The sequence below is a fragment of the Megalops cyprinoides genome, chromosome 1 (genome assembly GCF_013368585.1).
Source record: "Megalops cyprinoides isolate fMegCyp1 chromosome 1, fMegCyp1.pri, whole genome shotgun sequence".
NCBI lineage: Eukaryota > Metazoa > Chordata > Actinopteri > Elopiformes > Megalopidae > Megalops > Megalops cyprinoides.
Genome location: NC_050583.1, coordinates 28,631,519 through 28,761,040, shown reverse-complemented (window position 1 = coordinate 28,761,040; position 129,522 = coordinate 28,631,519). Strand labels below are relative to the sequence as shown.

The 129,522-nt window shown below is 44.2% G+C and overlaps 1 protein-coding gene across 2 annotated transcripts; it reads right to left on the bottom strand.

Annotated features, from left to right (window-relative positions):
• Positions 1-15,211: 15,211 nt before the first annotated feature.
• On the bottom strand, positions 15,212-128,307 carry LOC118774668 (protein kinase C beta type-like). 2 transcript variants are annotated; one of them, XM_036524082.1, is made up of 17 exons: positions 127,941-128,307; positions 127,326-127,357; positions 84,655-84,737; positions 73,175-73,286; positions 71,145-71,273; positions 60,975-61,131; positions 60,679-60,813; positions 58,046-58,142; positions 52,563-52,709; positions 47,238-47,411; positions 44,818-44,909; positions 41,122-41,184; positions 39,919-40,057; positions 37,697-37,777; positions 36,946-37,053; positions 30,955-31,095; positions 15,212-15,364 (listed from the first exon to the last, which is right to left on the bottom strand). In XM_036524082.1, exons 1-17 carry the CDS (start codon positions 128,111-128,113, stop codon positions 15,212-15,214), a joined length of 2,016 nt encoding a protein of 671 aa, XP_036379975.1. In that variant the 5' UTR covers positions 128,114-128,307. The 2 variants fall into 2 exon arrangements, with proteins under 2 accessions (XP_036379975.1, XP_036379965.1); XM_036524072.1 differs by lacking the exon at positions 15,212-15,364 and adding an exon at positions 22,443-23,222.
• Positions 128,308-129,522: the final 1,215 nt, after the last annotated feature.

Sequence of the window (129,522 nt, the reverse complement as noted above, 5' to 3'; positions counted from 1 at the left end):
CAACGGCACCTGTTAGGTTACATTTTGTTGTAACTTGCCGCTAAAGTGTCAAAAAAAAAGCGGCCAAAACAAAAAAAATCTGAATTGAGCAATGAATAAGATAAACACCCGTTCATACAATCTCTCTGTATCTGAGCTCAGAAATGAATCTCAAATAAATAGCAGTTACATGAAAACAAATAAAGCAGACGGAGGGAAGGAAAGCCACTGTTTGAAAACACAGATGATGTTGCAATCTAAACATCAGACTTGGTCTGTGGACCTGGACTCACTACATGAGCACCAGTGCTCTTTGTCCCTCTGTATAGAACACTGCCATCAGACCTTTTTTTTGACATGTAATTGCACTGGATGCCCACTTCAAGCAAAGATAAACGAACAAATCTAACAGTCCTAATAAATAAATAAATAGACAGATACAGAGGGCACAAAAAGCCATTTTGAATTCTGGCAGCCCCCCCACCCATCACAAAGCCTGCGTCAGAGAGGCAGCCCTTCACTGGCTGTCTTATCTTATTGAGAGTCTTATTAGCATAGAAATGACTTTAGAGGCAGAGAAGCAGAGCACTTTTGCCCTTGCACAGGTAACTCTTACAGCTGCATTAGCATAAAGGGTGAGACAGAGACAGAGAGAGAAAGAGAGAGAGGGAGAGAGTGAGAGAGAAATAGCGAAAGAGAGAGGAAGACAGAGTGGGAGACAGAGAGAGAGAAAGAGAGAGAGAGAGAGAGAGAGAGAGAGAGAGAGAGAGAGAGAGAGAAGGAGAGAAATTTGGGTTGGGGGGACTAAGGAAAATTATGTATTGGTTTCAACTGATTACAAGACTGCCAAAAGTTGAAAACACTGCCTCTTTCAGCAGGAGCAGAGTTTAGCCTTTTATTAATCCCAGAATATGCAATAACTTTGTTGCCCTTCTTCAGCACTTTACTGTTGTGTTCCTGTAAAAAAAAAAAAGTGCAGAGAAAGAAGAATGCTCAATGAGCTCCAGCAGCCACACAGCTATTAAGTACACCTGGGCCATTCCTACAGCCATTCCACATCACGCTTTTCTGGTTCTTCAAAGAAAGAATACACTGGTGGTGCTGAAGGAGCAGACCTGTTCATATGCTAGAGGAGCTCATCCTTCATTCAGATTCCAGTGTTGTAAAACCGAAGGTGTACCTGAAGTCTCATCACACAGGTTCAACTTAGGATCACTTTCAATAGCAGGGTTGAAGGCATTGGTGGAGTGCAATATGAAATAAATAGCGTGGAGCAGATTTTTTAAAGCTTCAAAGTAACACAATGCCCCTTATAGGCTTTGAAGATTGAGTCCCCACTGAGAACGGTACAATAAATACCAATTAGACCCAAAATGAGCCTGCTAATGAACACAAACAAACCTGTTTAAGGGTGCCATTAGCACTGATAACATGATAAATAATGAAAAAAGAAAGACTTAAGAAAAACTTTAAAAATGATTTTTGGAGCCCTGGGGGAGAGTGCTCTTGTCAGTTTCCTCTCATTAGTTGATTGTCTGTGTGCCTGATGTAAATCAGCTCAAAATGTACAATTAGAGTAACACATAATGCTATAAGCTGTAATGGTTAGGCACCAAAGAGTACAGTCTGGATACATCTCTGTGATCTCTATGTCACATTTTGAGATTTTTTACCATCTTGAGATTTTTTTCCTAACTTTGGGTTGAAAACCCAAAGTTAATATATTAACTGTTCCTTAATATAACTGATTTCATAAGGATTTGCCTGCCAATTCATTGGTTGGTTAGATAGTTGTTTTGTTTGCTGTTTGAACAGCTGATTAGATTGCCAATTACATTTTGCAAAGATCTATACGAAGTTTTGAAAAAATGTTTCTCAGAAAGGCTAAATGATGCCAGTATGAATTCCACCATTTTCTCCTATACTTTCTGAGAATGTAAAACAGTTGATGGTTGTTTTGGGCCATTTTGGGCAAAGCATATTCTTTATTGCTTCCTGTAAAGCATGTTTTTGAGTAATGAAAAAGCACAAGACACTAAAGAAAGGAGAAGATGCTCCGCATGAATTTTATGCAGTGTTGACTGTTCATAATGTTCAAAGAGAATTGCTACCCTACCTGGACACCATGTAATATAATCAAAGTTGACAATCTCTTCTCCTTGGTGAAATGAGTGGGCCGCATATATGCACCCTACCTGCTTTGTCCGCTTGGGAAGATTCCATCTCTGCCATTATTTCACCAAATTACAACCAGCTGAAACAAGGCCAGAGATATGGAGGTTTTCATAAGGTAATGCAAACACCTCCCTCAAAAAAAGGACGTGCTCAGAATGATTGCAGATGTTTGTTCTTCTTGTCCAGTTTAATCCTCTTTGTACCTGGTGGTACGCGCTCATGGTGCTATATTGCAGACCTGAAGCAAATATAGTATAATATTGACTTCATGAAAAATATGTGAATTTCAACTGCAAATCACTCGGTCACCACAATATCAGCTCCCTCTTGGTATAACACTGATACAGATACCCATGTGTTCATCATGGGAGATATATTTGGAAATTTCCACTACATGTGAATGTTTAAAACAAAATATTTCTTACATATTATTATCACCATTTAATGTATTTGTAACACATTACTAAAGCCACTCTAACACCTTTAACATTACTGTTGCTGCTGCTGCTTTTGGCTGAAGATGCCTCCTGTTGGTTGAACTTATCTGAAGTTATTCTACTTACCAGCTGTATGTTGCCTGCATAAGTAGAATACGTCTAGAATGTTGGAATCTTAGAATGGAACTGCCGGGAGAGTACCATGCATTTTATGGTTCTTTGCCCTGGTCTGGGTTTTTATTATTCCTTTTCTGGCTCAGGACCAGACCAAGGGCAGACAAAATGGCCTACCACCATAAATACCCCTAAATCAGTGACCTCAGGTCACATACCTACTTAAAATAAGCAGCCATCGCTTTAAGATTGCAAGAAGTTACCTAAAACCCAGTCAGATACTTGAAACCTCAAAGTAATGATTGCCTGTTTAGATTCACATTTGATTTTGCCAGATAAAAGCAGAAGTAGGGTGTGGTACGCCCGCTTTGTTTATAGGTAAGCGTTAATCTGCTCCTCAGATGTAGAATCCTTGGCTAAACGGTGGCCACAGTCTGTTTGGTTTAATCTGAAATTGGTTCAAGTGCCAAATAGTTCTAATATAATATTAAAGAACTCTGCCTTTTCAGCCAATCTTAAAGTTACTTCTTAAAAACAGTAACAGCCAGAGAGACCACAACTGCAGAGGGTTGCCTTCTCCCCCCTTTCTCTCCTTCCTGAGCACAATCAGCATGCGTGTGTGTGTATGTGTGTGTTTCTTTGTGTGTATCTACATGTTTGGATCACTTACCCTTTTATACCCAACAGTTAATTGTACCCTCATATCATGGGAAAAATTTTGGAAAACCCAATGTCATGTGATAGTGTGTATTTCTCAATATAGCAGCAAAACCACCATTTTACCAGTTCCTCTCAGCCAACTCTCTTCTCTCAACCCATGCCTATTAATGTTTGGTGTCATTGCGATGCTCATGAAGAGCTGAACGTAAAAATGATGATCTCGAAAATATATCTGGCGTTTCCAGACGTTTGGATCTAAAACACAAAATTAAGTCCTGAAGAAACTTCCAGGCACTCCGCCACCATAAAATTAATTATGTGTGGGTCAGGGAGGTTCTTCTTAAGTCAGGCCTAGAACAGGCCTCGACGCTCAGTCATTCGCTCAGTCATCCAGTACACTCAGTTTTTTTTTTGCCTATGCTCAGTCCGTGGCTCAGTTTTTGTCTGCACAGCTTGGATCAGTTTTTGCTTGCAGTCCGTTCAATCTGCTCAGTTTCTCCTGAAACTTTTTGAATTTTTCCTTTTGGAGTTTTGCTGCTGTTGTGAGTGGTTCCTGTGCTCTTCCTCGGGAGAAGTAGACAATTGGCTTGGGTAATTTTCTCTTCATGCATTCATTCATCCATTCCGTGATCCATCCATGGTCTTGTTTTGTTAATGTCTTTATGTAATTTAGTGTCTGTTAAGGTAGTGGACCAGGTCTATAGCCCAGACTCTGAATTTTGTCTTTGTCTTAGTGTAACTGCTCAATAAACCTTTTTAATTTATTCCAGTTGTGATTGTATATTTCTGGCAAAAGTTGATCCACCAGACTGCTCATTTCCTATCAATGAATTTGGCGAATTAGGATCTTTAATAATAACTGTTAAATTAAATAATTTTTTAAAATGATTTTACATGTTGGTTAAGTAAGCAGTTTTAGTAATTGGTGTCATTTGTGTTCGGTATTCAGAGTGCTGGATGATAAACAAGGGCATTAATTTCTAAGACCACTGGGTTCAGACCATTTAATTTTTATTAAATTCTTCCCCTACAGAATGCTTGTCTTTCCTGATACCATCAAACAAATAAAGAATATGAGTTCCTGTGCAAGACTGCTGCTGACGTATAAAAATGTCACAAAGATGTGAAATGTCACATGAGTGGGTCATGAAGAACTGTGACATATGGCGGGGTGACACATGGGCGGAGAGGCAGCATAATCGATGTCTCAAAGCGGAGACAGATGGATGAGGGCCGGCCGAATCTCCGAGGACCTGACCCGGTGCCCGCTGCCTTCCCTCCAGTGGCGGAGAGCGTCACGCCCGGGCTGTGGACGTGGGCTCATGCTCATCGTGGGGGGGCATGGCCATCATCACTGTTTATTCGTCACTCATTCCGGGTGACTCATGACTAAAAGCGCCTAAGAGCCCCAGTGACTGCCGTTGCGGAGAAATGTATGGTAGATAGACTCCAGCTGCTTTGAGCGGCGAGGCTCAAAATTGGAAGTGTCCTGCAGAAATAGAAAACCAAGTACAGACAGCATAAATGGTAAAAAGCAGGAGGCTAATGGTAGGAGTGTGGCATGACACAAATTAAAAGGTGTAAAGAAGTACTGTTGGGTAGAAAGAGAAACAAGACTGTGGTGATAGTTTGAGCCGGGGGTGGGGGTATTGCAAGATAAACGCAAGCTAATAGGACATACAGATAGCAGCACATGCGGGCTATGACAGTGAGTGACAGCGAAAGGGGAGAGGGAGACTGTGAAGATAGGGAAAATGACTATAACACAGCCCAGGGGATCTGGGAGAAAGTTGAATGACAGCAGAGCATGGTTGCAGAGGAAGAGAGGAAGCCCAGAGGGAATAAAGGGCCAGAGGTATCACCTAGATATTCAATTTAATGAACAGATATTCAGCTCAGTGTGCTTTACATGAGATGTTTAATACTCTCCTTGCAGTTGTTGAAGCTAAGGATGTTCAGATTTGCTGTCTAATTATACATATTATATACTTCTACTTATTCATTGGGGATGTGGTCTACGCACAGAACATCCATAGTTACTGCAGCACACCATAGACACAAACGTAAAATTGATGTGAATCCAGATCTGACAGCTTACTATTTGAAAGTCTTTTTTTGTACTGAGCAACAGACCATGAAGGGTCTGGTACAAGGGCAAGTTTGACCATACACTCATAGAATACATGGGAGGGATGATGATGAAGATGTTGCTCTAAGGCAGAGCAGCTAGAAGATAGGACGGAGTGACAAACAGACTTTCCAGTGGGAATGAAACATTGGGAAGCCAGGTCAAGGAAGAGTTGAAGATACAGTAGGTTGGCTTACACAGAATATAAGTGCATATGGAAAAAGAGCAATTCGGTTTTAAGAGAATCGTACCATATGTCAGCCACAAAGATGTGATTTCAGGCAGTGATATGCTGGTTGGCATCGTCCATAAAGCCTTCAAGGACATCTCCTTCAAAGATTTGTTTCCACAACACAACCATTTTTTCTCACTGGCCAGATTATTATATGCAAATGATTGTTTGGAAATCAGGCAAACCAACGAAAAAATCTCACCGTGGAGCGCATGACTATAACTGGAAATGGAGAAGCTGGATTTTAAAAGTAAACAGTATAAACAGTTTCAGATGCCTATTAGTGCAAAAATAAAGGGCTTTGTATATGAGCTGGAATTATCTGACAGTGTGCTCCTCTAGGAACAAGTAGCGTTTGAGTGAACTCCTGCCCTGTCCATGTGAGTCTTGCACATCACCCTGTCTCTCTCACACCTCTCCTCATGTTTCTAATGTCTGCTCCATCTGCCTCAACAAATACCTTTTTTCACCCATTTTTTTTACCTTACTTCCCAGAAATGTCAATTGAAGATGAAGCTTGCCCCATCGCGATAACCTCTCCAGCAGGGTATGAGCGTAAGGCAAGACGCATGCAATCCTCTGATACATGTGCAAGCCTGTGCAATTACTTTTCATGCTACGAGTCTCACAATACACCAGGAGGCAGACAATAAATGGGGGATAGACACACCCCCCTGATGCTATACTAGTAACTTGCAGGTACCTGAGAAGGTTGTGAGGCACCAGTTTTGTGATGAGCTAACCATGGCCAAACTCTCCACCTCTATCCCCAGAGGAACAAAGCCAATTTGAGTCCTTCAATGATGTGAGTGGATTTAAGTTACTAGTGAATGAAAAGAACCTTTGATATGGACAAAATGAGAGGGTTTATATGGTTCAGAATGCCTCCACTTCAAAAAGTCGCTGTGACCCAGTGGTGAGTGGGGGAACAGGACCTCTGGACTCCTTCACCAGAGTATGATTAACATGTGATGAGCTGCACTGTGTCAGCAAAACGCAAGGGGAGTCAATCACACTAGCCTCAAAATCATTAAGGAGAATCTGAAAGGGAAAAGGACAATGTTTACACAGCGACTCCAACAGGGGAGGAGAAGTGTCACTGTCAAGTCAAGGACGACTGCAACAATGGACGAGATATGGGAGAAGTGCTTTAGAAATTCCTCATATCTATTTCTCTACAAGGGAAAAATTACCCAGTTCCTTTGGGAACAGCTTGAAATTCAGCAGTCATTCAGAGACTCAGATCTATTAATGTGCTTTTATTTTGGTACATTAGATTTAAATTGATTTCAAAAAAAGACAAGATGATGCTGTGCGTAACGGTAGGACCATTATCATAAACTGTTGGAAAACATTTTAAAATTATGTCGTTTGGGGTTGCAAAACCTTCAGACAAAAAAAAAAAGAATGCCATTTAATTCAATACCTGGAGGGTTGCTGATTGTGTGTAAGTAGTTTTCAAAATGACTGCTCTAGACAAACCTTTTCAATATTTGTTTTGTAGGGAGAATTGTGTTTAAAAATAATTTCACTGGTCACATATCCAGATGAGGAAAAGAAAATATTATTACTATTTTCATTCTTATAGCTATAATAATATTTCAATATCAGAATTATTTCCTTGATACAAGTCAATGTGTGCACATTTGTACAATTAACTTAACAATAGATGGACTATTACACATTTATGATAACTGACCAGTACATAATAAACCTGATTAATATAAAAGCACAACCCAATGAGAATAATTTATTCCAGATCACGAGAGACTTGTAATTGTGGCACCACAATTCAGCCTTTTCCCTCCCTCTTAACCCCGCGCAAACCCAGATGATGTTCAAAATCCTTACTGAAAGCCTTTCAATCTTTGATTACAATGATTAACATTTAAAATTTTAGAATAATTGTTAAGACATTAAAACTGTGAAATAACACAAATGGAATTATGCAGTGACGAAAAAAGTTTTAAACAATTCAATACTCTTATATTTTAGATTCTTCAAAGTAGCCAAAAATGTAAACATTTTTTTGGACAGAACTTATGCATAACATAACATGCATACATATGCATCAACTTCATTATTTATATTTGTCTAGGAAACAAATTTCAAGCATTTAAGCATAAGTCTTTAGATCAAAATATGTTTGAATGTGTGTTTCCCATTATCTTAATCAGGCGTGTCCAAACGTTTGACTAATACTGTACTTGACAAACATGCTTAATGAGGTGTAGAATACATGCACCTTAAATGTGTGTTTCTTCTGAGGGTTAAAAAGTCACCTTCATCTTTACCTGGAGTGGGTGATCAATAGAATTTACCATGTGAGGAGTGATTGTGAATCCACGCCATCCACTGTGTTGTGTGGCCATTGGTAAGAATGGAAACTGGGACGGAGACAGTGCGTGCGGTGGACATCTTCGTCACTCCTACCAAGCAGGAGCCTGTTCTTCTCTCGGTCTCACAGATTTCATGACCGTTCTATAAACACTTTCAAATTTTACCATATCTTGTGCGTTGACCAGTGCAACTTAGTTAATATATTGCAGTGAAATATGCATCGCAGCACAAGGGATGGCTGGGTGACAGGAGTGTTGCTTGCAGGAGCTGAATATTCAGATCTTTAATGCTCATGATGCATGATGCAAACACAGGGAGAAAGTCACAAAACGCCGCAATGCCAAGCAATGATAGATTTAGAAATGTTGTTTTCCATAATAAATCACTTGATGAAGGAGTTGACAATGATTACAAAAAGGATCTACACTGAAGCCCCTGTGCAGATTCAACTGCTAGTAAAAGCAATCATTCAGAGATAAGTAGGAATACAGTAATAGCTCAAGTAACATAGAAAAGCAACAAGCATACAAGAAGCACTCAACAAGCAATAACTGCAAGGAGTATAGACTATATGGAGGTGCAAGAGATAGTAAAATGTAATGACTCAATAATCAAATCATTTATATTCTCTTACATAAAATGATTGTTTGTATCTACTAATCTGCGGAGGTACCCGGGAGGTCAATCAGTTCTGTGCACAGTGCTAAAACCAAAAACAGTAGACTGCTTTCTTGCACATAAACATTATCTGTGCCTACTGTCTCTTTTACTATGTCAGTGTCCACACAAGACATACACAAAATCTAGGAATTTAAGATACAATCCGTAATGTTGCTGGGCACTTCAACAAAGCAAGTTCTGGAATGCTCCAGAATGTTACTGCAGAGTATCTGTAGCTGCTTGTGCTATTTCGTTGGAGGGGGGGGGTGCTTATGGGCAAGGGGGGTAATGTGTACTGTAATTCATCAGCCAGAGCTTCTAACATGTGGGCTGGTACACCACACCATTTATTAGGAAGTGCAGACTGAACGATGACCAGACTTTCAACGTATGACACATTCTCTGCGATGTGAACACTGTTTTTAAAGTCCTACGTCACCTTTACCACCATAGCTGTCTGAGTGGCTACCCCTGGCTGCCAGTTCTGGGAGCCTAGGTTATAACTCACCAGGTTTCATTAGCTCACACATACAGGGCCTCGTGCTTGCTTTCATTAAAAGAGGAGATTACTTTTTAAATTGTTTTGCCTCCATAGGTCTGGGATGAACCAGACACTGGCCACAATTAAAGAACAGACAAAAAAAAAAGGAAGGGTGATGGGTGAACCAATCCTGTAATTCCTTGCACAATTCTTTTTTGGTTTAAACTCAACGCTTTCAAAAACAAAATTAAATAAATGACAGTTCCTCTAGCTGGGAGGGAAATTTGAGTCTGTGGATTGGCTGCCCTGAGCGGGTGGAATATACCCCCTTCTCAGAGCTCTGTGTTTGCAGTGTGTGAACAACAGAAATCGCTTGTTGCAGCTAACTGGGAAGAAAAAGGAAGAAAAGAAAAAAAAACACATTAGCTAGATTAATCGAAGAGAAAGCGGAATAAATTCAAATCAATAGTTGTTTGCTGGCTGCAATGGGTGCGGAGATTAGAGGCACTCTTATATAGCTGGGCCAGTTTTAACCCACCCCATCCATGAGAAGGAACCGACTGCTTTCATCCCAGGCCAAGTAATGTAAGAGACAAGAGCATGCCCATATGACATGCCTGTAACTGTAAACCAAGCATCGCAGCGCCACAGACAGGACACTGGTCTAAACCATCTTTTAAAAAGGATTGCAAACATTTCTAATATGTACCAGTGAGTCGCAGCCATAGGCACTCTCCAGCATGGTGTTCGCCATGAGTGAACCAGAGACTGTGTTGCACCTCTCCTTGTGATGCACGGGTTTATCACACAAAACTCAAGCCTGCTTGTAATTTCATTTCCAAACCGGCACAGACGTACTGAGGTGCTGCATCTAAGGACCTCCTTGCGAGAGAAACCTCCTGAACGGAGCTGTCAGACCGGCTCCTCTTCCTCTCCAGCAGGCGGGAGGCAGGGTGGGCAGCAGGTTGTCATTCTGCCACTTCTTAGAACTTTTATGTTAAACTCCATCCTGAGGTTCAGCCAACTATGCGGAAAAATATCCTCGTCTGCACGTCTTTGACAGCGGCTAAACAAAAAAAAACCCTCACGTTAAAGAAAAAAGAAATGACAGTCAGAAAGTGGCTTCGAGATGTATAATTAGCTATTGTTAGGAGTGAATAATCTCCAATTTCATTAGCTGTCAGTAGGTGGGATGTGGTAAAGTGTGCACTCAGCACTTCCATCTAGGACAGGCGACAGACTGAAGCTCGAGTGGCACCAACAGCACCGCTGCGCTGAAAAATGGACGCGCTTTCACGAGCGTTCGAGTAATTCCCTCTTGAGCAAAAACACTTCCACCGAACACTTCGGTGTTTAAAAACACTCTCCCTCATGTTGAGCCAGGATGAAAGAGTGGGCCGTCTCTGCGAGCCGTTGAGCCATGGGCACACGTTCAAGAGCTCATTTGCAAAGAGGTCACAGCATCTTGAACTGAGGTTGGGGGCGGGGGGCGATCTGAGCTGTGCTGGAGAGTAATTTGCTTTCTTACTAGCTTTGGGGGCAAACACATCTCTTCATTTTCAAAACAGCCATTCCTCCAGCAGATAAGATGTGGCTGCAGAGCAGGCAGACATAGCTCTTAGCATATATATTCTCTCTCTCACACACGCACACACACACACACACGCACGCACGCACGCACGCACGCACGCACGCACGCACGCACGCACGCACGCACGCACGCACGCACGCACGCACACACGCACACACGCACACACACACACACACACACACACACACACAGAGTCCTAAGCGATCTCATTTTGTCCACTGTTGAACTACACTGATGAGCCGAAACATTATGACCACTCACAGGTGAACTGAATAACGTTGATCATCTCCAAACAATGGCACATGTCAAGGTCTGGGTAGATTAGATGGTAAGCAAACAATCAGTTCTCGTAGTCAACGTGTTGGATGCAGGAGAAATGGGCAGGAGTAAAGACCTGAGCGACTTTGACAAGGGCCAAATTGTTATGGCCAGACAACTAGGTCAGAGCATCTCTGAAACGGCAAGGCTTGTTGGGTGCTCCCGGTCAGAAGCGGTGATTACCTACCGACAGTGGTCCAAGGAGGGACAAACTGCAGACCGGCGACAGGGTGTTGGGCACCCAAGGCTCATCAATGTGCAAGGGCAACAAAGGCTATCCCGTCTGGTCCGAACCCACAGAAGGTCTACTGTGGCACAAGCCACAGAAAATGATTTAATGATAGTTACAGGAGGAATGTGTCACAACACACAGTGCATCGCCCCCTGCTGCGTAGGGGGCTGCGTAGCCGCAAACCGGTCAGAGTGCCCTTGATGACCCTTGTCCACCGTCGAATGCGCCTACAATGGGCACGCAAGCATCATAACTGGACCTCGGAGCAGTGGAAGAAGGTCGCCTGGTCCGACGAGTCCTGTTTTCTTTTAGATCATGTGGATGGCCATGTACATGTGCACCATTTAGCTGGGGAACTGATGGCACCAGGATGCACTGTGGAAAGGCGACAAGCCGGTGGAGGGAATGTGATGCTCTGGGCAATGTTCTGCTGGGAAACACTGCATTCAGCCATTCACGTGGACATCAATTTGACACGTGCCACTTACCTAAACATTGTTGCAGACCAGGCACACCCCTTCATGGCAATGGTATTCCCTGATGGCAGTGGCCTCTTTCAGCAGGATAATGTGCCTTGCTACACTGCACACATTGTTCGGGAATGGTTTGAGGAACATGATGAAGTGTTCAAGGCCTCCAGATTCTCCAGATCTCAATCCGACTGAGCATCTGTGGGATGTGCTGGACCGACAAGTCCAATCCATGGCGGCTCCACCTCGCAACTTACAGGACTTGAAGGATCTGCTGCTAATGTTTTGGTGCCAGATACCACAGGACACCTTCAGGGGTCTTGTACAGTACCATGCCTCGGTGGCTTGGTACTGTTTTGGCGGCACACCGAGGACCAACAGCATATTAGGCAGGTGGTCATAATGTTTTGGCTCATCAGTGTATACTTCCACTTCTGGTCTCAACACAACTCAATGCTCAACTCTGCATGGTTAAAAGAGCCCGGAAAAAAGACACACCACACAATCTTTGGCAAATTTTAGGTGTAATATATAATATACCACAAACCACAGAACATGCAACATATTTCTTTGATCAGGAAATTAATATGCAGTTCATATTAACTTCCAATACTCCTTCAGTACAACAGCAGCTTCTTGAGGTTTTTTTTTTTTTCTCTTTTGCTAAGATGCACTGATACAGAGTCCTCCATCTTGCATAGTAATGTTTTTACCTCTCGTCTTTGTGCATATTTGTATCCCAGGGTATGCATACTGCTATAATGCTTTCAAGTGTAGCACAGATGCTGTACTTCTCAATTTTCATACAGAGTCAGATGCTTTTTCTAATGCTGAACCCTGCTATGATTTTACCATGGTAAATTGAGGTTGGCCCATGAGCAGAAGTGTGTATGCCTGCCTTGATCATGATAAGGCACACATTGCTGTGCGTGGGATGGGCTGGGAATAACATACAAGAATGGGGATATGGATGTTCTCTGCAGGGCTGTGGCAGTGCATTGTGGGATTCATATTTCACATTCTACAAACCTCTCATGTGGCCATGACAGAGAGGAAATCCAGTATACAAAAAATTTCTTCAGAAACAAAACAGAGCATTTAGATTATGTGTACAGGTACAGTATGCTGCTCTATTGATAATAGAAAACATCCTCTAAACATCTGAAAAGTGAATTGGTATTTTGCAGAGATCCTTATGGAGCTCTCCTGGCTGGTAGTGATTTTTGTGTTGTGTTTATGTTTCTGTTCAGATTTATCTTTCAACGCCTTTTTGCCTCAGATAAAATGGGAGCAAGTGTTACCACCAAATGGTTGAGTTTGCATTTTCTGCAAATGTTTCAAATAAATTCAAAATGACACAAAAATGGCAGAAAGTGAAAGTGTTGGGCTTGAGGGACTGATGATATGCAAAGTTGATGTCATCTTCTACCATGGCAAAACATAGCCGTTCTGCATTTTACTCAGCCTTTCTCAATGCTTTTGCCCTGCATTATGGGTGCCTATTGACAAAGACCACTATACAGTCACAACATTGATCTGACCAGTTTCGATGTATTACAATTACTGCACGTGGCACCCTACCCAAAGAAATGTGGCATGTGTGTGTCTTCTGTCTGTTTGTTGTTATGAATGCCATCCAAGTGGTCACGATGACCTGCTGTCCCTTTCACTGTGAATGCTGGATGAGTCTCTGATGGTGCTGGCATATTGAGGACTGCCATTAGCTGCCAATGACACAGTGGAGTTTGAGAGTTGTTCTAGCCAGGCTATCTCTCTCTTCCACTTATTTGTCAAATCTACTTCATCATGTGAGTTTGATTAAAAAAATGATGACTGTCCGTCCTACTTCACAGGTCAACTTCCACAGCCACAAAGAGGGAGTTACCCCCTTTGATACCGAAGAACCCACTTACCCTTAAACAGGGATGAACGCAATATCCACTGGTCATCACCATATAATGCTGCTGTATATATTTAGTTTTCAAACAAGTCATATTCATACATGTTCTAACTGGAAGACTTCTAGATACGCAGGAATTCTCTTTAAATAAATATATATATGTGTGTGTGTATGTATATATATATATATATATATATATATATATATATATATATATATATATCCAACCAATCCACCTGTGTCAGCAGTAACATTTGATATACAGCACTAACATTAAATATCAGTGTGAAAACCAAACAGGCATGCATAGAATAGCTGCAGGACATCACTAAAGATAGACATCTTTTTTTTGCTTCAGATAGATTATCAGATAAAGTAAAATATATTCTATTTAGGGAGCCCATTCTCTAACAATGACAGAGGAATTGTGCCCATGTTTAGAAGCACTCAAAACAAACGTTGCTCTAATGTAACTCACATTACTGTACCTGGCTGTACTTGATGGAAACCACCATCATGACTGTTGGATGGATTGTTCTTACTCGTTCAGAGAATGTGTGGGATTGGCATCAGCAAGCTTGCATGTCTATTGTCACGTGTGGACAGAGACCAGACAGAATGAAACAATACATTCTAGATCTACCATGCAAGAGAGAAGAGCCATTTGCTCGCTTGACCACCGAGGGAGATTCACGTCCTGGCTTTTGTGCATCATTCACTTGGACACAACACACACGTGCGCAGAACTCCAAAACGACTTCCCGGATATGGAATTATGCTCGGTGGCTGTGCACAATGTGGGTTCAATCAAACAGGCAGGAGCCAATGAAAAAAACATTAGCTCAACACAGCTCACCCAAAATGTGACTGAATGAAAAAACAAATAAACCCAACAAATAAATAATTGACAACTGCCATTCCTGTGCCATCAGGAACTGCTAAGCTGGGGTTCGTCGTGCTTGCTGTGATTTTAAAGCACTGGTGGAAGCAGCTGGTGCTGGTGGAATTGCAATCCAGCAAGGCTCAATAATGGAGGCTTTGACAGAGATAGCTTACAAAAAGAAAAAAGAAAAAAAAGAAGAAAGAAAGATGGTTCACATGGAGGCGGCTATGAGGTCACTGCTCTTCTGCACTCACACACCTCACAGAGGCTGTCTGAGATGTTGAATGTCCAAACCTGGCGAGACCAGCTTTGTCCAGGGCTGGCCGTGATGAATCCCAGAGAGCAGGGGTTTGTGACAGGTAGTGGCCATAGACTCCTGTCCCGGAGAGACCACCCCCATTCCCCCCGAACAAAAAGCGTCATCATTTCGGTTGGAAGGTAGAGGGAAATCAGAACACCCTGTACCGATGTGAGAGTCACATGAGCCCTTCCGGAAAGTTCCCGCCAGTCCTCGAAGTCGCGGAGGAGTGAGCCATAGCCACCTGAGTACAGACATGCATACACACATACAGATGTAGCCTCCTGCACGATGCTTGCCCTGGGGGCCCCGGCTACACCTGGATGACAAACTCCGGGTTGGTGTAGGAGAAGCCCTGGAACTCGTTCTGGTCCAGGTTCATGATGAAGAGCTTGTCCGTGGGCGTCAGCTCGATGGGCATCTTTGTGAACTCCTTGTCGAAGTTGGCTGTGTCCTTCCGGTTTTTCTGGCAGGGCGAGAGAGAGAGAGAGAGAGAGAGAGAGAGGGGTAAAAAAGCACCTTAGCGTTGTCTCAGATCCTAAAAATTTGAAGTCTCACGCTGGTCGATCATCTTAATTTACTAGAGGACATACCGCGCCCACTGAGCATCACAGCTGAGGGCTTCCTGCCGTTTTGAGCCTGCACCACAGTTCAAATGGAGCATGCGTAATGGTGGGTTTCTGTGCAAAAGAGGGGCCCTATGGGAACAGCCCTCTCCTGGGTGAGTGCGCGAGACACTCGGCTGCCTGTGCGCATGGCCCGCAGTTTGTGCTCTTCTGCGTGTGAATGGGCGCGAGGCAGGCAGAGAGCGGAGCGAAACTAAACTAAAAGGGACAGACGGTTTGTTGGGCCCACAGGCCTGTTCTTATTCGGAGAATTCCTCTCTGCTGTGATGCTGCCATCCTGCGTGCCAGTGTGCCTGCGAGCGAGAGGCAGCAGAGAGAGGCAGGCTCAGAAGACGATGCTGACAGTGGGAGGAAGGAGACGTGTGTGTGTGTGTGTGTGTGTGTGTGTGTGTGTGTGGGGGGGGGGGGGGGGGGGGGTCTTCTCTGAGGCAAGGCATTGTTAATGCACTGCTTGGCAATGGAAATCCATGAAGGGAAAGGGAACAGCACTGAGATGGGGGAAGGACTGAGTGGAGTATACTGTGCTACAGCCGTGATAGTGAGGTTAATGTCTCCAAACGTTTCAAAATGTTGCACAAATATATGGACAGTGCTAAAGTATGTGTTTGTGTATATACACGTGGCCAAATCTGCGTGCCTTTTTATGTTCTGTTTTTATATGAACATGTATGGTTATATTTGTGTGGGTAGTGTATAACCTGAAATGTGTGTATTAATCCATTCCAGACGGTTGCAGAGGGAAGAATGGCATAGTGGTGAAGTATAGCACAGTGGTTATGTTAGTGATCTGACTGCTGCAGGTTCAGTTCCCAGGTGGGGGGGTGGGGGGTGGGGGAACAGAATAGAGGGGGAATAGAATAACTAAGCAGTCATTATTAATATCCATACAATCATTAAGCACAGATTCTGATTCTGAGAGGATACCGATATTCAATATAAATCAACTTTGATTTTCTTGAGGAAAGTAATGAGGGCTTATAGGCACCTCTATTTAAATCATTATCTTCTACAGTATGTAAGGGTCATGCTCTCTGTGGTTCCATTAGATGTACCAATGACAACACTGACAATATAGTTATTGTGCATAGGTGAATGTGAAAGTATAATCTCAGCATTTACTAGGGACTGCGGCCGTCAGGTAAAAGAACGTTCAGAAAGACAAAACACCACCTACACAAAAGCAGAGAGGAAACAGCCCGGTGTACCACACAACAGAGAGAATGAGGTCCAGCTAAACTAGACACGGATATGCACAGCACATCTAACAGAGAAAAGTCAGAAAGGGACTTAGATCAAAGACTGGAGACAGAAGTAAAAGAGGACAGAATTTTGCCACGCTGAACAGATTCAGGGACAGGGAAGGTTTTAGAGTGAGGCTGAAATAACAGCTCTTTTCCTACCTTCTGCTCCATCTCCCTTGTAGGCCGGCTCAGCCCCAGGGGGAGGGCTGCACACAAGGCCCACCTCCAGTGAAGGGACCTGGGCATCAGCTCCACTCAAGTGCCTGGTCCCCAGAGGCCTAAATAACAGCTGCTTGGTGTGACATCACCCTTAAAGGGCTTCCACACCGATTGGTGATTTTTCGCTGGGTTTAAAAAAAATAAGTCGCATTCCATTACAGTCAAAGGTTTTTCTCCACACCACCCCCACTGCAGCCATGTGACTTTTTTCTTGTTGCATGATCATCCTGCATGATTTGATTTCTGTCACATTACATGACAATTTCTGTCCTACTATGGAAGAAATCGTTCAAGTACTCATCGACCAACCCACTGACACACCCACATTATCTGCATTCTGTGATTTTTGTATGGACACAAAATGTGAAAATCATGAATGAATCAGTTGTTTTCGGTAAAAATTGAGCAACTGGGTCTCTTAATAATGTACAGTCTAGACTTGATCCTTCCATTACATACTCATATTATCATTCAGTATTAGAGATGTGAATTTAACTGTTTAAATTCTGAACATTTCAGTTACTTCCTGAAGTATAATAAAATGCACTCCCAGTATGCAAAGCACTGTAGGAAATTCCAGGTCATTTTAAGTCAATAATGACTCAGGGCAAGAGATCTGCTTTCACTTGTGTGGGAAAATAACATTCATGGAATGAATATCGATTAAGCTACAAGCCTGTTTTGCCCTTTTTTTGTGTAAGAAACATTCAAAGAGTGATTTCAATAATCAATTAGTTCTCTTGGTTTTCACTGATCCAATACCCTCCATCCTCTTAAGTAATGTAAAATCTACCTTTTTGCACAAATTTAAAAACTTTATTTAACCTTAATTTAACCTGGAAAGTCAACTAAAACTGAGTTGTTTTTTACTGTGGTGCACTGGAGTGGGTAGGGAACGCAAGGGCTTGTTTATCGCTAATCAAATGTAGGAATAAATGGATAAAGGAGGTGTTGGAATTGAAGAGAAGTGTAAACACATGAGTTTTACTCTGCAACACACACATAGCTGGGGTGCTACTGGACTGAAGGTAGAACAGCTGGGCTACTAACCCAACTGCACCACAGGAAAACCAAATAAACCTCACAAGTGCTTAATTCTATTACCTAAGGATTGAGTAGCTGCCTTTGGGGTGAATCAAATGTCACAAGGTTGCAGCGCTCTACAATATTTGTTTTGAGGCTTAAATATCAACCCCCGGAGACAACTGGGCTTGATACAGATTTGTGAGCATTAACACACACATGTATGCGTTTAGGTGCGCTTGTGTACGTCCTTCCTTCAGGGTCCCTCTGCTCCTCGGTTTGTGCCAGTTTGGTTTTGTCTCTGGGTTTGGCTGCAGACCAGGAGCATGGAGGTAGAGGGTTTTAAAGCAGTACGGCTTAGCCTTCTCCCTCCTCCCCTCTGCACCGGAGAGAGCATGTGGGTGGGGGAGGGAGTGAAGACTTACAGCGAGGTGTGGGGGGGGAAAAAAAGCACTCGTTATGCAGAGAATGAGGGAGTGTGAATGGGAGTGAGGGGGCCAGGACGCATTTAAAAGGCACTCGGAAGGTTACGGTGTGGCGATTGTGTCGAACCAACCTAACCCGCACGGTTAAGATTATGTGAAGAATCCACCTTCTCGCACTCCATTACCGCCACGCCGCTCCGAATGGCTTCAATTCTGCCCTTGATTGCGTGATCAGACGCAGGGGCAATCGAGTCGACATTTGAGCCCTGTGCTCCACTGCACTGGACAGCGGGCTAAAATTGGCAGTTTATGACATTCTGCTGTATCAATTGCCATGCGAGTTGGAAGACAAACTGGGAAATAAAAGCAAGCGGAGCTCACGCAGAGCTGGAATGGATCGGGCACCATGGACTGCCGAAGGTGTAAATATGATGGAAATCTATCGGCGGCGGTTGTTTATTACAGTAGATGTGGAGCCGTGATAGGGCTGGGTGTCATGTATTAGGAACATTCTGTGGGAATAAGGCGCTTAAAGACACACGCTTTCCGCTGAATCGCCAGAGCTAATCTAACTAGGGTTTAATTCCAACCTTGATTCTTTAATTTCTTCCTCCATTAAGGCGCGGGGCTTTTCAGGAAAGAGGGGATTAGAGCTGAGCTGAAGTCAGCGGCAACACGCGCCACAGAATAGCAGTATCAAACAGTGACCTGTTTTCAGCAGATAAGCCCCGCGCGCTCATGCTAACTGGTTGATTTTAATTTGAGGCTGTAGCATTCAGAATTAATTAACAATCATATGCTAAATGAAGGCGCCAGAGCAGCAAACATACACCACAGATAAGGCTGAACAACAAAGTTTCCAAACACGGTTTACAGTGCTGAGGGTGCACATAAAATGCTATCACAAATAATAATAGTATAATAATCATAATATCAATACTAATAGTCATCATCACAACTGTACAATCGCAATCACCACCATGCTGGCAGATAGCTGCACTCGATTAGTATAACTGCAAGCTCCTGCGCAAACTGGACTGAAGAGGCAGACAATCATGTACTCTTATGCATGTACTCTTCTTTTAAAAAGAAACCCAACAGGTGACAAGATGCAAAAGCACCCAGAGAAGGAAATATGTATATAATTTTTCCTGGGTTCAGCCTTGATATTGCAACAAGACAAAGGAGATACTGGGCCTTGCTGTCCCATTTGTTCCTCAGATAAGAGAATGGGCATGGTGCATTGACATTGTTTAGTCCTCCCTTCAGCACATTCAGGAATCACTGACACCAATCATTTTAAACACCAATATAAAGAGGTGACACTCAGACCTTTCAGTCGAAAGGTACTATGCACAAATAGGAGACACTAAAACTTTCCAGTCCACACACTAGCACGGACAGGGCACACTGAAACCTTTCGGTAGATACATCAGCACAGACAGGAAACACGCACACCTTTTAAGGTCACATATCAACACAGACAGACTTTTCCATATGGACAAGAGGCACTGAAACATTTCAGCTGAAACATCAACAGGGACCAGAAGCAAAGACACCTATACTCTTTTCCATTCCACACCTGACTCTTTACAGTGCACCATACAACGTGGCTCAACCACTGACAGGATTCACTCGGTGGCGCTGGCTTTAATCAAACACAACTGAAAAAGAAAGTTTTAAGTAGCTCATAATGTAAAGTTTTATTTAATATATATTCTTTTTTCTGGAAAATACTTTGGCACATTAACAGTATCTGAGTTAAAGTGTACAAAGCACACATAGAAGCATGAAGCACTCACTGAAGCACGGATGGTCAAAAAGAACATGACATTACAGCTGTTTTTAATAAAGCACATGCACAATGTATTTTCGGTTAATGAAAAAAAAAAACTTTGATTGCATCCTCAGTTTAGAAAAGACACAAATATCTCAGCATTAAATGTTTCTCTCTTTTTTTTTTACAATACTGTAAGGCTCACAGACAGAATCCCGACCACATTATATGCAAGAACTTTACCAAACAATTTGACACCTTTTCATTAATACACAGTAAATTCATATTATATATATATATATATATATATATATATATATATATATATATATATATATATGAGATGCTTACAAAAATATTAAAGCCCTGTAATAATCTACACATTTTTTGGCAGAAATTACGATTCTTCTACATTAATTTAGATACCTATGTAGTAATGTAGATGATAAATCTCCCTAATTGTCTAGTCCATAAAAAACAACAAAACGAAACAAATGATTACCTATTATCAGACTCAATTACTTTTGGGAAACCTCTTAAAATCATTTTGCTTAAACACTTCCCAGAAATCATAGAGCATAACATCAGATATGAAAAATCCCTCCTTCCCAACGTTAAGTCTGCTGGTACCCAGTCATTACAATAGTTATGAAGCTGCACTTCATACAGTGGAGAAAACTGTATCATGTTCCATTGATATATAGGTCATTTCATTCATATTCGGAGTCCTCCATGTTTCTTGTGGATGGGTAATTGCAGCGGAAACAGACCGCTTGCCAGTGTGGATACTACTGGAGCTACAGGACCGGGCCCTTGACAGCACAGAGAAGTCTGTTGTGCACCACTGACCACAGATTAGCTTCTGTTACAGACAAACAAAATGGCATTTCAGGAAAGAAGACAGGCCTTACATACCAACTGAATTATCCTGCAGACGAGGACTGGCTTTATTTATTTATTTGTCTCCCTGCATGGCCAGCATTTCGAGTTGTACATGACCTTTTAACAGCGCTCTTTGTCTCAGGAACTCAGGAACTAGCTGCTGTCAACAAGACAGACACCGAAACAACTGCAGGCAAAACTCTAAACAGGCATGTTTTACTGCCCACTGCTGTATAATCTTGTGTGCAATGTGTGCACTAGCTAGTTCCACTAAAGTTCATCAAATATAAAAACCGAGCAAATTTCTTCCATTTTTGAGCACTGGGTTTATAATGGATAGATATTGAAAAAATATAATGAAAGTAAACAAGGTTATAAGACCTGAATCACAACTATAGCATAAAAATGCATGCATATTGGTATTATTTTAATTTTCAGTAACTTTCCATTTGACTTTGGCGAGCAGCTGTTGGCCAGTACAGCTAGCATTATGGAGAGTACACTATGAGTTACTGCAGGTAAGTAGTACATTTATTCCAGGCATACCCGCAGATACAGTGTTGTCAGTGGGGCACCCTCTCTCAGCATCTCTCCTACCAGAAACGTTTTCCAATGGCGCATAGGGTGTCATCTGTCTCCTTTCTCAGAAAGATGCCATTTTTCCATTACATTTTGGTTTTGCTGGTTGTTTGCTAAGGACAGCAACAGGCTGCAAGTGGTCAACGTGAGATGAGGATATTGGGAGAGGGCTCGCCAGTCCACCAAGCCACTGTCCGGTGTGACCTCTTTCTGCCTCTGTCCTACCCCCACAGTGCTGAATATGTGCTGTGATATAGCACTGAGAAGTCTGCCATGTTCTGCTGACCCACAACATAAAGCGAAGGCCAGATGATCAGAACCACGGTCTTCTTCACTGTGTTTGAGAGGGGGGGGGGTGGCTCAGTTGACGCAACCACTGAGTGGTGTGTTCTCTGGTCTAGAGGAGGTACTGCTTAGACATCTCTGGAGGTATGTGCGTGTGTGTGTGTCCATATTGAGGGTAGGGCTCACTTGTATAATCAATCAGACTATGTACAGGCAAGGGTACTGTAGCACCACTACAGAGGAGCACACAGACAGAAGCACTAATGTTGGACCAAACAACTGCTGGATTGACATCCTGTAAACATCTTTTTCATGCTTGAAAAAACAAACAATGTATTATTGTCATGACTCATATATATTTATATAGTCAAGGAATGATAAGAAATAGTAATATTTGATTTGAACTATTTTGCTAACTACATTGGTTAAGAATTGCTATGAAAAAAAGGCTCATGCAAAATAACTTAATTTGATATATTCTTTTCCTTCCAGATTTGGTGTGGGTCTGGAACAATCTTCAGTTAGTAGAAAAAATACAAAAGGAAACAAACAAAAAGGGACGTAATCTCAGATGCAGATCAAGGTTGGAGTAGCTATAGACAAAGGTTCATTCATTCTGCCAGAAATCGATGATAGTATCACATGACTTTATCTAATAATTGCAGTATCAGAAGGCAGGATTTGCTGAGATGAGAATCTGGAGGAACAAAATATCTATGCAATATATATTGCATAGGCTGGAATGACAAGTTGGCAGGGTGAGGACTATTAGGTGGCTGTGATGAAAAGGTCATGAAAGGTAACAAAAAATTTCAAGGTCATTTTAGAACATTCAGCTATCACTATGAACATCTTTCTAGCTGATTTCTGATTAGAACATTCAATAGGCAACGGAATGTTGATAAGAGGAATGATATTGGTCCCAAGCTTGGGGAAATCACTGGAGGGGAGTTGCATTAACTTATTCAACCCCACAGGTTCATAAGGGGTGTTTTGTTTATATGCACGTACAGTTGGAGACAGTACATGTACATAAACGGTTACAAGTGGATACAGGTATTATATCTAGAATCTAGAAGCTCAAGCAATAAGCTTTCTTTTATTGTCCTTAACTCTTGTTTTCCGTATGAGTGTAATGAGGGTTAATGTAGGAAAAGCCCTCAAACTCGGCCTGGTCGAGGTTCATGATGACCTCCTGGTCGGGTGGAGTTAACACGGGAGGATGGCGGGTGAAAAAGCGGTCAAAGTTCTCAGCATCCCGGCCACACTGTAGGAGGGAGAAAAAAAAAAGAGAGGCATGTGGTGGGTGGGGTGGAGAGAAACAAAACCAGAGAAACAAAACAGAACACAATCCAGAAACAAAACCGAAAAAGGGCAGATCAAATCATATGGAAGCCGGAGGTACTGGAGCCCCCCCCAGCCGCCTGTCCACACAGGTCACGGAGCTGTATCTGTATGAAAGCTCTGTAATGCTGAAAGAAAATGCATGGTTTTGAAGAATGTTGTGGTCATTTCAACGTTGGTCACTCTTTCATTTTGACATATACACAGATGAGTGTTATGTGATTGTCCAGTGGGAGGCGAAGGCTGTGTCCTCAGTAGACTATGGTCATGAGAGCTGTGATCGCTGGCGCTCTTTGGCAGAGTCAGATGCAAGGAAAGGTAACAGTCATGAAGCTGTAGACATGACGTCAACTAACGGATGCCACGCTGTTGGTGCTGTACCCTTTTCATGCACTGCTTCAGGTCCACACTGGGAATTCTTGTGTGATTAGCGGCCACATGACTCTGTTGTCATTTAATACACTCTCCTACACTGCAATATGTCATGACGATGACATGTGATCAGGTATTTAATATGGCAACAATGTGCCAACATTTGTGCAGAGGAACAGTTTTATATATGGCAATACACCGTATATCTCATCAGCTTCAAACACTTGATTAACACTGACAGATGAAAACAAGGTCATCTCACTGCAGTGTACAGTATGTGAATTGGCTTCAGAAAAGAAACGCTGGTCCACTTTAAACTTATTCCACCTGTGCTGAGCTGAGGACACTAACTGCTATGGGTCTTTGATAAGGATGGAACTAATGAGTTTTTCATCATTTCATATTCACAACCCTCATGTTCTTAAGCACTATGCTGAGGAACTTTGAATATCAAAAGCCATTTTTCATTAAGGCTAGTGGAAACACATGTAGTGTTAGTGATCATCAAACGGGTGTTTCACAGTGCTGAGCAGGATTTAAGTCTGGCCCTTGGTGCTAAAGGGTAACCTCAGTTTGTCAGCCCAGCAACCTCTCTTACACACGTCCCAAGCAATGCCAGGTTAGGGTGTGCATGTCATGTCTGAACTCACCTTTAAAAGCACATTTATGAACGATGCGCAACATCCAGGGAGGTGCATACATTTCAAACTCACAAACCTTCAGCAACAAATCACAACACAGAGCTTGCCTTGCCCAGCTCCCAGCATGCTCTCCTGCATCACACAGACATTTATAAACAGAACCCTGCAGTTGTGTTTTTGTTGAAAACAAGGCACAGGCCACCACCAGTGTAAAACAGGTTCCTTGGAAAATACACCCCTTCTCTCTCTTCTCTCAATCTGAAAGGCTTTATTGGAACGATGCGTAACGATTGCACTGTACATATTACCAAAGCTTAACAAGTACTAAGAATAAGCAATAATCAAAAATAGTATAAGATTTGAGTGACAAATCTGAAAGAAGCTGCTATAAATATATGATTAGTATTGAAACAAATGTAATTCATCCCTATCTTATTACTATTATCATTATTATTATTATTTTGGGTCACTGTCCCACAGGCTATGATAGATAGCTATGTTTTCTAGTGCCAACAGCAGAGGCACAGTGCTCCTCTTCTCTCCCAAGAGGATTCTCATTACAGTGCACTTCATTTATAAGGACTGTCAGCTGACATGGCAGTAAAAAGAAAGATGCTTTGTGCTGAAGAAAAATGGCACCTTCTTTGAGCCTTAGTGTAGTCTTCTTATGTCCTAAGGGACGCAGCTAGGAAGTTGTGCATTCCACAGTTTAGACTTTTTGAGATTCTAAAGTACAGGGGGAGCATTGTGAACGAAGGAGACAAAAAAAACTCAAATGGGCGAGGCACCTATGACTGAGGCTGCACTGAGGCTGTCACATTGGACGAACCTGCAATCAGACTATGACTGCACCACAAAGCTGTAACCTACACACAGACAATCGTGACAGAGACACTCAAAATCAGCTTGTGTTAGTTCTGGTTAAGGATTGTATGAAAATACTGTTAATGCTATCTCCATGCTTTAAGAAATTAGCAAAGGACATTTCTCAAATCAGATTAACATGTAAACATTCATTTCACCCATTCTTTTGGAGTTCTTCATTCCATAATAAAGTGATTGTAAAAATTAAATTGTGATTGTCATAAGCTGAGTGCACTGTAGTTTAATTCTACACACATTACAGTTGTGAACTTTTGTATGACTGGTGTTGATTGATATTTGATATGATTTGGTACATTTGTTTGAATTTTGTATAAGCTGTGCAGCTATGTCAATCTCTTGCTGACTGTAATGCACACAGGTTGTAATGTTCGTCTGTGATTTCAGGGCTAGGCTACACAAGCTGGGTCTAAACTTTGTCAATATTTTTTCTGTTTCAACTTTTTTACCCTAGTCAAGTAGCGTGCACTTTAGTCTGCTACTTTGCTTTTTGCTTTTGTTTGTACTTGCCAACAAGTAATGCAGTTGTTTGTGCTGTGTTATAATTTGGTTGACACAGATTGTTCTTGCTTTTACTCCACTGTCCTGAGGCCGCTTGCTCTTAGAAAGGAGAAGGCTGTTTGAATGGTAATGAATTCTCTCTCTCTTTTGCTCTGTTGGAGTGAGTCATGTCAGCCTCTGAACTTGGGAGTTCTCCGGGCTCTGCCAGTCATACTCATATTGAAACCATGTACCTCGCTGCTCAGCAACATCGGCGCTAATTTACGCTACATCCTCTCACTGTAACCCACTCTGAAGCCCTCTCCTCTTCAGCTTCAGCAGGCTTTTATTTCTCTTGCACACAGTAATGGTTACCAATTATTCCAGTCAGAGACAATCCCCACAAAAAAACTGAAACATGCAAATCCTTTGAATTTTCACTTGGCTCCTGGTCACCCAATAACAGCTCTGGACCACAGAACCCTGTGGTTATCTTATGCCACCATAAGCCTGTCTTCCTTCTATCTGGCTTGGTTTTTGAAATGCAAACTTCCCTTTTTCCTCGTCTTATTCTCCCTGCTCAAACATGGAGTGTGATTAAGCGTACCACGCAGAGAGAAAATAACAAGCCATTGAGGGATTCTTTAATAAGATCTGGGCTGGTTTTGGCCTTTCTCTATCGTGCTCATGATTAGCATTTTCATCTGCTAATGAGTGTGATTCTTGCACTCACAAATTGTGTGAAGTCAGCATAGACACAGAAAACAGCATTTCGGGAAGGGAAATGTAGGCATAAATAATGGATGTACGTGCACTAGAGGTGAAAACAAAGTGGTGAAGAGGTTAAGTAAATCTATTAACTCAAAACCCAGCGTTGAGAGGGAACAGACAACATGGAAATTAGCAAATGAAATGAATTAACATTTGTGCAATTGTATTTCAGAAGTCTCCTCTTTGTGAAACAATTCTAGCCGGCCCTCGGCATCAGCGTGCAACCCTGTGACACTGCTGAGCCAAATGTTTAACTACATTTGCATGCAGTGACCAAAGCAGTCATGCAGATCTCTCTATCACCCATGGTGGGCAGATCAGAACATATTGAACGCTGTGCATAGAGCAACAGAGCCCTGGTTGCTGCAACACGCCGGTAATGATCAGCAAGTTGTCTTGCATTAGTTGGAATCTATTGGGTAGCAGGGGCTGCTTAGCTATAGGCACTGCGCCTCGTATTCCATCAAAGCCTGAAATTGAGGCAAAAGCTTTTCAGTGTCCTCACAGATACACCTGTCAAGAGTGATTAGCATCACGGGGCTGCCATGGTGCAGGGGAACAGGCTATTAGAGCTACACGTGTGACAGCCTCTCCTGTCTGCCAAACACGGCTGCTAAACATTGGCCATTTACTGCGCATCGCCTCCTTTCTCTGTCTCTCGACCTCTATCCCCGCTTCATACCGCCTCTGCCTGTCTGTTCTGAAGCCTCTGCAGACGCAACCGGCTCATATCTCGACCCTCTCATCTCTCCTGCCTACTGTCGCGGCATGACTGATATGGGGAACAGAGGGAGCAGTCTGCCGCCTGCTCTGCCATTCGGTGTGGCACATGAGAGCAGAAATCACAGGTACTGAGCTTCTCACCTCTGGCTAGAACATAACGAGGCGCTTTTGACTCCGTGAGCTGTCTGCTTCCCCTGTGCTGCTCTCCGCGTGGGTCTGATCAACTCTCTCTGCTTAGCCTCCTTACTATCAGCCCGTGTCTTTTCATCCCCGCAGGGTAGGCAGCTGATGAAAAGCAGCCCTTCGGCCGTGTCTGGATGGCACAAATAGCTGAGCAAACATGCAAAAGCAGAGGAGGGGAGAGATGGCAGGTGTGATTCAGCTGTGGTGACGTGCGATTCTGGCGGAAACGACCGAGCGGGGTGCGGTGGACCGAAGGGAGAGGGAGCTGTGTTCTGCAGAGAGCGGTGACGAGGGCTCCGTGGACTCCTCCAGCAGTGCCTGATTAGTACAGTGGGGGCCCCGCCACCAGAGACCGCAGGACCAGCCCTGGCAGCTGTAACCTCTGCCTGCCTTTATCCCGCTTCTACCTTCGGGGACCTAATCAAGGTTGATCTCCTTCTCTTTTTGCCGCGCCTTATCTCGGCAATGCAGCAAATGAAAAATAAAGACCACGGAGAAAATTGTGGCTTTCATTATTTTAAAATGCCTGCACTAATCTCGGTTCTCAACTCCGATGGCTTCCCAGATAGGCCCTCCATCCCTCCTATATAACAGTATTATCCACTTTATCAGGCCGGGCCCCGGGTTATCAGCTGCAGTCATCTGCACCTGTTTAATAGCCTGGTTTTAAAGCACCACACAGAGATCTTTGAAGGATTTGCCAGGAAAAAAAAGGAAAAAAAAAAAAAACTTTCGTTCCAAATGGTTTGTGTGCTAAATATTGTCAATCTTGCAACACCAACAAAGTTACAATCAAAACAATCATCAGTACATATAGTAGATACCAATCAAATGTATCAATGCCATTGCTTAAGGAGCAATGTCAAACTCTAGCTGAGGAGCCATTTTGACAGGATCATATCAAAGAACTGAAGGAAGACTTTAAAGGAGACACTATAACACCTGCTGCTTTGGGTGTGGTCCACAAGACCAACAGAGCATGCTGGGAGCTCACCATCTGGGGTGTCATCATTGAGGGAATGTGGGAGACAATTCCTTAACTCCAGGACACAGTCTCTAGCTGCTATCTCTCCAGAGAAGCAAGAGAACAAGAGGCAAGCCAGGCAGCCTCCAGAACAGAGGGATACAGTATAACCAGCCTCCACTGATGAAAAATAAGTGTCATCTGTTCAATTGTTTATCACATTTAGTAGAAGCTATTGTTGTCGAATGTCAGACCAGCATGCATGTGTCCTTGCATGCTGCTCTGTCTGGGGCTGGAAGGCGCTGTCCTGGATGTTCCTGGTTTCTGATGAGTTTGTAACAAACCTTACTTCTGCTAACTGGCTGCTCAAAAGAGTAATATTCTTTGTGTGAATAATTACTTCTGTTTAATCTATTTCTGTATTTCTGTACAGATAAAAAATTATTTCACTTCACACATTTAAACTGCGTGTCAAATTCTGAATTATGTGTCACATGTAACGGTGTGCCTACATCTTTAATTTGTCAAGTGTGGTTTTGTGTTGATGAAGTTGATAAAGACATGCTAATGTGAATAAATTATCACTTAGGAAATGAACCTAACAAAAGTACACAAACACTGCAATGCTTCAATAGCACGGACATTTCCAGCACTGAGCTGAGCCGTTGCTGCACAGCACTATTGCCGGGAAAGTACAGACCAGGGAGCTGCAATGTGTCTGATGTCTCTGACAGCTAAACTCATAAAGGCCTTCACTGATGACAAATCCACCGCAAGCCCCCTCCAACTCCTGAGCACGCACCGCTAACAAGGCAACTTCTCAGGCCATACCACCATTAAAGCCAACAGAGCAGCCACACGCCCGCTCACCGCCTCTTCCATAACAATAAAGCTAAATGCCAGTCTCTTCTGCTCCTGCCCCCGAGGCCAGCCGCTATCAAATTAGGGTCATTATTATTAAATGTCTGTGTATGGGGGAGGGAGGTGGCATTAACAGGCAGATGACGGTGTTAATGAGAACGATGATGCAAGGGGACAGGGTGAGAATGTCACTTCACACCCCCACCCCCACCCCCCTGCCCCCCCCCCCCCTCCTGGTGCTCGGGCCACGGGACGCCGCGGACGTCCGCCGACAACAGAGATGTGACCACTCGCCGGACTCGCAAGGTCATCTGCAATCTTATCTAATCAGCCTTGTCAATGAGTTCGGCTCCACCATGGCTAACGAATCATTTCACCTCAATTGATGTCTAATGAGGTCTGCGCTCCTCCACTACGCCCCCTTTAACGATGGAAACACATCAGTGTTAATTGGCGCTCTTCAACAACGTCCTCTTTAAAGGCAGACTACACCAAAAATCATATCCCATTAATGTCAAAGGTTCAACCTTTCAAGGTTTAAAAATGTTAAGATTTCAACATCGTCCAGGAGGAGTGACTTCGCGGCAGAAGTACAAGCAGCGTATCCTGCCCCTAAAAGGCAAACTGCCGTGAGGAAACAAATGCTGCGTTCTGTTCATCAGGCGATTTAAGGTCAACCTTTGACATTCATACGCCATCTTCCCAGAACTCCTCACCACAGGACATCTCTGAGTTTTTTTTTTTTTTTTTTTTTTTGAAGAAAGCAGGATTTCACTTCTAGCTTGAAACACATGAAAAGAGACAGCTGGCAGAGCGGCAGACAGAGTGTTGACAGAGCGCTTGTTTGTGTAAGAGCAAATTGCTTTTGTACAATGATGGCACAACCGAACAACTCAAGCTCTGGTCAAGGTTTCATCTAGATGAGTGACCACAATGGGCAACTTTAGCACTTCACATCTCAGGTGGACAGCATCAAGCTGCCCCACAATATCATACATAAAAGCCCTTGGATTCTGTGTGTTCATGGAAAGAACAAGGAAAAGATTTACTAAACATGTCAACAAAGACACACGGCATTCTCATGGTAAGAAACTATATATAAAATCTATATATATATATATATATATATATATATATATATATATATATATATATATATATGGTGAAGGTTCTCTAAGTGTAGATATAATCTCTAGCCACTTATTTTATTGTTCTGAGTGGACCTCAATGCAAAAGAGTACAGCAATTTGGCTCAGAGGCAGATCTGTCTGAACACATATTCTGCTTAATGCATTTCCCACAACATTTGCTCACAACATTTCCACTGCTGTGCCATCACATGATCCACGTGAATTCCCAGGATCCTGTCTGAGAGCAAAGAGCAGAGCAGGAGCTTAGATGGGGGAGTTTTGCGGTCCCCAATTTCACATACTTACCCATCACATCACAGGAGTTGCCCTTTTAGGTAGAGAGGGAGGATTTTGGCCCTTCGCTAGACAAGGAGGGACTTGGGTCTCAAAAAGAGAGGAAGGGCTTTGGGGATGAGGTATACAGGAAGGCATCTGGGTCTTAGCTATGGGAAGGGGGGAAGGGAACAGGGGGGGTGGGGCTTGGCTTTAGCTAGATAGGGAGGGGGTCTTAATCAGAGAGGGAGGGGTCTAGGTATAAGGTAGACAGGGAGGGGTTTGAGTGTGAGGTAAGAGGGAGGGGTTTGAGTCTGTTGTGGAGAGCAAGATTTTTTTGGGGGGGGGGGGGGCCGGGGGGGAGATTACACTTACTGATTTTGGTTTGAAAGGTGGCTGGACTTCCTTGTTCTCCAGCTTCTCCCAGTCCATGTAGCGGAAGAAGGCATGCTCCTTGATATCACGTTCTCCCTCTGGCCCACAGCCGAGACGCTTGCCGGGGTGCTTGGTCATTAACTAGAAGAGTGGGAGACGTCGAGGGTTACAGTGTGCCCATCACCATAAGAAACGTACCACCCATCTTCCATCCACTTATCTGCACCTAACTTGACCCTCCACAATTTCCCCTTGCTGCTGGGGGCTCTTCTGTACAGGGAATCCCCTTTGGTTACTGTACCTCAGTCTCTAGTCCCATGAAAAATACAATGCAACCCCTAATGTTCACAATGAAGTGCAAACAAGAACATCCAGCTAAAATGACTGCAAAAGGTTTAGTCATAATGACTTAAAAAATCTAATGGTGCCCATTCTCCAATTCCAAGTATTGTCCAATATTTCCCAAAATAAACATTGCAAAATGATTCAGTTTTTGATAACAGTGAGTAAAATTTTTTGATGGCGAGATTTAAGGGGGACAAAGGCTCTGGATTTCCGCAGACCACCTGAGTCAAGAGGTGAGGAGACTGTGTGTTTCCACAGCCATCTCCCCCTGCTCTCTTATTTCCTCCTTTCAAATCCACCTCAAACGCTGTCAGTTCACCAAGTCATTAAGGCCAACAGTAGCAAGGGTTACTTTGTTTCAGGGGGAAAAGAAGTTCAGCAGATCAACCGTAGTAGCATTGCCACGATCAATATCAATGTGTGCAAAAAAAAAAGAAAGACACACACCATATGTTCCGACAGAAGATAACTGCTTAGGCTGAATATTTCAAAGAGGACCCACATAGAGGCATACGTCACTGGCTGATTACCTCTGACATTTTATACCTTTCATGCCAGTAGGTAGGGGGAGATGTGGTGAACAGATGATGTTCTAGCCAGGGAGCAGCCCCCTGGACTGCCAATGAGCTTGTGTGTTCTGTGGTGGTGACAACTGGGCTCTCGGTTACATTCAGTTCATTCAGCTGAAGAAGGGATCTGTTTGGCAACAGCTGCAAGTGTTCTCTAAATATCACTAAACACAAGGAGCGGGGCTCTAATTAACAGAGGATGGAATAGAACGGTAATATTAAGAAAATAGAAGTTTCCAGAGGCCGAGGATGAAGGGAGGTGCCGGAGGGGATGGCTCTCTAGTGGTCTTGCTAATGGCTGAAAAGCAGGGGTTCCTGGGAATGCATATTAGCAGCGGATGAGACCAGGGCACAGAGACTTATTTTATTTTGATACAGTGCCTACCAAACACAAATTAAGACTAAATGAAAACTGCCCCGGATTTCTGAAAGAGCTCCCCATCTCCCCCTGCATCCCCAGGCTACAAGTTAATTAAATCAGACTGTGCGCCTATTTAATCGCCTTCGCCACCACTCCTGGCTTCTTCTTATTTAATGAAGACACCGTGGGCCATAGCTTTTTATTTCCACTGAGTGAGTAAGAGGGAAATGTGAGCCTTCTCTCAGTTTCATTGACAGAGTCGCAGCATTAGGGCAGTATGCTATCCCAGCTTCAAAGCACTGGTGACAGGGCCCCAGCCTCTCACTGCTCCATGGTGGCCCTCTCTGGTTTAATCAAGAACTCTGGCTATGAAGGCACTCGGTGAGCCTGGGTCTTCTGGCCAAAGCGATATCCAGGGCCACTTCGACCGCAACGTTTCAGCACGCCTCGAAACCCCCAACAAAAGGGTTATAGTTGTCTTCTATCGCGCCAATTCTGTCGCCGTCCCGGTTATGGCATTTCCCCCGAGCTTTCCCGCTCAGTCTCAGATTAAAACATTCAAACTCCGAGTGCCACAACACAGCTTCATTTCCTTGCACTCCCCACAGACCCCACTGTCACTTCTGATTAAAATACTCATTTGTATTCAAAAACACCACAAATGATTTACTCTTAAAAGATGGTGCCAAGCTCAAGTTTTAAAACTATATCCTTCAAATGCGTGTGTCCCTGAAACACTAGTAGGGCCCATTTATCTATGTATGAATGTCTTAGCCTCTCAGAATTAGACATTTCCAGTCTGGGGGACAGGATGTACAGAATTCTCTTCACAGTGGTTACATGGTTTCATTGATTGTTCAATCCTGACTGTTCAGTCAAGTCCGATCCCAGATTCATCTATCCTTGTCCCCATGTCCTCGACCAGACCGGCACCTTGGTTTGGCAGGCGGTACCGCCGTTGTCCGCTAACATTTTTAATTGGCTCAATCAAACATTCTGCCTTATCTGGAATCAGCATTCTGCCTGCCTGTGGCTGAGGAACGCAAGCAGGCTGCTGTGAGCCGGTGCTCAGCGGCATATTGATCAGCCTGCTCCTGCGTGCACACACACACACACACACACACACACACACACACACACACACACACACACACACACACACACACACACACACACACACACACAAACACAGACACACATGTACACAGACACACAGACACGCATGCACGCACGTACGCACGTATGCATGTACGCACACACACACACACACACACACACACACACACACACACACACACTAGCTCTTTCGCACGTATGGTATGATAACAACACTAGATTAGACAAATTCTAGCTAATGTTAGCTTTGAGGACAGTGATTTAATGTTATAGCAAATGCGGGGGTAAAAACTATGAGAAGCTTAATAACAGCAATGAGAACATAACCAACCATGTAACATAACGTGTTGCACAGCATAAAATAAGTTACGCTCGGGGGGCAGTTGGAAATATTGTAGTACTTACGTATGAAAAGGGTTAAGTGCACACACTCATACACAAGCAGACACAGACACACACCTGGAATTGCTCGCTCTCCACATGCCAGGCACCACTGCATCCGCATGGTGCACACCCTCTGGGCTAAAGCTCCGAGCGCACCCCCCGCCGCTTGAGTGTGAAGCGGCGATGCTGGGGCCGTGCGCATGGCGAAAGGGGGCCCGATTTGGCAAGCATGAGTGGCGGGGCCACCAAGGCGCGGGCATAAATGATTCATCCCCCAGCGCGGAGCTGCGCGCGCCGCCACATGGTGCCCATCTCTGCAGGGGCGGCTCATTACCCATGCAGCCCACTGTGTTCCGCAACTGCCTCCACACTGTGTGCTTCTGTCGTTGTTTATTTATTTATTTGGGGAAATCTGTTGTTTACATTCGTGGCGCATGAAGGTGACACTCAAAGTGATTCATACCACTTCCTCCCCTAATTGATTTGTTTATTTATTTCCTTCTTATGAATAATGAGGCAAGCTCATTGTTGGCCGTTGTTGGCTGTTTGGCTTGATCTCCTAGCTCTGGCAGTGTGTCTCAGCTGGATTTAAGGTCATTTGCACTTATGAACATTTGCTTCCAAGTGAACTTGAAGTGATTGTCAAAATTCGTCTTTGAACTCTAGTATGAGCTAACAACTGCCATTCACTTCAGAGGGGAAGCTGGAGAAAATTGTCTCAATGCAAAAAGTGGTTTACAACTCAACCTCCAGCACACTGAAATGCATTTAGTCAATTTATTTCCATCAAGGGCACTCAAATCCCAATCAGCTTCAGCCTGTTGCGCATCATATTGGGATGCATGATACATTATCTCGATTATTACATGACAGAAAAATAGGTGGTCTCTTAATTTTTGCTCTAGGCCTTCCAGAATGACTCTTTTACTGTTTACCTCCTGGACTCTGGGAAAACTTTGCATACTTTCATGCACCGCCTGACAGAAATGATGAGTAGGGAAGATCCCACTCAGATACTGAATTCAACTTGTTCTGTGGTGTGTGCACACCACTGATGATTATCACAATGGGCAAACTCACAGTGGCCCACACACAATCACACAACTAAACATACCACTTATTCAGTACATGCTACAACACCAAAGGGGAATAATGCCTTCTCTGCAAAAAGAGACTGAATGGATTCACTTGGGTGAAAAAGACATCATACCTTTCAGTTACTATAGTCCTCAAAACTTTGAGCAGTCTGGACGTGGTTTATGAAGCACTGCTCTAAACAAGACTCCTCGATCTGGTTTTAACATGTATCAATCATTATTGTGGATGGACTGTGGGGATCAGATGATTCTGCAGTTGCCTGAGTTCGTCATTGACTGCTCTGGAGCAGTCTTCAAGTAGCAGCTCTTTCTATTGGCCCAAAACTTCTCCCTCTCAACAATGAAAACTGCAGACAGGAGGGAAGAGAAATGTCCGTACCGAAAAAACTCATCTTTTGTCTGCTAGGATTCATATATTACCACGTTGCATTTTCATCAAGGTAGTCAGACAAAAAAAAAAGAAATTAAAATTCAGGGCGCACGTCCGTTGATTCATTATTTAATGCTTGCATTAGCATGAATCTATTAGAATACAGGACCCGGGAGACCTTCCCATCATTCTCTTTTCCATCCTATTGTGCATTCCATGGGTGAAGCCTTCTTTTCTGCCCAACAAGGAAAGCTCCTTTGGCCAAGATCAGCAAAATAAGACACTAAGAGAAGTGTTCAGAACAACCGGTGAACACACAGACGCAGAACACCAGCCTTGGTATGTTCTGCGAGGGCAATGATGGAAGACTTTATCTCTTATCCCTGTCTGCATCGTGACCTAAACTGCAGCAAAAGTCACCATGCCAATGACAGGGGGGCACCGGGTTGCACTGATACGATGGCGCTGATACGATGGCGCTGATACAATAAACCCCATTTTTCCATTCGTCTGGTTAAGCTCTCCTGTGGCATGGAGAAAATACGCGACAAGAAGAGGGGGGAGAATCAGCTGCACTTTGCTGGTAAACCCTGAGGTACAGAGTGAGCCGAGATGCCTTTGTGCGGCTGGGGAATTTCTCTAAACAAGCTGCATTAAAAATAATGGAGATCTCAAGCATGACTGAAGATGGCTCTCCTAAGAGCCTCTTTTGCTGGGTCTCTTAAAAGTTGGAACTTGTACGATTGCAGGGATGTTTTAATTATGATCCTGTAGCCTGTCTCCCTGCGAACCCTACGCTGAGGGGATGGGAAGTACAAGGGGACAGACTGATTGCGCCTGCAGTCTTTCCACTTCCTGCAGACAGCAAGTCTACCGACGACCAGAGAGATTTCTCAGCCCTCCTGGCTCCCCCCACTTCATGCACAGGGGCCGCTCCTTCTGTTTCTCAGCCGAGCTGGGAGATAAGTTTTCAAATGCTTTCCTCAGCGGGGGAACAGGGACTTTGTGAAGAACAGTCCTTTAATAAGAATTAATGTGCACTCTCGCAGTCTACCTGCTGACAATGAAATCTGACGCTTCATTGGGTAACTGAGACAAGGCAGCACAGCCTAAATGAAGAAGAGGAAAAAAAAAGCGGGGCTTTGATGTGCATATTAATGAGGGTGGTGAGGGGTTATGGTATTTACAAGGCTGCCCCGTACCAACTGCGGATGGCTTACGAGGCAGCTGCTGGGAAAATGATTCATGCGCTTATGTTGCCGGAATATTAACATTCATTTTCCCATTTAAACAAACAAGAAAAAAGCAGCTTATTGAGCTCTGTGTGTAGCCTGAGCTTGTAAATTGAACACTGTCAATTAGAAAACTTTCGTAAACAAGCTGGATAAAATCTGGGAAAACAAAACAAAACAAACAAAAAAAGAGGCTTTCCTCCATAAATCAGATTGCATTAAGCTAAATTCTGAGAGATGAGTCTCTCACAGTACACTGAACCATGTCCAGACAGCCCCCCTGCCTAATTTGATTAAATCTGATGTAGAACTAAAATAAGCTTATTTTGGTTAGAGTGTGACGGTTTGTTGCGTGGCATAAAAAGACAGCGATGGATGCTGCAGAGGTGGCAAACAGACTCTCTCGGGACATGTGGAAATGGTGGACATGAGAATGGCTGTGAAACTGCATGCCTGCGCGCCTATGACATTGTGACTACAGCAGCCGTGGGAGGGGGGGGCGGGTCCGGTCACCTACCCCTTTGCAGATGGCCACCGCCTCCTTGGACATGGCTTTGGGGTAGGATACGTGGTGCTCCATGATGGACTGGAACAGCTCGTCCTCGTCTTCTCCATCGAACGGGGGCTGCAGGAGAAAGGGAGGGGTGCTCGTGTCAGCAACACTCACACGCTAAATCCTGTGGCCCTCTCATAACACTGAGGGAGCCACACAGAGACGAGAGACTCGTCTGTCATCTTCCCACTCCTACCAGGTTTTTTTTTTATACCACTGCCTTCTTAAAGAGAACGCACAGAGCCTCAACCCCATGACTATAACCCCTAGTCCACCTGGCGTCATTTATTGCACACCGAAGGGAAAACATCAAGGGTCTTCCAGAATGACTTCCAAAAACACAGTAACACCTTTCTGAAGTTTTTCTTAGGTAAAGAGATAGAGTTAATGACCAGTTCTGACCAGGGTGTAATTTACTAAGGTTTTGCATGCAAGACATTACAAAGCCTAAAGCCAACCAGCTTAGCTGTAATTAATAACTGATACTACATACAATTAAAAAAAACCATGAAAATATTTTCTGACAGGTGTACAGAGACTTTAGTGAATATGAGCTGACCTTGAGTGAGGACAGTTATTCTTGCCCAGCAAAATTCTGGAGCTCCAGGAATAAACCACTCATTACTCCCTTCTTTGATAAGTTCCTAAATTAGCATTCCTAAATTAGCTTTTGACTGGAATTACCCCTCAGACAAAACCCATGTGTAGGCCTCACCTGTCCTGCCAGCATCTCATACAACAGGACCCCGAAAGCCCACCAGTCCACAGACTTGCCATATGGCTGGTAAGCAATGATCTGGAAAAAAAAGTAAGATATAGTGAGACATAAGTGAGACATAAGTTTAAATGAAAGAGAGGTCCAAAGAGATGCTACAACATCCACATCAAATGACAGTGGTTGAGGTTGTTCTGGTGCAGAGCTTAAGATCCGCTCCGGCATGAAAAGAGCAGCAACATCAAAATCAGTGACACCATATTTCAGCTTAATCCAAACACATCCATACTTTCCCTACTGTGTTCTAAGAACAACTAAAAAGAATAGTCCCTGCTGTCACATGAATGCAGTGCCTTATGCCGCAGCTACTGACAACCTCTCCCTTGTTCTTCTACTGAAGACTGTGTGTGTGTGTGCATGTGTGTGTGTATGTGTGTGTATGTGTGTGTGACTGGAGTAGGATGCCTCTAAGCTTGGTGTGGAGGTGCACTCTGAAAGAGACAGAGGGAAAGCATTTTTGCAACATGCGGTCTCGCTCAATCTGTGGTGCGGCTGTACTGCAGTAGTCTGCTGAGGCTACCGTTACCCTTCAAGTGTGTAGCCGAGTGTATCCAGAGGCAGTGTGTGACGCATGCTAATCGCTGCAGAAAACCCAGGAAAAATTGATTGTAATGAATGTACTTCATTATTGTGGATTCTCTATTTTGACCTCAGGGAATCAGTGTGCAACTATGTTCCTAATACCAATTATCAGGAGCGTCTACACTGACTGCAAAGGCAGCCTTCCATGCAGACACACACACATACACACACACACACTCACGGGTTATCTGAAGCCTCCATTTTGAGAAACGCTATCATTTTGGATCCATAACCACACACGTATTTAACACAGGTCTCAAATGTGCAGGCAGACTGCTGTGCATTTCAGTCCTTTGAATACTGTCAGAGAATCAAACAACACAATGTTTGTGTTTGCGCGTGCGTGCGTGCGTGCGCGTGTGTGTGTGTGTGTGTGTGTGTGTGTTTGTGTGATTCCAATCAGTCTCTGTTCCTCATTCTGGAACTGCTAGACCTCAGGCAACACCATCTGTTGTTCTGTCAAAAAAACGTGTGATATCTAATCAACTTAATTACAGAGCTGCTGCTGCAGCCTCGGCCCCCCTGCTCCACGTCAAAGCGTCAGTTCCTTCCCTGTCCCGCTGCATGTCCCTGCAACACGCACGCCACATACCGCACCTCACACTCCACTATCCCCTGCAGTGGGATCACTGGGAACTCACACTGGAGAAAAAAATTACTATTAAAATCAGGTGTACACATTTCCCTCTGTATCCTGTGACTACCACAGTGTGTTTAGTGTTACTGAAGAGGACATATCCACACCCACCTGCCAGTTATGCAACTAGTAATGTGAGGGCTCAAGGGAGTCCAAGGGTTCAAGACATCTATAAGCCCTGACTCAGTGGTGGAGTGGGAACAGGGCAGAAGTTACTGGAAGGTCCCACTGACTCTTCACACATATCAATACAGCTGGAGAAGACAGGACTGAGGGGGGTGCAGAGGAGTAACTGGTTGGGGGGTATTACAGGCCAGTGGTTTACAAATTGTGAACCAGAACCCAGTGCTGTGTCACAAATGGAAAATTAACAACAGCACAGAATGCAGAGTGAAACCAATGATAAATGAGTTATTCAACATTAGTTTAACACTGCTGCCGTTAGCAACATTCAGCTTGTGCCTGCACCCCTGTTGCTGAAGAGTACACATAATTCGTTGTGTTTCTGGCTTCATATTTTCCTATCTCTGCCACTGTAAATAAAATAAGGTGTTTTTTAAAATCAGCAGAACTTGACTATTTTATTCAAACCAATGATGATATGACAGCATTTACAGCTTTATGAAATTAAAGGGGAGTGCATTTGCTCATTGGGTGGGTGATCACTGTGGTTCCTCCACCTGTTTGGACCCTGTGGGATCTGCCTCTGGTGTAATCGGCACATTCTACGGCACACATTAATAATACAGCCATTACAGCATATATGTAGGCCACCAGGGCCATTCACCATCATAGACTGCACCACCTCTACTCCAAACGGCTCCTTTAAACCCTTAATGAGTGCTGGGTGGTGGCATCTGTGCCACTGTGACAACGAGGACACGGAGATGACACACACACACACACACACACACACACACAGGCACGCACGCACGTCCCTCACCTCGGGAGCGATGTAATCAGGGGTGCCGCAGAAGGTCTTCGTGGTCACCCCGTCCAACATGTTCTCCTTGCACATGCCAAAGTCAGCGATTTTGATGTGGCCCTCGGAGTCCAGCATCACATTATCCAGCTTGAGATCCCTGTGGCAGAGAATGCGGCGCGGGAGAATTATCAGCGCAGTTTTTAATGGCTCGGCTTTGAACTTATCGCCACGCTGGAAAAAAAGATGACAAGCGTGCCGTGTGGCAAATTCTTATTAAATCATGGGCCGTGGGTAATTGCGGTGGAGTCTGTTTCACTGCTCTGGCCGGGGTGCTGAATGTGGCAGAGAGGGTTAGCGAAAAGGAGAAAAGAGGTTATCTAACTATTCATGACTGCTGTCTGTTTCTCTTGTGACAATCGGAGCAAAAAGGATTCCAGGTGGGCCGAGCTCTGCCACTGTGCACCTTGTCTCAGTGTGCCAAGTGCTGTTTATTAAAACCCTGTTTCACCACTATACATTTAGAAGGGAGCAGCTTGTCGGACGCAATACTGACAAAAAATTATTTAATAATTAGTATTTCTCTTGCTTTTTTCTACTAGGGTTGAGACATGAATCATAAGGCTTTGTTTCTCTGGATTTCTACACGTGAATGGATGCAAGGGAGCGGGAGGACTATCAAGGTCAAACCCTTTTACAGTCTTAACAGGATTGAAATGCGAATCCTTGCGGAGCCAGACTTCCAGCAGGAAATGAGCGTGTGCAGTAAGGCGCTGATGGGAGGAGGGGATGGGGTCTGTGAGAGAGGCAGCAGCAGACGCAGGCTGGGATCGGTGGATGGGAGGGGAGGGGGGGGGGGGGGGGGGGGGCTCTGCGTGCAACATCTGCCACCGCGAGGCGGGGACCTGCCGTCACCCGCCGCCTACCTGATGCCAGCACGCGTCTCTGGCCTAGGTGAGCGGCGGTGACAGGCGACACGGCTTCCCGAGAAGCGTCCCCGCGGTGGCGATGTGTCATTGTGACAGAGACACGGCCTCCCCGCTGCCCCTCAGCTGGCGCTGCCCGTCTGTCACAGGCTGGCGTGGCACCTGGCGCACGGAGCCGGAGCCGGGGGCGGGGCCGGAGCGGGCGCGGGGTAGAGCGCAGACCCGCCGCCCCGCTCAACGTGTCACTTACTGTACGGTGGCGGCGCACGCCGAGGGGACTCACGCCGAGGGGACTCACCGGTACACGATGCCCTTCGAGTGCAGGAAGAACAGGCCGATGGCGATCTCTGCGGCGTAGAACCTGCGAGCAAGAACACAGCGCCGCTTCAGAGGGTGCCTCTCCCAGGTCAAAACACAGCTCAAAGCAACAACATAAACCAACACAACAGAGAAAGGCGGCCGACACTGTGGATGCAGATTCTGCGGATCTTGCATGCTTGTAAAGCAAAACAAAACAAAAAAGCCTATGCGGTCTGGCTCACGCACGGCAAGCCTGCGGGTATCAAAGTGCATCTTCTTCACGTTCAGACAGTGCACACTGGGCATATGGATGACAGTGCTGTAGGCCCGGAGCCCCTACAGTGACAATGCTATTGTTCTGCCGCTGCTGCTGGGGAGGCAGCATCCCCGATGGATGTGTGTTCTGACTTGACAACTCGCAACGCAACATTAACCCCGGCTGATGGGGCTGGGGAGCGGGCGTGTCCCAGAACAAAGGGCCCGGCTCGGCGGACCCAAATCACCAGCCTCTGTCTCCGCCACGCTCCATGCAACACAATCACTGGCCACTGCTGCCAGCAATACCCTGCCCGCACGCCCCGCTGCACCGCTTTATCTGGGAGAAAAGCAATTGGGGGAAAAAAAAATAGGAATTCACATACTAATCAAAGTAAAAATAGAGACTGGGTTTTTAGAAGAAAAAAAAAGGTGAAAGTTATTTTGGTGGTGAGCTTAGCTGCAGCGACAGAGTCTGCAGACTTTGGCTGCAGGGCTGCCGCAAACTGCACATTGAAGGGAGGTGACTGTTTTGGGTGGCTTGTCCCCAGATATCCGTCTGTACAGGGGCTACTGAACACCCCGGGCGTAACCAGATAGGAGCACATCACTGAGGAGGAAGACCGAAAATATAACCCGCCACTGAATAACACAAGCCTGTGTGTGCGTGCTCCCCCGTCCTTTCCCAGGACTCCACAGTTCAAAGCTTTTAGTATTCCTGTCAGGGAGCCAGCTCACAGAGAAGGGAAAGAAACGTCAGAAAAATAATAACAAAAGATGGAGAAATGATTTTTTCCTTTAGGGCACAGAGCACTACAACACCTCTCATCCTCTGGACCTCTGCCATTTGCTTTTATCATGCAAAGTACTTTCTAAATTGTGTAAATAAGAGGAGGGTTATCTGGGAAACAAAAGAGAAAATGCCTTCCACCAAAGAAGTCCCATTTAAATCAACCTGCTTATAAATAAATATATCTACCCTCACCACACACACACACACACACACACACACACACACACACACACACAGAGCACTGACACGAAAGCACACACAGGACTAGACACTACACTTCACACGAGATGCTGCAATTATCAACATACTTCTCAGTGCTAACGTTATGCAGTGAAGCGTGCAAGGGAGAAAACAGGGCCATATCATAATCTCTGCCCTTTGCAGAATGGATAATGAGCTCTCCTCTCCTCACACATTGAGATCTTAGAAAATAAAGCAGTGTAAAACCTCAACGTGCACACCAGACGGCCCGTGGTGGTGAAACTTTGAGTAACCCTTGTAAGGGCTGAAAAAAAGGAAATAAAGTGGCAGAGACACGCAGCCTTGGGAAAAGGTGAGCTGTGTGTCTGTGGCAGGAATGTGTCCATTATTTAGCTGCAGATGAGCGGGAAAGGTCAGCGCAGTCACTGTGGAGGTGGATATCCGCTGATAAGATCAACAGGAGGCATTGGATACCACTTCCTGCTGCAGTAATTCTGCCCGACCCTGCTCTGCTGCCACGCTCAGACTGCTGCAGACCGAACTCTTCACGGTCCGCCCTCTCACGAGGAACTTAAAGAAACACCTCTACAGTCTTTGTTCTAGTGTCTGTATTGAAAGATGCAAAAGGGTGATCTAGGGTGATCTAGTGACTGGTGTATAGTAGTATACTTGGACTCCCTTGTCTAGTCAGGTTGCACAAGTCAACTTGTGGTAGTGCTTGAATAGCGTTATGCTCACATTCACTGGTCTGGGAATGTCGTTAGCCTGGTCTTTCAATTTCAATGGATACACTCCTGTTCTCTTGTGCTGGAAGTCGCTCTGGATAAGAGCATTTGCTAAATTAATGTAATGTAATGTAATGAAAGAACAACTTCAAAAATGACCAAAACAGGACTGTGACCCAGAGCCAACCGCAGATCTTTCCTACTATCGAGGCAAGCGGTTCATTTCTTTTGGTGGAATCACTTATGGAACTGAAATGCTGGGAAAAACACACACAGGGATGAAGCGGCTCAGAGCTGCAGCAGATTATGCAGAGGCCCCCGCGTCAGACGCTGTTTGTGCCAGTCTGCCAGGCTGTTGACATCTCAGTAAACTTTCCCGGAAAGGGGAGATCCTGTCCCGCTCTCAGGTGACCTTGTCTTGACAAGGCGCTCGGTGCTGCTGTCGAGCTCCACGCCGGAGCCTCAAACCTGCGCTGATCACTGAGGCGCAGTGAGACGCGTCCGGTTCAATTAGGATGCCTTTCTCATCCTCACCATTTTTCCCCCTGTCCTGGTGGTTCTGTCTCTTTGTTGGTGTGTTGAGAGGTTTTAGAAGATGGGGAGTGCGGGGTTGTTCCAGTCACACAATCATCAAACTAGCTTCAGCCCAAAGGAGGGACTGAGATTGTCTGGGTTCAGGACCGATCTATTAAAAAATGGCTTACAAATGAACCCGAGCCATTTTATGAGGACCTACGTGTAATACTACAACTGCAAGTCATTGGGACACATTTTTACACCAGTGAGCTGTAGCATAAGCAATATCAACACATACGTTTCAGGGAAAATGTGTTTATCTCGATGAATTTCTGGCTGAAATGCACAGCATATGGATCAAATTAACAGATACGATAAACCAATGTTTATAACACAGGTTAGATTAGATTATAATACACTGATTTCAAAACAGACTATATTTCTCTTTTTTTGTTATGCCCCTGTGTAGACAAAGTGAAAGCAGACATCCAAGATGGAGCTAGCTGAGATGTGATGAAATGGCCAGGTGGTGATGTTTTTCTCTGCTCCTGCTCCATAATGAAGACACTGCATTCATCATAAGTGAGAATGCAAAATTATCCAGGTAGAACAGAAAAAAGTATGAAGTAATCAGCAGGCTTGGTACACAAAAGCAACTGTTTGCAATTTGTGACACCATCCTGCCTTGCACAGATAATACTCCACAATTATCAGTGGAAGTCGGCTGGGAGCACACTGGCCACAAGGTGATTAGTATGATGGCAAACTCAGTGTTTATCATGGTACAGCACCACATGGGGTCAGAAATGTGAAAGAAAACAGGAATAATGGTGAACTCATACATGCGGGATTTACACCAACAATAGTTCTGAATCATACTGTAACTTATACTATTATTTTCTCAATAAGAGGTGTGTGTATGTGTTGAGCTAGCTGAGTTCACTTGTTAGCTCAAGTCTTTGTAGAGAAACCACCTTCCCAGCATTTATGTATAAATTTAGCAAAATCTTTGAGAAAGCTTTGGGTATAACACACATCTGAGAATATGGGTTGTAATAGGTTCTCCACAGGGAATTCAAATTGTGCAAAAAAACTGTATTAACTGAAATAGCAAGGGAGAAGGAGCTGTCTGATGCTCAGGGCACTTGTATATATTCCGAGGGCCCAGTGCTCACCCTGACACCACAGAGAGAAGAATACTCACACAGCGTGGGGCTCCTTGAACTTGCCAACCTGCTGGATCTGGTACATTAGGTCTCCTCCATTGATGTACTCCATGACAAAGTAGAGGCGGTCCTGCAAGGCAAGGAGTGGAACACAGTCAGGGTTCTGTAGAGGCAGCAGTTAGAACAGAGTCAGGGTTCTATGGAAGCAGCGCTTAGAACAGAGGCAGGATTCTATGGAGGCATCCTATCTGAGGACTGGGCCACTTCTCATCTCCAAGAGAGAGGCACATCAGATGAGGTAGAATTACTCAAACTGCACCTACAGGCGATGCAGCATGGACAGCGCCCTAAATCCACATCCCAGAACACCCACGAACAATGACTTTATCCACTGCTCGTGTTACTAAGTGCCTGAGAGTCAGGGTCAGACCGGTATTTTGGGGGCTCGCAAGCAAGGCGCGAGCTGAAACATCCTTTTAACCCCCGACGGGAAGGAGGAGATGACGGTGCAGAATAACATAGCCCAGTGACAAATGTGTGTAACAGGCAGCCTTTCCGCTCTCTGGCTGCCTGCCTGTCCTGCCAGCAGCAGTGATGCACGGTGGGACTGTGTCTGACTGCCAATGGATGGCACAGGAGCATGAGCAGCCCAGCCTTTCCCATGATCCTCCACAGGCCCAGATCAGGAGAGATGGATAGGCTCATTATCTAAGCCTCCAACACTCCATGCTTTTATTTGCTCAAGGTCATTTTCTTCTTCCGATTAAGCCAGTAATTTCGGTGGAATTTAGAGGCAATTCCTGATGTAAATTAGGCACTGTGCTTCAACATTAATGAACTGTGCATATAATGCCAGCTGCCTTATGTAAAGCTATTTAGTCCTTCCCCTCCCCACCCATCGACACACCCTTACAACTCCCTGCCTACCAACCCCACCCTCATTCCTGAAAAACTGCCGCCACTAAGTCACAACTGCAAGAGAGACCCGGAAATGTTGTGCGGCGGTTATTTCAATATGACGTACGTTGCTTTAAGTTTCTTAATTGCTTTTTTTTCCAGAGCCACACCGATAAGTCTTTTTCCTCCCCTCCGACGACTTCTCCTCGGTTCTAATTGGAATTCCTCTGGCTGCGTGAGTATTGGTCAGGGGATTTAAAGCGTGGGGGGATTACGCTCCTCAACAGCTTGAGTGCCTGGAGGGAAATGTCAGCCCTGGCCGTGTGAGAGGCAGTCCCACCACCGCCAGTGAGTGTGTGTGTGTGTGTGTGTGGCCCTGCTCCTCAGTGGGAGCCAATGTATGACACACCAGGACTCTGCAGTGCGCTCCCCATGGGTAAAGCCCCAGGAGGGGGGTGGAGAAGCTGCCACACAGCACTACTGACCCCATGGATTCTCCACTACATTATGTTGTTGACATAGGGATGTGTTTCACTGCATTTTGCATCAGCTTTGAATGACTTGCTACAGGCTCCCAGATAAATATCCCAGAGGTTCCTATTCTAAGGAGTTTTTGTACGTGGGCTAAATTTATATGACCTTGCTTTAATATTTTTAAAATTTTCATTCTATACCACATGACAGCCCGTTCATTTCAAAATCGAATTTACGTGGTCGTGTGCAAGTCTAATTTTGACATTGGATATTGGTCTCTTACCCTTTGAACTGCATTTGAAAATGAAATAAAAGGAAACAGTAAACAATTTCACTGTTCATCACTATTTTCTTTTCTGGAGGGAGTGCTTAGAAGGAGCATCTTTCTGAAAGAAGCACGGTGTTCATTACAGAAATAATGAGACACATTCCAGGAAGCTTCCTTCCTGTGGTATCGCCTTTCTCTGCCTCACTTGCTTTCTCTCTTCCCCTTAAAGGAATGTTTACACACGCTCCTGACCAATGTCCCACTGTTTCTTTCACTTCCCTGCAAACCGCCTGCCTCCCATCATTTGCTTTACAATGTGCAGTATTGGGCTTTTTACTGTGTCCTAGATAAAACATGAAAGCACTCATGCTGCCCTCCTCATGTCAGACACAGAGCACTGCCCCCTTCCCATGCTTTTAATGCATTCAGTATTTATAGCCGCTGGCATGTAGAGTCGTTTGTAGATTCATGTGGGATAACATGGAAGAGACACGTGGCTAACTGTGCTCAGTTCAGTGGGTTGGCTCAGACAGGGCGCTGTCTTATTGCACATCCTCTCCGCAGGCAGCTCCCCCCACACGGCACTCATCAGATAACGCTGCACATTCGAACAGAGCTGCACGGGGGAATATGCAGTGCAATATGTTCAATTAAACGCCCCTGCACTTAAAAGTGCGCCGACATTGTTGTGCACGTGGAAGTGGGCTCAAAGTGATGCATCATCGTGAACAGTAAGGTGCGGGCAAAGCATGCAGGCTCTCCCTGAGAGGGTGGAGGCAGAGACAGGGACAGGGTGTGGCAGCGGGGCGTAGCCTTTACCATGGTCTGAAAGCAGGAGTGCAGCTGAGTGAGGAAGGGAGGCTTTCCCGACAGCGCCAGGACTCTCTTCTCCACCATGGTGCACTCCACATCATCGTCCTGGATCACCACGTCCTTCTTCAGGATCTTAATAGCATAGAGTTCCTCAGTACCCTTTCTCTCTGCCAGCATCACCTGGGAGGGATCAGGGAGGGATCAGACAGGAAGGGGGGGGAGAAGGGGACACACATGTTTGACTGGGGTCTAAGCAAAAGAGTTCTGTCATTGAGGAGGCAATCCAATCTCTGTGCCTGGAGTGTGTGTAGACTGGCACAGAGTAGCGAGTGAGAGTGTGTGTGTGTGTTTGTGCGTTTGTGTGTGTGTATATGTGTGTGTGTGTGTGTGTGTGTGTGCGTGTGCATGCTGGCACTGAGTGGAGTGAATTGGTGTGTGTGCAGGCTGGCACAGACAGAGTGGAGTGGGAGGAAGCAGTTGGAAACCAGCGAGGTTAAAAGGTTAAAGCAGACAGATCTTCTTTACAGATGGGAAATCTATTCAGTGGAACAGAAGAGACACACAGACCTTAAAAGGTTGTTGAGAGCCCCAGGCAGGTCTGGGCAGACATGACTCACAGGTGACCCACACAGCACAGAACTCCAGTGACTCCTCACAAACACAGTGCAAACACCGGAAGTATAGACACCACACACATACACACTAGGGACAGGCATTCCAGCATTTGTAATACTTGAGTACTTAAGGTTAAAAAGAATACCTGATGACTCAAAGAAAAAAGGCATAAAGTGAGCTGGATAAATATCAACATGCTACTAACAACGGTTAAACTGAAATATGTCAGTAGAACATAATGTCATATATATCTTATATAAACATGCTTCACGCAAAAGAATGTATTTCTGTCTCAGAATACATGATTTTAAAAATATATTCATATCCCACTTAATCAAATACTGTACACAGGATCAGAATAACAACGGTGGATTGTTAAGATTGTTCAAATGCAGCTCTCCAATTTAGACAGCTATTCAAAAGAAAAAAAAAAATCATGATTTACCTATAACTCTGTTGAAATAAAGTGATTTTAAATGTTATTGCCAAAGTCCTGTCTGTGAAGTGCCAAGCATATGCAGTGTCGTTTGAGGTAAAAGTTCAAAGCAGCATCCAATTGAAAAAACAGCCTGTCACAAATATTTTCATTATACAAAAACGAACTCACTAAAAACAGCTAAAACCGACACAAGTGCAATCTTGCCTGGGGGCACTCACAGCTTCCAAACCAAAGTCTGCCTGTGACAATTTGTTTATGACAGATATGATTTTCGCATTGTGTGTGCACACAATGATGGAACACACACGATTCTAGCCCCTAGGCTAGTCCACGGTAATGAAGAATATCTGTGCTTCTGGAGCAGAAATTGCCAAACAATACAATACAGGTCAAACTAAGCTAGTCAATAATTTAGAGAGAGAAAAACACCATCAAATACTGTCTAACGGAATTTAATATTATTTTTAATGAAGTATATATCTTAAAGTTGGAAGCCCTGTTATGTCACCAAGAAGCCTGACAAAAATCATCTGAATATGGTTTTGTCGCTATAAAGACTAGGTAGACAACCGATGATAAATGCAAAGTTTTTCACCAGGTCAAGACATTAAAAAAAAAAACAAAACACAGTTTTCTTAACATAAGTTCTTAATATAAATAAATTCATAAAAATATAAAAAAGTTCAAATAGCAACTGCATGAAAAATAACTGGTACCGTGTAGCGAAGGGCGAGAGCGGTCACCCCACCCGGCCTCAAACCCGGGTCTATGGGGTACCAACCATGCCACTTTGACCGCAACGCCAAAGAGCCAGGCTCGTTGGTATGGCAGTCAACTCAACCGTAGTGACGGCACTCCGTCACATACTGTAAAAACATTACTAGTACCATATCTGTGCAAATGCATAAAGTAATGCAGAGTAAAAATGTTACCTTTGCACTCACATCAAAAATGTGACTTTTATTAGCTGTAAAAACAGATACAGATCATTGTGATTATGCAGATTCCTAATGTAAAAACATTATGTCTTACATTGGAAGACGGAATTCAAACTATTTCATTTCTACTTCATTTCTATTACTAATAAAAATCTTGTATTTGATATGACACCAGAAAGTAATATATTTATGTCTACATACTCTGAGGACAATACCACATATTTTCAAAATCATATCCATTTTGTTTTCTAGCATTACATGGTATTGCACGGTTTGTTATTTTTTTAAAAAGGTTCTGCAACTGTGGCTTATGTTAATTTGTTTACTGTAAATGTGAGGCATATTCTAACAGTCCCTTTATGATGTTAGTCTCCACGCAATGTAGTCTAGAATTTTACTTTAAGTTCTTATGAAGCTCCATCCTGAGAGAGACTACTGAGTCTTCTTGTCAACATACACCCAAACAACTGTGGCAATCCATATCATGCCTTTTATTCAAGTGCTCCACCTAGCACAGCTCAGAAACACCAGCCACCAGCCTATTCCATAGAATGTTAATAAAGAATATTCACATTATATAATAAGAGAAATAAATCACATTCTGCATAATTTCTTCACAGCAACGTGCACAATCACTTAGATACCACAGAAATAACTCAATCACCAAAGTGCTATACTTTCAGTTATTGAATAAAATGCAGTATTCTATTGCTGATAAATGAGTCACTCAAGCCCTGCACGCCAAACATAGCAAATATTTTAAGTAATTTACCACTTACCAGATGATGCAATATTATATTACTACATTAAGAGTTAAAGTAGTATTCCAATGATAGAATATTGCATCCATCATTTCTATACTGTAAAATATTATTTTCATGACATCAATGGGGGGAGGCTTTATCACCCCCACCTCTCTTTTTTTGCCTTGGAACGTCTCTATACAGATACAGCATTTTAAAAGACAAACTCGTCCCGATGGGCAGATGGCAAACAGATTTGGGTGTCAAACAATGGGTATGCCGGAATAAGTGTGAGTGATGGGGCGGCGGATTCTGACTGCGCTCATTTTAAGCGGGAGCCCGAGGGCAGAGAAGGAGAGAGCGAGAGATAGGCAGGGAAGACACGAGATTGGCAGATAGCACTCAGGCAATTCAAAAACATATTCTCCACTCCAGAGAAATCTGCGAGCACATCTGTCGCCACATGTCGCCCGCGTCTTCCAGCATCCCCCATCTCCAAACACAAACGCCGGGCCTCAGCCAAATCAGAGAAGCAATTTCAGGAGGGAGCGATACTAAATACATAAATACAGACCCCGGTGCTAAAGGTCGCTTTAAGCTCGTGGAAAAAGATTTATACTCTGCGGGTTGAGGACCAGAATATTTTAAATTTGACAGGTTTGATAAGGGTGGAGACATGTAGAAAAAAAACCTGTATTTCACACTCTGTCCTCCTCCAATTCTGTTTGTATGGTCCTGTAAGGGCCAGGGGAGGGTGGAAACCAACACAGTTGACTTACAGGACATGCCATTGCCCTGGAGCTACAGAGATGTAAAACACCCAGAAACAACCCAACAGTCAGGATTATTAAACGATATATGAATGCTATGCAAGTAAACCTTATTAAATCTTATGGTCACGACACAATATTGCTACTCATGTATGAATGTATTTAAAAGCAATCATACACAGTCACACAAGGATGAAACAGGTGCATGGCAGAGAAGTGCATTTCACTTTAAGGTCAAAATGAAATTGTAAATGTAGAAACCCATTGACTGGTAGACTAAAACTGTTTCTACCTTTTTAGTATGCACATATTTAAATAAGTACAACACTCCTCCTCTGACCTCAGAACAGATATCCGCTTTTGGTTTTGAGGTATTTCAAGGTCCTTTGAATTTAATAAATAAGGAGCAGCATTTTGTTTTTGAGGATGCTGTCCAGACTTAAGACCCAAGTTCATCAACATTCTGACTTAATATGCTCACAGAAAACAGGAAATGTTAGCTTCAATGAGGGGACCATCTGCCCCTCGCTGCAAATGAAAGCATAAAACGAGGTGGAAAACATTCCAAAAAGCCTTCCAATGCAGTACCACTGGGGCAAATTACTGTCACTAGACTTCATTATCAACCCACTGCATGTAAAAGCACAAAACAACTCAATATACATGCAAGCACAAAGAAACAAGAAGTAAGACAGTGCCACTGTATATTAAAAATTAAAATCAAGAGTGGAATTTGGCTGGAAAGTCTCCTCCGAAGCCATAGATACGTCTTAACAAACACTCATTACCATATTTATAACATTTGGCCTAGTAAATGACTTCAGTGACACATTCTGTTTCACTGGCTCTAACAAGGATTTTGCTAATGCTCCAGCGGTACAGTCCGTAAACAGCCTTCCCCGTACCCTGCTCTGGGACTCAGTAATTAACCGCTGCCGGCATCGAGTGTCAGCTTTTTATGTGGGTTTAATGGCGCGGCTGGAAACATGCTGCAGTAAGAGCAGTAATTAAAACAATAATAGTTAATATATAATCAGAACATATGTCCGGCAACAGACCGATAGGCAATATAGTGGTGTGCGCCACTCCAGAATTGACTTTCAAGGTCAAGGTCGGCTTGATCCGCTTTCCCTCGTGGAAGCGAGGCGTGTTGCTTTTAAAAGACACAGAGGTGTAGGAGCTTGAGGGGCACACACATCCTGGTGTGAACCCTCCTGTCACGAACTGTTCCTGTTCTTTCCCCACAAAAGTGCTGAGTGTGGAGAACCTGTGGCTGCATGGCCCACTCACCACAGGCCTTCTGGATGACAGGGATCTGTCATCAAGCTTCACGCTAAATCGCTGCCATGGTGACAGGAGGAGGAGGGGGAGGGATCACAGCAGCCTGCCCCACATCAATGCCGCCCAACTCGCCTGGTATTCTGCTCCAACCAGCTACTCTACGCACAATCTACAGCTTGCAGCGGCTGCGTGGATCATTCAGATCCTCAGCTCTGATCCGCCAGCCCAGATGTGGAGGAGGGAAAGAATCCAACACCCAAACGTGTCGTCCGTTGCCAAGGCGATAACGTCAACCAGGACTTTGTATAATGAGCCAAATGAAGGTCTGCCAGTTAGCATCAACATATCAATAATTTTTTAAACGCCTGTCACCATGGAAACCATGTGTGCCTGGAGCCTTGACTGTTGAAGGCAGTGCATATGTTTCTGCAACCCTGCTCCCCCTACCAAAAGCCCACTGCCATCCATTCCATCTCTTTCACCCTCTAGGTTGTTTCACAGTCACATATGGAGCCTGACAGAGACGCTGAAGATAGGGGTATTACCTTTCCAAAACTGCCCTTGCCCAGTACCATAAGGAAGTTGAAGTCAGACAGCTTCATGCGGTCCTGGTTGCCATTGTTGTCAAATTTGGAGATGGCATTGGAGGAGGAGCTGTCTGTGTTCTTTGTGCCAGGACCAGTTCTGGCTCTCTGTGAAGAGAAAGAGATGGAATGTTAATATAGATCATCCATCATCAACTCAACACATCATACACCACCAGTCTGTCCACAATAATTTTCAACAATGCCCTTTCACATATGACACTCATTTATGTGTATTGTTCCATAACAGTCCACTGCAGTGTTTCAACTCCTTGTCTATTATAAACGTATTGGGTAGCACGCAGAGATCATAACGACCTGTACACTGTAGGACAACGGGTTGTGGTTTACAAAAACTCATGAAAATATTGAAGAATTCTGTACAAATCACTTCTATAGACCTGTCAGATTATCCCAAAGCAGTTCTAAGGTTGCAAGTGCCTTGTCTAAGAGCATGTAACAACATCCATAACATAACTAAATTGTTTCATGAATTTTATTCATTTATATGGTCTCTTCTACTAACACACATAAGACACATTTTAACTATCCATGTCACAGAAATGAGAAAGAGAGAGAGAGAGAGAGAGAGAGAGAGAGAGAGAGAGAGAGAGAGCATGTGTGTGAGAGAGAATATGGTTACTTGGTAAAATGGTATTTGAGAAACACATTACTTCCTCATCTCCTGCTTATGTTCCTTTCAACAGTGAGGTGGAAGTGTGACGCGCCTCTTAAGGGCCCTGAGATGACAGAGTATGACATCTGCCCTCCCCTCGGCTCTGGCAGACCGGCATAAGATTTCCAGTTCCGCCTGCATATCAGAACCAATGGCGTCACATTGCAATCAACACACTGCTGGCCCCAACAGACCGCTAGCGAGCGGCTCAGTGAAGCCTCATCCTAGTTACTTCAGAGCATCGGTGAGAGAGCCGCCTTTGTTCCACCGGCAGTGCAGGCCGTGGTGGGGGGAGAGCCACGGAGGTTTGGGTGTGCAGGGAAAGCAGTCGCGCACATTTTCGCACTCTCCCTGGGTGCACGCTTAATGGCTGGCAGGAGGCTCCGAGTCCGGTCTGGCAGGCTCTGAGACAACAGCCGTGCCCGCGCCGGGGTCTTATTAATCTTCATTCATTAACACATTTGGCAGAGAGCTGGGGAAAGGCACCCTGCTGCTTCTCTTCCTGGCTGCAGTTTGTTTCCTACAAAGAGTACCAGTGTCATACTGGTCTATCCTCTCTCCCTCTCGCTTCCTCCTCCCTCTCCCTGGTCCGCGCGTCGCCCCGGTGAACCCCCGCGGCTTGGCGGTGCGAGTGGGCGCCTCCGCGTGGGTGTCTGTGTACCGCTCTATGATCTTGGAATCCTCTCAGTTTTCATTTCCAGAAACATGCCATATTGTGAAACAGGCACAGGGCTCAGTCTAGCATAAAATTCCATTAACCTGCTTCCTACAGTTCAGTTTGAGCGGTTCACGCAGCCTGTCACCGAGCAGAGGCTGGCAACCGGCCTTTTGTTTTGTGTGTGTGTGTGTCCCCTGCTCCCTCCTCCTTGTGTGTGCCGTTTACGTTTCGGTGCGGACTGTCCTGACTCAAGGTCACCTGCGAGACTGTGGAGGGCTGACGCGGAGCTGCAGATACAGGAAGACACAGAGATGGACAGACACGCTGACAGGGTGATGAAGTGAGACAGAGACAGAGGCAAAGAAAAGCAGAGACAGAGAGGTACAGAGAAAGAGCCACACTGAGAAACACATAGAGGGATGCAGACAGAGATAGACCATTGAAAAGAGAGACAAGTCTGATCTCAGATGTCTCTCCTGCTCTCCCATAACCAACATCCTATTTAAACTGAATCTATGTCTCATCTTTGAATATACACTGAACCCAACAAACGTCACTCGTGTTTTTCTACTTTTGCTGTTCTATAAGTTTCTTAGTATGCTGATTTGTGTATTCAGATCTTAGTAAGTCTCTTGTACATATTTGTTTTATTATAAGTAGTGTAACTTGCTTATTGTATTGGGCAGCACTGTTAAAATTAATGCGAAGTGGACGTGGACAGGATAACAGATCCCAGATCAGGCCAATAACCCAACATAAGCCTGGAAACAGTTCGTCATAGTATGCGTGGCCCCAGAGCAAGCACAGGACTAGTCATCAAAGGCTGATTAGATGGTCAGTCAAGGCAATGAATTCTCTACTGAAGTGGAACTAGAGGCGTGTTTTTTTGCAGCTGGTAAGATTTAAAAGACTATCTTTGTGTATCTTTGTGATGACAACACCCAGGGAGCAACACTTGATCTCTTGAAGAATATTTCCACCACAAAACAGATAGCAACAGATATAAACTGACACCCAACTTTTTCAGTGATCGCTTCTGTACGGTCGAGGAGTGTCAGTGTTAAAAGCTCAGTCCATCAGGGCAGCAAAGCAGAGAGAGACAGAACGGGTATAAGAAATAAATATATAAACAAATCTCCCCCTTTTAAAATTCTATATTCCTGTAGCGCTGCCAGGGCCTGCTCTCTTGGGACGAACCCCTCAGCCTGGTTCCTCGCCAATTAGGTTGCCGCCGGGCTGGGTTGACAACAACACTGTGGATTTTGCGACTGAAAGAGCAGGATGGCGCTTCTGCTAAAATCTGGGCGCTCCCTCTGTCGAGCGGAGAGCCGGAACCTCTGACAGCAGATTATTCCTGCGCTCCGTCTCCGCCTGCCCTACGTGTCGGTCCCCATGAGGGTGTGGGGGAACAGGCAGAGTGCCGCTGCTCCCACCGCGCCTCCTGTTTTCTCGTCTCCCCCCCCTCTTGTTATTAGCATCTTCTTGGCGCAGCCGATGCATTCCTATTTCTCCCTTCCTTTTTTAAAGAGGAAGGTTCCAGAGGGCAGCAGTTTCTTCCACCAGGGATCCTTTTCATGTGTGTTGTGATACTCGACACAGGTCTCTGCATACAAATGGAGGAAGCGGGGGACTGCCAACGGCAATTTGTGATTACGCTTCAACTTTAATACGGAGAAGAGCGGGGCGTATGTGTGACCCAGAGCTCAGTGCTCACCCCCCCCCCCCCCAACACCCTCTAAGTGAAGTGAGTCAGTCTGGATATGCGGTGTCCGGACGGAAAAGGCCCACACTGCCAATGAGAAGCAGCCTGACAGAGACGCTGAGAGCACCAAAGGTCAGACCTATCGATTTCCAGCCTTCGTGAAAAGGGCAGGGTTACACAACATTAACGCACATTGATTGGCAGGGCTGTTGGGCTGGTTCTGGGTCTACTCCACCGGGAGGAAAGGGCACCTCCTCTGTCCTTGCCATCCCGAGCAAAGAGGCAGAAGTGTGGGGGTGGAGAAAGGGTGGGGGTAGGGTGGGCGCTGCCATACCAAAGTGGTGAGGTGCGAACCACCAATGTTTAAAAACTTACTGTGAGGGTATGTGAAATCAATCCATGAACAGGAGATCAACATCGACTCCTGAGATGTGATAGGGACATTCTGTGTCCATCTTCTCTCATTTTTGCCTGCCACGAGAGCATGCAGGTACCTACCTCTACAGGGATCATGCATCATTTAGCTGCATGAGCAAAGTATGGCAGGAAGTGAAAGACAGGAAATAAAATCATGAAAAAAAACTATCAACAAGAGGATGTGGGGGAGCTGATCCAATCAGCATATATCAGCATCCTTTTAAACTAGCATGCGACTGAATGAGAGTCCATATCAGCAATTTCTGGTGTGACTCCCACACTTTCACAGGGGGGCACTAGGTCTTTACTTAATGAGGACTTGAGGAGAGACAACGAGGGCAATGAAACTGTGGTTAGACATTCTGTTTGTGTAAGCATCATTTGCGATGATCCCGCTATCAGTGGGCACGGAGACGTGGCAGAGTGAGAAAGGAGGGCTGGAACAATGAACACTGCAGCTTTAGAGAGCACATAAACAAAGGGAAGAGGATCATTCGGTGGCCCGCCGTTCCTGGCCATTCTGCTCAATTCTGATCTTTGGTCCAGATGGGCTTTTGAAGCAGACAGTGGCGGCATGGCAGTAGCTGTCTCTTCAATCTCATTCTGGGCTGCTTCTGTTTACTGAACATGTTCTGGGATTATTAAAGAAAATTGCAATTTGAATTTACATATAGCTTGTGTGGCAGATTCTTTTGTCCCGCGATAATGCCACAACAATGCTTTTGGAGGAAATTGTATTTTTCAAACTGCTGCATAATGTATTGGAACACTGGGGGTCTGGGAGCAGGGCGGGAATGAGGCTGCATTGACACTAGGGTCTTGCATTACCAGAGCCTGCACACCGCAGATCACACACACTCTCACACACACACACACACACACACACACAGAGCATGCGGCTTTTGGTCAGAATCCACTCTACACAGCACACCTTGCAGAGGTATGATAGGGCATCATTTTCAGAAGCCACTTATTAATAATGCCATCATGAAGATTTAAGCAGCCATTCCGCTGAAGGCTCTGGGTGAATTATTCAGCGGCCTTCTTGGTCAGTGGACAGACAAATCTCTTAAATTGGAAATGTCAAGTTAGGAAGAGAAATTTCCCCAGGAGGCCCTGCGTGTGATTCGCGTGTTCAAGGTGAGCCTTTCTTGACTATGACTAAACGGGAGACTGCAAAAGAGGTTTATTTTGATGTAGTAACGTTCCCCCCCCGCTTAGTCCTGGGGAAAAGTTGCATTTCTCAGAAATCTGGGAAAAAAAGAGACACGGGTGGCTGCTGACACTGCAGCAACATCGGGAGCAACAGTGCCAAGCCGCCGTGGCACCGGGAGGTTGCAAATGGACTTTTTCCAAAGCAGCTAAAAGTGTAAAACTGTTCGTGCGGCAGGGAAGCGTTCTCCCCGGTGCTGGGGTTCCAGCCATGACGGCTTCCCTGAACCCCAGAAACAGAAGTGACTGCTGAGCTCCACGGGGTTCCCAGAAGAAAACCCCTGACTGATCTTGTGATTACCCTACCTAACACTTAATGCCTTTCTCTGACTTTCATGCTAGACTGCATTTGTTTATTGTGGCGGTGCAGACTTTTTATTCAATTCATAACTGGGGCACGGTGCCTTCTGGCGACACTAGACTATTATACTCTGGTGAACACTCACGGGTATGTAAAATAAATTACAATATTCAAAAGGGAAACGGATATCAACTGGGGGACAATTCTTTTCCAGTGTAATTTAGGTGACGCCTCCATTATTGAGCATTTTATAAATTATTACGAAAACAGGGCTCTGCTCCGATAACAGGTATGTAAATGCAAATGAGAGAGAGAGAGAGAGAGACGGAAAACTGGGCTGATTTTTGTTAAGAGGAGAAAAGATAACTGGCTGCTCTGTTAGGTTTCCTCTGTTAGAGTTGTCCAAAACAAGCATAGCCCAGTGCGCAGGACCCTGCGTGGGGGATGAGAGGTCCAGATGGGGACAGTCCCCACTCACCTCAAACTTCTGTCTCAGCTCTTCGTTGCCGTCATCCCCCTCAGGTGCCACAGGGACGTTGAAGTACTCGCCCTCCTCCTGACTGAGTAGCTTGAACCTGCAAGAGGGAAACCATAAGAGACTGTCCCGCAGCTAACAAGACTGGACACTTACAGCTGGCTTCATCATAGGACCTATCGAGTCAAGCAGAGTAAATGTAACACGTGTACCCTGTATTTTTGTTCGAATGTGAAACTGGTATAGTTCTGACAATTAATGCTTAACATGGACCACATGGGTGAAGTCAGCGCACTCACTGCTTCTGTTACTGACAATGGAAGGATGGTGCCGCTAAGTGAGACTGCATTACCGGCGTAGCAGCGTAACAAGACGTGAGCGAGATCTCAGAAGGACTTGGGTGTTCACTGGTCTCAGAATAGATGGAGAGGAGAGGTACACTTGGAGAAGCCATACTTAGGGCTCTCCTTAACACGGTCTGCAGTAAAACCAGTCTCTCTCTCTTGTTCTCTGCTTGGGGTGCCTTGGAGGCACGTGATTCGATTGAGCCTGTGGCCTTGAGCAAGACCTGATTCAGAGGGTGTTCCACACAGCATGAGATGGCACATTAAGAGTAACAGGAGAGCGGACATGTGCAGTTACATCACTTACCACTCACTCATCACCACAGAAAAGGCCTTTTCACGCAAATATTTGTCATAGAGTGGTTGGAGAGGGTGAAGAAAATTTGTGAAGTGAATACATTACCCGAGGCCACAACCTGCATTGGTTTTAATTACAGCTCTCGAAAAGAATGCGTCTGGTTTAAACAAGCAAAGGAGGGCAGTCTGGAGAGTAGGGAGCTAATTGCTGTTTATCCAGTGAACTCCATGCAATGGCCATTACGCACTGTAAATACTGGCCTCCGATACCATCCTCCCCACTCAGTTTCGATCGATTTCTTTCACAGTGACGGTAATTCTCTAATCGATATGAATAAAAGGAATATGCTAATTGGCAAGAGCATTGAAGAACTCTGGGTGATGAAATAATGGATGGCGTTGGTATGGCCTAATACCTGGTACAGGCGGTAATTACCAACTCTGAAAAAGTCTCTCAAACCTCAAACATCTTTTGATGACTGTCAAACAACCCGCAAATTATAACTGACTCAGAAGAGCGCAAGCTAAAGTTTTACGGAAATACAAGGAGTGTGTGGGTTGAAACATTGCCGTACGCCAATTTGACACTGACTTGACTGCTAATTTTGAGACTGGAGATGCGAGGCCCACTTTATGCAACGGGGGTGATGCTTGGCGTGCCTGTGCCCGTTCTGCTGGCGTGCGAGGAACAGTGAGGATGCATGGAGACCACGCCACACAAACCCGGACCTGTGACACATTCCGGGGGTGAAGAGACAAGCCCCCCCCCCCCCTTTACGCCACAGCTCAAATGAGCCTCTTTTTTCTCGCCCTCCTCTTTTCAACTGAATTCTCTCTTCCTTTGTGTTTTTTTGAAGCACCTCATCAGGCGGGGAAAGCAGCCCGCTTTGTAGTGCTGGGCGAGGGAGCTGGCTCGCTGCTCCGGCACATTAGTACACTTTTGTGCTTCCTCCTCTGCTTCCCCTCAAACACTTCCCTCTCATTAAAAGCTCACGGTTTGGTGCTGTCAGCAGAATGGGGAAAGGAAACGCACTTACAGCGCGATAACATGTGGAGCAAAAGTAACTGTCTTTTAAATAAAGGAGTGCGAAAAATAATTAGAGAGAGAAACCGTGGCCTACACGCTGGAAAGGACGAGTGCACCTTGTCAGAATTCGCACGTCAACAAAGGAAGCTTCTCTCCTGCATACCTACACAGTGCGTGGAATTAGGAAGAGAAACTCTCGCGGTAGTTACTGGATCTGGGGGAGGTCACTAGATACAAGTGTCGAGCGCCGGGATCAGTTTCTTGCAGCCGGACCACAGACAGTTGCACTGGGTCCAGTTAGGCGTGTGGCGGGAGAAGCACAACTGTCCACAGGACCAGGCTTATCTGGGTCCGTCACACAGCGGGATGCTGCAGCAGAGTGATAACATTATGCAAAACGTAATGAAAAGCTTTCAAATGATTATTTGATGAAGGCGAGCCCGAGGCAAAGGGATTTCTTTTAGTACAACACTGTTCTGCACAGACATACCGCAAGGCCCACTGTTAATGTCTGCCCGGAGAGGGGGATATGCATGAAGGCAGAGTGAAACAATCAGTAACTCTAAATCATTCAGGAGGGAGGGATGGGCTGGCTTCAGATGTAGCCGGCAGGTGACAGATATTACCCTGTAAGACGTGCGTCTTTGCCGACTTGAACAAATACACTCAGTGTTTGGGCAAAGTTGGCCAGTGAGGGGCTAATGCTGCGAGAACTGTGTCAGGCATCGCCGGCTGCATGTCAGACAGCCTCGCACCATCTAAGTGTGGCGTGTGCCTCACCGTGCTCTCACCTGCAAAGAGGAGTGCATGAAAAAGGCATTTTTACAGAGGTGCCCTGCGGAGGGGGAGCCTGCGCGCGGCTGGGTATCTCTGTCTGTGTGACACGCCCTCAGCGCTCAGACACTGGGCGTTCTGTCATCAGATCGTTCGGGCTGAACAGCAGCGCCTCGGCTCCCTCCTTCTCTTACCATCCATCCACTCCCATCTTCTGCAGCTCTGAGATCCCGAACGACAGCGATCCCATGAAGTCATTCCGGCTGGTCAGGTCCCAGTCCCAGATCTCTACAGACAGCCTGCGGTCCTTGTCCGACTCCTTCAGGTTGCTGGAAGGGAGTGGGAAAGATGTTAACGAAGGAAGTATGCGCATATATCAGATCACACGTCAAGCTCTGTGTAGATGAACAGAGCCAATATACAGACACACACCACTGTAAAGTTTAGGGCTACAATTAATTTACGGGATAATTTAGTGTGTGAAACTCACAATGTAAAAGTCTCGTTCCATACGGGGTTGAGGGAGCACTTTATGGTCTTGGTCTTCTGTTTGCTCTCGCTTTTGGGGTCGGGGATGAGTTTCAGCTTGACGTACGGGTCAGACAGGCCATTGGGGTCCATGGGCACCAGATTCTTAGCCTCTTTAACTGAGGACAGTGAGAGAGAGAGAGAGAGAGAGAGAGAGAGAGAGAGAGAGAGAGAGAGAGAGAGAGAGAGAGAGAGAGAGAGAGAGAGAGAGAGAAAGAAAGAAAGAAACACTTGAGAAATGGAGACAGCTACCACAGACACAGTCCTCATACCCTTTGGTTAAAGCAGACTATGGATGTAGCCATCGCTTTACTCCACACCTCCAACAAACTCTCTCACCTGTCTGCCTGCCACCTGGCCCCTCTCAACACCCCAGACCCTGAATCACACTCCGTTACACAGGCGCTACGTAGGACCACCCGAGACTTCTTTTCAGACTTTTCCTATCAGCTGTTGCCCTACAATAAGAGTGTGTGGAACATCTCCTCAACACCGAACACTGCTGGGGTATTCCTAGTGGAAATTACTGCTGCCAAGATCCTGCAATAAATCCTTTAAAGCTCAACAGATTTTGGCTGAGAATGCCTTTGCACTGTACAATTGCTCAGCCATTATTCCTGTAATAGGATTTGTTTTCGTAGCATACCTCCCTCCCCAACCACTTGACCAACACAACAATTTGCATTTGATAATACATCTAATTAATCAGGTAAAGCAGCAGCGGCCTCAAGATTTCCTTGTCACATGATTTACGGGACACGCATCTGCGCGGCTCCGGAGGTGTGCGGCGGAGAGGAGAGAGGACTTCCCCTCGCCAAGATAACAGACACAAGTGCAGCCTGTGCTGCCACCTGCACTGTTTATAATTGCATTCCTTTGTTTATAGGGTTTGAGACTTGGATTCCGACTACTGCAACCAACGCTCTTATCTGGGGAGAACAAAACCATTGATTAAAAGTCTTTCACTTGCAGAAAAGTTGACGCACTACTTTTCTACCACTCTAAACACGGTGTGATAACTCAGGATCCCTAACCAGGTTAACATCCCCTTACCAGGCTTCATTGCCTCCCTGATTCATTGGTTTACATAGGAGCAGGGGTTTGTCGGGAACCCTTACATTAAATGCACAAGTTCCTCGCAGCGAGCCTAGTCCGTCACAGGTGAGCGCCCGTGGTCAGAGCTTGCGCCTACATTTACAGATGGGTGAACAGCAGGTATTAAAGTCAGACTGGCAGGAGAATGCCGCAGAACCTCCTAAACTTGGGAGCTCGAGAAATCAGGTCACGCATCTGGAGTTGAAAAGTACTTTTCCACATTGCACCCCTCCATAGAAAGCAAAGAGGCTCACCCCTGTGCTGGGGCCCAAAGATACTGCCTTTCACCAGGCTGGGACCGAGAGAGCAGAGGCATCCCGAAGACCCCGTAAGACCCATGGCTTATAAATTACCTCACATATAGTAGTAAAAATGGTACACAGAGGTTGATCCCAGATAATCGTCTCTGTAAACACGCTCAGCATAATCTACACAACTTGCACCAATATCGCAAACAAATGAAAAGCCTTAAAATGTTTAAATGGAGGGAGGGAGAATGAGAGGGAGAGGGGGCGGAATGACCTTTTAGCAGGGAATGGCCATTCCTGTGTTTAAGTATTCATTAAGCGTAAATGACAGGACTTTGCACTGAATGGAGAGAAATGCTTTCATTCATCTTGTGGTACACATTGAACGGATCTGCACTGCCTTGAAGTGACATTAAATGATAAAGGACAGCGTGATGGATTAAAAATGCCTGCAGTCAGAGGCTACACACTGAATTCAGCATGAGAGGTCTTCAGGTCTTCAGACAGGAAAGATCCCCTCATTAACTATTCAAAGGGTAAGACAATTTAATTACATTCCCCAGAAAATGGGAAATGAAAAATGGAACGCACAAACAGAGTTGGAGAGCGCCGACCAGCAGCTGGGAGCATCAATGCAGATGAATGTCCACCGAGGTCATGGTGCAGGTGAAAATGGAGTGCACAGGGCTCTGGGTGCATTAGATCTCTGTAGTATGAACCCCGACTCCACGACACACAGGTTTGAACGGGGACCTTTTGTCCTTGGCTTCCTGATTTGACCTGTTGTGGCTGGGTTTGGAGAGACCCCTGTGTGGACAGTGGTAAGTCTTCCTTGAGTTGGTTTCGTTCTTCACGATAAACGCTCACTCACAGATAAGAACCAAGCCACACTCGGTGGTGTGGTAAAATTCCTGGGCCTGCTTAGTGGCTGCTGGGCCACAGAGCTCCAGTGGGCTCACTGTCGGTGTCTGTGTGGGCTGCACTGTGTAGAAAGAGGGGAGAATCGATAGTGGGGAGGCCCTGTCATAAATTTCCCCTAACTGATTAAAAGTCTAAATGCTACATTTCCCCTCAGGGACCCTAATGCAATACAAACAGTGGTTTCACGATCAATATACAATATAAACTAGCCGGTGGAACTCCACCTAACTCATTGAAAGCGTAGATAATAAGGGCTGGGTGGGCGGAGGGGCTGGGGGGTTGGAGCCAATCAGAGAAGAGCTACATGGTATTTTTCTCATTCATAACATCTGTAGCTTTCAGGGAAGCCAGAATAGAGTGGGCTGTGAGAGAACAGCACAAAAGACTAGGTATGAATAAATCGCCAACGTTCCATTTCAATAAAACAGCCTCAATTTAAAAAAGTAATGGAAGTTTTACAAATTCGCCCACTAAAAATGCAGAACTTGCCATTGTACAAAGATAGAAATTATTACCATAAATTAAGCCATTACATCTAAACATGCAATTTTTATACTTCTGAAGACAGAGGGAATGGTTTGTGCTGTATTAACACATTACTAAGAATGGGTCTCTTTATTATTTATTCATTTCCAAATAAAATGAAAAGGGACACAATCAATCAGTCAATAGGTGCAGAACAAAGCAGAGCTGATCCTTCCTTACCCTGTAACATTGTAAATCCTGATCATAAAAGAACACAACTACAGAGCTGGCATCCTGGGAATACTTCAGAACAACACAAGTAAACTAAGAATATGCTAGTTTCTAATTAATTGCCTAATTGTGCAGAGCCCATTGTGCTTTTAAGTGCGGATCCTCACCGCTTGCAGAAAAGCAGCCAATGAAATAAAGGCCTGCGAGTTTCTCTGCTGCTCTTCCGTTGGCTTCTCGAGAAGTTTGATTGGGGAGTGGAGGGCTTTTTGTGGGAATACCGGGTCTCCAAAGCTTTGAACTTAACTTCATTTGCAGGACCAATTAAAAGCCCATACATCATTGTGTAGAATAATGGGAGCACGCAGCCACTAATGCAGCTGAGTCTTTGCTGATAGAGTGGAAAATAAACTGGAATTATTCAGCTCAAAATATCATTATTGAGCTCCCAGATAAAGAATTATAAAGACCTGTCCAAAATTAATGATGTGTTCAATCTTGGGCAGACACAATGTATTAAACTTAATCTCCTGTTTCCGAAACATTTAAAGTTCCACTAACGACCACAAATTAATACGTCCCTTGTTGTCTGGATGTACATGTGAGCAAGACATAGTGGATTCGACTCTCCTGCTGACTGTGGAGCCCAGCTTGAGACGCAGCCAGGTAAATGTGGGTTACTGCACTGTAAACTCCATTTAAGTGCTGTGCATTCACGCACATAAACAAAGACCTCAGTGTCTTAGAATTTTTCCTAAAGATTTAACAAGCCAAACAATCAGGAATACAATTTTCTGAAATCAAGCAACAGACTGGGACACAACTGAATGCACAAAACATCAAACTCATATTCAGTCAGAACTCAATCAAATGTATTAAATGACAAACCTTTCCTATATGGTAACATACTAAAAACAACAATAAAAATAAAGATATTAAGAAATCATGAGGTGAAACTTCCTAACCACACAAGTTCAAAGAAAAGACTAAATCAGACCATAACAATGAAGCTATTTATATTATACATTTTGGTTAGAGAAGATTTTGGAATCATCTGATGACTTAGTTATAAAAAAGGTTATAGAGACAGAAAATCAAAGGTCAAAACGTGCAAATGCAGAAGGCTTCATAATTTCCAAAATCAGTTATTCAACATCATCTCTCCATTAAGTCCTTCCTGGTCCGCCTCAAGCTCTTTGACCATGAAATTCAGTGCGCCAGCTCCTGGTGCTTTCCGACAGTCTACCCAGGACAATCCAATAGCCAACAAATTGACATCTGTTTGTGTCTCTCTTCTGAAGGATGTAGGTCAATCATTGTGCTATTGATCTCCTAATGTACTTTCCACCGGTGGCCCAACAAGCGCCATGCCAATTTGTGGAGAAACAGCCCCCACTCCAGACACAATTACCAAGGAAGGATGCCGCCAGGCCAACACCAAAGGCAAGGAGAGGGAGGACTTATGTTGAACACTGATAGCCACTCCAAAAATAAATCTTACATTACCTTCAGTGCTGTTTATCTACAATGTAAAAACAACCACCAAGCTTACACTACTGAAGCCTGTGGAAAACAAGCCATATTTGCATGCAGTTTCCCTTGCTTTGGCACACATAATCCCTGCCGGCACTAATAATAAAGCTACACCGCCCAATACGTCCCTTTCTCCTGCTTCTAACTTGGCTCCAATCTGCAAACAGACAATATGGATGAGAAAGGAGGTGAGCGGACTATGAGGTCTCCAAATACAGAATACAAGTAATTGCAGAAAAGCGTGAAAAAAATTAAAATGACTGACCTAACCTACATATAACTAATATTCACTGTGTCAGCATCTTTATGTAAAATACAAAATGTGTGGTCTCCAAGTCTGCGCTGCCAATCTGAATTCACCAGTGATGGTTCACCCCAGTATGAAAGGTCCTCTGTCTGTCCTTTCTCCATCTTACTTTTTCAGTCTACGGAATAGAGTAACTTTCTTTTTGGGTACTCATTATATTAAACACTTTACAAAAAAAATTATTACAATCCTTAGCGTTTTCACACCATTCAAGGTATATATTCTACTCTAGTTTGCTAGAGGTTTACTGTATTACTAGCTTATTAACTCAGCTAGCTGGTTGCTGCAATAGCACACATAGCTACAGTGCCACTTGAATGCTGATGACTGATTATCTATATCAAGCAATAATAACAAAGTTAAAGCAAACAAATGCCAAAATTAAATATGTTAGTGCGCTTTGTTAGTTCATACACTGAAATACACTGAAAAAGATCAAGAACAATAATTTTAGTCAATAGGAATATCCAGATTAACACGGCTGCAGAGATGTAAGCATAAAGAATAGGAGGACAGTAAATGCAGACAATTTTACTTAACAGACACTGTTTTGTACATACAAACATACATTCACAATTTGCAGTAAAACAATTTATTGAAACATGCTGTTTGTCTGGATGTACCTTTAAATAGAACGTATCACAACACGTGCACAACACGTGCACAACAAAATATAAAGTTATATAAATCATATGACCATCCACCTCTTAGCCAATAGAAGTTATGTTTCCATTTAACCGAAAAGTAGGGATGATGGCCTGCCTACAGCCCTTAATCTGTAATGACTGACAGATCTTGCACAAAAAAGATTGTACGACTATGGGAAAAAGAGGGGCATAAGCAAGAAGAGGAAATATGAAAACTCTCAAAGCCCTCCTCCAATTACTTGGCACCTTCCACGTCACTAATGTTGTTAAGCCACACCTCCCTCCTTGGATGGGGTTTTGATGTCTGTGCGTTACAGCATGTGGAGCATGTCTGGGACAATACTGTGGAACAGGGAGGCTCAAAGAGAAAGCCTACAGCCCTGCAGGGTGTCCAGGGCCTCCCCCTGCTGCACTGTGAAGCAGAGCCCCAGGGCCACACATATCCAGACAGTGTAGTCACACTGCCCCCTGGATGTGACTCAGAATTCAGCACAACTCAACACACCCTCAGATTTATTTCAGGCACTGCAATTTTTCATTGTAGCTGAACTCATGCTTCAGCCAAATCATTCCTATGTGATTCCAATGTAGTAGAGTATATGAATGTCATTTCAATGTAGCAATTTCACCCATGACAAAGCATAGGTTCTTCTGATAAATGACTGCCCTTCATGTTCAGCGGGCTCAAAAGAGGGCTGCATCAGGCTTGACAAAGGGAGGAGCTGATGCGGCATGTGTTTTTTTTTTCCCCTGCCTAAAAAATGATGTGCTGCTTCCACCTAGTGTCAAGACATGACATTACAAGAAGATCAGGACACTGTACCTTATGACAAGGCAGCCCAAACAGCCCAACATTGCCTGCTGGTTTTCATTTCACCAAAAACCCCTCAGGTGTAATGAGGTGTAGTGACAATGATAGTATAAAATAGTATACAATGATATTAAAAACCATGGATAAAAATTCCATTGGTATTTCTTTCAACACTGTCATGCAAATAGGAACAATGGATTGGAGAGACCATTTTATAAAGTACTTTTTGAAATAGCACTGCTGAGGAGTAATGGGCAGAAAAAAACGTATATTACATTCAAACCAATTTTAATTAAAGGCATGTGGTAATTTTATTTTGCAAAATGTTCTCAGGGGCACGAAACATTTTGTCATTTTCTCCTTTCATGAAATTTGGGACTGTGATATTTTGTCTTATGCCTACCTGATGGTTCTTAAAATGTGTTAAATAATTACAATACACTTGCTTTGATTGCATTAGAGTCTATTTACTGGAACTGAATTTAATTAGCCAAAACTGATTTTCCTTGGTGACGAACACCAGACCATCTGATTTTCTTCAGTTCTTCAGCAATGTTTGGCATTTTCCACTGAGAGGCAGCAGAGAGCTATGATTAGACCTCTGGCTGATCCGCAAAACTCAGGGCTCATGGAGGAAAAAGAAAGTAAAAAGACTACATTTTCGACATGGTGTTGATGGCAAACAGCCTACAAACGTTTTTTTTGTGGGCTCCCCCTTTGAGCTGGGCTCTGCTCAAGGTTTCTTCCTGTTAATTGGGGAGTTTTTCCTTGCCACTGTTGCCTTAGGCTTGCTCTCAGGGGGTCTCAGGCCTGGGATCAATGTAAAGCTGCTTTGTGACAACTTGTGTTGTAAAAAGCGCTATACAAATAAAATTGAATTTTATTGAATTTTATTTTAGCATAATAAACAAATTATCTCTAATGCCAACAGAGCAACCTTGCAGAGTGTTTGTGATAGAGATGGATGACATTTTGAGGCAGGATTTCATCAATACTGTACCAAATGGTCAACTTTGCAAACCTGGAGCTGGCACTTTCAAAGCTAGCGCTGACTGTAATTAATAGAGGGGTGATTTGGATTGTTTGGAGCTGTATGTAGAATCTTGACAGCGATGTAATTGCACTAGGACATGAAGGAGTGGTCTTGGACTGTTTGATGAATTTGGTGCCTTTGTTAATGGGGTATTTGGACCAAGTAGAGAAGACTGTAAAAAAAAGAGCACAGTCCATCAACGCTTGGCGTGTGAGTTTCACCACATACCTTACCAATCACTTGACTGATCTTAGTTCTTACTGGCCCACTATTGTGGTACAAACAGTCATACCTCTGCCCCATCACCTTTTGTTTTTGAGAGATGTATGTCCTCATTTGACTTGTGCAGGAGTTTTGGACTTTCTGTTTGGAAAAATACACTTTTCCAGAGACCCGCTCATATGTTACCAATGGTGTACATAGTGTCTGAAAATTAGCAAAATGACTAAAAGAGAGACAATCTAGGCTTTCTTTGGTCTCCTCTGCTAACCTGCACCAATCATAGCCTCTCTTTTGATGACATGGAGCAGCATTAAAAATCACATTACAATGCGCATACATTTCTAAACATAACAATTTTTGTTTGGCATTTTGTTAGCTTCTGTAATTCAGCCATGTATACATACTTCCAGATTATAAGTGACAAATAGTGAGAAAATAACTCTTATTTCCACTGTCCCACACCACCCACATAAATCTTACATTTGCCTTTGCTTTGAATGGAAATGATTAATCATTTACATAAAATGAGTTCAGTATATGTGACTGTATTTGACCTGGAACAGTAAAACAAGTCACAAGTTGCACAGAAAAAATTCCCAGTATAGTTTAAAATATCACAGCTGGAATGAAATCATCGTAGTTTGGGTTTTGTGATTTTTTTTTTTTATGATATCGCCATTCTCTCCCCAATCACATTGTCTGTATTGTGAAAATAAAATATGGAAAGCGTAACTTCACTGTCACTTGATTTGAAAACTAAATACATTTCTGCATTTTTATACCTGTCTATTGGGACCATCCCCAAATATAGAGGTATTGTTGTTAAGCGTGCAATTCTCTATCATTTTATATCTAAGTTAGGCCCATAAAGAAAGGTAAGCTAACCCTTGTTAACGAGGTCAGAACCTTATTCACCATGCACGTCCTGCACCTCCTCAGCAGCTCCCTGACAGACTGATGAAAAGCTGTTTGGCTGAGTGCGGTGTCACGCTATGTATCGCACTTTTGCATCCACGTTTTGAGAGGATGTACACTTGAGGGAAACAGCAACTGCATCTTGTAATATGTGTGGATAGATTTAGTAATGTGATGATACCACGAAAGGAAGACTGCAAAAATATTAAAGGCTTTGGTGGACTTCTGCCCTCCTTTCTGAAGGTGGCAGCGGTAGGTCGAGGTCAGGGTGACAATGACACCATGGTATCATTAGGTGAATTTGAACCTTCTCTCTAATGGCTTCCATTGAACGTAAAATTCTGTATCACAATGCAGCTTTGGTTCCCCTCTTTTCATTGAAATGAGGAACACATTTTTCAGTCACTGTAATACATATCATTGCTCTTGGTCACACTTCTGTATGTAAGTGTGTTTGTGTGTGTGTGTGTGTGTGTGTGTGTGTGTGTGTGTGTGTGTGCGCGCGCGCACACATGCATTTGTCAGCTACTACACACAAGGGTATTCATGTGTATGTGTGCGTGGTGTTGTTTGTGAAGACTTTATCACTGTAAGTAAAGACAGTAACGGGTTGCTGATGCAGAGGTGCACATATTCAAATTTTAACAAAAACTGTCACAGAGTCCTTCACAGTTTGCATTTCATGTTAAAAAAAAATCAAGAAAAAGCTGATAAACCCAAGGTTACAATATTGTAAGATAATGTAAACAATATTGTTTACACCAATCAACATGAACCATTTGTCTGAGAGGACAAAATAATCACCGAACAAAACAAAGAACAACAACAAAAAACCAATAAAGGTGACAAGCAAAAAACATCCCCTCGGTGCCCTAGTGGCAATCAGAGACAAAACTAGGGGAATTCACGTATCTACTTTGGTAGATATTATGTACTTTCATGCTAAATAGATGTGCTACTCCTTTGTGGGGTTCAGGATACACCAGCTATTTCCTTTATTGGGGTTAATTCCAACTTAACTCGGGCGCTGGCCAGGTGTAGTGAGTGAATGTAGACAGTTAAAGGCAGAGCATGTGCTCAGCATGCTCACATGCAAATCTGGTGAAGGCACTTTTCCAGGGTGACAATTTTAAGAGACGAACATGCTGCAATACAGACTACATCGAAGAGTTACAATCAGGCAAAGTATACTATACTACTATGAAGTTTGTTTCTTTAAACTGAAGTTGATATCCTGCTGGAGGAAAACAACACTGGCCCTCTTTCAACTTTTGTTTTATTTCAAACTTTTTTCTTTTTCTCTCCTGTATTTTTGCTCACTTGATTTGCGAACTGATCACATGCCTTATTCCTTATACCTCAATCCGACAGTCTAAGGCCTTAAGAGATAAGAGAGCTTTATTTGTCATTGCCCACGACAATAAAATTACAGACTACTTATTACTTAAACTACTCCTCCTTATGTTTTACACTTTTATGTAGACTATACTGTCTCCTGTTCAGCATCTGATATGCCGTGTGTGTGTATGCATGTAGGAGACAGAAAGGTGAGAGAGACGGTGTTGGGAGGGAGAGAGAGAGAGAGAGAGAGAGCGCAAGAGAGAGAGAGCGAGAGAGAGAGAGAGAGAGAGAGAGAGAGAGAGAGAGAGAGAGAGGCCGAGAGGCCGAGACAGCAGGGAGCAGACATAGTGTGACGGGGTGACTCACTCGAGACGGTTAGCACGTTGCTCTTGATGTCAGCGGTGATCTGGATGCGGCCCCTCCGCTCCGTGTGGTCAGTCCCGCAGAGACTGGGCACGTTGGCCACGCAGCGCTTGTGGATGTTCATCATGCAGTCTGAGAATAGGGGGAAAGAGACGTGACATTCTGCACTGTTCACAGCACATCACATCGCCCGCATATCCAGGCCCATGATCAAAGCCACGCACACCACATCCGAAGCACATGCACATCCAGTCAGAGCCTAAACGCCCACCGTGGCACAAGCAGTGCAAAGGGATTCTTTCACACTGCCTTGCTAGCGGAAAAAGACCCTAGATGTCATTGATTGAACTGGGTACACCTTACTGGAATCTGAGCAGGAGAGTTGTCTTTAGCTCGTAATTGCTGAAGAAACTTTAAACGGTGCACCACTTATATTTGAAAAAGTCTAACACCACCGCAGTCCATTAGGGCACAATGGAGACGGGACCATTTGATGTCCAGGTTCCAGGAGACAATCAATCTTTTATGAGCAAAATGGAGGCTCACAAGACAGGGAACTGCAACTGATAGTCTGGGGTGGGGAAGGAGAACAAAGCAGCCTGTAGCCCATCTCTCATCACTGCAGAACGGCCCGTACCGGGCCCTTTTACTGAGGTAAGAGGAGCACTGGGCGCACTGACACAAACACACACACAGGCAGACACAAACAACAAGCACCACACACACAATGCACACTGACCCACAGAGATGTACACACAAATACACATTAAGTACCCAAACATTAAACGCCTGGACACACACAACACAAACGGTACCAGACAGACAGAAATTACAGACGCGCACGTCCTGGTTCAACATGTGTCACACAGTGGGAGAGTGAACGAAAAGTCAGGTGATTTGATACGGACGGTGCACAGACATTTAAGGCGAGTTCTGTCTCAAACACACAGAGGAGAAATTCCATCCAGGTAATTATAGCTCCCCATGGTGATATAGCAGCTATAACAAAGCTGTGTTATGTTACAAGTATGGAGTGGATAATGTTGGGGAAGGGGTGTCCCACAATACTGCCACTTTGTTTTATGAATTAACAAGTGATATCTGTACCACAACAAGCACAATGAATGAATAAATAATAATGACAACAGAACACCAATAATAATATCATTATTATTATTATTATTATGATTTTTATTATGATTATTATATGCATCTGTATAACAACCTTCGTTCATTTGAGAGAAAAGTATTTTTTTACAGAAGAAGAAATTCAATAAAACAGCATTCCAGCTGCTGCCATAAGATAATTAATGAGTGCCTAAGTTTCAAGTTTATTCTACAAATGACAGCCCTCTATGGAAAAGTGTGTGTACATTACTGTACTGAAAGCGAAACAATGTAGACCGAAGGGAGCTCTCCCCCTTCTTGCACACAAACACCACTTCCAGCAAAATGGATTCATTACAAATGAAAGTAAAATATAATTTAATTATCCTGAATATCCTCAAACTACGAGGAAAAATGTAAGTTTCAAGAAACAATTTTTATTGCATATATCAACACTATTCTTTCCATTAATTATGTTCATTTGAAAATACATTATTTATCACTAACTGGACTCATTAAGCATGTTGTCCATTTATACTGGGTGGTTAGATAAGCAATTCAAATAAAAATAAAGAACTGCAGAATTAATCTAAGTGCTTCGAGCCTTTGGAACCATATTATACTGTTAATTCTCATCAACCTTAGAAACACATTGCTGCAGACCATTCAGTACTGCATTTTGGTCATTAGATGTCACTGTAACACAAATTCTCAGAAAATGTGTTGCCACTGTTAACGTCTATTTCCTTAGTTTTTGTATGCCTAGAATTGGGCAACACACCCTCATCATTCTCTATACAACCATTAAAACCAAACGCTGAAATAAAAGTACATATTACTGCTAATAAAGAATTGAGGCTGCCCAGGGGTGTACAATACCAGGGAATGCACTGTGCTGTGAAGTGAAGGTCAAAGGTCATACGTACGGTCGCATTTCATCCCCTGGTGGATGAGGCCGTACAGCAGGGAGCCACAGTGGTCACAGAAGGTCGGGCTGGAGTATGTGTGCACCTTGAACTTGTGTTTACTCCGTGGGTCCTGCGAGACAGAAGTGAGACGGATACAGTTACCAGCTAGCATTTAACCCCAGCCTGCTGCTGGAAATGTATAGTATTAGAAACTGTCGGCTGATTCCGACAGACGAACCCCTCCCGTAGAAACGCTACGACTTGGGCAGCTTAAACGTGCACATACATATACACATATGTATACACATGTTATGTATATGTAATATAGTGTGGTTCAAGGTCACCACCCTTGCAGTTTTTATATTCTGAATAAGCTTTACAACTGACATCTACATCCTCGTCATTTGCCTTCTTGCAGTATTAACACTAATTTGATTCAACATCTCTTTCTAGTAATTTAGAGAATTGAGTGTCTTGATATAATTTGACTGTTCCAGTTCTAGCTCTGAAATGGGAAATTAGATTATCTTTGATAACAACGTTCTCTTTGAATATGACACTAAATACCAACAGGAAATTTCTTTTTATAAATCAGCATTATACTGCATATATGACAGTGAAATGAGATGCAAAGTACATTAACATGACACAGTGTTAATAATGTGATGTTGTCATTCTGCATCAGTTATGTGGCTTCTGTGTTTGTTTCTGCGCAGACACAATTAGCCTGGGTGACAGCGTACACCAGAGCAGCCTGAGAATAGCAGAGTTGCTGCAGTAGAACACTGCTAAAATGAGAGGGAAAGGCAACCTGCAACATCTGTGCTGGGCACAGCGCCGCGGGAGGCCGTTTGTCTTTCCTGAACGCACAGTGTGGGCACAGATGCCACAGCCACAACAGAGATAAACTGGAACCGAATGATGATCAATCCAGGAAATATAACCATCTTTCCCTCTAACATGGTAGTTCTTCATAAGATAACGCAGCCAGAATAATAGGCAACCCAAATATAGCCATGCCCCTGACAGAGAGGGGGGAAATGGGAGCAGGTCTGACATTGCCCGGCTCGTGGAGGTCAAGCCGTAATTTATGTGCACTGTGCTTAATAGAGGAGTCCATTGGCAGTGGCTACGCAGCCCACCAGAACAGGCCCAGCTTCAGGGTGGAGGTGAAGAACATGGAGCACCTCTCCATGCCCTCCATCACAGTTTGGATAAATTTTGTAGTGCATAACGTATTCATGCGGGGCTGTGTTGTTTTATGATAGAGCGCTCTTGAGCATCAAATTCAAAAGGCATATAGACAGTCAGTAAGAGGGGCTGTTGCTGTTACACAGAGGCTTTACTGAGTATGTCCTAGCGAGGAGTTGTTGGCCCAAGAGTAATCCAAAAAGTACTGAATTAAAACAACAGGATTAATAAAACAAGTGCATGCACGCACGCGCACGCGCACACACACACACACACACACACACACACACACACACACACACACAAACATGCACAGATTTTTACTGTGGGCCATTTGACTGCCTTCCTGCGCCAAGGGCCAGCCAGCACAGACTGGGTGACAGGAATGAGAAGATGAAAGGAGAGGAGGAGGAAAGGAGGGAGGAGAAGAGACCTGGCCATCAATGTTGTTGTGTGTTTGCTCTGTGCCCTACTGCTATGTCACAGGACTTCCCATGAGAGAACGGAGGAGGGCAGAGATTGACATCTCTCAACTAACATTACATTAAAAAGATGACAACGCCTCCTTTGTTCTCCAGCCCCCCCCCCCGGTCTGTCACCTTGTTAACCTCCCCCTCCCCCACCACTACTGTCATGATTCCTGTACACTGTTCCAGAAGCAAACATCAGATTGAAAATCTCATCACTAAAACCACAGAATAGAATGAAAACAATCCCATTATGTAAACGCTGGAAGAGCCCTCAAGATGAAATTGGATATGCGTCAGATTTTACTATTTAATTTACAGAGCCGAATGAAGCACTTAGCCATCTGAAGAGGGAAAATTGACAGACAGAAAAAAAAAAAAACACACATGAAAAGCAAGCTTAAGCTAAATCGTTCATAAAATTCCAGGGTATCAGATTATCTGGCCATGAGCTCCACAGCGAAGGAGAGAGCCAAGATACAATGTTGTAAACCTCATGGCAGGGAGGGTCACAGATACCACATCACCGTATCTCACTGCCACGCCCAAAAAAGCCTGGCCTTGGAATGCGTACAGAGGAACCAGCCCTCTTTGTTCCAGTTCTGGTCATAATTACAGTTAAAACCAGCATCTGTGAGGGTGATATTGACCTCTGACTGATGTAACAAGTATAACAAAAGATGTGAAAGGAGTGTAAGGTGTGAGAGGTCCTCCCAGTTTACAGCTCCGTAGCAGGTTCCTGTGGCCGCGCATCACAGCACGGTTGGGGCTGTTCCTGGCAGAAGTGCAGCCCGGAAACAGGCCAGCGTTCCTCTATTAACTTCTTATCTGAGAATCGGTGGAGGATGTGATCAGTGCATATATTGGAAAGAGCTTTTACGGTGCAGCAAGCATACGAATAGAGGATTATTCTGTGGAAAGCGATCCGAGTCCCTTCTGAGATGGTGGACTGACTGCGCAATGCTTGGTTGGGTTTTTTGTTTTTTTCGGGACGGCTCTGGCATCCGAGGGGCTCGGACTGCCGTTGCTCCCCCCCCCCCCGCAGATGCCAGGAGCTCGTCCTCTGTGGCACAGACTCGGCCTGATGCCTCCACGCTTAAGCAAGCAGTCGCTACTCGTTAGGGGCGATGTCTCTAATGCTGTCCCTGGGGTCTGCGGGGCCTGCAGCTGCCATCGGGGGCCAGATGAGCAGTGACAGGGAAGGGGGGCTTCACGAGCTCGAACGCTGACAAGACATTCCCACAAAGACGCCATTACAAAACACAACGTAGGAAATTCACAGAAAACAGTTGTCTTCAGGTTATTGCTGTATGTCTTATTTCTTATATGCCAGCTCAACAGCAAAATGGATTCATAATCTGCCAGTTCCGGTCACTACTGTATTAACACTCTGTGGGGACTGTGCTGCGCTGATTTAACCTGATGCCACTGCCTATCACAAGATGTTTACTGTTGACTTGAGCCCTCATGGTCAGACATTCCATAGTGCTGCCAGACACCGCGGGACAGAGAATGTTTAGGTTACTGCAGGAGGTCACATCCTGTGCTTCACGCCTGCTCTTCTTCAGCACTTTAACTGTGGGTGACATCTTCAGAGACTGCACAATGCAGCAAACTTTCCAAGAGGAATAGTCTCCTAATACAAACAGACAAAAGGCAATCTGCAGCCACGAGACTCCCCATCTGATCAATTACAGATGCTATCAAGCCAAGTGTCACTGGAGCAAACTGCTTTTCAATAGGATGGGCTGCAGGTTTGGCTCTTTTAGTGATATTTCTAATGCAGTTGTACACAGTGCAGAAGACTACTGAGAATACATTATTGCTTTGTAAGAAATATGTGGGAAAGCATATTTTTAAGCATGAAATTACCATTAAACAGAAAATTTAAATACGAGTCAAGTCATCTGTATTGTGTATGCATATCTGTAGTGTGTATGCATATGTACATGTGTGTGAGTGTGTGCTCAAAAACGGTGGTGTTAAAATAGAGAGATTACAGCTTGTATTTGCTAAAGATTTACAGCGTAGGAGCTTTTGAGTGATTAGACCTGCCTCAACAATCTCTGTAATGAGCAGGCAGGCAGGAAGTGCTGCTGACCTGAGCCAGCTCTCACACAGCTGCAGCCTACCTGCTCGTTTGCATAAATGTGACATTTTTAGCACACCAGATTGACCTGCCCTCTGTTAGGAGAGGAAACAAAGCTATACCTTCACACCATGCTTGGGTAGAGCCAGCCCAGCCGAGCGCTAAGGACTTCATACTCTGAAGGCTCAGATTTGGCCATATACACAGCTTTAATCTTTCGTCAGTGTAATGTCTACTTTCCAGAGGGTGTTGCAAGCAACTGCACTATCAGGAACACAATCCATGTGCGTCCTCTACAAGCGCCTCTATGGATCTTGGCTAATGCTTGTGTTCTTTACTACCTAACAAATAAATCTTGCCTATGTGACTCAAAAATGATTTCTGTTTTAAAATTATATTTGTTTATCATTACCACTACCCTATTATTTCTTACTCACATATGCAAGTCAATTTAGCGTTGACATACTGAAAAAAGATTAGGTACCTTACATGGCTCTGAGCTGACATGGTATAGGGCAAGTGTACTTGAAAATGGCCAGTGAGATCGCGTATGAAAAATATGAAAATTTGCTTTGCAATATTGTTATTGTAATGCAATGTGCAGGTTAGGAAAATGCAATGTAACGTAACAACTCCCTGAACGCCGTCCAGAAATCATTGTAAGACGCTAGCACATTCCTATGAGTTAGTAAGCATTTGCAAAGGTTGCCATACATCTATCAAATGAAGTTAAACAAGGTCCTGACAGACCTCTTATTAATCATGACAACATTACATTTATTTGCAAATGCCAGGGTGAATTACAATGCTTTCAACATAACTCATTTACATAGCTCACCTTTTTACTGACATATTTAAGAAAAAGCACCTTGGTTACAGCTGTCCTGAACCTGGGATTTAAAGTACTACTCTACACTGCTAGCCCCTACTAATTATCCAGTGGATCAAAACTCTTCCAACTATAATTTTTAGCACAAAGGAATCATGTATGAGGTGGTGGGACGTGCATGGGACAGATGGGGGCAAGTAGCAGGACAGGTGGCGCTCTAGATGGTGCTGGTGTTGTACAGCACATAGTTATTATCCTTTGCTATTTAAAGGCAAGGTTCCATGAAGCACAGTGACAAGCTGCCCATATAAGCAAAAACAATTGCCAACCTGGTCAAACGGCAACGCATGGGAAAATCCTGTGGTGACTTTAAAGGCTCCTGACATCAAGCCTCCGAGCAACGCGAGGGGAAGGAAGTGTTTACCCAACAGCCAAGCAAATAAAACACAGATTGATTTTTCTTCCTCTCTCTCCATTTCCTTTTTCAAACTCATATCACTGAGCAAGTAGGACTGGACAGGTATTTTGCCTCGGGCCAAAATGCTGGCGAGGCGGCTCTCTCTCTGGCTTTGCATACAGGCTAGGCCAACTGATCTCAGGACTGGTGACAGTGCCGCGGCCATGACGATGGTGTCTCCACTCCTCTAGCGTGGCAGTGTTCTCATGCCCGAAACCTTTAATGCCATTCTCACAAGAATTAATGTGTTCTGACAACCAATAACTAGCCCCGTGACGTTCCGTGGGTCTACAGCAATCTGCCTGTAAATAACTGCACGGCAGGAAGGCAGAAGCTGTGGAGGAAATTCAGATGCAGGCGGACAAAAAAAATACACTCCGGTATAAATAGGCTTCATAAAAAAGCGAGAAGTGTGTGCGTTTCTTTTCACAGTATGTATATTATCATAGTGTTGACAGTACACATGACGAGCCCAATAACTGCCGAATTACTCAGTCATGAAGGAGAAATTGCTGGTGGAATGCATGTATTTATGATAATGGCTGCTTGAACAGCATGGAGTGGGCCTGTCCTCCTTAAATCAGTCCCTCCAGGGATATCAGAACCAGTGTGGAAACATCGTATTTACAGTGCTGCCCGCTTATGTGCATTCACACGTCAGCAGTATGGCAGCAGTGGCGATTGTGGCAGGCAGGAAGAGAAGAGGAGGACAGTGCACTTGTATTTACACCACCGGCTGAAGGAATTGATTACTAGAAGAGGAAGATACACTGGAGGCTGGGGATTGTGGGGCAAATTTCCCTTCTATTTCCCTTCTCTCATCCTTCCTTCCCACTATCTCCCCTGTCAAATTTGTTCAGCCACACAACCTGGAGTAAATCTGTATTCTATGGAGGCATGAATGTGGCGGAGGATGGTGCAGAGATAGAAAATGTACCCTGTGGCCTAGGCGGCGGGTTGGCCCTGGTGCCAGGGATTCCCTGAAAAGAGCCCAGTCTCTCCGCTTCATTATTCGCCACAGCCAGAACCGCAGGGGGATAGTGCTCCCCAGGGAGGCGTGCTGACACCGGCCCTCTCCGGCAGAGCGCTACTCTGGCCTGCCACTCACTCTGCACCCCCACACGCACGGGTCAGCGTCACATGCTAGCGCAAAGCTGGCTCCAGTGAGAGGCTTGGGCCGCTCTGCATGCAGCCCCTCTGCTGGTCATGTCAAGCCCGGTTTGTGTGGGAGACGAGGGGGACAGCACCAGGGAGCAGGAATATCTAATCGCTGCTTGAGGGCAGAGAATCCCAGAGGCGACACTTGTTCTGGTTGCAGCTGCAGCATAAACAACAGAAGCAGCGTATCACACACCCAAGAGCAGGGGAAGCAGAAGTCGTCTTAAAATAACAAACAGAAAACATGACAGACAGTGAGAGAACACCACTCCTGAGAGCGTATTTAACTGGAGGCCTCCTTTCCATGATGAGAAAGTGTGGGGTTTCAGCAGGTCAGGTGCTTCTTCTAAAGCACTGCATGCATGCACTCACACATACACATACACTGTATGTTTGCCACTAGTATAACCACATGAGTAGGACCTGGAACAGCCGGTAGGTGTCTACCTCCACTGCAAAGGCAGGAGGGAAACTGACAGGCATGTATCCTGCCACTGTTTTTGATTTCTAAGGTAACCAGAAAGCTCAGAAAAGCACAGGGAGAAGGCCTGTGCGTTCAACATCATGTTATGTTACAGCCAGCCCAGGTTAAAGAAATGCAGCTGTGGATCATGCCATTCTACTTATTGTATCATCCTGAGATCAATGCAAGTGCCACATGGAAATGTTGTTTATCACTGGCATGTAAAATGACACAGTAAAAACTGCAAAGCAGCATTACATTACTGTCATTTAGCAGATTCTCGTATCCGGACCAACTTACAAGTTACATTTTTTTGATATGCTATTCACTTATACAGCTGGATATTTACCACTATGCTACACTGCCTCCCTCATGCACATGCAGAACTCAGTGCTCTGTGCTCTAATGTACCCTGTATGTATCTAACAACAGACGAGTCAGACAGACAGGACAAAAGAGAGACAGGGAGGAGTGGTGGGACGGTGGAGCTGACAGACTGGGCTGGACTCTGTAATTCATCACTGAAGGTGACAGAAAGCAGGACACACAGACGACACATATGTGGGTAGGAAACGGCTGGGAGGGAACCCATTACTGTTATGCCTGCCAGCAACGCTAAATAAAATGTGAAGTTAGAAAATTCACCCAATCATATGCCACACAGCCTTACGAGCCAAAACAATTGAGCTCCAATTCCAGGTGTCATATCCATACTCATGTCATAGCGGGTAATGCTTTATTAAACCTGTGGTATGTTCTAGAGAAATGGAACCAGATGTTAAGAAACTGCGCTGTAAGGTAAGGACCAATTTATTTTTACAGTATTGTAAGACATGGAGTAATCCACAGTTGTAGGATGGATTTTTCAGTAGCTGGCCAGACAGCTAATAATAACCTTCTCTGAATCAGAGTAAAATTATAAGATGAGTCATCATTAATAAACAAGAACCTGAACTGAACTGAACTGCAATCAGTTTAAAACACAGCAAAAAAGCCAAAATGACATGTACTGGGAATAAGAGACAACATATGCACAAAGGACCTCAAACGTTACAATGAGGTCATGGGATCATTTTCATTTCAAATCACTGAGCTAAGGCGCTGCCAACATTTTAAATGAATGAGCTGATGGGCCATGTTTTTAAAGGTTCAGCTTAAATTGGACCAGGCTGCATTGCCCAGACTGGAAAGAGCCCTCTCGATCAGGGGCTTGTCTCCAATGGATAAAACAGGTTGCAGTAAATTCTAATGATGTCCTAGATATAAAACAGTAGCGCCACACCGTGAGGGCTCACTTCAAGTTTGACCCAGTCTTGATATCAAGCGCCAGGAGGCTTAGGAGTCCTTCCCCATCCATGTACTGTACAGAGTGCCCTACTTACTGTACAAGGGCCTCATAAAACAATCACACTTTTATTAGCCCAAAAAGGACACTTTCATTTTCAGTCACAAAGAGAGGCACAAATCAAAGTTCATATACATACACAATCGTGCACAGACACATACTGTATCACAACACCCACTTAAATAGACATTATGCAATTTACATGATTACACTTATGTCAGTGGTTATCATGAAAAGGCAGAAAATTGAACCAGATGGAAATATTTTAGTAAAGAATTACTGATGTTACTGTGTGTGTGCCTTGCAAATCTGGTCAGGAAGAGAAGGGACAGGTCTCATGACAAATAAACAGCTGATGCAAGGTAAGACTTCCAGTTTTATTATTGCAACGCTATCTCTGCAATGAGATCAGTTAGGTGCCCCAGCTCTGCAAATCAGCATCAGTCCTGTCCCTGAGACAAACAAAATGCTGTTTGACAACCATTACAAGTGTATGGTGAATGCTGACACCCAGTTAACCGAACGAAGAATCCGTGGGAACATAAGGGGATAACTGAATATTTTTACAGCGTCTGAGCCTGTCTTTTTTAAGCAGTAGCTGCAGAACTCATCTTAGGCTTATTGTTGTCCCTGCCTCTCTTTCAGTTTTATTTCAGTAAAGCCACAATGCAAATCTTGTGGGTATACATCCTAAATATTCTACCCAGGTGCACCGATGTTGCAATTCGGCAATCCTTTCGCATTTGTCTCAACTAATCGGGTTCTGAAAAGCCCACACGGTTCTCTTTGAAACAGGCTGTGTCTTCCTGTTTGATATCCACCATTTTATAGTGGTCCTAAAATGCATCACTATGGCACTGTCTTCTGCAGCAAACCAGCCAATTTACATTTAACACAATGGGTCTATTCACGCCGTCCACGGCCACAGCTTCATTTAACAGAGGAAATCGCCTCAAATTAGTCTCTTATCAAAACCGCCATCCTCCCCAGCTTTTAATAGTATTTGTCTCCAATTAGAAACAGGCTTTTGCATTCGGAATCAGCGGACATTTCCATCCTCCTTCCATCAAACGCAGGAAGGATGAAAGGGTCCGTTTCTGTTCCGATTATTAAAAAGATCCTGTCGTTGCATATAGCGAATTCGCCCTGGAAAATATCAAAAGGGTTTGATTTGAATAGACGCAGCACCGCTGTAGGGATGAGGGAGGTGCAGAGCAGCCAGGTGAAGAGACTGCAGAGGAACGGGTCAGTAGCGTGTCCGTGCGGGAGCTTTCAAGGAGAGCGTCTGCCCCCCCACCCCCCCACCCCTTGCTATCTCTTTGTCCGTAAGAGCCTCCTATTATGGGTATCAGCACGGATCATTTAGCAGGGCTTAATAAGTGGCTAGTAAATTAATATTTCACCAGCTCATTCACTGGCCTTCCCCCGGTCAGCTTCAGCCGCCCGTGTCCTCCTGTTCCGCGCAGGAAAGCCGACTTCCGATTAAAAGCCCCTGGACCTCGAACCCTAATTACTGACAAACACGCTGCCCAAAATAAGACATTCTGAGCACCCTGGTAACTTGAGCGAGTAACAAACTAAGTAAATAAATGCTATATCCCTGAGTATGGCACGTGAAACACGTGTAAATGAGTCCTTGCTGGGGAAGCGCTGCAAGCATAGGCTGCTCCTGTGAGAGCAGGGGGAGAGGAAGCCTCCAGCAGCAGCAGCAGCAGCAACAGACTGGGCCCGTGCCACCGGGGCATGGACTTGTGTGAGGAAACGCAAGTGGCGGTGTGTGTGTGTGTGTGTGTGGGACCTCCACCACCGGGGATCTCAGCGCTGTGTGTTTTTATTGTGAAGGGGGAGAAAAAAAAACAGCACTGGTAATGGAGGAGGGGGAGATTAGGCCATTATCTTCTAAAAACAGAATCTGGATTGCACAAAAACATCTACAAAGGCCATGTCAATAATGTCACTGATCTGCTTTCTGGCACTTTATCTTTGCCTTAACTCTTCTCTGTGATGTCCAGCAGCAGCCTGGGAATGACTTACTGTAGGTCACAGGCATACAATGCAGTCGCTGCCCTGTTCCTGGAAAACTCATTGAAAAAAGCCATTAAGAATCCCTTATTCTCCTCTTTCAATGAAAAGAATTACTGCGCCATATTCAGTTACTGTGTTTACCTGCTCTGTGAGTTCTACTGCAAACGGCTGCAGGCCAGCAGCGCCTTAGTGAATTATATACACTCATGCACACTCACGGGTCATTCGGCACAATATGCTAGGTCTCCGTTTCTCCATCAGAAATCTCGCAGCCGCAGTACAGTAAAGCCTCCTTAGGATGCAAATGAATTCACTGGGCCTGTGGACCCCCGCCTTTCACTCAAGGGAATGAGAGAGCCCTTTGATTGGCGGAGGGCTCACCCTTGCAGAAAGCTCATCCATCCAGGAATGAAACTACAATGTGGCTGCTCCATGAAACTCTGTGCATGTATTTATCAGCCTGCCCCCTCCTCCTCAAACTGAATGAGTCTTGTTATTTGCTTAGACCATTTGAGGGCCTTTGAAAGTTTGCAGATGGGGTCTGGGGGGGGGGGGTGGTGGTGTAAGGCGTTAGCATGTCCTTAACCTCTTGGCATGTTGGGGAGGACACTCAGCCATGCCAACAGAACACACTGAAAATCAAATTGGTCAACATGTTGCGAAAGGGAAAGAATTTTGTTACAGTCCCTCCCCATTCACTGCTAGAATGCATGATGGGAAATGATTGCCCACATCACCTAAGATGTGTCAAAGCACAGCAGTGGCTTTAGATTATGAAGTCATGTGCAGGACATTTTTTTTTTCTCCAGTACTGTTTTAACTGCAGCGCTGGCTGATTGAGGCTGTCTTTGCTGCAGGTTCCAGAGGCAGAACAGGCCTGCACAGGTGCCAGAAGCGCTCCTTGAACCTGCCCAGGCCTGTACACTTCCACAGAAGCCGAGAGGGAACTTCCCTGCCCGTACTGACACCCACACCGGCTTTCATTACGCCTGAAACGCAGAGCCGTCTCCAGCAGTAGCCGGGCACTCTCAGGGCTGAAAGTAGCTTTATCTTTGGGGCAGGTTTCCCAGCAGGACGCTGATCCCAGAGGAGCCACCCATCCGTTATCTGGAACTAATTACACACAATGAGGGAGCCGGGGCAGGCCGACAGGGAGCTCCCACGCAGGAAAAACAGTGGGAGGGACAGGTGGAGGGCATGACTCACTCAAGTGGCACTCATGTGGCAGGGGCAGAGGGCACAGCACCAAAACCAGGTTCAATTGTCTACCCTACTTCCTTTTGATTGGAATTCCGGTCAGATATTCCAGAATTCCAGATCATCTATGGCAGATCCAGATACTTCCTATGTCTGAGGGCGGGGAGGTCACCCAGACAGTCGCCTCAAATGATACACAGTGCCTGCTGAGTGGCAGACAGGAGAAGTGCCCTGCTGTAGCTGTCCAGGGCCGGGAGGAGGTGGGCGTTGTACTCACGTCTGATGCGGGGCCCTTATCTGCGCCGGGACAGGAGAAGGTGACGAATTCATGGCAGCGCTTGTGCACCACAAAGCAGCAGACTGCGGAGGGAGGAGAGGAGAGCCGTACATTAATCAATGCCAGCACATCAACCGGATCAGTGCACGCGCTGCACAAGGAGTGATATCACGTCACCACAGCAACATGTGGACAAATCACAGTGATTATCAAATAATAACAATTATCCACACTGACAGCCCTGGTGGCGTGTGTGTGTGTGCATGCGCATATATTATATTATATACATATATACATATGGGTGAAGGACTGGTGTGTTAGCATATAATTCTAATTTGTGCAAAAACAATATGACCCAGCATTTACCTTTTTCTTGGTTTGATTTCTTGTGAACAGATCTCCCTTTTCTTATCATGCAGGTTGTGCATTAGAATGGGGTTTTGTCTCTGCAACCATTTTATATGAAATCCAATGCCGCTTCGGTCAGATATGATCAAACAAAGAATATAGCCGTGGCGGTTCAGAAATTCATACATCATGAACGGACAGCTATGCAAATTCTGCTCATCCCAAGCTTCCGGCAAAACAATGCCCACCCTGTTTCGGTTACCTGCCACGCAGATGATAATACTGGCTGGATTCTACAGGAATCCGTAAACCGGCAGGATTAATACAGAAATCGACACATCCCACACCAGATTAAACGCTGTCTCCACGGACACAGATGGAAATCTCCACAGAATAATAATGGGAGTCTGTGTGCCTGCCCTCGGCAGGCTCTGTACCTACAGGGCTAATGCTCCTGCCCACCAACGCTGTCTCTACACCTACGCAACACCACCCACACGCTGCACTGATACTACAGCAGAGAGAGAGAGGGAGAGAGGGAGGGAGAGGGGGAGTGATGGGAAGACAGAGGGAGAAACAAGAACAGAGGGAGGGAGGGGAACAGACAGGACAGTGGGAGAGGAAGGGAGAAAGAAACAGGGAGGCAGAGGGGCTTTTAATGAGGCAAAATCTTGTGTTTTCTCAACTGCAGACAGGGATTATTAAATAAATCTTGTTATTAGCAACAGAGGCATCAGCAATAATTAACCTTTAAAAATTCCAACTTCAAAACTTAACAGTCCACCCTTTGATCATGCTTTCATTTTGGCTTCTGGAGGCTCAAAGCAAAAGCAGGCTGCGCTAAAGCAAACATACGCAAATGAGCCGAAGCTAAAGATGAGCATTGATAATATAAAGCCTAAGCAAAATGCTCATGCTTAAATTAAAACAAAGGCAATCTACTTAATGCGAGTCTAAAAGTTCATAAGCATAATGACTCATTTGCCCGATTTGCAGCCTTCATCAGATAGAGCTGTTAGAGGCTTGTCAGCAGTTTTTTTTTTTTTTTTTTTGCATTGTAGAATTATGGCCATTATGCATATAGACTTCCAAGAAATGCTGGACACTTTTTATAATCTTCTGGACACTGAGAATGGCAGAGGCCATTTAATGCAAGTTACAGACAGGCTTGGAATGGAATCCCCTGCTAAGATGACCTCATCTTGGCCAAGACGCCTCACAAATTATTATTTTTTTAATTTCAAACAATTAGTCTCTGCTAGTTGTTCCTGCTGTCTTTCTAGCTCATTCCCCCGAACAGTACTGCAGATTTCTGACCCCAGTGTAAGCTAATAAAAGTTCCTCTGTCACCTCAGCAATCTCTCACAGTGTAAAGAGGTAGCTTTTACCTCCCACACTGCCAATCACACAGTGGAGGCCAAAAACACATCCCTAACCTGTTCTACTTATTCTTCCAGCGGGGAAAAGACTAACGCCCCCCCGGCCACACCCCCGGATGAGTTAAGTGACAGACTCCTCTCCAGTTCAGTCCACCACTAATCTTTGCTGCATTTAGTTGCCAGTGTTCAGAACAGAGAACTTCAATAATTAGTAAACAGAACATAATTAGAATTAACACAATTAAAAAGGCTTTGTGGAGATATTAATATATCTCTTGAACAAACCATATTGTACTATAGGTAGAGGCCTAGGGATTGCCTGAATTTTTGATGGCTGCTCATCACGCTGTAATGTGAAGGTGTTACTTATTTACTGGATAAGTACAGGTGGTCCCCGACTTAACGATAGTTTGACTTACAATTTTTCAACTTTACAATTGCGCGAAAGCGATACGCATTCAGTAGAAACTGTACTTCAAATTTTGAATTTAATCTTTTCCCGGGCTAGCGATATGTGATACGATACTCTTTCACGATGCTGGGCGGATCCCACACGATCACGAGGGTAAACAACCGATACTCTACAGTGTACTGTGTTGCCAGCGTTTTTTGGATATTGTGTTTCTGTTTTTCACTTTCAGTACAGTATTCAATAAATACATTCTACATTTTATTATAAAATAAGCTTTGTGTTAGATGGTTTTGCCCAACTGTAGGCTAATGTAAGTGTTCTGAGCATGTTTAAGGTAGGCTAGGCTAAGCTAAGCTATGATGTTCGGTAGGTTAGGGTTTATTGGGCCGTAACCCCATCGTAATTCGGGGACCACCTGTACTCCACACACCAGTTTTTTTTAATAACATGAGTAACTGATTAGTCTTTCAAAACATAATCTAGGTCTGTGCTGTTCATGCACAGCATACTGACCTGTTGTAGGGCCATAATGAGAAAAACCTAAAAACAGAGCAGTACCAGGGTCATTCTGGTCATTCAGACCAGGCCTGTTAAGACAAACATTTTCTCAAAATGTGGCACATATATTCATACTTTTGCAGTAATCGCTAAGGCTAATGTTCACATTTATATATAGTCATAATAGTTGGTGTCTTGGTGTCTAGTCAATGCTCTCCATGTGCCACCTACCAAATAAGTGGACTTAAGGGGTTTGTCATAAGTGCACTGTATTATTAAGCTTTTTAATATAATAAAAGAATGTATATAAATGTATAAACAAATGGACATTTTAAAAACAACCTTTTTCAATTTGTCTTTAATTTGAGATGACCTCCTTTGCTTCTTATGTGACCCACAGGGCATTTGACCACACTGCCATCAGCACATGGACAGAGCTGATAGCGGCCATAATCTGTACTGCAGAGATAGGCACGTTTCCCTTCATTTTCCTGACCGTTCCCATGCACCTTGCCTTGTTCCTGAAAATAACTGAGCTTTTCTTAGGTACAAAATCTGAGAAACTGAGAAAAAATGGACAATTTGTCTTTCAGAATGACCTAAAGGCTAGAACCTAGAATCTGGAAGCCCCCTCAGGAGAGGCAAGGCTGTTGCTGGGGCTAGACAGAAGAAAAAGTCAGCTCCTTGGACAAACATACACGTAAGACCCACAGACATGTGCCTTAGTGCCCACGGTTTCCACATTCACTAATTCTGCCCATATCCATCACATTAATCTGGGGTATTCCCTGAAGGCTAGCACAGTATAACCATTTGTGAAAATGACTGAGCTCTGAAATGAACCGTGACTTAAATCATGAACGCACCGTTTCTTCTTTCAGAAAGTGATGAGCACTCACTCTGTCCATGTAAGGAATATGGCCCACAGACCACACAGCCTTTTGGGTAATTGAATGCAGGCATTATGTGGGGCTCTGAGAGTGGTCCTGGGTCTTCTTAATTTAATTAAAGTGGTGATTGCTTGTTGACATCTTAACTGCAATGTCATTCATTTTTCCTTCATGCTTGGAAAGCAAAACACAAACCAGAGAATGCAGTGTGTGCATCTGTACGCGTGCTTGGAGGAGGGGGGGTTCTCAGCTTAACTTGAAGTCCCTTCCCTCATCCTCCATCCTCACTGATTCAAGCCAAGTAGGTTATATGGACAACTCTCCAGTTATGTTGTCAATGCTAATACAGAGGCAGTCAATGATCCACTTCCAGTTTAATAACCTGCGTCATCGGTAGTGGCGATCAATGAAGGCAAGCAAATAAGAAACTGGTCAGACGGAAAAGCTGCAGTGAAGAAGAATATTACACCCACACTAGGATGCTTCAAAGAGCAACTGAGACTTTCTGAATCACAGCTGGTACTGTAGCAACAGGACCTAGCCAATCACATGGCTTTGTTCAGCTGCGTTTGTAGTTACCAGGTTCAACAATGCAGAGTGGAGAGACCAGTCTATCTTGGCCAGTTTAAAAGGTCAGCGAGAGAGGCAGGCTCACCCTGCAGCCCGATCGCAGCAAGACAGTTCTACCTCTTCATTATTAAATGCATCATTAAATATACATGTGTTTAACAGCTCGCCAGTGACTGGTGGAGCCTTGACCATCTCTACAAGACCAGCGGGCTGAGATACACTGCAGGAATCAACTGCTATGACTCATCTGAACACTGTATCACAAATTCAATTAAAAACCCCCAACTCAATGTTAGCAAAATGAATACCTGTTCTTTCTCAATTGAGGACAGACACACAACTGTTGAAGCTATAGGAGGATATGACAAAATTACATAAAGGAACAGAAATAAGTTTAAAATTGCACAAGACAGTGTTGCTTGTTTACACATTTTTGAGCATAAATGGAGCAGTATAACTGGGAATGACAGTCTTAGTTTTAAACAGCAAAAGACAAAGGCAAAAAAAATTAACTCCTTTTTTCAGTCATTGCCTTGAGTTAAATGGTTAAGCAAAAGCCTTCTACAGTAACACACATTTAGTGCCAACCACTAAAATTATATAATGACCATATCATTTCATATTTTAATCTTACACAACCAGCATTCTGCCTGACAGAGCAGTGATAGCTGAAGGACAGCCAAAACAACCGAAGTGTCACCAATGAGAGATGGGAATCCAAGAAGGCACTACACTAGGAACAAGCTGCAGGCGGAAGGCCCTCTAGTGTCTCCTCAGTGACACAGTGGTTTCTGTTAATGATCACTGGTGAGATGTGTAACCTATTTATTTTTTGCAAAAGTATTTTTTTGTTTATTATTACTTTAGGAAAAAGTCCCATTTAATTGCAAACGACAACTGAACATATGCATCGGAAAGTGCCAGTGGTTCAAAAGGCTAACCCTAGCTGAACTACACACCCCTTTCCCCAACCCCAGTGGGCTGCTGGTCAGATTCGGTAGATGACACGGCCAGTTTTGAACCTGGGCCATAGAGCCCAGCCTGTGCTAAGAACACGTGCCTCTCTCATGTTACACTGATGTCAATATTACAATGCTCTGTATGATAAACAAAGTGGAATAGTATGCTATTTTGTCTTATCAAACAACATTACAGAATAAAAAGAACATTGCCACTTTTAGCCATACAGGATATTGATAATACAACTTCCATTGCAGATAAAAAGATGAACTAATATTTACAGATATATACAGATTATGAATGGGTTAATGTCAATCATAATCATTCATATCTGCTTAAATCAAATTATTGGTTTACATTACTAGCAGAATGTAGTCTTGGCATAATACTGATTTTTTTCGCGAGTAGTGGGTAAAATTAAACATGTATTGCAAACCATCTACGTAGCCATAATGTATATGAACTAGATTCTTATCTCAAAGTAACTCATTTAAACAAGAGAAACATCTTCTGAACATGCGTAACCGTCAAATGCACAAGATGATGTACAAATGAAGACACAAAATTTGCTTATAATTTGTTTCTCAAAGTCAAGACCAACATATTGTGGTTGATTTTACAGTGGGTAAAATTAGACTATAAGGAACCAGCACATTTTAAATACTGGTGCAGTGACTAAATCGAAACTGACAAAGACGACACATTGGACTCCAGTGTTAGCATTAAGTTCATGGCATTTATTTTATAGTAAGACACTCAAAATTTTTGGTTAATATAATTTTAGAAGAAAACTGTTTTGGGTTATTCTTTGCACTGAGAGGAATTTAGAAAAATAAAAGTCATGTATTTCTGGGTGATATTTTACATTCTTTTCTTCATTGACATCATTTTTAACCTTCTGAACAAATACTGCAAGTTTTGATCAGTTTTATTTTCAGAAATGGAGTTAGTATTCGGCTCATAGTCTGTGAACAGTTTATCTGTTCTCTGTACATACATTCAGCATTGAAATTACTTATTGACATATAAAGTATAGTTTGTACTGCTTTATGAAATCTATCAAATCATTATCAAAGCTGGAGTTCAAATCTGATTATTTTTGTGGTCACACAGCCATTGTTACGTTATGTTGTAGATTATGAAATTGAATGTTAGCTCACTGGCTAGCTACAGTTAGTCCTAAATGGAGATTGTCAGGTAGATGGCAAACTAGCTTTGCACTATCAAGACGGAAGTGGCCAGCTGTGAGACTGTTGGTCATGAGTGGAGTTATTTAGCTACTTTACCTAGACAGCAGTGTTAATAGAACTTCTACTAAACCAATATTAGACACAGAAAGGAAAAACTAGATAATACTGTTGCCTTTGATGTGTCTACTGCATCAGTATCACTGCAGTGCACTGTCTATTACTTTCACAAGAAAAAACCCTTTTTTAAACCATGCAACAATTAAATATTGAACCTAGGGGGTGCCACACATTGGTGATGACTGCAGTGTGTCAAACCCCTTCTTCACTGTAGGAGTTTCTCAATGTATTCATAGAAAGTGCACAGAAACAAACTGTATTGTCTTCAATCATTAAAATGCTCATTAAATCATTACAAAACCTGAATTTATCTTCTGCTGATGGACTACAGCGATCCACAGAAAATGTATCCTAGCTCTGCATCTTCTAAATCTGACTTTTTACACTGCAACTGAGACAGGGTTTGCCAAGCTGCTTCCTTCCTCCTCCTGCATCAGCCACTTTCAGTTCACCTCTCAGCTCCCAGCTCTGTAATGAGGACCCACATGGCTGACATTTTAAATCTGGCAGTACTGCCTGTTTCTATTTTCCATATTTGAAGTCAAACACAATTTTCTAAGAACTAATGCATTAATGTTTTTAATACACTTTCACTACTTTTTTTAACAGTCAGCTTGGCCAGGGCGGGAATTCCTGTGAAAGTCATCACGGTACTGCACTTGTGGGTTGTGGCCTACCACGCACAGTGCACAAAATATGCTGAAAAATACAAATGCAAACATATTTCGGGAACTACAGTCACATGCAGCGTCCCCTCTGCTCTATTCACTTGACCACTCCACTCTGCAGACTTATTATTTTGGAGTACGAATAGCCTTCAGACCCTGAAAGCCTCAGTCACTGGATGTGCTGCAGTAGTGGGTAACGGGCAGCTTAGACCGCAAGGACAGTGGAAGGAGGCTGCGTCTCCAGACGCGCTGCCGTGTCAAGGAGACCTCGGGACCGCAAGTATTCCAGACGATTGCTACTGTCACACTGTCACAGCAGACAGATCACCGGAGAGCAAAGGGGAGCACGAGACTGCATCATAGAGATGGGCCTTCATCAATCAATGAGCTGTCTGAAACATCAAAAAAAGTTAAAGGGGTCTGAGAGAGTGGACATCAAGGCTCTCTCTCTCTCTCTCTCTCACACACACATACACAAAAGCACAGGTGCATGCATGCCCTTTCCTGCCAATATGAGCACGGGGAGGGACAGCAAACATGGCACTATAATCTGTTTACTTTGCTTCAGGGAGTAATGGTCACATTTTCAAAGCCTGTGTGTTTTATCCATCACTGATGCAATTAACTTTCAGAGGACAGAAAAAGTAAACCAGTAAAGCAATCCAATAAGCCAAAGCCTTGTTAAACCTATTCTCAGCTTATTCATTATTTACTAGATATGTATGGCTATAACATTTGGTTGTATTGTTGCTTTTGATGCTATATTAACATACTGACTAGAGTATAGGGATGGGCGTTTGACTATACCTGAACAAATCACTTACATAAACATTAACTCCAAAAAATGGTGTTATGCAGTGGTGTTATAAACACTACTTTATTAGCATGATGATTCACTTCAGAAGGGTGTGCATTTTTTGAAGTGTCTGTATCTGCTGCCACTCAAAATGGAAAGCTTTGATAACCCCGGATTGTGAAACCATTGAAACACATTCATTTCTGAACTGCTTGAGCACAACTTCCCCTGTGTATCAAAAAAGCACTGTGTACATAATAGCTTGAAAACAACAATCAAAATGACAGCAGTAAAAAATGTTTACAATGTATAGAACTATCATAACACAAAAGCACCATTTCAATGATTTATCACAACAACTGAACCATGCAGACACAACGTAACAAACAGATGGAGAAAAACACGTGTATTGCTGCACTCACTACCACAAAGTACACTCACAATGCAACCCCGCCTGTTCTGAGAAAACCGCTGAGCATGTCGCTAAAATGTCTGCAAAAGACATTCTGCCACTGAGTGTGGTCTGCAAAATCATTCATGCCACCAGTCAGTCCAAATGGCTCTGATGTTAGCATGGTGAATATCCAGCAGGCTGCTTTTGGCACAAGCATTTTGATCAGACTGTCTCCTCTAGATTAAACACTTTAACTTTTGCTTTGTACATTTTACTAGGCGTACATTAAGAACGCACTGAGGCGTGGTCAAGCATTCTGCTTCAGTTAACATCAGGTTTTGCCTGATGTTAATACTGTTACTGTAAAGAATTATTCATGTTATTAATATTAATATGACTTTGGCAGGTGTCCAAGTGAAGTTACCTCCAGGCATGACTGGAATTATGTTAATAATTTTGTACCTAAAACACTGTCAAGTTTTCATTATTGTAATTGATATTATGGTAAAATGCAGCCTTGAACCCTTACCTCACACCAAACATACAATCTTAATATTACAGACTTTATGGATTTTGGCATTTGAGTGGTTTTACATGCATGGAAAACTGCCAAATGTTAGAAATGTCAATATACACAGATTAAAAACAGTTTGCTGGATTTGCTGGAGCTCTATGAGTGATTACCTTTGACAAAAAACCAGCCGCTGGTATTTAAGTGCCTAATTGCTTGATTTAAATTTGAGCACAATCAAGACAGTTTAATTTACAAGTTAGACTGAGCAGAGGGAAAAAATATATTATATAAAAATATATAGCAATTTATTTTAAAATTAAATGTGAAAAATGCAGGCATGTTCAGTAGAATGTTGCATTTGTTTGAAGATAAAAGTGTATGTTATATACATATAGTAATGTTTTACAGGAATTTAATCTGGGTTCACAAGTGCTCGAGCACTACAATGCTCAAAATACCCAACTCTACAAGGGTCAAGATGAGACCTTTCACTCAGTCTCAGCTACAATCACAGGAGAGAGCTGTGAGTTATCCAGGCACAGGGACAAGGACAGTGATGGAGTCGTGCACCACAATGCACTGTGGTGGCAGTGTTAATTTCCTTTCAAATGCTGTAAGACACTGCTGTGACATCACCATCCCTAGCAATGCAGCCCAGGGATCTGGCTCTAAATATTTAATGAGGCAGAAAGGACAAAGAGATGAATCAGTTAAAATGGTAAACGGTTATCATACAGCATTTTTGTACATGATACACATAGGCTCTGTACATATGACATGCTGAATTTTTTGTGCGTTGACGGCTTTTTAACAGTGAACTATGCTTCAATACAACTTCCTAATTCTTACTCAAGAGGAGTAATTGAAAAGTCAAACTGCAGCCTTTTAAATCAATAAATGCTAATAAGACTTGGATTGGATATAGTTCTGTTGGTCCCACAGCAAATGAATGGGTGTTAGGTTCATTTGTTTGGACACAAATAAATTGCTGATCTGTATGTTGTCAGGTGAGGGACAAAACGACATTAGCATTGTTAGGGGTCGTCACTGGTATATGCCCTGGAAAGAAATTTAGTCATTGCACTCTGTCGGTCAAGGTTAAGATTACTTCCCAGAAACATTTAACATCAGTGGTATTAAGGTAAGTACAAATTGATCAATACTATTATGCCAGTGTGCTTTCCTTGTGGTGCACCCTGGGACTTGTAGTGTAGAAAAAAATCACAGTAAAAAGTGTATTGGAAGATTGCATGCACCTCTGTCGTTGCAGTGGTGACCAGCTTAAATAATTGGCCACTACTAAAAAGTTGTCGACAAAAGGGAAAATTCAAACAAAAAGGCAAGTGTGTATTTCTCTACTGGAGTGACATCAACAATTACAGACACATTTATCCATGCAGACCATAATTCCACAGAGTGGGAGAGATGAGGAATGGGATGAAGAAAGAGAGAGTACTTGGTAGGGAGCATAAAGTATCAATCAGTCCTGTATGGGTCATCAAAGACTCTTTGATGAGCAAGGCGTCCTTACTCCTGTCTTGTATCTGTATTCAGTTTCATAGGGGGAAAATGAAACCCATGTGCAGAATATATAATGGGGAACATGAAAGAAGGAAAATATGTGCATGCAAACAGTAAGCACCTTTTAAACTAAACTGGGACTGTTACCCTGCCAGTATCGGAGTTAAAATACTTTATGTAATCCAAAACATCATGCTCCTATGTGTATGCTCTTAATTTTGTAAGCACTGCTAGAATGAAGTGCCACATAATATTTGCCCAGTTACAGGCATGCATACAATGTGGTAAATGCTGCTAAGCTGAGCACAGAGCTAATCAAATATTTGCCAGTCTCTGGAATATCACTGGGGCCATCTACTTTACTGCACTGATTGATGTTTCCAACAAAATAGCTTCATGGATCTTCTTATTACCTAGCAGAGAATGCAGTATTCATTTCAAGGTCAAATTCAGCTACGGTCTTTACCTGACAGAACAGTCCAAGAGTCCTTTCTGCTTTGCTACTGAAATTCAGATTTAGCATGTTACAAATATTTTATTCGATACTGATGACCCATATATTTTAATCATTACTATTGACCATTTTTAAAATGGCTCAGGGTGCCTTGAATTAAACTTGGAAATATGAGTTGCCGCTTTGCCCCGTCACCTTTGAACATCACCCTCTGCTGTGCCCTCTCCCATCCCTTCCCCTCCCCTACCTCTAACTCTCGCCTCTCCTCTTCTTCCCCTGGTAACTCTCATTCTCCTCTCACCCCTGTTTCATCTCCCTCTTCCCTCCCCTGGTCCCTCTCACCCTTTTCCCTCCCCTGGTCCCTCTCACTCTCCCCCGGGTCCTCTCACTCTCTTCCCTCTCCTGGTCCCTCTCACTCTCCCCCTGGGTTCTCTCACCCTTTTCCCTCCCCTGGTCGCTCTCAGCCTCTTTCCTCCCCTGGTCCCTCTCACTCTCCTCTGGGTTCTCTCACCCTTTTCCCTCCCCTGGTCCCTCTCACTCTCCCCTGGTTTCTCTCACCCTTTTCCCTCCCCTGGTCCCTCTCACTCTCCCCTGGTTTCTCTCACCCTTTTCCCTCCCCTGGTCCCTCTCACTCCCCCCTGGTTTCTCTCACTCTCTTCCCTCCCCTGGTCCCTCTCACTCTCCCCCAGGCCCTCTCATTCTCTTCCCTCCCCTGGATCCTCTCACTCTCCCCTGGGTTCTCTCACTCTCTTCCCTCCCCTGGTCCCTCTCACTCCCCCCTGGTTTCTCTCACTCTCTTCCCTCCCCTGGTCCCTCTCACTCTCCCCCAGGCCCTCTCATTCTCTTCCCTCCCCTGGATCCTCTCACTCTCCCCTGGGTTCTCTCATTCTCTTCCCCCCCCCCCGGTCCCTCGCACTCTCCCCTGGTTTCTCTCACCCTTTTCCCTCCCCTGGTCCCTCTCACTCTCCCCTGGATCCTCTCACTCTCCCCTGGGTTCTCTCACTCTCTTCCCTCCCCTGGTCCCTCTCACTCCCCCCTGGTTTCTCTCACTCTCTTCCCTCCCCTGGTCCCTCTCACTCTCCCCCAGGCCCTCTCATTCTCTTCCCTCCCCTGGTCCCTCTCACTCTCCCCTGGGTTCTCTCATTCTCTTCCCCCCCCCCCGGTCCCTCGCACTCTCCCCTGGGTTCTCCCATTCTCCCCCCCCCCCCCCCCCCCCCCCCCGGTCCCTCTCACTCTGCACTCTCCCTTTATGTGCTGCCCCACTGTTTAGCCACCCAGCTGTGCTCCTTCCTCTCCAAGGATCGGCGTGCCCTTTAACATTGAGCAGGGAGGGACAAACACAAACACCACCTAGCCATTAACCTCTGAGAGTCCAAGCATTGCCACAGTCAACACGTTTGCCATATTTACATACACCTCACCATTCTGTTCTAGGGAGGTAATAAGATTTAAAAAAGACAATGATGCACATGAAAAGGACAGTGCACGACCCAATTATGTTATGTTAGTTATGCATAATATAAGTGTTTACACTATCATGTCTCAAAAGAATCTGAAATCAGATTTGATCCTGTGGTTTGTTACTCACATTTCAATGGAGTATTGTGACCATGAGATACAAACAAGATATGAACTCAGTTTGACCGCAGTTTTCCTTGCCAGACCTATGGCTATTTTCTGGTAGAGAAATGCCTAAGGGTAAAAGAATCTTTTAATTCAAATGTGCTGTACCTGTGAGGCTTGTTAGATTTCCTTGTTAGAGGCACACCCATTTCCCTTTCTCTTTCAACCTGTGTGTCTTTATTACCCATCATACTCAGGCCAGATCCAGTAATATGTTCTCTGCAGCCTCCAGCAACTTGCTACCAAGCAACATCTCTGTCTCTGCTGACTGAAGGGGAGGATACATTCGTTTTCCTCTGCTGTTTTCGTAAAGCAAAGAGGAGAGTGAGTGCAAGCGTGACGTTATCCTGGGGCGATATCCCTTCACACATGAAACTTCATCAAACAAGCCAGTGAATTGCCCGCATTCATATCTGGCTTTGATCTTTGGTCACCGTTCACACCTACGGGCTGACAGCACCTGCGTGTCAGTGCTACGCTTTGGTCCTACAAAGTGCTACACCACATGCTACCATACACACTGCACCAGGCAACACTACTACTCAGATGGATGGGTCTTTGTGCTTTTAATATGTTGCTGTATAAAATGGAGGACGATAAGGGCAAAATTCCTAAGCAAACTGCACTTGTTCTTGGCATTTAGTGTGCAACAGTACAAGAGCAACAGGTGATGCTGTAATTTCAGGAGCTGAAGGAGGAGTAAAAGGCTGCAAAAAGCTGCACGAAGGCAAAGGCAGCAGCATTATCTGAGTACGCATCCAAGCATGTGTTTTTAACCAGACAAACAGGAAGTACTGGAAGCTCAGGAAGTACAGCAAATGTTTCTGAGTGCTGTTATTGGCTGAGCTAACAATTGCTTGTGATGCACCATTTTATGCACCAAAGCACACGTCATGCCAACACCAGATACATTCACACATACTAAAGGCTGAATTTAATCATGTAAACTAAAAATGGTATTGATGTTCTAACAACATTGCATTTTTCAACCTGTAAAAGCTATACATATTTAATGGATACTTACTAATTATTTACTAATACACAACCATAACCAATCATAACCAATAAGTCTGAAATTCTACTGAAACTAATTTTGCAGTTGAGACAGTAACATTTCCAGCACGTTAGGAGCATTCTTTTCCTCTGCCATCTACATATGGTGCTCCACTTAGTGCATGAAACATGCCAAGCTAGTTCCTTTCCTTATGATTAACCTCCAGTGAAGCTGTGAATCTGTTATCTTGATCTTATCTCATACCAGATTCATATTCATGGCCGTCTGCCAGAGCTCCTCTATAACACATCCCCAGCATGGAGATCTACAAGGGAACTGAGAGTGTCATGTTTGTATTCAATAAATGCAAAAGGTAGTGCAGCTACATAAATGCAATGTTAAAATTATACTGTGAACCTATGCTTCTAATCAAAGTACCATTGGAATAAAAAGTAGCTCTAAAACCCAAACCACTAAGTATCCCCTTTACACTGGAAGTGGTGCTACACCAGCATTTCCTAATTAATGTACACACTGCATTATATAACCTCACGTGCTTGTAAAGAGAAGGAGTGTGCCAGTACACACTGCCAGCAGTGGCAGCTCTACAGCACATAGCAGCAACAGTGAAGGCTGTACAGTGTCTGGATAAAGCTATGCCAAAAAATCAGAAGCAGTACACTGCACAACAGCATCATCTCTTAGAGTAAGTGTAAGGCTATAAATTTTGGTTAGACATTGCAGAGTGAAGCTAAGCCCCAGCTCCTCTTCCTCCCCGGCAAGCCCTTCACACACCATTAACCTACTTCAAGATTCATGCCCCTTTATTTTCACTCTGGTGATATTCCTTTACAGATTGATAAACATACAAATGTGTGTATATATATATATGTGTGTATGTATATACTGACAGAGAGAGAGGGAGAGAGAGAGACAGAGAGAGAGACAGAGACGCAAAAACAGTACTAAAGCTTAAAGGACCACTATCTCAAATATACTCAATAATTACAGGCTTACTTGGGGCATAGCTAGCTAGAATTAACATATATATCTAAACAAAAACATCATTACCCACTCCTCCAAAAATAATCGAACATGCTAGACTCCCCCTATAAAAAAAAAAAAAACAGTGAAACCAAAAATAGTCTGGCTATTCAATAATCATCAGCTTTGCCTTTATTCATAAACATCTACTGTGGCCTCAACACACAGAGAGTGTGAGAAGCTAAACAGCTTCATAATGAATACGGCAGGGCGACATTGCTGAAAGACAACTGTACAAGGTTGAAGCGCTGCCACGGTCAGAGGGCTGAGCACTCTGACAGAGGCAGAAACACTTCCACTGACCAGCAAGTATTGCAAATCCACACCCGTACGCAAAGCAGGCAGCGATTTGGGTACACCGCTGTCATGTGGCTTCCTTGATTTACATGATTCCTCCTTTGTAAATAATGCGCCCTGACAGGCGGAGTGTGTTATGAAGCAAAGGCCTGCGTGCTGTCAGTGCGGACAGCCGCTGCTCTCCGCAAACTGACCCCACGGACACACTGCGGAGACCACGGCCACGGGAACAGCCCTGTGACACACATTTCTATTCCAGACACGTCGCAGCCGGAATGCACCCTGTCTATGCTGCAATTACCAGGAGAGGCAGAGGGAGACATGGGGGGGGCGGAGTGGCCATGATGCTGGTGCTACTGTTGTTTCCCATTATAGTCAGGGACAAACTGAGCCTGACGAAGGGAGAGAGACTGGAAAGAAGAGGAAGAGGAAGATATCGAGGTGAGGAGGAAAATGGAAGAATAACTAAAAGGGAGAAGGAGATAGAATCTTTGATTAGTGCCATTAGTATTATTCAAGCTGTCATGGTGCCTGATGAATGGTCTCCTATTATCCACTGTGAGAGCACAAAAACACTGCCTTCCACTGTCATACAGTTCAGTCATATAGCTTCCACAGCCCTTCAAAATGCTCTGAGCCAAAGACGAGCAGCAAATGTTGACAATGGACTTTGGCAATACAGCCCAAAAACATGCTGATAAACAGCAGAATAAATATCTTGATTAAAACCCATTTAATATTTCAATGTACTCCCTTCCCATAAGAATCTTTTATGAGAACAGCCCTAATGGCAAAATGCAAAGGGCTCTGAGTGACCATAACCATACTGTATTTCTTTAATTTTTTCAGTATCCCTGTTAAAACCCCATGACGGTGGCAGAGCTTTAAAGACAGAGGTGTTTTATCACCCTGGCTTCCGTGCCGGAGGGTGTGAACTGCGGGGCTAAGTGGATTAGGGAGCCTGATTTTATCCCGGGCTCCTGGCTGCACTCCGTAGCGGGGCCCTGTTGAGTGGATTACCTCAGCTGATCCTGCGATGCAGGGAGATAATACTCCCATGCAGTCCCACTGATAACATTTGCTTCAGCCAGAACCGCTCACAGGGCGCCCACAGCTCAAGGCTTCACAATCAGGAAAATACTGCAATACAGAATGCAACTCCAGAAAATGGCCTTCTTTTCCTGCTCCTGTTAAACGTCTACACCTGGTGCAACATCTAAATTTTACCCTCAAGGCAACCATCAGTTGGGCAAAATGGGTTTCATGCATTTTTCCTAAGATGCCTTTCTGATATTCATCTGCAGATGATGCCAATTAGTGTTTGAAACTAGGCACAATCACCCTACACATTAATTCAGACTAAGCATTTGTCTGTACACACACAGGCATCAGAAAGAGAGAACAAGCTAGCACTCGGCTTTGAAAACATCCTGTGTGAATTCAGCAAAGTGCAGAGTAGAAAGAGACAGGCTTGGCCTGCTGCCATGCACTATGCACCTCCTCTCCACACATAAAATAAAGAAGAAATCATGATCAATAACCACCGCTGGCTCCTCTTACAGATCCCAGTCCACTGGCCAAGGGAACTGCAGATACACGCATGTATCACACACACACACTGCAGATGCACACATGCATACACACACACACACATGCACGCACTGCTGAGTCAACTGACCTTCACACATGAATCAACACACTCTTATATCCACACACACTTGCATCAATTTCATATACACATATGCACTGCTAGACCAAGGTGCACACACATACACACAAGCACATGGCGAGGCATTACAACAAACATTATTCCCAGCATAAAACATCAACACTTTTCAACTCTTTTATTGAGCTTATAGCGTTAACTGAAAAAAGATTTGCTTTTCACAGATGTCCAGAATTTATGGACTGAAGTAACTGTTACATCAATACAATCTTTGAACACCCATAAAATTTTAAGCTCATCACTTTAAGGCTGTGGAAACTCCACAGTCATTACCTTCAGTGCTGGTTACATGCCAGTGGGGGACGTCTGTGAGCAGAGCGCTAAGTCACATGGGCCATTACGCAATCACAGCTATGGCAAGCTAAATCAATGAGCAGTATGCCTGCTGTGTGTTAGGTCGATCAATGGAGTCCTTAAAGCAAATTCCTTCCCTAATAACTCTGACTCTCTTGATATTCCCAAAGTAAAATATCTGCCAGATCTGTCAGATGACTCTGAGCTCCTTTCCAAATGAGGCGTGGAGCAGTATGTATGCAGTGTTAAAGGGCACACCCAGGTCCTCACAAAATCTGACTCCAGAGAGGCCCTCTGCCTGAAGTAGAATGCAACTCATTCTGCTGTGCGTGCATGAATTCAACTATAAATGCATGATCTAAATTCAGCATCTATTCATTTGTTGGAAGAAATGAACTACAGCGGCAGCTTAGCCTGGGCCACAGGATCACCTCAGACCACGCTGCTTAAAGCACATGAGGACTCCCTGTAGGACCGGCTAATGACCTGTACCCCGACAGCCAGAGTCCAAACTCAATTAACTAACTCTGCCTGCCAAATGAACCACTGCGCGAACACAGGTGGTCCGACAATGCGATGCCTGTATCAGACCGAAAGTAGGTTATCATCTTAAAGACATCACGTGTGGAAAGCTGGGAAAGAGGATACATCCCTGCATTCCAGGAAGATATCATGAATGGACAATGGCCCACTCAGCCTCCCTGGCTGGAGCTATTACTGATCTGGGAACAGTGCCACTCTCCCAGGACTCAGAAAATCCGCAATGCACTCTGGCATGGGATAACAAGGAGGGGGGTTTAATGTGATTTAATGTGCCACCTCTTCCCCAGGGACTCTGGAACCTGGTCAACAAAGGAGACGTGTGGCCTCTGTGTGCTTTTTGACCCTTGCCTGCTTCAGGTGCCTTGAGCCGCATCGCTCAAGACGACGTGAACAGTCAGCATGTAATAAATCCCTCTAACCTTTGACCCTGCCTATTCAACAGCCTGCTCTATATTAATGCTTTCCTTTCAAGTAAACTGCCAGCTCTTAAGGCTTAATTGGGACTTGGCAGGTGGGGGAAAAAATAAGGAGAGGGAGAGAGAGGAGCTGAAGGGGGGACAAGAGAGAGGCTGTGAAAGACAAAGCCATCCGTTTGTGGTGTGGCGTGGGTGTTCTGCAGGCCCCTAAGACCCTGCGCGAACAGAGGCACTCCAGCGAGGCTGAACTTCACACAGGTGGTGGAGACAAAGCTTTCAGCTTACGTGACAATGGAGATCAAAGATCGACCCGAGGCAGACAGGCACTGAAATCTGATCAAAGCGGCGTTCACATTATACTTGCCAAAAGGTGTTTATTGAGCACAGCCTCTTCGCTAAACACCATTACAACACAGGGCCCCTGCCGCCTGTCAGACGTAGTTAGCGTGTACCATTAGCCTCGCAGGTGCAAAGCCGATAAGCTTGAGCTGGGGGTGCTGAGGGGGAAGGAGGGACTTTTTTGGCTTCATCTTGCCAACCCACGCGTGCAGTAACCGCCACCTCCCCAATGGGTCTTCACACCCTCGGAGGGGAACTCAAGTTTCCCTGTCACTTTTTTCCCCAGGAGGCCAAGTCCCGCAGCGCAGGGGATTAAAAATAAACCCCTTGATGAGTGTGTAATGAGATAATTAAGCAGAGAGAGGGGAAGCGTGTTGGGGTGCCCAGATCCTGAGACAGATGCATTCCTCGGTGGGGTGACTGGAGGAGCTATTTCCAAAGGGAGGAAAAAACCACAAAGACATGAGGAAGCAGTGTGGAGACAGGACTGTCGAATTACAATATAATTTATGGCTAAGGAGCATACACATTCATTCCAAAAAGGAAAAAGTGGATGGCAGAGACCTTCAAAGAGCTGCTTTTCTTGGAAAATGTGGCAGGGCGTATGGTAGATGTTCACTGGATAATAAAAAACATCTTGAAAAAATAAAGATCAATGTTTTCATATGGAACAAAGTCTTGGTGAAAGCTACTTCCTGTAAACTGTTTAGATGAAATGAGGAGAATTGTGAGATTTTGTGCTAATGTTTACCTCCTGCACTTCAAACAGGCGTGTTCATGCCTTGGGATTTTCCTTTTGGAAGGAGAAAGGCATCCTATAACCTTGAGGCTTACTGTCTGCATTCTCACAGGTCTGAATTGACTGATGCAGACACACATTACAAAAGTAACTAGCTCTCCTCTTTTAAACTGCGCAACCGTCGTAGTGTGGTGACCTGCTTTGTCAGTGAAAACTGAAAACATGATTTATTTATCCAGGGGCAATAATGAGACAACAATGAAATAGTGCTATATCAGGCTGTACTTAAGAACCATGCGTGCACTAGGGAGGGACTGCCGTTGAATCGTCTAGACATAACACTACAGCTGCCAGTTAAGTTCTGTGGTCATTGTTATGAAACATGATCCTTGTAATGACACTGAAAAACTGGTCAGGAGACTGCTACAGCCATCTGAAAAGTAGTTTGGAAGTGCTCCACTGTCCTCTGTGTTTCAAGGGGATAATCTGAGGGATGAATGGGCTAAGTGGCTATGGGGAGCCCTGTGAGAAAGAGACCTTATCGTTCCTAAAGCTCTTATTACCACTGTTGTTACAGTTGCCTTTTGGAGTGTCCTTTGCAGCGGCAGATAGGTGGAGTCATCCAGCAACCGGGGGCGAGGCCGGCGCCTGCACACACTCCATAGTCCTGCCGGGAAATAGAGGACGTCCTCTGACCACATAAAAGGAAATCTTACAGGCAAGTGGCCTGACAGAGTCCCTTACTGAGGGCATAAACAGAGCGGATTAGGGCTGTTTCCACAGTTACTCTGCCGAATCTCCAACTTCCTGCTGAGAGATGCACTGTAATGCATACACCTGAAAGTGCTGCAGTGAGCCTCCAGCACTGTTTTCATTCTGCTTACATTATTGTTGTTTCCATTAAGGCTAACCATCATCACCATCGTCATCATCGTCATGATAGTAAAGAAGTAGAAATATTGCCGACCAATGAAGGACACTCACAAGGCCAATGCTAATATGTTGCTTTTCAAAAATGACACAGCGAAGCGACGTTCTGTGGGTTTCAAGCTTTAAAAAAGGGAAGAAAGCAGGGATGCAGGCCCACATGCTTAATATGGAAGCAGCAGCCTCAGTCCTCCAGATCACATTTGTGCCCATCACGTACAAGCCCAGGTCCGCTTCCACCCGGTCGGATGCAATTGTGTAGTGGGTCCACCTTCACACTACAGACTGAGCGGAAACACAGCTGTGAAGAACACTTTCCCCTCATCGCAGAAACACAGCTGTGGAGACCATTTTTCCCCTTATAATTGCTTGGATTTTTCCTCCCTTTTTATAAACAAACAGCGCCTCGGTAATTGTAGCCCTGAGAACTTGGTAGGCTTCAACATCCGCCTTACCTCCAACACTGCTAACCACACAGTACCATCAAGCTGCAAAGGAACAACCAGCAGCTCTGCTGAAAAAAAAGCTGGATCTCCACATACACAGCCCACCTTCTCCACAGGTGCATGCTACAGCCCAGGATCAGGCCAAGATCTTGTCTGTGCCTCGCGCGCGAGTTTGCAGCCTTCACAGAACGGAGCAACGCCGTCTGCGGTTGGCACCCTGAAATCTCAGGGGGGGACTCGTGTGGGTTTGCGTCATGCCTCTCTATTCCTGTCAGCGTGGCACATTTCTGCCTCAGCTGCTGAGACGGGTGGGCTCAGGGAAACAAAGGGAGGCTCCGCGTGGCGTAAGAATGAGCCGCCGGTCCCCGGGAGAGACGAGGCAGACGTGTGCAGCTGCCTCCTGCCGTTTCTTCTCCCCCCCTCCCCTTCGCTGCCGGTGCATGGCTGGAACAAGGTGTGGGAGGTAAAGCATCCTGCAGATGTTCCTCAGCTCTGACAGCTCCCTCTCTCTCGCCGCATCCCGCTGCCAGCCTCCCCAGACCTGAAGTCTACCTGCACGTAACGATTAATTAAATCTGCATCCTGAAATAATGCCTTGTTTGTTGTCAGCACCGCACCCCTCTGTTGACCGGCAGCCCTGCTGAGAGAAGTGACCCTCTGCCAGGTGTGTTACCGAAGAGAGGCGGGGTCTCTGGGGGACTGCATTACCAACAGGTCGTGCAATGTCATCTCCTCTGGGTATTGCCCTGCAGACGTACTGTATATCTTTCAGTCTATCAGCTCAGATGTGTCTTCCTCGAAATGACTTCAGGCTGAGGGGAACATACTGTCAGAGCACAAGGGGCTATGTGCTTCAAAAATGTCAGTGACATATACATGGCCCAGTAAAGATAACAAGGCAAAGGGCACAGTGATCTTTACTCAGATGCCGACATACCCCTTTATTCAGCTATTTGATCATAACCTTCTTTCCTAATGATAACAGAAGTTACGCAAGTGAAAACAGCGCACTAGCATGAGAGATATTTATCTAACATTGCTGATGGTGCAGCCAGTCAGTGCAGCACAGCGGTGACTGCATCACCGTCTGATCTTACACTTTCCTTATGTTCTCCTCTCAGCTCTCTGATGGTACCCTCCATCGTTTAAGATAAAACCCAAAGTCCAACAACAAATGTTTTTTTGAAGTTCAGAAATCTCTCATTCCTGGACACTATCACCTAACACTCTTTTGGGGGGATTTTTGAACATGTGATTTTATAGATTAACAGTCCTGTAATTCTACAGGAGTTCTGTAACCAGGATGTAATGCTGTGAGAGGCAGGCTCTGAGAAAGACCTACATTTTGGTACTTACTAACACAGTGACAGGTAAACAAGTTTTACCTTTCCCATTTCTCTGAAATAAATATGATGGTTGGCACAAAATAAACACAAAATCTGAACACTGTTTTGAGTGCAGTTCAGTAGAACAGAAAAAAAAAATTCAACACTTCAGAACTCCAGAGGACTCCACGCGCAATGCAAACCCGTCAAGTACCCCCATTTTATAGGAAATGAGCGATCTGATTTAGCTTCATTATTACAACAATCTCATTTAAACACATAAAAAAAACAATATTTTGGGACAGGGAGCAGTGCTACGGCATCCGCTCAGTGTTACTGTTGGTGGCACTCAGCATCAAAGACGCCTGTATCAGCGGCCAGCCTCCACTCTCACCGTCCCATTCACCTCTTGAAGGCTCTCCAGCCCCCAGCTGCCACTGAAGAGACTCTCTCTCCTGCTGCCGTCCCCTTGGAGCATCCACCCCAAAGCCCCTGCCACCCACGCTACACGGGATGTCACACCATGAGAGAGAGAGAGAGAGAGAGAGAGAGAGAGAGGAGGAGAGAGACAGAGACAGCAGAGAGAGAGAGAGAGAAAGAGAGAGACAGAGACAGCAGAGAGAGGGGAATAGAGAGGAGGAGAGAGACAGCAGAGAGGGGAGTGCAGAAGAGAGTGAAGACAGTTAAAGGAAGAAAATGCAGGTATGAGAGGGAGGGAGAAGAGAAAGATAAAGCAAGAGGGGTGGGGAAAAAGAAAAGGAATGACAGGAACTCTGAGTGAGAAGCAGGTTAAAATCAGCATACACAGGCACACACGCAGACACAGAAACACTCACAGCTCAATACGATATGACATAACAATACACAGGCACCGCAGGATATGCAAATATGGTACAAATATGGTGTATGGAGTTTCATGAAGACTTCTACACATCTGAATTTGGACAGACTCCTGAAGCACAGGCCTATTCCCTGAATTGCTCTTTGCACTGTGTGAGGGAGCCGTGTGCATGCACAGGACAAAGGAGAGGTTATCCTAGTCCACCCCAACTCTCAGCACTCGTCTCTAATGCAGCAGTAATGCGAGTACGCTCAGAAGAGTACGAGAGAAGCAGTACAGGTGAGAAATAGAGAAAATTCATCTCCCCTCAGTCTCCCCACAATGGGTCCACGGAATGGTGCTTATTCCCCACTGACTATGTTTGGCTGTGGGAACGGATAATCTTTTAACATGACCTGACATATCGTCTCCAGCATGTCTCAACAGTACACTGCCTGCCACAGGACCGCCGCAGTCTCCGGACAGGCCAGTTTTTCCAGATGATCACCATGTTTAAAATGTCTCCGGCGATCCCTGAAGCGAGGCAAGCTGCGCGTGTGATAAACACCATGTTCCATTCTTAGTAGAGTCACCGGCCTGAGTGGATGACCATTCACCTGCATTTATGGAATGTCACAATATTACTTTCCGACGTCAGCGAGCTGCCGCCACCATAAACACAAAGCAGGGGTACGTCTGCGGCTCACGACGGCAATCATTTCACTTGACTTGACATCTTGGCCTTTGTCCCCATCAACACATTCATCTGAGGAAACACGGGCTCGTCCCACACTCCTGATTATCTCGCCGCAGCACCTGCTCCTCTCTGAGAGCGCTTTGTCCCAGTGCATCGCACACGCGGAATGACACCGACAGGCCAGAGAGGGATCCATTGCAGTGCGGAACTCACCGGTTGCCAGTCCTCGTTACTGGCCGCACTTCAGTGATAATTCCAATTTAAACCAACCAAATTTGCTTAGCAGTCATTCTGGCCCTGCCATCAAGAGCACAGCATGAGGTGCCACGGAGAAGGCGAGGATAGAGGATACAGCTTGTGCTCAGCTTGTGATTTGGGCTAGTGCAGAGACGCAGTGAGCAAGACTGATAGCTATCCTGGACCCAGGATAGCTTCCCCGAGTACTGGGAGAAATAGGAAGGCTGCGACCCAGAGGTCCGTGGCCTGTTGCTTAGCAACCAGGCAGAACCCTCACGGGTTAAAGTCAGTTCAAGAGCACAACACAATTATCCGAGCCTTATTCTTCCTCACTCCATAAGCATGTGCTACCGGATGAAGCCTGATTTAACGACTTAAACGGCAACAGTAAGAATCTGCACGATGGCCTCAAAGCATATCTCTGCGAGCATTTGAGAGGGAGCCCTTTTATCCAAAAGAATATTTACACTGTTTACCAGTGATGGGGGATGCAAGCAGAGTAAATGTGGGAACATCTTCACATTTCAGCTCTGTCTGCTCCTCTGAGAGCTTAGGAAAATAAACAAGGGGAAAAATTCAATTACTCCCTCTGTCTTTGCGGCTTTATGTGTGTTGGTTATATCAGATGCAGAATAAAACATTTACATATGCATCGTGCAGTCCAACACATTCAAATGACTTATTCACACACATGGTTTTCCAATGGGTAAATATAACAGTACTTACCACACACATTTCCCTGAACATTTCCTTTATTCCTGACCCATATACCCCCACAAGAGTATGAAGTACATTTAAAATAACACTGCTGATATGTCATTTTATTCTATTTGAAATTACAAACTGGACATTGTCAGCACATAATGAGTTCTAGAACTGAGGGATCAATTAAGTAATGTGGACAAAAGAGCTTGACATAAAATGGGTTTAGGGCAATAAAAGGGTACTACTCTACTACGCACAATGGTTAGCTCAGATAGGTTTACAACTGGAGGAAGTCCGCTACAGTAGCTTAATTTAAAGCAGAGCAACCTCATATTTGCATTGATTAAGCTGATACAACTGGATCCATATCCAGCGGTGATCAATGTTGACATCCTGGTGGGTAGAGTTCAGACTGGGCCCTGGCACTGTAAGCTGCAGCTGGAGCAGGCCCTGTGGACAAGCCCCATTGAGCTGTGCTGTCCCTGCCTATATATGATCAGGTGTGCTCTGGACTGCATGGCCTATCAGTTACAAGTATGGGAAATCCATTCACTTTGCATGCCTGGCTGGACCCGGCTGGATCCATATAATCAATGAGGGTCACTCAAACCCATCACTGGGTTAATATGAATCTGAAACACTGTCACAGTGTTCTAGCAGTGTCACTGTAGCAGTGGTTCTGGACGCTACCCACAGCAAGCTGATTGTGGTTATGTTAAGATATCTTATACACGGATACCTTATCACTTCTATGTCAGATGCAATGCAGCAATCCAAAGGTTTCTTGCAAGACTGACCTCTTTCATATACTGTGGGGAGACATTTCTGTGACATTCTTTGGAGGTGCACTCGTCGAGCATTCTGAAAGTCGTTCCTCCCTCCCCTATCAACAGAGTTTGCATGCCGGTACACCTGAACTGAAAGACCTTCAGTAGCCTGCGCTCTGTAAGGCTACTATTTCAATCAAAAACAAGCTGAAGCCTGGGGAGACATTTAACCTTGCAGAACGTCCCTGGCCCACGTCCGCCGAGGGGGAAACCGAAGGAGAGGTCCCCACGGTGCTCCCGAATTAGCTCTGGACACTTGGAATAATGCACTTTCCGTTTCCACTTCAAATAAATGTGCTTGCACCTTTTCATCACTTCTCCCCCCACCCCTCCTCCCCCTCACCCATGCTCCTTTCGAAGCACAACAGCCTCCCGCTCTCCTGTCAGGGCGGCAGCCGGGACACTGCACAGGATCAATGTCAAGCCGACGGAGGGGGAGTTGTGTTGCGCAAGATGACCTTATTGGGTCAGGTTTAACAGGGTTTTCAATATCACTAGAGCCATCAGCGTGTTTATTCTTGTTTGTATTTGCTCAACGGTCCCAAGGCTGGAACAAATTAGCAAACCTCCAACGGGCTTGGCGTCTGTGATTTTCGAACGCCGCGGGCCCTGCGGTGAGAAATACAAAGCTGCTTAAATCAGTGCGGCGGAGGGGGAAGTGGGTGCAGCTATGCCAGTAAAAGTAGACTCTGAACTATAAAGAGATTAGGGAACAAATGAGACAGTAGCCATAAACAACAGGGCTCAGCCGCCTGTGCTCACACTTTCTGAATGTGTTAATGCAGTCCAGAAGAGGTAAGCAATCACCTTGCCTTGTTTTAATTCCACTGCATTCGGCTCCACGACTGCAAGCTTGGGGAGGTTCGGACACTCATCACCCCAGCTCAGCTCCTGCTCCGTCACTGAAAGCGGCTCTGAACACTGTAATAATGCATTCATTAAAACTCAAAGCTGCCGTGTCTGGGTCGTCGCCAGTCCAGAGGGGAATGTTTTTGAAATGGTGCCCAAGAACTGTAGCCGTCTCTGTTGGGAGAGTACCTGACCTGTGTGTTATTTGACTCAGGATTGATTCACCCCTCCTACTGAAAACACTGGGTCTTCGAGTGAAAGACGAGAGGGCAGGATGCCAAGGGACGGGATCACTGCATTGTGGTTTGACTTTTCACTCCCACAATGCTCTGTGTGACGCCGAGCTTGTCTGTGGAACAAGCTCAGCATCACACCGTGGAACTAGCTCAGGCGGCTAAAGCTAAAACATACGGGCAAAAGGTGCTCTTCAGACACAAACACAAGCACCACTGTTATTAACAGCACTATCACTAATGTTTACCTAAGCCTCTCCTGGTACACATTACACTACATGTTCTTTCTGTGGCCTGAAATTAAGCAGTAACAACCGAAAACAGGAAGATCTCAACTGAAATCCTATCTTGATGTTCCCATTTTCCATTTCTCACTTGGGCAGTGCAGATACCATTTCCTACAGGCAATCACAGACCGTACATCAGAAGGAAACAAATGAAGGAACATGTGAAACACATGAGAATACATTACAGATAATTTCCCATGTTCAAAAGTGATCAGAGAACCTGTGGCGCGCAATGTTTTAGTGTCTCTAAAGAGAACAGACTACACGCCTTTAAAACTCACATGCCACAATGAGCATGTGTTTCCCACTCACATTCAGATCTGCAGCCCAAAGGATCGGCCACCATCCATGTTATGCAACTGCAGAATGTGTCCCTCGAGGCACTATACATCTTCTCTAAGACGTCACTCAGGAAGCACATCAGAAACAACACAACTAAAAATATAATCCGGTCACATGCAGAGCAACAGTCCCCACACTTTTTCAGAAATACCCTTCAGGTTAAAGATAAAACAATTTTTAGTGGAATACAAAGTTGGTGTTCGCACTGACCACAACGCATCTTTGCATCTTGCATCTTTTCAAATGTGTACGCTCCGCCTTGGAAAGAATGCTCCAATGTGAGTTTGAGGCCCTGCACCCCCTGACCCTGTGTTCCCCTAACAGGGTGGCCAGAAGTCATATGATCACTCAACAGATCACATATCCTCATTGCAGCAGCTCAGTCAACAGTGGCCAGTGCATGTTTCAAGTACCTGGCACAAAACATACACCAACACAGACCTGAGGTTGACAGGTTTTTTTTTTTTCTCCCAAGGAGGCAACTTGAGTGCAGGACTATGAGGACTTTGAGAATACCTAGTGATGAATCCCTTGTGGTTCTCTGGGAGCTTGAAGCATGGAGTGATTCAGTCTATATATAAAACATACTGAAGAGATCTAGTATGGCAAGATCAAACACCTAAATAGGATCTTAACCTAAATATATGAGTTAAACCTAAAACAACCTGTTAAGTTTACTTTCAGCAGTGAGAACATTTTTATAGTAATTCACAAGACTAGACTAGACAAGCAGATAAATGAGAGCAATGATTTTTATGAGACACATATAGAAGACCCTGATTTTTTTTCAGATTCTACTCTAAGACAGTCCCCTTACTCACTAAAGTCTACTAAAAGTGAAAAGTCTAATTTCATTGTGTTTGGGGATATGGATTACATTACATCTGGCTTACACTGAGTAACGTGTAACTTCATGGTATAAAAACCACTAAATGAGGAAGGAAGGGTTTTCACTTTCTTGCAAGAAAAACCTTTTCCGTACATGTTGCTCATTTATCAAGACCTAAACAGAGATAAATGTTATAGCTGTCATATGAGGCTGGAATAATGTGGCTGGAAAAATGACAATCCCAAGAGATCTTTTTAACTGGACCATAGTCAAGTCAAAACAAGCTTTGAGTAGCAATACTCAGGGCTAGCTGTTTCCATAAACATGTCTGCAGCTCTGCGGCTCTCAACATCTCAGGTCTCAGGCTGGCAAGAACAAAAGTATTATTAAAGAGAGAGAACAGGTTCCTTCTCTCCCATATTCAAAGGAACTATTAAGTAACAATGATGAAACACTCCGCTGTATCCAGACAGGTAGATTCAAATTTCAAAGTAGAGGCGGCTGACCTATGTTGTGAAGATCCTGATGAAAAGTCTCTTATAAAGTCTCTTATTAAAAATTCTTCCTGCTGAAATATGCAGCAGAAATAACCAGTGGATGCCACTGGAACTATGGGTCAAATAACTCAGGGTCAACAAAACTCCAGCTGTGAAAATCGGACTGCTTTTCCACTGTGGTTATTTGTCAGTTCTTCTAAGGCAAAGCTCTTCTGAGAAGTTACATCATTTCCAGTTAAAACAATATGTTATGGTGATGTGTTTGGATCCCTACGACATGTTTAAGATTGATTGATAATGCAGGTTTACCATCCCGCAACAGGGATCAAAACACACGGCACTAACCTCTTGCTAAATAATGGTATTAGGCCAGATCCTTTTTGCTACGACAGCAGTAGTACAACACATACTCCTTGCACATTGTTAAGGGACTATGGTGCTCTGACCTCCAATGCATTTAATGTTCTGATGAACAGTACCAGTCAAAAGTATGGACACACCTGATTAAGATGATGTGAAAAATGCATGCAAAGACATTTTGATGTCTTATGCTCAAATGCTTGAAACATGTTTCTTATACAAATATAAATAGTAAAGTTAATGCCTATGTATGAATTTCTTTCCAAAAAAATATTTTTGAAAAATACAGAAAAAAAACCCTCTATGAGTAGATGTGTCCAAACTTTTGACTGGTACTGAATGTTGGGACAAATTTCTCCTCCTTACACGGGGCCTGAAAATGAGATCCCTCACAATCCTAACAGCGGGGGCCCTGGCACAGAGGCCGTGTGAGAGACAGCCAAACGTCCTCGCAGCTGCCCTTCAGGCGCGCATTGACAACAACTCCGTCTTAATAGCTCTCCTTCCTCTGGACGCGGAAATGAAATATGTGCTGCTGCGCTCGCCAAACTGTCACTTTCTCCGGGGCCATTTTGCCTCTGAGAGGATGAGATTAGGAGCAGCTCGTTTCCCCTCCGGCAGCCCCGGTGATTACCAGGCAGCGGAGGAGGCCCTCCTTCTTCTGTCGTCCGCCGAGACCCCAGGAAAAAAAAAGGGAGATCCTGATGTCGAGACGGGGCACTGGCCTGCGGCCACCGTCTGCCTCACAAGGCCCAGGAGATGTAGCCCCGCCTGCTACACTGTGTAACCCCGAGCACCTCGCCGTGGGACCACTCGCGGGAACACTGTGCATCTGGTACTGTGTTACACGCATCTGCATCTGATCAGTGGCAATTCAATATAAATGTACAGGGTAAAAAGCAGTTGAGGAACTGCTCATAAAGTTAAAACACAACAAAGCCCAAATCACTGGGAATGTTCATCTATTCGGACCAATTAGATAGTGTTACATAATTAGGCTTGGCAGCATTACTTTTAAAATTTTTTACCAATAAAATATATATTTATCTTACCTTTTGAATTGCTTTCCTAATGTGACACTGTTTTTCAAGAGACATTTAAAGTAGACAAAAGCTATTAGGCAAACCATCTCTAGGATAAGTAGTTTTTTTATGTCTTTTAACAGTCTGCAAGTCTAATGGTATTGAATGAGGAGGTATACCTTCATAAGATGAAAAGTGAATGACGAGATCCTCGCTGAAATCATGTTTCAGTCCACAGTCCAAGTCAATATGATCAAAAGAAAGGGCTACAGTCTTTAGTTGGTATACAAAAGAAGGACATTTCACCAGCACTCTACTGCTGCACGATCAAAAATAAATTAAGTTCACTGCTTCCATTCTGTGAAGCACCATAATAACAGAAGCAAGCTGCAAACATTGTGCGGTGGTGTCCATTAAAATTTAAAGCCACATAATTGGCACTGCAGCCACATCCATCTCCTTACTTTTCAGCTGTCTGAGTGTAATGCAGTGGATACATGAGCGTGTGCCATTCCCAGCTGAAGAAAGCCCCTCTTGCACACAGAATAAAGAAAGGTTGTAGCTAATTCAATCACAGTTTGATAAATTACTGAAGTACAGACTTACTGACTCTACATAAACAACAAATTTTCATATTTCTTCCTTTTCAAAGAGTTTGTTGAAAGATCATTCATCACATTTAAATCCTGAAATGTTTTCTTTTAGTTTTGATCTAACCAAGTGAACATTAACTGTGCCTTACTGGAACCTCTCCAGCACTATCACAGGAAACACTGAGGCAGGGGGTGCACACTTGCAGTGCACACTCGCCTGTGGCCCACGGCTGTTTTACACACTGCACGGCCAACACAGAACATGCTCTACAACTCGTAGGGCCCTGATGACTCGCTAGGAGGCACTGATAATCGGTGAGCCAAGAATTCCTGACGGTCATAAACCCCACTAGGATAAAGCCAATGGCGTCTTACCACTGCAGGTTCCTGCTCATAGTCATCTTAAGACAGAGCTGAATTAGGGAAGTATAGGTGGTAGGACTTGGCCTGCACTCAGAGTGCTTTTAGTAACAGAGCTACTTAGGCGTTTAAACAAAAGCCTTTATTTCACAATCAACAACACTGACTTGCTTCAGATGTTGCAAAGTCTATTACAAATCATCAAGATAAGAATGTCCAACCGCCGTAGATTGTAATCATTTGAAGTGGAGAAAGCAGATGGAGTCTTTTTGCACATATGCCTAGTGTATGTGATAGAGTATAAGAGTATTAGCAGCAGCACTTCCCTTTTGTGTTGCCACGGTGCCGAGCTGACATCAAGCTAGACCTGGAAGTGAATCGGCTCAGTGGAGTAACAGCATATGTGGCACACCAGCACCACATATATCCAGAGCAACTACTAAAGGACCCCTTCACAGCCAAACATGTGGTCTGGAAAAATTCAGGTGAGGTGGATAACGCTTAACAAATACAATATTTACCGAATCTATACCATATACCATTACAAAAATGAAAATAGCAAAATTAAACCATATATCTAAGTATGACATAGCTAGCCACTAACTTACTCCAGCCAACAACACTTGACATAAAAACAACCATAAGAGAGGAGGAACAACTATAATATAACTAACAGCTTTGACATGTGTGCCATTCTGTTTTGAAAACAATGCATGCACATGATTGTAGAGTGCTTTGACTGTCCCCAGACAACCCTGAGACAAACCCCATTTCCATGTTGCCAGCAGTAGTATGCAACATTGACACGACAGTATCCATAGCTAATAAATTGTACTTCAAAGCCAGAGGTAAAATGTGTTTGTGCAGGCGTTACGTTGCTTATCCAGATAAAAACAATGAAGGCAATGGAAGCAGAAATGACCCCCCCCCCCCCATATCTCTCCATCCAGGCATTTGTGCGCTGGGACAGCACTAAAATGTGGCACTGAGCACGCCATACCTACCATAAAACCATCAATGCTGGTCTAGTTATGGAAAGCAAAGCTTTGTATATTTTGATGTCAGTATCTTGGATATGAGCTGAAATCCATCTCAGGGCTCCTTTACCTGTTCCAACTGCACTTTCTCTAAACAAATGTAAAAGTGTCACTGAACCCAAACAATGAACATATGAGCTATTCCACCATAGGGACAGAGAGGGAGGTACTGTATTATATTATACTAAAAATAAAAGTTAAATGGAGAAGCACTGAACTGGGGTCGAAATGTAGTATTGGTAAACCATTACTATCAATTTCATGCACCGCATTATTTTTTCAAAAGTTGTTGTAATTATTCATTAAGATATCTGCCCATTTTACTTCCCGTTTCTAGTGCTACAGATCTGCTTGCACACCTACGCGCACACCCCTCAATCTAGCCTTTACTTCTTCTCCACGGAACACCAGTGTCTATTTATACACCTTTCAAAGGGCCCACACATTTCAGAAGGCACCCATGCATATTGCTTCATCAAGCCAGAGGAGCGGCTCAATCACATTTGGATCCCCTCGGCTCAGACTGCGTTTACAGATTCTTCAAAGAGACAGAACAGAGAAGGGAAATCAGAACTAATCTACCATCCCTGTGCAGTTTCACAATTACACCACGCAGAACTGGGGGGTTTTTTTAGGCCCTTGGGTGACACACAAAGTGGGAGGTGGGAGTCAGTGTTCTTAAACTAGTGCTGAAAAGTGATCAGAAGTCAGTAGGAGGCTTGGGGCAGTACACTCCTCCTTCCAAAAACCCACAGTCACAGTAGAACTCTTAATTCCCTACCCCTGTAACAACTACTTTCTAAGTCTTCTTGTTTCATACTAGAGACAGTTCTGTGTGCAGGGAGTCCCTTCTACATTGAGAGGGCAGATGAGCCTCGGCACTCTGCAGCCCAACATGTGGAGAAGCGTATTCTTCGAGTCATGTCTTGTGTAACTGCATTTGCCCAACCAGTCAGCATGATGCTGTGTCAAAGTGCTACGGATGGTATTTTCACAAACATCATTACTAATGGTTTTTGTAAAAGGGACAAGACACCTACCAGGAACAGTGAGAGAGTGTGCAGCAGTGTCACTCAGCTGGTTGGTTCTCTCCAGCAGTACAGAGTGACAAATGCTCCAGGGCCTGTACATGTTGTCAGACAAGGTCGTTCAGCTTTCCAGCTACCTCTTTCATTCAGGTAAAACACAGTTATCAAAACTGAAATACTAACATGCACTTCACACCAACAGCTGCATTTGCTGGGTTTACAAAATGATTCAGTCAAGATTTGTTGTTGTCTTCCACACTTTCCCAGATATTGCCACATGACTTTTTCCGCTGTAGGACTGACCAGCTTGCTGCAACTTCTGCTGTTTCATTTTGCAATGTCTCAACCAGGTAGAAACTGGCCTTGCAGGCCAAACCACAGACCAGTCCCTAAAATGCATGTGCCAAATGAATCTGGTATGGAAACAATGTGACATTCAAAGCTTTCATGAATGAGCTGCTGTCACAGGGGTTTTGCTTGAGAAGACGCTTCATACGGGTGCTGCCTTGTGCATTCTGGACAAACACAAGTCAAATTGTAAATCTTACAATGCTGCCTATCTTTTTTTCATGGTAGCAGTTTTCCTGTCTCTCTCACTGTAAGAGTGTAGAATGGGCAGCACATTACCACTCCTGTTTATCTCATACAGTATCTAATCCTACACTCCTTAAAAATCCATTTTTGAGGACCATGCAGCCTTTAGCATTAAGCATAAACTAAACAATCAAAGATTATCCTTCAGTGAACATCCTGTAACGTCTTTCGGGGAAAGTTCTTTTTGGATCCGATTGCAGTGTGCCAGAGGTAGTAGAAAGGTGTTGAGTAAAGCACAGTGTCAAGCACTCCGACTCAAAAGCCAAGATTGGCAGGCTAGGCTCCTCAACCTCCATGTTCTCTCTCCTCATGACTAATCCACCCTCTCCTTTTCCTCACTGCTGCTCTACCATCAAATTCCACTCCTTCAATGCTTAAGCATCACTCTACAGTTTATAATCCCTCTTCCCTCCCTCTCTCAGTGCCAAGACAGAGCTGCTACTCCACAGCTTCCACAATGAATGGTAGTATCGATGCCTCTTTCCAGCACCTCACATATCATTTATTTATCTAACCCTAAGAGGGGACATCCTGAGATTACAGGTGACTTGTGCTCTCATAGCAGACCACTGATTGACCCTATAATACCCACTGTTGGTCCAAAGCCTCCTTAGTCTGTCTACTCCAACAGCACATACAATAGGTCTCCAAACTAATCCTGCACATTGTGGCTGTCACTAGAGCACTCGTGTGCATGCCGCTCCTTTAGACTTGTGTGCCCGTGTCCGCGGACGTCTGCAGGGGGAGGCTGTCCATCTGCGTGCATGCCTGCTCGCGCATGCAAGCTTTACGAGGACCTCACTTTCCACAAGGACCTTTCTCCATGCGCTGACGGGAAATAAACGGCTACTCCTCCAGTTATATCACCGCTATGTGAAGGATTTGTGTTGACTTTTAATCCATGATGGTCCATTCTCACCATTCTGTCCGAGCCCCCCCCGGGTGACGATTTACAGTCTGTGGCACAAACCCTAATCCATCTCAGTCCAGAGCTGGAGCCGCAGTATCTCCTGCAGCAGTGTTGCAGAATTGCAGAGGGGTGAGCATCACATGATGAACAGAAAATCGCACAGGAAGAAATATGTCTGTTCTCAGCTATGATGGTGAGAGCTAGCAAGGTCCACACGCTGCACCACATACTATATTGATCATTTTCAGAAACGTCTCTGCCTCAGTGATGAATATGAATAGCTCGAGGAGGGTATTATGGTTATTCATAGCAGCGTAATTACAGCGATTAACTCCACTTTGTGTAAAATTAGAGGACACGCGTCTCTCCTCGCAAATTGGAAAGACGGCCGCGCTGGTCACAGCCGGTGGGAACTGGCCACGCGCTGCCGGCTGTCGGCTGCCATCTGCAATCTGTAACACGCAGGCTGAGGGCTGCGGCGGCCACCAAAAGGGGACAGGGAGTCCGCGTAGCCGTCAGCCTCTGTGCCACCCCGGGGCCAATGCAGACCTCCTGCCCCTCCGATAACCCACAACATTACACCCCTTCCTCTCCAACTTGGGTCTCGCATCTCTGGAAAATTCAATCTTACCTTTTTCCATCAGCTGCAACTCGGTGTGTCCTAATGACACAACAGAATTCATGCTGTACATGTTACTACATGTCTTATTAAGCATGTTTCTCTGAATACATTTCAAATATTGGGAATATAAACACTGCAACCGAAAGTGAAAAAGATGACTGGGAACACCTTTCCTTCCATGCAGCTGGAGCCCACGCAAAACAAGTCAGAGCACGACATTTTAGAGTAATGCCTTCTCAACCAGAGACCCCAGGAATGCAGGCATCAAACGAGACAAAGCTGAGGCTTGTCCCAGAACCTGACACATGCTCAATGTTGAAAAACAGCTCAGTATTTTTATCATGGAAAAAACAGAAATTGACACAACACATATAGAACAGCAAAGCCAAAATATATGTAGCTTTCAAAATGACTCTTACTCCTAAATGTGCACAAGATGTATAAAAAATGCAATGCTCCCCAAATTTGAATGACTCAAAATAAAAATCACTGTTATCAGGCTTAAATTACGGGTAATGAGCAGCACCTTCAACTCAACAAATGGAAGGCAGAATAATAAGAGATGTGGAATGATATAACAATATACCGGGAAATTAAAAAAAGAAAAAGACAAGAGGTTTTGAGTTCATTGAGATGTATCTTTTTTTGATTACTAATTCTTCAGTGAAGAATATAGTGAACTTTTTCCGCTGTAGGACTGACCAGCTTGCTGCAACTTCTGCGGTGTCATTTTGCAATGTCTCAACCAGGTAGAAACTGGCCTTGCAGGCCAAACCACAGACCAGTCCCTAAAATGCATGTGCCAAATGAATCTGGTATGGAAACAATGTGACATTCAAAGCTTTCATGAATGAGCTGCTGTCACAGGGGTTTTGCTTAAGACGCTTCATACAGGTGCTGCCTTGTGCATTCTGGCAAACACAAGTCAAATTGTAAATCTTACAATGCTGCCTATCTTTTTTTCATGGTAGCAGTTTTCCTGTCTCTCTCACTGTAAGAGTGTAGAATGGGCAGCACATTACCATTCCTGTTTATCTCATACAGTATCTAATCCTACACTCCTTAAAAATCCATTTTTGAAGACCATGTAGCCTTTGAGCTCTCTCATCCGCCTTAAGCATAAACTAAACAATCAATGATTATCCTTCAATGAACATCCTGTAACATCTTTCAGGGAAAGTTCTTTTTGGATATAACATATAACAATATACCGGAAAATTAAAAAAAGAAAAAGACTAGAGGTTTTGAGTTCATTGAGATGTATCTTTTGATTACTAATTCTTCAGTGAAGAATATAGTGAACTGACAGCCCTGTTTGCGCTTAAAACACCTCTGGATTTTTTGAATGCCTTGTTTAATAACAGCAGGAGCATTTAGGGTCATTTGAATGTAACTAGCTAATTTAAACTGCAGTATGAAAACCAAACATGTTTTACCTTTAATTATCCACAACTGTAACATCAAGCAATGTCTGGTGCACTAAATAACTCCAATGCCTAAAGTAATTTTGCACACTAAAAGTCCATTTTCGATAATATATCAGAGTAACAACTTCCACTAAAGATGCTTAAACATATCCATTCTTTTAACAAATGTCATCTGAATAAAAACAGAGCCAAAAACAGGTTTTGCCTAAAGGCAATTTCACCAATGGACCAGCCAAAAGTGGCTTAACATCACTGTATCGCCATGAGCCCTGCAACTTTTGAAACATCATTTGCATGGGGGAATATGTTTGTACTTGCTCACGGGACAGGACTTTGCTTGTGTTGTCCTCCCACTGCAACTGGATTTCCCTGCTTACCTGCCCTTTTAGTTATGTAATACTATAATGTACCAAAGCTCCTTGCCTTTACTGTCCTTTGTCTGCTTAACGTGCCCGCATTCTTCTTAAAACTTGCTCATTTGATCCTTATGGGGTCCTAAATATTACAAAGCTGGCAATACATATCACATTATTGATAACACTGTTGCCAGTGATATCAATACGTTCTGATAAATGTCCCATTTCATAAAATTGTTTTTAAAATAGTGTCTCTTCTCATCACAGTGTGGGAGGCTGAATTAACACCCTCTGTTGATCCACAGTTCACAGTTCACAGATCCACAGTTTCTTAAGCTAGAATGAGAATTATTTTATTCAAGGTTTCAACAGAGCATATGAGCATTTATCAATGCCATACAACAGTCAACACATACAAATTTGACCTTGCCTGTTTACATTTAATAAAATATCAGCATGCTTATTAATAACATTAGATGATACATCGATAACACAAAAGGGGTCATCATCCTAATAAACTTCAAAGTTTCCTTTAAATTCTGTTGGTCCAACTTGAGTCCAATGCAGATGGAAGCTGGTGCATCGGTGTTAGGTGTGGGGAGTCTGGCAACCAGCAGAAGAAAACAAACAAAAAACCAGCATGGTCTGGCAGCTGGAACAAGAGGCGCCCAGACAGGCCTATGGACAGAGGTGCCAGCAGTTGGATGGCACTGCTGAGAGGTTGAGTAGGAAGCCATTTCCAGTTCAAACCGCCAACTTCATTCTCACTGTAACAGAAGCCCTAATGCAAGCTTGTGACTAAGATTGGCCAGACAGAGGCAGAAGACTGTGCTAGCCTGTGAGGTACATTGGGGGAAAAGATCAACAACTTTGAGGTACACAAACTCACACAGGACTTCTCTGGGAGAGCAGAAGAAAGCCTTTAAGGGGTGTTGCTGCTCTGCTCTGTTGTAAAGACTGTCCTGGACCTGAGGATTGGTGGTGACAGTCCACAAGCACCAGCTGGCCTCCAACAGGCCTCACCTACTCAGTGAGAGGACTAATTGTTGGAACTAAGAGATGTCTCCAGGAGCATCTCCAGATTCTCAAGGGCCAAAGCAGATTCACCTGAACATTTGCAATCTGCACTGGCAGTATCCTATGGCACAGCCAATGAGAATGTGTGTTTTTTGACATACCTGCAGGACTAACTATTCAAGAGCTGTTTTCTACTTGTGGGAAGTATGGGGTCCTCAACACAGTGCTGCCTGTATCCCCCTGTTAACATACCTCTGATCCTTTCTATGCTGTCAGCTGAAGCCTTTCAGCTATCCAGGCTTAAATTCACATGGCAGTATTCCTGCCATAGTTAACATTCATATGACAGGAAATGGTCATGTTTACTACAGCCATTCACTGTAGAGCATCAACCATTTGGTGTTACAATTCCCAGACTGCTTTACAGAATGTTTTTAAACTCCAAGCTCTACGACTCAATTTATGTAATGTATTCAACATGTGAACATATGGGAAGACTGCGTTTTTATACATATTATGTCTTTAAACCAACTGAAAGCTTTTTTTGGTTTTTGGTGAAATGGCCATTTGAAAAGCAAATGTTGCCAGTTGTAATCCTGTTCATCACCACTGACAGACATTCATTCTGGTGCACTTGTAATTACAAGTCCTTCTCCCTGAGGTGTACAATCAAGGAGACACACAGCTCACACAGCACCATTGACATTCCATGACCAATAATTACATTGTCCTTTAAGAAGAAAACCTAGTTTCTCCTCCTCAGAGGGAAAAAAAACCTGTCAAGTGCAATTACGTGTTGTGAAAGCACTGCGGGTGTAATGGCTTCATTCTGAAACCTTTTTCTTTACTTCTGCAGAACTATTATTACTTTTCAGCTTTGTGAACTTAGCTGCAGTAGCCAACTGCACAACAAATGTATAAGTATGCAGCTAGAGGGCTGCCTATCTCTGGGCAAAGCAAGAGGAGGAAAGATGGATCAGCCCACGTGCATAGACATAAATCTCAGGGGACTGCATTAGAATCTGTCACATGTGTAACAGAGCATCAGGAGACAGGAGAGTGATAATGACCGAGTGAGAGAGAGAGAGAAATGAACAGAACTCCCGGGTTGGTGGAGCCGGGGGGATTCCAGGGGACACAGCAGTGTTATGGTCAAGATTTGACAACACTGGGGCTCTGCATCATATCAGCACAGAAAACAAGATGCAATGTGGCCCTAGCTCACCCCACATACCTTATTCCAAGCTACTCTTACAGCAATGGTTCTCTGGTTTGGTGTTATCACGCAACATGCTACAACACACAAGCACCTCTGAGGCCTTAACTTTGGGATCTATAATCTGATCCCCAGACAGAATACGGCTAAAATGGAGAGGGCTCCGGCTCCATATCAGACAGCAACTAGGTTCCTCTCTGCAAAAGATTGCAGTGCCCTGTAACAATGTCCACCACTAGACAGGGAAGAAAACGATCTTCAAACCCAAAGTGGTTTGAACACAGCCAAAGAAAAAAAATAGGTCACCATTCAACCTGCCGGCCTACCTATTTCCCTACACTCCACTCCACGGATTTAGCTTTCACTGATCTTTATTCAGATGTCTGTTGAAAATTTAAAAGTAAAATCAAAAGGCAAAAACAGCCACAGTACACAAGCAGAGACTTATTCCAAGTCTGATTATCCCTGCTGCCTATTTTAGGTACCATCAGACGACACTGTGATGGACGAAACCAGAAGGCACAGAAGCATACAACATGACTACTACAGCAAATCTTTATATATGATGGCTCTGGAAAGACTTCTGTGCCATCTTCTGCTATAAATCTGTGAGTAAATACAGCTTCAGCTGCACTATTGAACACCAACGAGCTGGTATCGTGATCTAACGGTGCAATTTATAGGCTCCCCTGTTACACTGGATGAGAGTTACCCATAAATGAATATAATATTCTGATTCATCAAATGCCATCACTACAGGGCACAGCAGGCAGGTCAGAAGAAAGCCCAACCCGGTGAGAGACTCAGTACCTCAGGGCAACACACTACACATATCAGGCTAAATTAACTCTCACTTATGAACATAAATGGGTAATGATTTACAGAACAGTTTGCTTATCAGATGAGTAAAAGATCAGGTAGCTGCATTACTGTGAGTACCGATGAATCGGTGAACTGTGCTGAAAACAGGCCGCAGATTCACTGTACTGCGGTGCTTTTAATCACAGCGCATCTAATCACAGTTCTTGTAAATCCAAACCGAATCTAATTTCAGGAATCCGGTGAATTGAATTACTAATATGGGATAACAGGAGGGGTTCACTTGCTTGGTGTTTCAGTGAGTCAAGGTCGTGGATATGGCGATCTGCTCACAGCAATGGGATTGTGTCTGCTAGAGAGGAAGGAGATTAGAATCAGGCAGCCTGCCCGCGTGCCCCTCTCCTGGGCACCAGAGAGGTGAAAGACAAAGGCGTGAGCTGAGCTGCAAGGTCAATCAGATGAGACGCCCAGAGCTGAATTACATCCATAAATATAGACCTTCAACAGACTTCAGCAGGCAATCACTGTGCAGTAAGGGCAGTTAACCAGAGTCAAATCAGAAAGCCCACACAACACCCGTTAAAAAAGGAGCATGACCAGTTCACCACAACATTGTTATATAAACAAACACCTCTCCACAGGCATAAGAATGAAAGAAGTGCCAACCAAATGTAAAAAAAGAACATATCTGACCATCTGTCACATTTTATACAACACAATGTTATTCTCCTCGGCCCTTTCTTGGGCATATACACTGGAGTGAATTCCCTTGGACAAGCGCATGTAACAATGCCAAAAATGGCATGATTTCATGTTAAATTCTTTTGAGTAACATTAAGTGCATGCTGTCTTACAATATTTGTGATTCTTGAGCCATGTCAGTTAATACAGTAAGGAGCGCTGAGCTGAAACATGCAGAGTTGTGTCATTGTCGAGAGTAATGAAGCATTCAAAAAACAATTACACAAGCATCATTTTTTATGTCATGTGGAGGAAGTTCTATCGGTTGTCAAAAACAAAATCACTTCTCTTGAAACACCATGAACAACAACTTAAATAAACCAGATAAAAAAATGTGATAATTTATTTCAATGTGTAATTTCCCAATAGATGTCAGAATTGTTTTGTAATTCTGAAGTAATTACATGTATCTTATGGTTTGCATGCATACATTATGGCTCATGCAAACATTAACCATTACATTTCACACCTTAAACATTTTCAGCCATCATATTCAGCCAAATTGGTAAACCGATGATCCCCCCCCCCCCCCCCCCCCCCATCTATTGGTCTTTAAAACTATTCGTCCCAGTTATAGAAATATTGCACAACTCAATGTGAGGTTAAAGCAAACGCTCAAAGCAAGCCTATCTCAGACAGCAATCTCAGTGTTGAAAAACCTGTGTTTTAAGATGTACACTTTTTAGTTTTAGGGTTTTTTTTACAGGCCGGAGGATGACTGGTGGAAGATGTTAACATTAGGCTTCCTTGGTTCTAAGCATATCTCAAAATCAAAATGCAATAATAAAAAGCACTCTCAAGAAGCCCCGTGTCTCTCAACTTAGCTGCTACTAAGAAAACAGGAAGAGGGTGGGTTTCTGCAGCCACTGCTCTGTGATGCTTCATAGCTGTCACGTACTATGGCTGCACTGCTCGCCTTCCTGGTCTACAGCTCGCCTTTCTGGTCTAAAGCTCCACAGCTCAACTGACAAAATTCACTTTGGTCACCTTAGCTGTATGGGGGGGGGATGAGGTCAGAGAGTTCCTCCACCTAGCCAGCCCAGGAAAGGGCAAAGAGGAAGCGGGATTAAGACTTTACGCAGGGCCCAGGAGAGGGTTAATGCATACCAAACTACACAAAACAGACAAGCCCAGCACATATTTCCTGTGTTATCACTGAGCCGAGGCGTACGGCCAACAAATATGCGATTACTCAAATTAGAGAGCAATGCATCATGACACACCAATTTTGATGTTCATCATGTTTTGCACTCTCTGTCCATGCGTTTGCTTGTGTGCCTTCTTTTCTTAAACAACTGTCATTTCAGCATGTCTAAATGTGTCATTTAACATGATGTTTTTATCACTATATAGAGAGGAATGAGAGGTATCATGTTATGTATAATTAATGTATAATTAATGTGTAAAGAATAAAACAAAAATATGAAGGCATCAAATGGAAAAAGGTCTCCAGTTACTTAATATTAATGTCTTTGTACACCTGGAATCTTCTGAAACATGCAAAACACAAGAAAAGTGTCAAGATCAAAATCAACTCATGAAGCCATGTGTCCAAAAATAAAACTGTTGCACGTACTTCCTCAAAATGAGAATACTAACAAAAATTGACATTGGGGTTGCATTGTGTAAGTTTATATAAGTGTATTTCCATTTTATATCCCTGCATTCAAAAAGAACAACATCCACACACAAACACATACTTCATATGTAGCATGTTTTTATATATTTGTCATATCTCACACTGACAAAGGTGCAGATGCTGGAGAATGTCAGGCATGTCAGCCACAGCACTCTGCATAACGACCTCCTTTATCATTTTCTTCTCCAGAAAAACACTGCTGCCTTTCATGCAGTTTCATTTTGATGTTGATTAAGTATTTTATTATGGTCTGTGGTTAACTAACACTGACCTTCCTCTTATCAAATGCAGTTCTTGTTACATGTAAGTTGGCAACCAGAAAAGGAGGAAAAAAAATCACTCTGCAAGTTCACATTTCATCGGCATGGACATGGCTACTTACCAAACAGGTGCACAAATCCCCTTTTAAAATGCTCTGTACTGTAAAATCTAGATTCAACTGTCAAAATGATATGAATAGGCAAAGGTGGTGTTACAGTATAAAGCCAAAATGATAAGCCATAGTCATACCTACAATCATTGTCTATCAGTGTTTTAATTGTGCTTTATCCAGTGCAGATTGCTTTTCACTGGCATGCACACGTTACACACAACGTCACCGATTTCATCATTTAATGTAATTTTGATTACCGAGACTCACATAATCAATCTGACATCATGGTCACCTGGTCTATCTAATGTTGCTCTGTTGCTATTGCAGATTATGAATCGCCTTCCTCCTTCAAATTACACGTCGTGAAAAACCGCAGCCCAGCTACATTTTTTAGCCTGGTGTGGGGATGCGACATTCCAGCTCCCTAACACTGCATGCTGTAAATACACCTGCTATAAGAGTGGACGCTGCACTGTACAATGTGCCCGCTGAAAAAAAAAATCATTACGGATCGAAACGCGGGAAATGGCCCTTCGTAGAATAAAACTGGCTAATTATATCAGGAAATGCATGCATTTACATTCACCAGTCTTAAAGCAATTGCGCAACAATGATGATAAAAATGGACAGGCATTTTGCTTAAGGAGCGACTAGGGACACTCGTCCTCCGGCGATACCAGCATAAGCCTAATCGAAACAGCAATGCACATAACGTAGTATGTCACTTAGTGGCAATCACTGGCTATTTGGTTGGAATAACGCTCATTTTGAGACCCTACAGAGACTATGCCTTTCATTCGGGATACTTACCTTGACACTGGAATCCCTGTTTTCCGAATCCCCTAAAACAAAGAATGAAAATGTTACTCTTGATTTTATGGATAATTCGGATATCACGAGATATATCAGGAGTGTTAGTTTAACAAATGAAATGTAAAATGCATAAAATGGTGCTTTCACCTAGGCTGTTGCATGAATTCGCATAGTCTATAAGACTAAAATGGCCAAGGCGTATTTTGTTTTTCAAAGCAAATATTTACTGGTTTTCAACAATTCTATAATTACGCACCACCTGGGACGACTCAGACGAATCTCATATTTTAACAGCAACACAACAATGGTGAAATGCCAGTTTACATACGTATTCCGTAGCTCAGGCGGCTACATTAACAATTACAGGTAAGTTTCCATTCAGGAGTTTATCCCACATTTAACATATGCAAACATTTATCTTGGCCTATGCATGTTTCGTTTCGCCTTAATTCAATATTCAAACCATTTAAATTCTTTATTTTTTCTCGCATGTGTTTTTAAAGTCCTGAGCAGCAAGTGTGTCACCTGTGTCCTATGCCACCATAACATTATCATCCCAATCTCCTGCCTGCTGCACTGGCAATGGAACAGGCTCGTTATTTGTCGCCTCACCAGATAAAGTCCGTGCAGTGGCTGCAGAAGGTCGGCTGCTTGAAGAAACGGGCGATAAACTTGTGGTTCTTCACTTCGTGTACATTCTTCTGTCTCAGGGCACCTTGCCTTGCAAACCCTCTCGTGTTCTCGGCCCCTTCACCGTCGCTGCTCACTTGCACGGGGTCAGCCATTTTGAACACGGAAGTGTTAAAAGAAGAAGTTTTGTTTTTTGCTGAGCGTTCGTGTGCCTCTTCGCGACGAGAGTCTGTCCGTAGTGCTCTCCTGTAGTTACAGTACTGCGCTTTTGGCAGCGAGTCCGCGCTTCCCTCTTCTCACGCCCGCCGCCTCTTCTGCTGTAGCCACAGTGACTTGTGAGCTACGCGTTCGCCACAGTCCCACTCAATCTATCATGTGGTGTTATGAAACCCCGCCTCTCTTTTCTTTTCACTTGAGAGCAGTTTGGCATGAGATATTGAAAATGGTTTATCTGAAATGGGGAAAGCCTTGAAATGCGTCTTTTGTCGTTCTCGTTTGGTTACTGCTTTGCCGAATGTAGGCAGTCACAGATAATTAATGCAGAAGATTTAGCCGATGTGAATATTGCTTGTGGTGATACTGCTCGTGATAATCAACCTTGTAGCATGACAGAAGTCAATCAGCTGGAAAAAAATGCGCTTGTGTTATGGCATTCTAATGAAAACTTGTGTGGTTAACATCCGTGCTTGCTTTGTAATGGTAGATAAATAAATTGCGCCTTAGCAGGAGACTACGACTGCTGTATCAGTAACCGTGAGGCAACTGTAAAATGTGACAATAAGGACATGTTGGTTTTCAGAAATGTTACTATAGCTGTGTTCTTGTCATTGGTAGAAGTAAATGTTTATAGAGATTTGATAGGAATTAAACATACTCGGTTGGCATGGTTTGGCACTCAGCTCAACCATTTATTTAGCTATAAGCCATTTAGATGCTGGAGCAGATTAACATTGAGAATCAACAGGCATGGTGCTACTGAACCTTCTGTACTTCCAGTCTTTTACACATATTTCACACAACCTTTGTTTTGTATGGAACAGTATCCATGCTGAGCATTGTGCACTGTCAGTATTCATGACCCTGATTTGTCATCTCTCAGACAGACCAGGCTTAGGGTATAGAACTTTGAAATTAATGTAATTTGTTACCTCAAGAGGGACAGGTGTGTTGGGGGTCTGTCTACTAATGCATGGAGTTCAGATGCCCTTTTAATCCCTCCCGGGTTTTCTGAAAACGGTTGGAATTGATTGCATTAAGTGCTGGCTCAGGGCCATTTCAATTCTGTGCCCTACTCCCTTTGTATTTGGGTATCAAGTAAAGTTGCAGATGCCAGCAAGTAAAAGCTTAGCCAATATGACCTTGTTCCAAATCTTTGTGCCTACTGTGAAGTAATTGCTCAGAAAAAAACATGGAACTCCTAACCAAAACCCAAGCAATGCCCTGGTCACATGATGTACTGTAAGAATAATTTTGATAAGTGTAGTCAGTGTAGTCACTCTGTCTCTCACTAAAAAGTAACACTCAGGTCAGTTTTAGGTCTAGAATGACATAACATAAAATAAAC

Coding starts and splice junctions, on each gene's coding strand:
- LOC118774668 (XM_036524072.1), bottom strand. CDS start 128,113: ATGGCTGACCCCGTGCAAGTGAGCAGCGACGGTGAAGGGGCCGAGAAC. Junction 84,738..127,325: donor ACAGGGATTCCAGTGTCAAG/GTAAGTATCCCG, acceptor CTCCCTCCGCAG/TCTGCTGCTTTGTGGTGCAC. Junction 44,910..47,237: donor ACTCCTGCTTTCAGACCATG/GTAAAGGCTACG, acceptor CTTGCCTTGCAG/GACCGCCTCTACTTTGTCAT.